This window comes from Haliotis rubra, unplaced genomic scaffold (genome assembly GCF_003918875.1).
Source record: "Haliotis rubra isolate DU_JTF1 unplaced genomic scaffold, ASM391887v1 Scf360, whole genome shotgun sequence".
Lineage (NCBI taxonomy): Eukaryota > Metazoa > Mollusca > Gastropoda > Lepetellida > Haliotidae > Haliotis > Haliotis rubra.
Genome location: NW_025767036.1, coordinates 35,517 through 178,484, shown reverse-complemented (window position 1 = coordinate 178,484; position 142,968 = coordinate 35,517). Strand labels below are relative to the sequence as shown.

At 41.0% G+C, this 142,968-nt stretch overlaps 8 protein-coding genes across 11 annotated transcripts in view; 6 read left to right on the top strand and 2 right to left on the bottom strand.

Annotated features, from left to right (window-relative positions):
• LOC124285496 overlaps positions 1 to 14,489 on the top strand; it is an 18,801-nt gene extending 4,312 nt beyond the window's left edge. The window contains exons 2-11 of the mRNA XM_046721738.1: positions 796 to 890; positions 2,223 to 2,332; positions 3,033 to 3,155; positions 4,762 to 4,996; positions 8,017 to 8,176; positions 10,878 to 11,065; positions 11,299 to 11,484; positions 12,879 to 12,960; positions 13,659 to 13,708; positions 14,129 to 14,489. Of these exons, the coding sequence (XP_046577694.1) occupies positions 796 to 890; positions 2,223 to 2,332; positions 3,033 to 3,155; positions 4,762 to 4,996; positions 8,017 to 8,176; positions 10,878 to 11,065; positions 11,299 to 11,484; positions 12,879 to 12,960; positions 13,659 to 13,708; positions 14,129 to 14,233 (1,334 nt within the window). The 3' untranslated portion in view covers positions 14,234 to 14,489. The remainder of the gene's footprint in view (positions 1 to 795; positions 891 to 2,222; positions 2,333 to 3,032; positions 3,156 to 4,761; positions 4,997 to 8,016; positions 8,177 to 10,877; positions 11,066 to 11,298; positions 11,485 to 12,878; positions 12,961 to 13,658; positions 13,709 to 14,128) is intronic.
• A 7,735-nt stretch (positions 14,490 to 22,224) lies between these two features.
• Positions 22,225 to 48,183, bottom strand: LOC124285493 (tRNA-dihydrouridine(16/17) synthase [NAD(P)(+)]-like). Its single transcript, XM_046721734.1, is given in 13 exon segments — positions 22,225 to 23,322; positions 24,171 to 24,246; positions 25,051 to 25,145; positions 25,148 to 25,248; positions 27,343 to 27,440; positions 28,100 to 28,196; positions 28,422 to 28,575; positions 30,154 to 30,257; positions 30,915 to 30,997; positions 32,071 to 32,183; positions 33,119 to 33,278; positions 43,842 to 44,098; positions 48,047 to 48,183. Coding segments are annotated over 12 exon segments (1,533 nt in total). The 5' UTR covers positions 44,073 to 44,098; positions 48,047 to 48,183; the 3' UTR covers positions 22,225 to 23,101.
• A 56-nt stretch (positions 48,184 to 48,239) lies between these two features.
• On the top strand, positions 48,240 to 63,492 carry LOC124285487 (cilia- and flagella-associated protein 52-like). The gene is made up of 12 exons (XM_046721729.1): positions 48,240 to 48,411; positions 50,045 to 50,253; positions 50,785 to 50,921; positions 51,273 to 51,401; positions 51,885 to 51,984; positions 58,939 to 59,213; positions 59,515 to 59,590; positions 60,260 to 60,372; positions 61,029 to 61,177; positions 61,289 to 61,619; positions 62,041 to 62,278; positions 62,505 to 63,492. Exons 1-12 carry the CDS (start codon positions 48,354 to 48,356, stop codon positions 62,655 to 62,657), a joined length of 1,968 nt encoding a protein of 655 aa, XP_046577685.1. The 5' UTR covers positions 48,240 to 48,353; the 3' UTR covers positions 62,658 to 63,492.
• A 2,776-nt stretch (positions 63,493 to 66,268) lies between these two features.
• LOC124285491 (ubiquitin-like protein ATG12) lies at positions 66,269 to 73,584 on the bottom strand. Its single transcript, XM_046721732.1, has 4 exons — positions 73,388 to 73,584; positions 71,257 to 71,393; positions 69,416 to 69,478; positions 66,269 to 66,515 (listed from the first exon to the last, which is right to left on the bottom strand). The coding sequence occupies exons 1-4, from the start codon at positions 73,560 to 73,562 to the stop codon at positions 66,456 to 66,458; spliced, it is 435 nt and encodes a 144-aa protein (XP_046577688.1). The 5' UTR covers positions 73,563 to 73,584; the 3' UTR covers positions 66,269 to 66,455.
• A 6,512-nt stretch (positions 73,585 to 80,096) lies between these two features.
• On the top strand, positions 80,097 to 99,074 carry LOC124285477. Of its 4 annotated transcripts, none has more exons than XM_046721720.1 (3): positions 80,097 to 80,233; positions 95,896 to 96,202; positions 96,361 to 99,074. In XM_046721720.1, exons 2-3 carry the CDS (start codon positions 95,896 to 95,898, stop codon positions 97,995 to 97,997), a joined length of 1,944 nt encoding a protein of 647 aa, XP_046577676.1. In that variant the 5' UTR covers positions 80,097 to 80,233; the 3' UTR covers positions 97,998 to 99,074. The 4 variants fall into 4 exon arrangements, with proteins under 4 accessions (XP_046577676.1, XP_046577675.1, XP_046577677.1 ...); XM_046721719.1 differs by lacking the exon at positions 80,097 to 80,233 and adding an exon at positions 94,737 to 94,819; XM_046721721.1 differs by lacking the exon at positions 80,097 to 80,233 and adding an exon at positions 94,827 to 95,039.
• On the top strand, positions 87,401 to 99,074 carry LOC124285500. Its single transcript, XM_046721741.1, has 4 exons — positions 87,401 to 87,478; positions 88,040 to 88,187; positions 88,293 to 90,133; positions 98,144 to 99,074. The coding sequence occupies exons 1-3, from the start codon at positions 87,401 to 87,403 to the stop codon at positions 89,639 to 89,641; spliced, it is 1,575 nt and encodes a 524-aa protein (XP_046577697.1). The 3' UTR covers positions 89,642 to 90,133; positions 98,144 to 99,074.
• An 11,838-nt stretch (positions 99,075 to 110,912) lies between these two features.
• On the top strand, positions 110,913 to 119,107 carry LOC124285480 (tripartite motif-containing protein 59-like). Its single transcript, XM_046721724.1, has 3 exons — positions 110,913 to 110,924; positions 118,518 to 118,824; positions 119,008 to 119,107. The coding sequence occupies exons 2-3, from the start codon at positions 118,518 to 118,520 to the stop codon at positions 119,082 to 119,084; spliced, it is 384 nt and encodes a 127-aa protein (XP_046577680.1). The 5' UTR covers positions 110,913 to 110,924; the 3' UTR covers positions 119,085 to 119,107.
• A 77-nt stretch (positions 119,108 to 119,184) lies between these two features.
• Positions 119,185 to 136,069, top strand: LOC124285479. Its single transcript, XM_046721722.1, has 2 exons — positions 119,185 to 120,493; positions 135,894 to 136,069. Exons 1-2 carry the CDS (start codon positions 119,316 to 119,318, stop codon positions 135,895 to 135,897), a joined length of 1,182 nt encoding a protein of 393 aa, XP_046577678.1. The 5' UTR covers positions 119,185 to 119,315; the 3' UTR covers positions 135,898 to 136,069.
• The last annotated feature ends 6,899 nt before the right edge of the window (positions 136,070 to 142,968 follow it).

The window sequence follows — 142,968 nt, the reverse complement described above, 5'->3', positions numbered from 1 at the left end:
ACAACACAACATAACATAATGTTAAAGTAACAATTTATACTAAACATGTTAAACATAGTTCAGTTTTAAAACCTAAGGTCAGTTGATATCATCATGGGCTATTTTTATATTCTAGCTGAGAAATATTTCAACCTCTCATTTTTTGGACGTGTTATCATATTCATGATAATTTGTGTTGTATGGATAGGTGAGGTGAGGTGAAATTGGGTTTTATGTCGTTCTTGAGAATATTTCGCTCATATGACAACGTGCATGCATGTGTATGTGTATGCGCGGCTGCTTGTACTAGCCCAGACTTAAGCTGGTTTTATAGTGCTAGCCCACTGAGATGCCATGCCGCAGTGAAGCATGAATACCCCACTCAGATACATTATACTGACTCCGAGCCGACCAGTCCTTGTTGTACCCATTAATGCCGAGTGCCAGACAGGGACCAACAAGTACCATATTTTCATGTCATTTTGGTATGACGCGATCAGGGATCGAACCCGCGACCTTCAGCTCTCCGGGTGGACGCTCTAACCACTACACCACGGAGGCGGTCTGTTGTATGGATAATGTATGGAGCCACCCTCATTCAGTGTATTGTGATCCTAGAAGATCTAGGTTAGGATTGGTCTTCAGCAACCCATGTTTGTCGTAAGAAGTGATCCCATTTCTGGTGTCACCTGCCGTGATATTGCTGGAATATTGCTAAAAGCTGAGTAAAACTAAACTCACTCACTCACTCAGCTTCATAATTGATTATATTTAGAGAATACATTTTTTAAGGAACTTTTGCTTTTGTCTTTTCAGGAAAACAAATAGATGGAGTATGGCACACCGGTATAGTTGTGTATGGACAAGAATACTTCTTCGGTGGAACTAGTGGTATAGAATCGTGTCCCCCGGTAAGTAGTCAGTGCTGATATGTAAGCCAGCCACAGACAGTGTGTGAGAAACAAGTGACACTTCCTGTACATGCTGGATGCTACATGTGTTTATCCTGCTGATAATTCACATGATAGTTTTCCTGATGACAGTCTACCAACATGTCGAAATGTTTTGATTGCTTCTGCCAGAACTTTTCAGTTGATCATTTATCTGTTCAAGGAATGCTTTACTATGACGTCAGTCTTAGAAGTGAGATAAAGCTTGAGATTTACAGCTTTAACAAATGCTCTTTTGTAATTTACATAGACTTGTAATGTTGAATTATATTGAAATACAGTCGAACCCCGTATATCCGGAAACCCTGCCGGCCGGATGATTTGTAGGTGAAATGAAACTTACCTTCAGTAATTGTACTCGCTTAGCCATGAGCCTATGCTTCCGGACACGGATGGAGAATTTTCAAACCATTCCCATAGATTTCCATTGAAAAATGATCCTGTTATCCGGATGGAAAGATCTGTGTGCATGTTCATATGTCAGTACCGTTTACCACACGACTAAGTGTATTCATTGTTAATCTCTCTGCAGGCGTTTGATATGAATTGATCGAGTACCTATCAAAACCCTAAGGGATGCATGCCACTTCAGTTGTTAATTAGGATTTGGCAGGTGTGAGAACATCTCATCAGTAACGAAAACACATGTTAATTAGGATTAGCATTAACCACATTGTAATTGTATTTTATAAAAACGTGAAGTGAGTGTGAAGTGTATCACCAACTGCTATAAACACGTTGACATAATTCCGATCCCAGCTGAGTCCGAGGACTAAGATGACGAATAAATGCATAAATACATAAATACATTTTCAATAAACATCGTCAATAAGTTATGTTTGTTTGATCCAGTTAACCGGATGCCTCACTATCTGGACGATTTCCGAGTGTAACTAATATGCCCGGATAAACGGGGTTCGAGTGTATATATAATATATATAGTGCCAAGACCCTGACCGTGACAATTTATCTTGACGCTAGTTTTTCCCATTACAAGTAAAACCTGTCTATATCCAGAGTTGTTATTTCAAACATTGGAAGTCAGCTGATGTTGCTATGAATACCTGTCAGGCTTGCAGACTGGGACTCCATGTCAGATCCCCAGTATATTCACAAGCATCAGTTAAATTTGGACTGGGTTCTGTATGACTTGCCTGATAGTGTGTCATCATTCTGGTCATCATTGACCACTGACATGCTGTACTGTACAGGCAACTGTGATACAGTTGGGCTGTTGCTGGTTGTGGTGTAGAACACTTTAACTCTTTTATGATGTTTTTGAGTTTCTTTTAGGGAGGGACTATACTTGGACGTCCAGATTCCATTGTTGACTTAGGAATGACTCAGATACCTCGAGAAATGTTCATGGACTACCTCAGTGAACTGGCTACAAGCTCATTCAGGTGAGTCTGTCTTAGTGTCCTGGCAACAAGCTCATACAGGTGAGTCTGTCTTAGTGTCCTGGCAACAAGCTCATACAGGTGAGTCTGTCTTAGTGTCCTGGCAACATGCTCATACAGGTGAGTCTGTAGTGAACGTCAGTGAGCTCATACAGGTGAGTCTGTCTTAGCATCCTGGCAACAAGCTCATACAGGTGATTCTGTCTTAGTGAACTAGCAAAAAGCTAAGTCAGGTGGGTCTGCCTTAGTGAACTGGCAAAAAGCTAATTCAGGTGAATACGTTTAAGGTCAATCAAAGAATTGAGTATTATGGGGAGTGTGTGTGATTCCGACAAGCCCTGCAGTTGTTTTTGGATTTGTATTCCTTTAGCGTTTAGTGTGCCAGGATCCAATGATTACAGATATGCATCTTGGTTTGTTGGCACCATTTCCTTCATGCTCATGTATTTCATTATGGTGGAAGATTGTTGTCCCGAACCACCTCAGTCTGTCCGTCACTCTGCGAGCAAGCTAAAATACCCATCAAACTGGCAATAACCTTATCTACCCACTCACTAGATCAAAGTGCCATTTTTGATGATATATCACTTGTTTGATAACAGTGTTAGTACATACACCAAATAGCTACACTCATTGTAATAGAGTTGTGTATGCATACAGTTATCTCCCTTGTTAGAGTTATCTCCCTTGTCCATTGTTTCAGTCCCACCAAGTATCACCTGTTGGAACACAACTGCAACAACTTCAGTGCTGAAGTGGCCCAGTTCCTGACAGGGAGGAATGTCCCCGCCTATATCACCAACCTCCCTGCTGAGGTGCTCAGCACGTCAGTACTTTCTGTCTTCAGCATTATTGATATCACTTAGATGTAACTGAAATTCATGTGTGTAATAAGTTTTACTTCAATGTATACTTGGAAATATCAATATATATCCTCTGTATTATACAAAATATGAATATTTATCATTTATGTGAAAAAAAAACAGCTTTGAAAATCGTATTCTTGTACAGCATAGACTTTCAGCAACAGAAAATCTCGGTAATGACAGGAGTGAGTGAGGGTGTGAGTTTAGTTTTATGCCGTACTCATCAATATTCCACCTACAGTAGAATACTTTTATAATGAACACGGATATAACGAACTGACGGCTATAGCAAACTGTTTTAAAAGTCCCGAATAAACCTTATATTATCATATAAAAAAGTGAATAGCAAACTGCGGATATAACGACTAATTTCAGTGGTCCCTTAGAGTTCGTTATAAAGGTATTTTACTGTTTATGGCGGCGGTCTGGAAATAATCGAGTCTGGACTAGACAATCCAGTGATCAACAGCATGAGCAACGATCACAGGACCAATAAGCCACAAATTCACATGCATATTCCTTCTAATAATTACACCTTCATTTGTACAAGCAGTTTTAACATGGCCTCCATGTTAGCCATAATTAAAGTAAAGAAAAGTAACCTCTGAGGACAAGTAACTGTAAACAGTAGCAGTACATGAGATGTTATTGTTCTAGTCTAAATAGCAGTTGATGAATAAAACCTGGAAAAGTCCAATGTCACACTGAATGTTTTGAAAGTAAAAGCATCAGAATGTGATGGTGTATGAACAAAACAGTATCTTGGTTAAGTCACTGCTAGCTAAATCAAATGCTACACGTTTTAGACATATAAGAACATGATGAGTGAGTGAGTGAGTGACTTTAGTTTTACACCTCACTTAGCAATATTCCAGCTATATGGCGGCGGTCTGTAAATAATCAAGTCTGGACCAGACAGTCCAGTGATGAACAGCCTGAACATCAATCTGCACAATTGGGAACCGATGACATGTGTCAACCAAGCCAGCGAGCCTGACCACCCGATCCCGTTAGTCACTTCTTAAGACAAGCATGGGTTACTGAAGGTTCATTCTAACCCAGACCTTCACGGGTCAAGAACATGATGAACCCACATTAAGAGGTATAGTGCTGATAATCCAAATGTCATAATCAGGACCTATCTTGGATTCAAACCTAATACAAGCAGATGCTGGCATGGCTAAACCAGCTGTGCCCCCTGAAGTAGAAAGACTATATGGGTCTAACTCAGTCAGGGTGACCATGAAAATGCAGATTGTTTAGTTCCACCTTCAAAACCTGTTTTATGCAATGGTGTCAATGGACCATAAGCATTTTACTGATTACTACCAATTGTTTTGTATTTTTCAATAAGAAATAGACACAGTTACAATAGATGTGAAATTGCATAACGATGTATGTCATTTCTTATGGTGAATTTGCACCTCTTTGATGTAAAATAGGCATAAAATGTTCAAAAACAGATCGGAAATGCTCTAACTGAATTAAAAAACTTGAAAAGCTTCATAAACAATAGGTCACACTTTTCATTGCCTAATAGTCTGAGAATTGTTCTATTATTTGCAGACCATTTGGTGCTATGATCAAACCCTTGATAGATTCCATGAGTGTCCAGCCAGACGGAGGTCACCCCCTCTTCCCCACAGAGCCGACGACCCAGAACACTGCCTCCGGAGCCATGAACACGCTTGGAACAGGAACATCCACCAGAACACGACAGAGAAGTGGCAACAAAGACTCACCCTCTGCTTCAAAATCCGACAAGCTGGAAATGACAGATCCTGTCATGTACAAACCCACTGTGAGTACATAGAGCTCTGTACTGTTTGTACAGTTAGTTTCAGGAGGGGGTATATATAGGAACGGTTGAAACTAATTGGTTAATTGATGGTCAATGAATAATTTAATCTCAGTCTTTATAATTATTTACATTGTTGTATCTTCTGCTGTTCATGTTTTCATTTTTCTATTATACTATTCTGATGGTATACTTTGGTTCAAGCCATTTCGTTTACATACCAATTTTGTTTAACACAGCACCCATACAACATATAACAGATTCTACCATGACTTCAGTAAACACTGGATTGTGATTGGTTAATTAAAGTCATTCAGAGGTATATAATCATGTTATACAGGTCTCTGATTTTCCGTGCGCAATCATACATGATTTACGGTAATGCACTTTTTTTGTCTGCCCACCAACATGGCGGACAACAAACACCCTACCGATGCATCGATAAATTACGGTGATTTTGCTGTCGGAAATTACACATATGTCTTTAAAGATGGATTTAGCGATGACGGGCTCGACTCACTACTTGCGTAAATCACAGCAATAGGTGTTTATACATACAAAAGTACTTCTAAAGCATGGAAACAAATATTCAGTCGAACAAGATCAAACATCGTCTGCTTTCCGAATAAAAATTCAGCAAAAACAAATATGTTTATGTTGATTCTATGGTATGTCAGAATAGATCCAGCAATAGACGGCTACATAATTTCGGTGTTAAATTTATTATCAGCTTTCGTAAACGATATCGCCACTGATCTTGATCCGGGAACGGAGGATGCATTAACATCAAACGCCGAAGAAAAAAATCCGTCCACATAAATAAACAGTTGGGTTATCAATTCAAACAAATGATATTTTGAAATTTGTACTGTTTCAAATTTAGCGGTAGTAAAACACTATTACAGAATCTACAAACCGTTCTGTTTAGCCCAACATATATTTTTTCTAAAAGTATAACATCGTTGAAAAAGTTATTTAGCTTAGTCATGTTCCCTCTTATCAATTGCACTGCTTGATCTAAAGTAGTCTATTGAAGTATAATTAATTACCTTACCGTGTTTATGCCAGAGGTACACCCTCATGTCCTGATCCATCCTTTCGGAAATATCACCACAAATCTGGCTCTTTGTCAACAGACTCGCAAACATGCCAGCGAATCCGATTCAGTTTGAATTCACTAAACTTTGAAGCCACTTGGTCACAAAACACTTTCCAAAATGTAGAAAATAATATCCGTGAGAATCGAATTTGAGCACAAAGTACACACATGAGTGTATAAGAGTCACCACACAGCTGTCGACGCAGACGAGGTGCGGAAATCGCCAAGTTGACAGGGCGCAAAAATTCAACAGTATCTAAATTCAGTACAACACGGACTTCTCGCTACAGCAAAAGCCTCTACTCTTAACTTTTGAACCAGTACCAGTAATTAGATACCAAAGATTATCTCAGTCATACAATCAGGTTAACCTCGCGCAAACTGTCAGAGGCTCTCCTGTCGCATCTTTCCAAATTTGCACGTAAATGTAAACAATGACTTCCGAGAAAAGGTCAAAGCCATGAGGTTGCTGCTGGTGGGGAAAGGGTCAACGGTGGAATTTTCAAATGTGAACCAAGCTTTTTAAACTTATTTGATATATGTTTTCCAACTTATCAGTTAATGATTGGTGATTGATGCATTGAAAAAAAACAACGTGATTTGTTAATACTGAATCTGGAGTTTGTTAGTCATTGACGGTTTGCCACCAATCACCCCGTTTCGGGCGATGCCACTTGAGATTGGAATGCGAGGCCGCTTCACGTATTGACTCGTAACCAAAGAAAGAGCATTGTCATGGTAGAATGGAGATAAACCTATTGTGTTAGAAAATCAGAGGTATATAACGAATTATAATAGCTCTAATTGTTCATTTAAAACCCTCACGCCACGCTGCTCGGTTTTAAATGAAATTTAGAGCTATTATAATTTCGTTATATACCTCTGATTTTCCTACACAGTAGGTTTATCTCCTAAATATTCTTCACATACGATACATATGATATCTGTAAATATGTAACTATTCAAGTCTGGACCAGACAATCCCGTGGTGGACATTATGAGCAGTGATCTTCTCAAGTGTGATGTCAGGGTTTGAAATACCCCATATATTAGGGTGCCATGGCAGGGTAAATATTGAAATGGCACGGATAAAAATGTTCTCGGTGCCCTTATGGCACGCCTAATTATTTTTGAGACATAACTCACCTTTAGTCATTTAATCCCCAAACAAAACACTAAGCAAATAACAAACATGCAAAAACATTTATTGACTTTTACGCCCAGGAAATCACTGGAATTATGATGGATGATATAGAGAAATCTGGTTGTTGTTTTTCTCATTTAGAGTGTTGGGGGTACTAATAGTTCAGTTGGAAATTGTGTATGTAAGATATGTTGAACAAGATAACCTCTCACACAATTCTTAGCTATTAAAGGTGTTGGGAAAGCAGAACAAATGACAGATAAGAAAGCCATCTTAAACAGAAGACATATAAGTGATAACAGAAAACTGGTTATATTTGTTGTTTTCTGACAATAGATTTCAAAAGATCATCATCCTTGCTACAGTCATTTATTCTATCTGGGCACACTTGATTTCTGAAAAGCACACCTAAAATATTTGCCTGGTGCCCTAAGGCACACTTAGAAAAAAGAGTATTTCTATCCCTGGATGTTATGACATGCATCAACCAGATTTAACCACCCAGTTCCTTTGGTCACCCTCATACAATAAGCATGGGTAGCTGAAGACCAATTCTAACCTGGATCTTCATGTCTGTGTCCATACCAACATGATTATCATACCTGTAGTACATGACTAGAATCAAACAATTTTCTAGCACAGGCACAACTATTTACAGACAGCCATAATATGGCTGAAATAATCCTGACTATAGTATAAAACAAAACGACAACTGAACAAAACGTGTACTAAAATCATATAAGTCGAAAGCTTTTATACCTCATTGCATGTTTGTTCCAGAATGTGGTGGAGAGGTGTCGTGGCGAGGAGATTCGGAGGCTGCTGCAGTCCCGGCTGTCGGAACAGGAGTTCCAGGTGTGGGAAGAGATGTTGGAGTACCTGGCTGTCAAACAGAGTCAGTGCTCCTGGTCCCTCGGCAGGAACCACCTGCAGGTGCTTGGTAGGTAGCAAGGCTGGACAATACTTTAACATTCATGTGACCACCTGCAGGTGCTTGGTAGGTAGCAAGGCTGGACAATACTTTAACATTCATGTGACCACCTGCAGGTGCTTGGTAGGTAGCAAGGCTGGACAATACTTTAACATTCATGTGACCACCTGCAGGTGCTTGGTAGGTAGCAAGGCTGGACAATACTTTAACATTCATGTAACCACCTGCAGGTGCTTGGTAGGTAGCAAGGCTGGACAATACTTTAACATTCATGTGACCACCTTCAGGTGCTTGGTAGGTAGCAAGGCTGGACAATACTTTAACATTCATGTGACCACCTGCAGGTGCTTGGTAGGTAGAAAGGCTGGACAGTGCTTTAACATTCATGTGACCACCTTCAGGTGCTTGGTAGGTAGCAAGGCTGGACAATACTTTAACATTCATGTGACCACCTGCAGGTGCTTGGTAGGTAGCAAGGCTGGACAATACTTTAACATTCATGTGACCACCTGCAGGTGCTTGGTAGGTAGCAAGGCTGGACAATACTTTAACATTCATGTGACCACCTTCAGGTGCTTGGTAGGTAGCAAGGCTGGACAATACTTTAACATTCATGTGACCACCTTCAGGTGCTTGGTAGGTAGCAAGGCTGGACAATACTTTAACATTCATTTGATCACCTGCAGGTGCTCGGTAGGTAGCAAGGCTGGACAATGCTTTAACATTCATGTGACCACCTGCAGGTGCTTGGTAGGTAATAAGGCTTGCTTTAACATTCATGTGACCACCTGCAGGTGCTTGGTAGGTAGCAAGGCTGGACAATACTTTAACATTCATGTGACCACCTTCAGGTGCTTGGTAGGTAGCAAGGCTGGACAATGCTTTAACATTCATGTGACCACCTTCAGGTGCTTGGTAGGTATTAAAGGCTGGAGTGGTGCTAACATTCATGTGACCACCTTCAGGTGCTTGGTAGGTAGCAAGGCTGGTCAATGCTAACATTCATGTGACCACCTTCAGGTGCTTGGTAGGTAGCAAGGCTGGACAATACTTTAACATTCATGTGACCACCTGCAGGTGCTTGGTAGGTAGCAAGGCTGGACAATGCTTTAACATTCATGTGACCACCTTCAGGTGCTTGGTAGGTAGCAAGGCTGGTCAATGCTAACATTCATGTGACCACCTTCAGGTGCTTGGTAGGTAGCAAGGCTGGTCAATGCTAACATTCATGTGACCACCTTCAGGTGCTTGGTAGGTAGCAAGGCTGGACGATACTTTAACATTCATGTGACCACCTGCAGGTGCTTGGTAGGTAGCAAGGCTGGACAATACTTTAACATTCATTTGACCACCTGCAGGTGCTTGGTAGGTAGCAAGGCTGGACAATGCTTTAACATTCATGTGACCACCTTCAGGTGCTTGGTAGGTAGCAAGGCTGGACAATGCTTTAACATTCATGTGACCACCTTCAGGTGCTTGGTAGGTAGCAAGGCTGGTCAATGCTAACATTCATGTGACCACCTTCAGGTGCTTGGTAGGTAGCAAGGCTGGTCAATGCTAACATTCATGTGACCACCTTCAGGTGCTTGGTAGGTAGCAAGGCTGGACGATACTTTAACATTCATGTGACCACCTGCAGGTGCTTGGTAGGTAGCAAGGCTGGACAATGCTTTAACATTCATGTGACCACCTGCAGGTGCTTGGTAGGTAGCAAGGCTGGTCAATGCTTTAACATTCATGTGACCACCTTCAGGTGCTTGGTAGGTAGCAAGGCTGGTCAATGCTAACATTCATGTGACCACCTTCAGGTGCTTGGTAGGTAGCAAGGCTGGACAATACTTTAACATTCATGTGACCACCTTCAGGTGCTTGGTAGGTAGCAAGGCTGGACAATGCTTTAACATTCATGTGACCACCTTCAGGTGCTTGGTAGGTAGCAAGGCTGGACAATGCTTTAACATTCATGTGACCACCTTCAGGTGCTTGGTAGGTAGCAAGGCTGGACAATGCTTTAACATTCATGTGACCACCTTCAGGTGCTTGGTAGGTAGCAAGGCTGGACAATTACTTTAACATTCATGTGACCACCTGCAGGTGCTTGGTAGGTAGCAAGGCTGGACAATGCTTTAACATTCATGTGACCACCTTCAGGTGCTTGGTAGGTAGCAAGGCTGGACAGTGCTTTAACATTCATGTGACCACCTTCAGGTGCTTGGTAGGTAGCAAGGCTGGACAGTGCTTTAACATTCATGTGACCACTGCAGGTGCTTGGTAGGTAGCAAGGCTGGACAATGCTTTAACATTCATGTGACCACCTTCAGGTGCTTGGTAGGTAGCAAGGCTGGACAATACTTTAACATTCATGTGACCACTGCAGGTGCTTGGTAGGTAGCAAGGCTGGACAGTACTTTAACATTCATGTGACCAGGTGCAGGTAGATGAGTTTGACAATTCTTTAAATGTTTGCAGGTACTGTTCAAGTATCTGTCATAATATGGCTTTCAGTGGAGCGGGAAATACTGCATTAGTTCAGATGTTTTTTTCCAGTTCAGTTCAAAGCAGCATTACATAAACTCACCTATTTTTCTTAGACTGTGTTCCACTTTGTAATTAGTGTTATGCCATTTATGTGGTGTTTTCACCCTGCTCAGTGTAAAACATGGTAAAGCATGAAATATTACAGAACAATCATCTTTTCGTCTAATTCCAGCCAAAGTTTTATGCAACAGAGAAGTATCGGAGACCCTGAGAGTAAAGATTTGTGAGATGCTACAGCTTCTGGTGGTGCAGCCAGACTTTCTGCAAGTGATTAGCCATGACTCCGCTCATATGATGGGCTACATCCTCAGTCAGTTCAACGACCAGACTATACAGGTGCAGACACACATTGTACACATGGTAAGTGGGCAGACCTTTGGAAGAGAGCAGTACTGTTTTTGTTAGTGACATGAATAAGTGCAACAAATGTTGAAAGAGTCATCAACATGCAAAAAATCAGATTCATTGAATAAACTCTTCACAGTATATCTGAACCAAACTTCTCCATTGAAAGATTAACTGATGATTCAGCTGATTCAACATCTGCATTAGTACGGAAATGTGTTAAGTGATTCCACATTGTCTCTTGTCAGCTGGCCAACATGCAGGCGGTGGAGAATGGCATTGCCACGATGGAGAAGGTACGAGTCCCCAACACTGATGGTCTTAGTGTTCACAAGAAGTCCCAGCAGATCAGCATCTCCTGCCTCACCGACCACCACGACAAGGACCTTCTAGAGGCAGCCTCTGCCCTGGCTCTCAACATCAGTCTCAACGAGGTGAGTTGACCGTCCTACATGGATTTCTGCTTGTTTGTTGTTTAATGCCCTGCTCAGCAATATTCCAGTTACATGGCGGAAGTCTGCCAGTATTTGAATGTGGACAAGTCTAGCGATTGACACTATGATCAACTACCTATACTGTCAAGATATCATGACATGAAGATGCTCGTAGAATGAGTCATCAGCAGCCCATGTTGTTGTAAGAGAAGACTTACAGGATCGAGTGGTCAGGCTCGATACCCATGTCATGGTATTCCAGTTGTGGAAATCGAGGTGCATGATGTCAATCACTGGATTGTCTGGTCCTGACATCGAATATTTGTCGACTGCCAGAACTATTGCAGACACACAAACAAACAAAGCTGACGTGCATTCATCCAAGCCTCTAAGCTTCTCATTGTGCCGTAACATGGTGACACAACTTTGCCATGACCTTTGCGCATCTGATTTGAAGATGACAAGTCAGTCTGATTTGACTTTGATGATTGCGCTTGGTGTAACATTACAGTACAACTGTCTGTAGACTGTTGCATCCCTGAGTGTATTAGTGTAAATTTACCATACAGGAGCCCTGTTCCTGAACCCAGACTGTAGTGTATTGTTGTAAAGTTACCATACAGGTGCCCTGTTCCTGAACCCAGACAGTAGTGTATTAGTGTAAAGTTACCATACAGGTGCCCTGTTCCTGAACCCAGACTGTAGTGTATTAGTGTAAAGTTACCATACAGGAGCCCTGTTCCTGAAGCCAGACTGTAGTGTATTAGTGTAAAGTTACCATACAGGAGCCCTGTTCCTGAACCCAGACTGTAGTGTATTGTTGTAAAGTTACCATACAGGTGCCCTGTTCCTGAACCCAGACTGTAGTGTATTAGTGTAAAGTTACCATACAGGTGCCCTGTTCCTGAACCCAGACAGTAGTGTATTAGTGTAAAGTTACCATACAGGTGCCCTGTTCCTGAACCCAGACTGTAGTGTATTGTTGTAAAGTTACCATACAGGTGCCCTGTTCCTGAACCCAGACTGTAGTGTATTGTTGTAAAGTTACCATACAGGTGCCCTGTTCCTGAACCCAGACAGTAGTGTATTAGTGTAAAGTTACCATACAGGAGCCCTGTTCCTGAAGCCAGACTGTAGTGTATTGTTGTAAAGTTACCATACAGGTGCCCTGTTCCTGAACCCAGACAGTAGTGTATTAGTGTAAAGTTACCATACAGGTGCCCTGTTCCTGAACCCAGACTGTAGTGTATTAGTGTAAAGTTACCATACAGGTGCCCTGTTCCTGAACCCAGACTGTAGTGTATTAGTGTAAAGTTACCATACAGGTGCCCTGTTCCCGAACCCAGACTGCAGTGTATTGTAGTGCCACTACACTTTATCTGCTGGTGTTGCAGGTTGAGGATGATACGGAGGTCACAGTGGAAGTTGCCAGTGCAGTACTACAGTGTCTGAATCAGGACATGTCAGAGAATGGAGGTACCATCAGCTGGTAGCATTATAGGGATGGATGGATGGATGGTTGGATGGATGGATGGATGGATGGATGGATGGATGGATGGGTGGATGGATGGTTGGATGGATGGATGGATGGATGATGGGTGGGTGGGTGGATGGATGGATCAATGAAGATAGATAGATAGTATATGTGGAATGATTACATGTACAACATTACGACTATTTTCACTTAAGAAGTGCATGCCTATTGTCCTAGCTTTGTTTACAAATTACAAACCCTTTGCTCATTTAAGCTCTGTAAAAATAGAGCTCACCATGTTAGCTAAAATATGTTTTGGGTCTCAGTACGATACCATTGAAGAAAGTTTCAAGAATGGCAATGGTAATTGTAGTTAAATATTTAAATATTAAAATGTATACACAAATTTCAGTCAAATGATTTCCCTCCAATATCGATTACGTCAGTAGGAAAGTCCCAGCCTGTTTCATCTCCATCACATAAAGAGTTGACTTTCTCCACAAAGAGTTTTGTCTCAAGTTAGATACTGTTACAATAGGATATTGAAGACCAGATGTTGTAATTTAGGTTTTACATCACTAACAATTGTCTTATCTAAGACAGGATTGGGAATAAGCCTCCAGGGTATCACATGTTATCGAAGAATGTCTGTTACTGCTCTATATGTATTTTAGTCATAGTAGTTGCCTTTCATTTCCAGCTCTCTATGCCCTGTCAAGCCTTGTGAGATTTATGCAAATTAATCCAGAGGTGAGTTTCAGTTTAATTTGAGGCAAGATTGTTTTGATTTGATTTTTTTTCACACAAATTCTTGTATACACAATATTAAGACTAACATCTATCAGTAATGTTATTGGCTAGTTATCTGTATATTATTTGTCTAAGGACACTAACAGATTCATCATCAGCATTCTCTTATCATAAGACTTGAATCACCTAGATTTGCCAGAGCAAATGATCATGGATTTGAATCCAAGATTTGTCCTGATTAACACTTTCTTGGGTTGTCAGCATCACAGCAAAGTTTGAGGGTTTTCAGAATTTACTTGTAACTCAGGGTTTCTACCCACATTAAGCTGACCCACTGATCAAACTGAAGTATAGATCAGGGTAGCAGTAAACCAAACTCACTCACTAGTGTTATCATTATTTTGTTGATGTTGTTTCCAGGTAAAGGATCTTGTCGTCGTAATGAGTCCAGACTGGTCAGCATTGTCCAAGCTGTCCGAAAGAGCCAAACAGCTGTGTGACAAGATCAAAAAGGCCATCTCATGAAACCAGTGGACGTTAGTCACCAGTGAACAGACGAGGGCTGAAGAGTAGTCTCCCCTTGTACCAGCATGGAGCACTTCACAGATTTAGTTTACTTGAAGACAGTTGCATGACCTGTTGATTCCTCTTCAGCCCTCTCTCCATAATCTACAAACATATGTTTACATGTATGACAATGTGAGGTTTGAGTTTAGCGTTGGAGCAGTTAGAGTTGCCTCAGCTACACATTGTACTTGTTGAAGATAAATGGTTGACATTGTGTGATTAGTCCATTCTGACGTAGGGACTCTGCTTTACCATGACTTCTCCCTCCAGTAATACACAACCATTCTAAACCAGAGCCTCCCCCTCCAATATGTTGGATATAGCTAGCACCTTAGTGAGCTGGTCACAGGTCCGGGTTTGAATCCCAGATCCTTGGTCGGTCTACACAACACCTGTGCTCATAGGTTCTGTGTCATTGCTAAATGCCTGTGACCAATGACACATTTAGCTGAAATACTATTGAGAGGTGTCAGACATTTTGTCAAACAGTGTTCGACACATGTCAACACTTGTCTGCTGGTCTGTGTCTAGCATATTTTATTGAGGACCAGGACCCCGTTTCTCAAAGCGATCACAGCGCTACGATAGTCGTAAGTCAATGTTAAAGTATGGGAGTTACGATCATCTTAGCGCTACGATCGTTTTGTGGAACGGGCCCTGGTAATTTAATAAGTATTGGTCCAGTGGTCTAGTGTTTCTTTTGGGGTGAACAAAGTAATTCACATTGGTATGTCTTTTAATATCAGTGATATAAGTCAAATCTAAACTCGAAGGAAAATGATGATGTGGACTGCAGTTCTCAGAGTGGCTTCCTTCTTGGCTGGTTTCTCATACTGATTATGCAATGAATTAAATACCTGTTAAAACCATTTTTGGACGGGACCATTGTGTCTAGCAGTGATCCAGTAGGCTTGAACCAAGGACGACCTTGGTCAGTGTCAAACACTGTGAAAAGGAACATGTGTCTTGTGTTCATTCTGCAGTCACTGTGATCCAAAAACATTGTAGGTGACACTTGGGTAGCATCGCAATTAAAGGGCTCAACACTGTCAGGTCAAACATGTTTGACCAACAACAGTTTGGAGTAGAATCTCTGAGTAATGACACTGTTGAGTCAAAAGTATATCAAACCATGGTGATCAGTCAAATCGATTGCAAACAATACAGGCCATTTTAGCTGTGTATGACCGATCATGCTGTTTAATTACATTCATGTTTTCAAACACGCTGTCTAACTGCACATGCACAGTTCTATCTGAATATGCATGCAGGACGAACAACACTTCCTATCCGAATAGTACTGACGGTTGACGTACTTGTGTTACGAATATCGATGAACAGCACATGTAAAAATGTGTGCAGGATGAACAACACTTCCTATCCAAACAACCTTGTATGTTAACACATCTGTGTTACGAACATCGATGAACAGCACATGTATAAACGTGCATGATGAACAACAATTTCTATCCAAACAACACTGTCTATTGACGTATCTGTGTTACAAACATCGATTGAACAGCATTTGTAAAAACGAGTCCAGGACGAACAACAATTTCTACCCAAACAACGCTATTGACATATTTGCGTTGAACATCACTAAAGAATGACAGAAATGTATGACAGCAGAGTTCATTGACATAATTTATGACACATGTAAAAATGTTCCTTTCCCACTTTCATGTTTCTCTCAAGCTGCAGTGGTTCAGCCATTATCTTGTGTAGATACCCATGAGAATACGATCTCATGCAGTGTGTTGTTCTTGTTGACATGTTTTTACTGTTGAGAAATGAAGCCAAAAAATTGTGTGGCATTGTCACAACTGTATGTTGTAAACAAGGAATTATACCGCTCAAAAGAACTTAAACAACACCCCCTTAATTGGAAGGATCTGTTTCACAAGATCCGCCAGCCATGACAGATAGATAAAAATATAAATGAAATACAGTCAAATCCCGATGAGTCGAATCGCTGGGGACCAAGTAATCAATTCGACTTATCGATGTATTCGAGACATAGGTATGTCTATGAGGGTAGAAACAAAGATGATCCAGTCCTAATTCCTCCACCTAAGCATTTGTTTACCTAATGATTTCCCTATCACTAATAGGGGCACCTTATCAGTTCCAGTCTGATTAGCACAGACAGTGATTTCCGTAAAATCACTAATCTGCCTTTTGAACTCACCTGTCAATGGCGGAAAGGTGTGAGCCGCGCTGGTTTGTTAATTGGATCAGTTTGCTACACCAATCAACTTCTCATTGACTGACTTCGGCTTATGTATACAATATTGCTGTTGTTTGAATCTCATGGGACCAAATTTCCTTCTCGAGTCATCGTGTGTATTTATGAGACGAATTTGTGTAACCGGAAATCAAATGATGACAACTATAACAGGGAATGGTCGGGACCGACAGGTACTTCGAGTTATGCATAATATTCGAGACACCGGCATTCGACTCATCGGGATTTGACTGTACATAAAAAGTCACGTCTTCTTTAACCTCTATTGAGTGGTATAATTCACAGGTCTGTTACAGGCAAGTTTTCTGAGACAAAAAATAACTTTCATTTTTACCTAAACATATGGCTTTTTTATGCTATTAACGTAATCAAAAATTTCCAGGTGACAAAGTTCTTTAGATCAATGTTTCTGTTCCAAAAGACTTTCAATTGGTAGACCTATACTAGTCAACATTTGCTTAGAATCCAAACAGTTGTCTTTAAGGTGTGCTCCTTAGCAAATGTTGAGTAGTATAGTTCCGATGGTATGTGCATGTTTCAGAGATCATAGGGGAACCTCAGCATGGCATTGACTAAATTATTACTGGCGATTATAAATATGTGCTGTAAGTATTTAGATAAATATATTGTCCCTTCTTTGTTTGGTTATTAAATAGAATGTAATAACCATCGCACCTTACACTACAATCGTTCATGTGAGTTCATTTCAGTGTTGCAATAATCTCGTCTAGTGAACATAGTTCCCACTATCATCGATCTATTTACATAGACATATATTTGCCAACAATGAGAGATTCTTCACAGAGAAATTCTAGCTCAAATGTGGGAAGCGTAAAGACATCGAACATGTTTTTATTGCAATATATATATATGGCCTATATTTTATGAGCAGAAATATCTTGGACGAGGTCTGTGATACGGTGGTATATATGTTGATATGACACCTGTTTTGTGTGCTCACGTAGTCGCCTTCTACACATGGTGAATGCAAAGATGTAGATTGTGTACCGGTATTCTGGTTCATTGTTCCTGTTTTGTAATTTGCTGCAAGTGAGTTTCCACATTTGTCTGGCTGTGTACAGGTTTACAGATTTTAATTTCAATAATTTCAACTTTTTTATAAATGTTTTTGAGGCATTGATTTATTTGTTCACATTAAACCTAGCCATAATATAATGATAATTTCATATCATTAAACAAATATATATCTGCACTGTCCGTCATGCCATATTTTTTGCATATAATTCACACTAACATTTTTGTGGTTCATTTTATGGTTTAATGTTTTCCTTTTGTTCAAAGAAGGCTCATTTAGAGTGACTGAGTGAGTTTAGGTTTACGCTGCTTTTAGCAATTATGCAGTAATATCACGGCAGGGAATGCCAGATATGGGCTTCACACATTGTACCCTTGTGGGGAATCGAACCTTGGTCTTCGGTATGACAAGCGAATGCTTTAACCGCTAGGCTACCCCACTACCCCGGGTCATTTAGAGCAAGCAAACATGGTCAAAAAGTAGATGTAACAGAATGTTTAAATAAAGAAAATCTAGGTTCTGTTATATTACAGATAATGTTTTGTTTGAAAATGGCTATGCATCTCTAAAATCTTTTAATATATTACCATGTCACATCTTTTGATTTTGATGATATGACCAATATTCAAAGGGGAATAAAGAATGACAATTTTGGGAAATTCTGCCAAAAGAAAGCTTTTACATAGACTAGTGCTGTGGAAACTCACTAGTGTACACTGTAAATACATAACTTCATCTGTGTGTCCACTTATGCCATGTATGCATGTGAATCACCTGGTCACTCACATAGGTCAAATCACAAGTAGACCTGATGAATCGTTGCCATGTTTGCATGTGAGTCACCTGGTCACTCACATAGGTCAAATCACAAGTAGATCCTTCTGAATCGTTGCCATGTATGTATGTGAGTCACCTGGTCACTCACATAGGTCAAATCACAAGTAGACCTGATGAATCGTTGCCATGTATGCATGTGAGTCACCTGGTCACTCACATAGGTCAAATCACAAGTAGATCCTTCTGAATCGTTGCCATGTATGCATGTGAGTCACCTGGTCACTCACATAGGTCATATGACAAGTAGACCTGATGAATCGTTGCCATGTAGGATTGATGATCCGTTTTGGAGCACCATGTAAATCCACTGATCCATACATCCACTGATCCATGCATCACGATAAGGCTGCATCAATTTACACACTGTATCATGCCCAGCATCAGCTGCATGGTAGCTTTCATTCATGCATCTCACTGTATTCTATACTGATCAACATTTGGTAGGAATAGGAAGCTATTTCATGCTGTTATTAATGTTAATGATAACTAACTGAATTGTCTACTAAACTTAAGATCAAATTTAATAAGCTTAGTTCCCTTGTAATTTTGAATATTACTCACATGACAAAATGTCCTAGTAATGACCGACAACCAGTCCTTGCCCGGACACTTAGAGCATCCCTATCAAAATGTGAGTAGTAATTTTTTCAGATGACATTGAACTCTCAATTATTCTTCACTATGTATGCAACATTTGTTCTGTCTAAACTTTTTGTGGTCATGTTTCAAATAGCTGGGAGAAGCAAGACGGCACATTTGTTTACACTCCCACCAATATGTGAAGGTAGCATTGTGCTCCTTATGGTGGAGAAATCTGATGGCAGCATCCATCTATGAAACAACGCAGCCATTAACATATTTTGGTATGCCTCTAGCAGCCTTATCCCTAGCCACATCAACCCTACCCCTACCCCAACCCTCTCCAACATCAGAAATCTTAACAATATCATGGCATGAACTTGTGTACCTTCGGGTTTACCATTTGCTTATTTCATTGCAATAGTACTAGTGATGCAAGTTGTTGAAATCAAACATATATCGATAATGTTACTTACAGTTTCAGAAGTAAAGTAATGTTTTTGTCATTTTGTTGCATCCATGTTATAAATAAAAAGATAAAAGACATAGTCTTCCTGAGATAAAAAAGCTACCATTAATCTTTCTAATGAAGCCTGTATCAGTAATTACTGAAGAGTTTCTTGAGAACAGTAATCTGCTATTTTTGTTGTATACTTTTATAAAATGCTTGGATAAAACACTTAAGATGAAAAAGTATTTTTAAGTGAACAGTAATATTGATCTACGTGAGGCATTCATTTGAAAGACTGAGATAAAAGATATGCTAACCAACCATTTTCCAATGATTGGAATAACAGTATCTATCTGCTTGTATACAACTCAAAAGAAGTTAAGGATCACCAAATTTGTCATATTACTATGGTTAATCTGACACTGTATGATAGTTATATGAAACTGGGTGTTCCTTAACGGATTTGAGTAGTATATTTCTGTTCACCTGAAGTAGTCCCTGTAGTACTTTCAGGAAAACTAATTCTGTGAATGTAATCTTCAGCATATGTTTGTTTTGCTTGTTATGTTCATGATTATGATGCTGTCTGTATCTTCTGGTGTGTAATTTTGTTTTGTCTCAGAATAACCCACACTGTATTTATCATGTTAGACCAACACAAATCGAACGTGACCACCCAAGCACATCTTTCCAGATTTGCTACTCATTGCACCCAATGACTGCTTTTTTAGTTGATTTTGTTTTTATCTGATTTTTCATAGATACTTTTCTTGTTTCATGTGTTTTTATTCATTTATTACTAACAAGTCAAATTTTCATTCCTTCATATACTACCCATCAAAAGTTTAGACTCACTAGTGTAAATGTAGCCACCTACTTCAGTCAACTGTTCTAAACTAGATGTTGCGAAATATTCCATACTGTTTATAGGTTCTGTTTATACATGAACTGATGCATTGTAAAACAAATTCGTAACGTTGAAAAGATTATTATCGTGAGTTCAATAAATGATGAAACTGTGAAAATTGGTGAATTCTTAACAAAACTTTACACCAAAACGCAGCTGTTCACATGCACGATATTTGCACATGCTTTTCAGAATTTTGATGCATGATCCTTGTGCAATTCATCTGCATAAGGTTTGCAGTTGGTTCCCCCAAGTTAGTGGAGAAGTTCATCTTCGATGTAACCATATATTCATAACACATAGTGAGTGCTTTAAGTGAGTCTAAATTTTTGATGGTAGTATAGAATTATGTGAACCTATTTGACAAAGGACTCAATTTGATGATCAATTCAGATCTGGAAGAAAGCAATGACCCTTTCAATGAAATTTTCATTGCATGAAAATATGTATATCTGATGCTGTTGCAATTACCATGGTTACAAGATGTTACACTTGGTTTTTTTCGACAAAGCAGAATGATACTGCAAGAAATTGTAGCACTACAACATTCGTAAGTTAGTGTTAAAGTATGGGAGTATGATTACGTTAGCACAATGATTCCTTTGGCTGTTGCTCTGAGGCTTTGCTGTTTAACTTGACTGAAACAACTATTTAGTCATATTTATGGAAGTTAAAGGGTCCATACAGCATTTATGCCTTGTTTGTTAGTAATCATTTTCTTATTTAATTTTGTCTGGCAGAAAACTGGGTGTACATATTTCATTTAGCATTATATATGTCGATCTCATTGGAAGATATTGGACATGATATTAAAGATACTAGTGAAACACACTTCCTGTGTTTGTTCAAAGATTTTGATTGGATGTTGCTTTCTAGTCGTGATGTATATGTGTGTATTCCATTTCTTTAAAAGTACTGATGTGTTGGAATATTCTGAGTGAGTGAGTTTGGTTTTACGCAGATTTAAGCAATATTCCAGCAATATCACGGCGGGGGACCCCAGAAATAAGTTTCACACATTATACCCATGTGGGGAATTAAACCCGGGTCTTTGAATGCTTTAACCACTAGGCTTCCAACCGCCTCTGGAATATTCTGTCTCCCAGACCCAAGAGAATAAATGAAATAAGTGCATTGTATGTATTTAACAAATTTGATATTTGGAGGTAAGGCCAGACCAATTATATTTCTTGTTTTACAGATTTTTGTCCCTCAGAAAAGCTGAAGGCAGGAGGGAAAAAAATAAAAATCACTAGTCAAAATAATTTTCCTTTTAAATACTATAAGTATTTTATTTTTGGCAATTTATAAAGTTTATATGGGGCAAAAAACAATCAAAAATTTTTTTTTTGGGGTAAGCTTACATTTTTTGGCCAATAAAAACGTGAGGATTTTATTTTTTGAGCCGGGAAAATTAATTAATTTTGTTTTTCTTATTCTTGAAAAAATATGACCGGTGGATCTGTAAAACAAGAAATAAAATTGGTCTGGCCTAAAGCAGTTGTTGCAAAGTGACACCATTGAAAAGAGGGACCTCTCAAAAGTATATCACATCCATACTGGGGATGTGAAAAGGCCAAGACAAAATTATACTTCTGTTCTTCAATTAATTACCATAAATTTGATATGTATCAGGAATTGGTAATTCATTAAAGGGAAGGGAGTCTCCGTCTTTGGTTATCCATGTGGGATATGTTGCAGTTACCATGGTTACAAGATGTTACACTTTTTTTGACAAAGCATTATGATACAGCAAGAAATTGTAGCACTAAAATTCGTAAGTCAATGTTAAAGTATGGGAGTATGATTACCTTAGCACAATCATTCATTTGGGGAATGGATCCCAAGTCTCTGCAGCCAAACCTGTTGGCTAAATAATACATTCTACTGTGAATATATTGGAAATATTTATTCACAAGAAGGTCACATAAAGCTTTAGACATGATGGTTAGCCCAGTCTCAAATAAACATCAGTGCAGTACCGGACATATGAAACACTGTACACAGTAAGCAAGTTGAAGGGACATCATTGAACATCCACTGTCCATTACCTCCCTGTGTCCCTGTGTCCAACACACATTAAATGGTGTGTGTCTGATGGTGGTTTAACACTGCATTCAGCAATATTCCTTCTACATGATGGCAAACCTTAGTGAGTGAGTGAGTATGGTGTTACGCTGCATTTAGCAATGTTCCAGCATCACAGCACGCGTGACACCAGAAATGGGCTTCACACATTGTACCCATGTGGTGAATCGAACCCGGGTCTTCGGCGTGACGAGTGGACGCTTTAACCACTGGCTATTCCACCACCCCTGGCAAACCTTAAGGAATTAAAGTTGGACCAGACAATCCAGTGACTGAGACTTCACGTATCGACCATGACGTCAACCAAGTCAGAAAGTCTGACCACCCGTTAGTCGCCTGTTATGACCAGCATAGATCAAAATCACTTGGTCAAAATTATATACTTAAAAAATAAAATTGACTTTATTACAGCAGCATTTGAAGGATTTTAAGAGATTCAGTCAAAGAATTTCCCAAGGACAATTAAAATGACTTCCAACCTGTTTGAGGCAATACCCACCTTCAAAAGCCAGAGTATTTAACGATTTCTTTATCCTTGTGTAAATCACAAGATGTATATGCTTGTCTACATGATCTCCATGGCAACACAAATATTATGATGTATCCAGTCTGGCAGTGCAACATATCAAGAGATAAGCTCTCAATCAATGAAATGGGATGCGTACATTTTCAGTTTCCATGTGCTACAAAACTACATCAGCTGAGTTTTTATCAGTTGGTAAAGAGTCTGTGTGGCACAAGTCTTCAGGTGGTTGATCAGCACTAGCTGTGTTGACAGTTGATGACCGCTGACACTCAGCGCCATTACTGGCACCGTTCAGGGCCAATGCTACACAAGCGTCAGATTGTTGTTCACTCTCTAGTCGTTTCCTCTCGGCCTTGGTCTTGAAGGTGAGGCCATGGCCTGAAATACAATTTGAGTAGTCTCTTTAGTGTGCCCCATGGTTTTGATGTTTTGAGGTGAGGTGAGGTGAAATTGGGTTTAACGTCGTGCTTAAGAATATTTCGCTCATATGACGACGTGCATGCGTGTGTATGTGCGGCTGCTTGTACTAGTCCAGACTTAAGCTGGTTTTATAGTGCTAGCCCACTGAGATACCATACCGCAGTGAAGCATGAATTCCCCACTCAGACACATTATACTGACTCCGAACCGACCAGTCCTTGTACCCATTAATGCCGAGCGCCAGGCAGGGACCAACAAGTACCATATTTTAACGTCTTTTGGTATGACGCAGTCGGGGATCGAACCTGCGACCTTCAGCTCTCCGGGCGGACGCTCTAACCACTACACCACGGTGGCGGTCTTTGACGTTTTGATATGATGTAGCATATTTAGTATGTGACTATAGCAACTTGTCCTTAGCCTGTAAAATTTGCTTCTAAAGGTCCATCCATGCACTACGATCTACTAATTATGAAGTCAAGTGACAGTTTTAGGCAGAGACCATTGGTACATGGTTCTGGCACATACTGCATTTTATCAGAAAAGTTTGTTCATTTGTTTCTTGATTGTTGACTCAGCAGTATTCCAGCTTTATGATGGGGGTCTGTAAATAATCAGGTCTGGACCAGACAATCCAGTGATTGACATCATGAGTATCGATCTACACAATATGGATACAATGACATGCATCGACCAAGTCATCGAGTGTGACAGTTTTATTAGAAAAGAATAATCTGCATTTTTATTGATTTTACAGTCATAAAATATGTTCAGATAATCATTACACAGAACATATTAATACCCACCAGCACAGTTCAAGGTCTCTTTCACTGACTTCTTCTTGCAGCAGCCTTTGCATAAACTGAATTCACATTTCTGTCCCTGGAAATAAGATGTTTCATTAATCATCGAACTGCATCTTTCAATTCTTTTAACTTGTAATGAGTGATAAACAGTGTCTTGTGTGTAAATTACAGATAATCTGCTGCAGTGGCAGAGAAATTAGTGATTCAGTGGCAGAGAGAAATTAGTGATGTCATTTGATTGTGATGTCATTGAGTAACTGATGGTGGCACTGTAATGTCAGAGTAACTGATGGTGTGACCAGCATTGTGATGCAGAGTAACTGATGGTGTGACCAGCAATGTCATTGCAGTGATATGTCCTGTGACCAGCACTGTGATGTCAGAGTAACCATTGTGGGATGATAATGGTGTGACCAGCATTGTGATGTCAGAGTAACTGATGGTGTGACCAGCATTGTGAATGACCAGCATTGTGATGTCAGAGTAACTGATGGTGTACCAGCATTAATAATAGTAATAGCCCACTGTATGTGGCATTCATATCCAGGACACATAATAGTAATAGCCCACTGCTCATGGCACATTGCCTGCTGTACATTACTATCCCCCGGTCATAGGACACAATCATACTTTCCGATTTTAACTCCCTGGGGATCATAGACCCATGCTGCCTGTTAGGCGCAATGGACTAAACACTCACATTGCCAGCACATCCTCACAGGTACCCATTTTACAGCTGGGTGAACTGAGACAATGTGGATCTAAGTATCTTGTCCAAGGATACTACGCAAATGTGTCCACCTCGGGACCCAAACCTAGGTGCCTCCACCGGGGATCGAACTGATAGAGCCAGAAATGAACACTGGTGAGATGAAAGTACCTTGGGATTGCAACACATGGCACATGTATCGTACGTCGTCTTGGAGGAAGGATCAAAGTTCTTCTTAGGATGTCGCAACATCTTCTTCAGTTTGTTTTGGACAACCCTTCCATGGCTAGGGCGTTCAGCTCATTGTTGCGTTTCAAGTTGAGGCGATCACGCTCAGCACGCTTTTCTCCATTGGCATTTGGGTTGGGACTGAAGCACAAATACCCATCAACTAGTAAATGACAAAGTATAAGACAAACCTTGGAGTCTACTAGCCTAAACATGGATCTTAGCACAAGTTTGAGCCCATTTCACTGCTATTATGCTTTTAGCAATATTCCTGCAATATCATGGCAGGGGACACCAGAAATGGGTTTCACACACTGTACCCATGTGGGGAATCAATTCCATGTCTTCAGTGTGACAAGTAAATGCTTGAACCACTAGGCTACCCCACCACATGGAACAATGAAGAGGACACAACGTTTAGTGCCTAGTTTTACATTACTGCAATGAATACAAAGTTACAATGCACCAATGATCATAATGAACTTAAAGGGACCTCTAACCTTATTTAAGAAATACAGTTTGCTCTACCACCATGTGTAGTGTAATAAAGCACACTTTCGCCTGAACTATTATAGTTAAAGCATGAGGACACTTGCGCTGGTCTGCCTCCCTACATTAAGGCGCATGTTACCAGAAAACAAATGATAAACAGTTTGATGATGGTTTACATTTGGTTTAAAGATCTTCTCTAAATCATTTTAATTACATCTGTGATTACCGTAAACCATATGTGGAAATATGAACATTTCATTTCTACTACCAACGTAAGTTTAGATCAGTTCATCCTGATGGAGGCTGTACAAGGCAATGACAACTGACATGCAACGTGATGTCGGTTACCAAGGGGACGTTCGATTATGAGGTGGTAGACTAGAATGGCGCAGTGGCGTCAATACATTGTGACGTAATGCAAAAAATGTGCATTAGCGTCTGAGAAAGTACTGTCCACGCCTTTGATCTTTTGCTGAAGTATTATAAATATCATGATGATGTAGTTGAGAACACATATTTTGACTAAAATATACAGCAAGTGGTTGGGACAAAAAACAGTGTGTTATATCTGTCAGACCATTACAAGGGTGTTCCTTATAAACAGAGCTACAGATAACGTGTTGGGTCATTGAGTTGTGTACTCGCTTCTGTTCATCTCAATTGGGTATCCTAATTTTCCTTTGAGTAACTAAATAAATTGTACCCACCTCACTCAAACTCAAATGGGTATTTTGCCATTTTCCATTAATTTTTAAAATATAATAAAGTTTAAATGTTAGTGTTTGTTATTCATATTTGATCTGTTATATGAGAAACAATAAGAGACTGCAAGCTGTCAGGTTCATGTCCTGTAAAACAGAACTCTCAATATACCTCAGTTATTTTATCTACCCACTGGTACGCAAGCTAAGACATTTTTGTGTGCATGCATGTAAGGTCACATTTACTGAGTATTAACAAAACTTCAAGTGTACTTGTATGCAATAGCCTTAATAGGAATTGAGTTTTCACATAATATTTGCATAATTTACACAGATACGCAGCTTATCTGTACCTCTGTTATATCAATTCCCTGGCTATTAGAACCCCTGAAACTGGGTTAATACCATGCAAGGTTCTCTACAACAAACAGCATGACACACATGACTTGTACGTGCCTTATATCATGCCAACTGAACAAGTGTGTGAATGTGATTTTATGCTGCTTTCAGCTACATTCCAGGAACATCTGCCATGGGACACTGTGGATATGGGCTTCTACCTTGTGGGGAATTGAACCCTGGCCTTCTGTGTGATGAGTGAACACTTGTACCACATGGCTACCCACCACCCCTCATATTGAAGTGTTCACATCCAGTTTTGATGCCTTGACCCCAGTTGTAACTAACCTTCAACTCCCTAAACCTGTCAATTCATTCCTCCTCCCTAAACACAGTTGTAACTAACCTTCAATTCCTACACACCCTCCTTCTCCTCCCACCCCTAAACACAGTTGTAACTAACCTTCAATTCCTCCCTCCCTCCCTAAACACAGTTGTAACTAACCTTCAATTCCTCCCTCCCTCCCTAAACACAGTTGTAACTAACCTTCAATCCTCCCTCCCTAAACACAGTTGTAACTAACCTTCAATTCCTCCCTCCCTAAACACAGTTGTAACTAACCTTCAATTCCTTCCTCCCTCCCTAAACACAGTTGTAACTAACCTTCAATTCCTCCCTCCCTCCCTAAACACAGTTACTCACCCGGGTCTGATGTAGGGCTGACAGATCCAGTAAGGCAGAGGCAGCTTGGTCCTATTCAGAATCTCCTCAGAGGAGACAGCAAACTTTGCCATGTCCTCCTACAGATTGAAGTAGAAGCAACTGATGGTATTACCAATAGGAATGCAACACCAACAGAATTACTTTGGCAAATCCACATTTTTGTACATTTTCTCATAAGGATAATATTGAGGATAAGCCACTGTTAACTAGGAGCTATTAATATTTTCCTCACGTAAATTACATTGTTGGACCACATGTTAAGTTCCAGGTACAAGCTTGAGAGGGTTTCATTATCTAGAATGTCAGTATTTCACTGTTTGGTTAATCAACTTGAACTTAAATGCTTCAGCTATCCAGGGCCTAGATTTTCGAAACTCTCTTAGCACTAAGATAGTCATAAGTTAATGTTAATGTATTCCACTTATGACTATCTTAGCTTAAGACCCTAATTTATACTTGAGCTAATCTACCCAAAAAATCTAGGCCCTGGCTATTATGCTTGTATGTTGATCAGGAAGGATACAAAGCAGAGTCTGGTTCCACAAAGAGATCTTAACACAAAGACTATAGTAAGTCAATGTTAAAGTATGGAAGTTACAACCATCTTAGCATGAAAATCACTTTGTAGAATAGGGCCCAGATCCCCACTACTTGGACTCCGACAGAGAGATGGGAAAAACTATAAACTATTCACCAATAAACTGAGGGACTGGTGGAAAGTGGTTCTGCCCATTACCTGACACTTCTCCTGGATGTGTTTGTTGGCCAGTCTGAAGTCCTCCACAGTCTTCGCAGTAGCCACCTCCTCCCTGACGTCCTGGTGTACCTGCAGCCTACAACAGTGAGTGATAACATGGAGTGAGTGAGTGAGTGAGTGAGTTTAGTTTTATGCCTCTTTTAGCAATATTCCAGCAATATTTCGGGGGACACCAGAAATGGGTTTCACATATTGTAACAATGTCGGGAATCAAACTCGGGTCTTCGACATGACGAGCAAACGCTTTAACCACTAGGCTAACCCACCGGCCCCATTTATTACGAGAAGTGAAAACCCTTACGCGATGGTGCAGTATCTTGAAGACAGGTATTCCCCACGAATGACTGGGGATATCGGGCAAGGGTACTTCTTGACCAGATCCAGGTACTCCCCCACCATGTCCCAGACTGGGGGTTGCTGGCCACTAAACAGGGCAGGGTTGTGCAGGTTGCCCTCTGCAATAGACTGGAGCGTTAGCACTGCATGTACATATAACAGGTGAACAGTTAGCACTGCATGTACATATAACAGGTGAACAGACTGCCAGCTGTCTCTTTAGCACTGCATGTACATATAACAGGTGAACAGAACAACCATCATTCATCTTTCACATGTTAAGTATGATGTACTCTATGTTATTAGTGAAGCGTGCTGCACTAAAGTACTGACATACCCATCTTCATGTACATCACTAAAGTACTGACACACCCACCTGCAGGCACATCACTAAAGTACTAACACACCCACCTGCAGGCACATCACTAAAGTACTGACACACCCACCTGCAGGCACATCACTAAAGTACTGACACACCCACCTGCAGGCACATCAGGGAAACACTGACACACCAACTCTGCAACATCAGGGAAGTACTGACACACCCACCAAAGAGGCACATCACTAACCCACCTGCTGCAGGCACATCACTGACTGACACACCCACCTGCAGACACATCAGGGAAACACTGACACACCCACCTGCAGGCACATCACTAAAGTACTGACACACCCACCTGCAGGCACATCACTAAAGTACTGACACACCCACCTGCAGGCACATCACTAAAGTACTGACACACCCACCTGCAGGCACATCACTAAGACCCACTGACACACCCACCTGCAGACACACATCAGGGAAACACTGACACACCCACCTGCAGAGGCATCAGGGAAACACTGATACACCCACCTGCAGGCACATCAGGGAAACACTGACACACCCACCTGCAGGCACATCAGGGAAACACTGACACACCCACCTGCAGGCACATCAGGAAACACTGACACAAACACTGACACACCCACCTGGAGGCACATCAGGGAAACACTGACACACCCACCTGCAGGCACATCAGGGAAACACTGACACACCCACCTGGAGGCACATCAGGGAAACACTGACACACCCACCTGCAGGCACATCAGGGAAACACTGACACACCCACCTGCAGGCACATCAGGGAAACACTGACACACCCACCTGCAGGCACATCAGGGAAACACTGACACACCCACCTGCAGGCACATCAGGGAAACACTGACACACCCACCTGCAGGCACATCAGGGAAAACACTGACACACCCACCAGGCACATCAGGGAAACACTGACACACCCACCTGCACATCAGGGGAAACACTGACACACCCACCTGACACATCAGGGAAACACTGCACACCCACCTCAGGGACAACACTGACACACCCACCTGGAGGCAGAAACACACATCAGGGAAACACTGACACACCCACCTGCAGACACATCAGGGAAACACTGACACACCCACCTGCAGGCACATCAGGGAAACACTGACACACCCACCTGCAGGCACATCAGGGAAACACTGACACACCCACCTGCAGGCACATCAGGGAAACACTGACACACCCACCTGCAGACACATCAGGGAAACACTGACACACCCACCTGCAGACACATCAGGGAAACACTGACACACCCACCTGCAGGCACATCAGGGTAACACTGACACACCCACCTGCAGACACATCAGGGAAGTACTGACACACCCACCTGCAGACATGACGCCCTGAACACCTGTCTCCTTGATACACTGTTCCACATCCTGGAAGTACTGGATGTTTCCATTAGCGTAGACGGGGATCTGCACTCTTTCCCTGTACATGAACACAGCTTACAATGTATATGGGAGAAGTCACATAAATTGAACACATACATGTGACCCTGCAGCCAAGTCAGTCGTTTTCTAGATGTAGAAACTGGATATGCCTGTCAGAATGCTTTGTTCAATTACACGAGGAATTTAGTGTGAGTGAGTGAGTTTGGTAGATTACACAATCACAAAACCGAAACCAGTTTTATTAACACTGCAAATACACTTTACTGATTTTTTCATTGAACCAACCGTTATAAGAAATCTACTTCCCAACATCATACTAAAACCATAAGGTCAGTGTTTACAGTATGAACAGTTCAGTTTTTTTATGCTAAATGAGTTCTATTGATCTATTTTTGGACATTACATGTGATGGGTATGCCATTCTGTTTCATAACGGATAAATACAACACTACAGGGATTATGAATATACCATAATCTCAAAGTCTTTGCCTATCAAGTTGATTACATATAAATTTCAATTAAATACCAATCATGCATCTTTAAAACAAAAATACAAAACATTACTGTGATCATGTATATGATAAGTTTTCTTTTACAATGAAATCTATAACACATAACAAATTGACATCACATACCGAGTCTATGGACAGTATGATAGAAGGCCTCATCACTAAATGAACCGATGTCTACCTACCTGACAGCCTTAATGAACTCCCAGTTAGCGACACCAGTCATAGGACCCTTCTGTTCCTTTGTGCGGCCATGAACAGTCAGCAGCTGGAATAATACCGTCTTTCACATCAAGAACAAACACACACAGACCTCCAGCCAAATGTTCACTTCAGGTTGTTTGTTTGTTATGCTGCACTCAGGAATATTCCAGCTCTGTACGTAAATAATTGAGGTCTGGGCCAGACAATCTAGTGATCAACATCATGAGTTTTGTTCTACGCAGTTGAGATAAGATGACATATGTCAGCCAAGTCAGTGAGCCTGACCACCTGATCCTAGAAGTTGCGTCTTACAACAAGGGGCGGTGGCCAGTGGTTAAAGCGTTGCTCGTCATGTCAAAGACCCAGGTTCGATTCTCCACATGGGTAAGATTTGTGAAGCCTATTTCTGGTGTCGCCTGCCATGATATTGCTGAAATACTGCAGAAAGCGGCATAAAACCCAACTCACTCACTCTTATGACAAGCATGGGTTGCTGATGATCAATTCATCTTCACTAGTATGGTCACTAAGGAGTGAGTGAGTGAGTGAGTTTAGTTTTACGCCGCACGCAGCAATATTCCAGCTATATGGCGGCGGTCTGTAAATAATCGAGTCTGGACCAGACAATCCAGTGATCAACAGCATGAGCATCGATCTGCACAATTGGGAACCGATGACATGTGTCAACCAAGTCAGCGAAACTGACCACCCGATCCCGTTAGTCGCCTCTTACGACAAGATAGTCGCCTTTTTATGGCAAGCACATGGGTTGCTGAAGACCTATTCTACCCCGGATCTTCACGGGTCGGTCACTAAGGAAGAAACACACCTGCCTTAATATAGCTGTACTGTTTATGAACAAAGAAAACACCTGTAATTGCAATACCTCCTCTGATGAAACAAACAGTCATACCAGGTCATGAAAGACCAAGGAGCTAAACATGGGATTCAAACCCATGAACATAGAATCCTGTCATAACAAGGGATGCAACTCTGTATAAATATTGTGGCAATTAAAACAACCACCTTCAGATATCTTATTTCTATATGAAAAACAAAGTGAAAAATTTATCCAAGGACAACATTACAAAAGCGCATAAGATTTTAACTAATCCAATCCTATGAGAGCCGAGGTACCTGGCATCCAGCCTTCTCCAACATCTGGGCATATTGTACAGTCTTCTCCAGAGTCTCAAACACACGGATCTTGCAGGTGATGGGAACCCTCAGGTCAGCATGACACAGTCTCACTGAAACATACGGGCAGATTGCCTGTAAATAGTTCAAAAACATGCTAAAAGCAAACAGATTCTGTTACAATGTGACAGAGTTGTTGGAATATTTTTATCTTGTACAATACCAATCCATATATTTGATTTATTGTGATTTGTTCCTTGGTTTTTGTTGATGTTTCAACATGCATTCAGTAATAATCCAGCTATATGACAGATATCTGTAAAAACTCAAATCTGGATTGGACAATATGGTGATTGATATTACGAGCATCGATCTACATACTTGGAATACGATGACATGCATCATCACCCAAGTCATCGGGCACCCACATGTGTTTGTCACCTGTTAAAAGCATGGGTTCCTGACAGTGATGTTCCGATGATCGAAAATAATCGGATATCGATTGAAAGAAGGATTAAAAATGATTATTGATTGTGAAGAACATATTTTCGATTCATCGGAAGTTTGTTGTTTTTGTATAACACCCTTGAATGAAGTAAACTAACCATCAAATTTGACGACTATTCACAAACAAACATGCGCTCAACAGCGTAAATCTATGCACATTATAAAATTTTAACCACTTTTATTGTTTAATTACAATTCCAGTGTCTTTCTTGCATGCATTTCATTGCATGACTGCATTAGTCATAAAAAAATTAATTAGAAAAAAGCTGGGAAAAACCCTTAAAATTGGTGATTAAATTAAAAATGTATATATTTCGATTATAATCGATAATCGTTCACCACAATCCTCCGATAATCGATAGTGGATTTGGTTTCCGATCTCCAATACTAGTTCCTGAAGTCCATTTCAATCATGGATCATCACATGGGGTTACTTTTGATATATAGGTTTCAGATCTAGGCATTTCCTCAACTCCAGACAACATTCGAAGTTTATGATTTACATCCAAACACTACCACCAGGCTTACAGAAAATACCCACCCATTTTTTCCAGTAGCTCCCATTCGTCTTGGAGGTAAGCACCATAATGACCTCGACGAGCTATACTCTGCGGGCACCCAAGGTTGAGGTCTATGGCATCACAGTGAGATTCAGCCAGTTTAGCTGCCTTTAAAAATGTATCTGGATCATTGGCGCAGAACTGGAAATGAAATGGAAAACAATTTTCATAGAGATAACACACCATGTCTAACATTCATTTAGAAGTGAGTCTGACACACATGCAGGGCAAGTGAGGTGAGTGAGTGAGTGAGTGAGTGAGTGAGTGAGTGAGTGAGGTGAGTGAGTGAGTGAGTGGAGTGAGGAGAATATATAGATGACAACTTATTAATTATGAGGAACATACTAACTTGCAGTGTCCCGAGTGAGTGAGTGAGTGAGTAAGTGAGTGTTTCATGCTGGTTTTAGCAATATTCCAACAATATCACAGCTTCACACATTGCACCCATCTGGGGAATCGACCTCAGGTCTTCGGTGTGATGAGCAAACACATTAACCACTAGCCTATACCCACTGCCCCCAAGTCCATCTAGTGAAGTGGCTTAAATGAAGTTTCCATTAAAAATGTGCATTTAATGATATAAGCACAAAAGCTGATAATCATTTTCAAGAATATTTCTGAAATAATTTCAGATATGGAGGAACACAATATGTTTTTATGTCCGTCTGTTCATGTGCAGTAGACAAAAGAGTTTCCTCTTACGTAGTCAGCATAGCCAGTCATTACAAACCAATAATTTCACAATTTCACATGGGGCATGGTGGGCGAGCTGGCTAAGGAGCCAGGCTAGTGATCAGGCATAAGGTGCCGGGTGTAAAAACCTTAGAGTCAGCCTTGAGTGCAGACTCTTTCAGTGTTGTCACAACCCCTAGTATACAGTACACAAACCTGTGCACTTAAAAGAACCCACGAATCCGTTGGTATATGACCAGATGGTGGCCACATGAATATGTGCAAACACCTAGTTGCGGGTACAGCAACGTGCAGTAAACTTGGACAGAATACTGTGACTATGTGTCACAGTCCACCCAGCTGTGGATGGGTACCTCATTAGGATGAGAAAGCCACAATAACTCGATGCAGGAGTTGAGATTGATAATAAGGTGTGCCGTTGAGATTGACATCCAATGATCGAGGGGGAAAATACCAGCACCTTGAGCATGCACTAGTGCATGGATATGTGCGCTATATAAATATCCAATCATAATAAATAATAACAATTAAAGATTTACAGGTACAGGAAAAGAGAAGAAATAGTTAATTTGCATTAATTTAAATGACCCCCCAAAATATAAACGCTCCCTCCATCCAAAATGGCAGGTATCAGACAGCTTTTCGAATATGGAACTCCATGTCAAAAGATAAGTATGTTATGGTTTCATCTGATCAATACTGACTAAAAATGCATGTACTATTTGGAAAAAGAACTCCAGGACAATAAGTCGTAAGTTAAAGTTTTGGATATTATTAAACAATAAATTCTGTTAAAGTCATTAGACTCAAGGGCAAGTGTGGCAGGTAATCCACGTTTTGCACTAGGAAGCAGTCATTATCTAATCTTTTAATTCATTATTTATTCCAGTAAACACCACTGAACCATACTTTTATTGTTTCATATTTTTTTAAACCAATTCAATCATTGCAATTCAGTGACAATTTTGCCTGATTTGATTTTACAAATATCAGATAAAATATTTTCTAGAGCGTTACCTTCAGCAAATACCATTTCTGCAAAATTAAGTTGTGAGGTTTTGGTTTCCAGGATGGTTGATCATAATACACTTAGTTTATGAAATATTTTATTAGAAAAAAAACTCATGGTGACACATTAAAACTCACAGCCCTGTAGCAGTTATACCACAAATGATCACGTTACTATATTGAATTTGGACTTCATGCTCAAGGCTATAATGAAATATATACACGAGCATTAATCATGCAATAACCCACTTTTCAAGATGGGTAAGAAGACACATATTGATGCATATGCCTTGAAAATCAAAATTACACGGATTAAAATGGTAACTGTAAATCATTTTAACCTGATTTCAACAAAAACAATACTGAAATTGAAACATGGTAACACATAACTGCAACCTGAGAAGAATACACAAAAACGTGATCATCAACAATGCTGGAAAATATGGTCACCATGACTACGCCACAAATCTGATTGTCACACTGTTTTTAAACAATTGTTGTTCTGATCATATGAACCTCCACAGGCGACCACACCAGTATGATGTGCAGCCACCATTTACTGCCAGCATTTGAACAGGATAAGGTCCAGCTTAAACTTGGCATCTAACTATAAAGTCTGGTAATGTTTCAATGGAATTGTTCTCTAAAAAGGGTGATGACAGCATGAGACGTCCTACCGTTGTCATCCATGAATATCTGACGATTAGCAAAGGTGACAAGATGTGGCCCCATGGCCGTATCCAGTACTTCATTTTGAAACTGTTGACCTTGTTGTTTCCCAGGTACTGTAATGAGATCCACCCTGCAGCCATACAAAACGCAACCCTACACCAATACTGATGAATTCAGCTGCATAGATCATCTCCTGAAGATATGACGTCTCTATACATGACAAGGGTCGTGGGCAACATGTAGACGAAAGCAACTTTCATGAGACCACTGAACCCTCCACCATTTCTTCAAGTTGCAGTTCTTGGAGTTTGCAACACACCAGATGTTTCTGCCTGTTCCTATCTGTGAGGAAGGAACATCTGATCGAACGACGTACCCTCAGACGTCGCAGCCTCCTTCTAATTCTAATGGTAATAATGGAGAATCTGAGAGTATCCCACTCTCCATTGCAGTTCTTCGGCAAGGTTTATCATGCTGATGTCTTGACAGATGAATCTGGACCCGACCATCATGGTTATTGATGTTCCTCAGTCTGCCAAGACTTACACCACACTTTACTTCACCGATTCCTCTTAAGCGGACTAATTGCCATGTGGTTATGTACAAGTTAGCATCAATGTTGCAACAGGACTTCCCCCTGTATCATGCAATCATGCAAACCAATAGCTTGCCATCATGTATTTTCCGAACGTCTGCTTCTTGCCTTGTCAAAAAAGTTACTTTTTAGTACTGCCGTCCTTTAAATAATTTCAGGAAATTGTTGTGCTCATACTTCAATTTTGAAATTTATAATCCACTTTGCTCGTGACCATCGCATCATATGAACATGGGATCCCTACTCACCATAGGAAGTGAGCAGTTCGAGACCTTTACAAAGGAAAGTTTGTGGACAGAACAAAACCGAGTAACAGTATGTGTCTTTTACGTATTATTTTAACTTTGATTGATTAATAAGAGACGTAAAAGGGGTAAAGAAGAGCTGGAAACAATGAAGAGAGCCATAGAACTCTTATCATTAGGGTCAATCATGTAGGGAAATTAAGATGATTCTGATCAGCATGAAAAGCAGACACCATCCCTATTAGAAACTGGATGCTTTCGCCCTGGTACAAAACGTGACCTGTTGGCACATATAGACGCATATGTTACAGCAATATCAGAAGCACCAGCTGTTACCACTATACTTAAGTACTGATGGAGCTGTCACTGCTCAAAAGTTGCAACCTGGTACTGTCAAAACATTTGATGAAAATGTCTTCACTTGTCCCTTGCAGTCATCAAGAATCCGATCCTGGCGTCATACTTCATGTTGCTCATGCTGCAAAACATGGCCATGAAAAGATTATGTTACGATCAGTAGCTGCAGATGTTGTAGTGCTCGCAGGAACACTCAGTTCATGCCGTCCCACTAACACATACAGCTCTTGTACGTAAAAAAACCCAGGCTACCAGGCCTTCCCAAAGCTAAAACAGTAGTGAGAAAAGGCAAAATAGTAAAATGCAAGTGTAAATTGGTCTTCTGGAATCCATCCTTGTTGTAAGAGCAGTGTGCAAAATAGTTTCCAAATTTTGCAATCCAGTCGGGCTAGCTATGCCTGAAAGTTACTAGCCCACAGAATAATAAACTAGTCTGAAATCTGAATGTAGACACGATAATGTAGAATGATATATTTACAAAATGACCCCATGAAAATTCACTAGCCAGTCAAGCCTGTGACTGTGGAGAGTTACTGGACCGACTGGATTTTTACTAGCCACGGGTTAGCAGGCCAGTGGCTATTTCGCACACTACGTAAGAGGTGACTAATGGGATCGGGTTGTCATTCTTGCTGACATTCTTCAAGCACTCCACAGCAATACACATCCTCTTACAGCGAATACAGCACATTCCATAAATTAAAGAACCAATAAACTTTGTTTTTGTTACTCTTTTAACCATTACATATGAAAGATTTGTGGTTAGTCTTATGTGGAACACCAAATTTATTCTTTAAAAACTTGTGGTTAATTAATACCGAGCGATTAAAAGTGGCCAAAAAGTCGCCTGCTTCCCTCTCGCCCGCCAACGAAACCACAGACAGGTTACGTAACTCTGTCGCCAGAGCACTGCAGTGACGTCATATGAGGAACGATTTTCAGTTAGTTGTATAGAAAATGTGTAGCACGCTCATCATTTTGATGATTTCTCGACATCAACGGCGACATGCCGAATCGTTGCTTTGTCGTCAATTGCTCCTAGGGTCGAGGCGATGGTGTCCCCATGCACAGATTTCCCACGGACCCTGCAGTTTAGGTGCTAAATGGGTTATGTTTGTGAGTCGCGTTTAGCGTTGTGGAAGCCTGAAGCGATATCTTACTTGTGTTCAGATCGGCTTCCGCGGAGTTAAAGAATCAAAACTACTTACTAGTTGTAGTAAAATATGCATATGATTGATGACCATAAAGATTTTCTATGACACAACTTGTAACATAACGATTTCTTCCTCGGAAGTGAGGTTGTGGTCGGGTAACAATAATATTGTAAGTAGTATTACATTGACACCCACCTCGCTGCCACGAGAGAAATTGTTATGTTATACGCTATGTCATGCAAAATCCTATTGGCCATCAATAAAATACATATTTTACTACCAGTAGAAAGTAGTTTTGATTTTGTAACTTCGGTGAAAACAAACCTAAATACCATTTATCCTCAGACTGGCGGATGTTCCGACAAGTAGCGCCATTTTTAAAAATAAAAAAATCTGTTAGAATTAATGAGATTATAGTTTCTTTTCATCAAGTTAGAAATTCAAGACTACTTTCTACTTGTAGTTAAATGTGTATTGGAATCATAACCAAACGGATTTTGCATGACACAACTTATAACATAACGATTTCTTCCATGGAAGCGAGGTGGGGGTCGAATACACAATACTGCGCGATAAATTTCTTGCTACATTCCCATGGTTAATGTCCACTCACCAGTATGTAGATACTAGTCAATGTGCTGCCTTTATATTTGGTCTTATAATCCTAATTAGTTTATTATCATACTTGTATGCATTTTGAAACTAAATAAAAGCAGACGATCTGCTGATACTTATAGTGAATTTATAACAGAACTGTAATATCTAGACATTTTATAGTTTGCCAATGTGAATCATAATTCGCACACACACCCTAGTGCATGTTGTCTGTCTCATTACACTTCACGGCGAAAACAATGATTCTGTTGAATGCTACGACAAATGAATAAAAACAAAATGCAAATATTAAAATTAAAACAGATTAAAGTTATAACTGAACAATATCAGGCCATTACCTTGTTCGAGGAATGTATCCATCAATATCCACAAAACTGTTCCAAATGATGTGTCTTTTAACAGTTTAATATACTGAAAAAAGTGATAAATCTTTTCAGGTATTGGTGTATAGTCTCATTGGTCACCCAAGATAACACACCTGGCAACTAATTGCATAATGTCCGCCTTTCTTTAAAAACAGTAATTTAGTTAGCCAATAATGGGCAATCAATCAAAGTATTGCCGGTTAATCCTTTGAAAGAAGGACGTTGTTTTTACGCAGACACCGACATACGACAGAGTGTATTCAGTATAGATTAGTAAATCTACATACATAAACACTACCTTTTGACAATTCGCTGTGTAAGATAAAAGTAATTAATCAATCAGCGTGTTATCGGTTAATTCTTTGATTGATGTTTATAATGTTGAATATTTACTCCAGACACAAGAAATGCCAAATGGGAACCTTTGTCGGGTAATCTAAGTGTGTTACCACTAATTATACCTGTTATAAATTCATTAACTGACCATCAAGTGAATGATGACAAATAACATGTGTAGGTTTATACCACCTAACACGGGTTACAACAAGGGAGTATTAATTGCTGTATTGCATGTGAAAACTTATGGGCCGACACTGTTTTGAGAATACAAACAGATTTTTACATGACATGATTAAATATCGAGGAAAAAAAACACAGAAATGGGATCAATTTGGATCAGTCATTATACAAATAGGGCCTAACGACACCAATCGATTTTGACATAATCGTCTATCAAAACAAGTTGTAACTCGGAAACTAGGCAAAGCAGGAGACTAAATTAAATGACAGTAGATTGTGAGAACATAAAGCTTTCATTTTCCACAACAATTGTCACGATTTCAGGTTTATACATGCCTGTAAACAAGATAATTTAACCCCTAAAATGTCGATGAATTCTGCATCGGCCCTCAAAGCTATTCCTCATATGACGTCACAGAGGCGCGCCGCTCTGATTGGTTGAAATTTCGTTCGCGGTTGAGAATTGTGCACTGTTGTCAAAAAGGTCGATTTAAGTCAATTAAAGGTCGAAATGAGTAGTTTTAATGACGGGGTTTCATTTATAACGATGCCAGTTAGTGATTTATGTATTTGCACCCCCTAGGGTTTATGTGACCTTTAAGGGTAACATTCTACCGTAGGCTTGCCATGGGTATATTTGTGAAAGCTTGTTTGTGTAACTCGAAGGTGTGTGGGAGGCTGAATGTCAAATTTTAAGCCAATGAAGATTCGGGTTAGACAAAAAGATCGGGTGGTCAGACTTGCTGACTTGGTTGACATATGTCATCGTATTCCAACTGCATAGATCGATGCTCACTTGATTGTCTGGTCCAGAGTTGATTATTTACTGTCTGCTTCCATATAGCAGGAGGAAGTAGGAATATTGCTGAGTGCAGCATCAACAACAAACAAACAAAGCCGTCTGCGCATGCGCAAACTGAAATTATTTTGGTTGCCTCCATAAATGAAAATGTTCACAATCACTATGCATTAGTCAATAAATAAGCAAAGTTTTATGCTTTTATCATTAAATGCACAATTGATCTGTTGAGCCGCTCCACTAATCAACATGATCAAAAGTTTTAATAGATCAGTAAACAATGTATGATGAACAATGGATTTCTCAATGGTTCACATCATACAGTCGAATAATCAGGTAACTATGTCAGGGTGTTGGTAGAAATGTAATTTACCAGTAAAATCCTTAATAATTCTGTACAAGTAGATGGGGAAAGATAAGGACAACCTCTAAGGATGAACAACTTCTTTATTCTGATGAAGCATCAAACTTTATGGATGAACAACTTCTTTCAGGTGAAGCATCAACTGAATAAAGAAGTTGTTCAAGTTGATCATCCATAAAGTTTGTCCTTATCTGACTCTCCAACTTCTAAATATGTGACTCAAAGAAATTAGGCAAAAAAAATAATATGTCTGTTTCTGGTAACCCGACTGACTGAAACCCCACCCCCACCCCACCCCCATTTCCCCCAATGTTTTCCACTCAATTTCAGTGTACGTAGCGCTAAAATGGATTGCATTGAATTGGCATAATGGGCTCTCACTGACAAAACCTGCAAATAAATAACATAAATAATGACTTGATATAGAAATCATTCAATGTTTCTTCACAAGGCTTTATCACTACATGATATGGTACTCTTGAAGACCTTCTCAGGTGCCCCCCTGGTGCTACTAAAAAATTAACAAAAGTGAAAAAAAAGAGATAAAAACTGACCCACCTACCCTATTTTTAAAAAGCATGGGGGCTTAGAAGTGGAAAATTGACACTAAAATAATGCTAAAGTACTATCGGAAATACAAAAAAAATGTTTTTAGGCTGTTACTCTGTATCACTAAAATTTACACAATTGCAAACAGCATATGTCGAAATAACCCACATTGGCCTAACTGGGTGTTCAGTGGGATGCGTAATAGGATATCCAGAAAAGCATGTTTACTATTTTAGGAAAAATACGAATAGCTGCTGAAAACAATAGATCAGACTACAGATGGCAATTATGTCGCTCAGCCAGGTATGACGACGGACCATCGACTCACCTGGCATGAAATGCACATGCTGCCTACAGGCACAAGGGGTCATCTCAAAGATATTTGATGCCTTTTCTCGTGTGTTGAATATGTCGCATCTCTTGATTAACATCTTACGTGTATTTCTTTCATAAAGTTTATGCTCAGATATGTAAAAGAGTATGATACCCGTACAAAAGCATAATCAGTCATCGTATTAAATGTCTCAAAATACACTCATGGGCAAAAGAAAGTATAGGTCATTTTGAAGATCAGTAAAACAGAAACAACACAAGATTTGGATTATGTAATAGATGTAATTTGTAGCAAATTCATTTGCACTTTGCTGTGTGTACAAATCATTACCTGGTTGAATGAACGTAAAAAAAACCATTGACATTCAAACAGTCAGGGGGTAAATATCAAAGTTACAATGATATTCTTTTGACGAATTGAGCACACAAAAGACAGAAAAGTTTGTTCCAGAACTATCACAACGTCAGTAGCGTGTGTGTCCGCCAGCAGCCTCAATGCACGCTCGTGCACGTCGTCGCATCGACGACGTCAAGCGTCGGATGACGTTATTTGGCAGTCGCTGCCATTCGTCCCTCAGTGCCGCTTCCAACTCTTGTCTTGTCTGTGGAGGTCGATGACGACCACAAATTTGTCTTCCCAAATGATCCCACAAATGCTCGATCAGATTCATATGTGGTGATCGAGAAGGCCAGGGTAGAACATTAACGTTATTCTGATTAAGACAGTTTGTCGTCGCTATTGCTGTATGGGGAGTTGCATTGTCTTGCTGAAACAATATACCATTTGGTTGATTGTTCAAGAAAGGTAAGACAACAGGCTGCAAGACTTGATTTCGGTACTCATTAGCATTGAGATTCCCCTGAATAACTACCAAGGGTGTCGTTTGGTCGCCAATAATGCCACCCCATATCATCACACCACCGCCACCATAGGCATGGACTTCTTGAATGCATGCTGCTGCAAAACGTTCACACCATCGCCTGTAAACTCTCTGTCGGCTGTCATATTTGTGCAGACAAAACCGACTTTCATCGGTGAGGAGGACCCTACGCCAATCACGCACTTGCCAGCGGTATACCGTCTTGCCCATTGCAGTCTTTCAAGTCGATGTTGTTGAGTTAGTCTCATTCCATGGAATGGTCGATAGCAACGTATTCCACCTGCTCTCAAACGTCTGAGGACAGTCCTTCGACTGATGCGATGTCCCAACGCTGTTTCGGTCGTTGACGTTGCCGTAACAAAACGATTTCGGAGGTGTATCAGGCGTATATGGTGAATTCACGTGCGCTGTTCGACCTGTCTGTCTGAATCTTTGGAGGAGTCTTGGTATCGTCAGTGGCGTACAACTAACTCTTCTTGCAATTCTGACGTTCGTCGCTCCCATATCGGACATCCCTACGGCCCTCTCTCTCTGTTCTGACGTCAGTCGTGGCATACTTTTCATGTGTTTTCAGCAGCTGTGCTATGACGGGACCGATGCATCGCATTTTTACCGATACTTTGCACACGTGCATTATGTGCTAGGAGCATGGAACATGCTTTCCACATTTGTGACGTCATCACTCTCAGTCCTATACTTTCTTTGGCCCATGAGTTTATATAGGTGGCATGACCACCCTGAGACCGAAAGTACTGGATATTATTTGTAAATTGTTACGTCATACCGTTTACTTCGCCAGTTTAATTCCCCTGAAGGATCATCTTATCTTAGCTGATATCTCTATACCCCAGCCCGACCCCAAACCACCGTCTGCGACACCCGTCCTTGTTTTGCTTTTGAGACGACCCCTCCTACCTGTTTCTTTTTATAGTGATAGTGAGACACCATGGTAGCTATATCCTTAACAGTTTCACAGTTAAAGTTGTTATTTTTTCGTCAGCTATCGTTTATAATGAAGCTAAATCTTATTTCAAAATGGGTATTTAAAAAGTGTCCTTTGTACTACAATATCATCACCCTCTATTTGTATAAAGCCATGGTCTGTTCCAAATAAGTCGATTTGGACTTAGAAAAAACCCGCATTGCTCATTTCTGCACTAATTTCTCCTGAGTAAAGTCCAATATTTACGTTTTCTATTTCCCTACCACTGAGACTATAGTTAGGCCAAACTTAGTTTAACAAATATTTCACACTTTCACATATTATCTACATGAATTGTAGATGTAAATGTGAAATAAGTTTTTTTCTATTGCCAACAGTACTTTAGGCCTGTTAACTTCAGGCTGATACAGGTGAGCAGATAGGAAATTCCTCTACTCAAATTGTCACTATTCCCAACATTCATGTCTGCTTGAGAGGGGGGCAGGGGGGCTGTCAATGTGTCAACACTGTCATTATTGTTTTTTCACACATAGATATGTAAACCTCCTAAGCTAACCCATGATTCCAATTGAAACATGGAATCCACATGGTAAAACATGTAACAGTAATTACCTGCACAATAAGTGGCCTGTCACTCTCACATGTCTGCAAACAGTCCCTCCTGTAAGTTGGGTCTCGTGCAAACAAATTGGCGTGAAACATGGGGGTGAAACACAGCTCTGCTCCATATCTTCGACTCAGCATTCTCCAAGCTAGTTCACTTTGGTCAACCATTGGCGCCACCACAAGACGAGCTGATTTTAGCTTAGTCCTCCAAAATTCAAATCCTTCTGGTTTTGTCATGATAACTTGTGAATTTGTTTCAGACCCTGAGGAAAATATAGCTGTAAGTTGACTGACAAAGAAAATCATTTATCATGTTTAATACATACGTTCTCTTATATTTTACAAATGAATGATTAGTAAGGGATAATGATTATCATTCACTATCATGGTAACAAACATAATAACGATATATTCACATCATTCTCGAAATTGGAATTTATTTGAAAAATAACCTTTTGATCAAAATCAAAACTTTGTTTGACTATTTCCCTTAACAACTTTGTAAAATTCCAGTTTCCTTGCACTGTAGTCCTAAATAGCAGAATATCTTTCCAAACACTGACTTGCCTCAGTAGCTGTGTACAGAATACCTAAACTATAGTGGAAGTACAATGCTTTGCACTCTCAAGGATTTAGGAGACGTGAATTCCTGCATCCTATAAGCATAAAAATTGACAATGGACGCAACAAAATTTATTAACCCATCTATAGGGAAGCAGAAAAAGTCCAAATACTTTTTGTAAAAATTCCAATCGAGTAACAATAAGTCATCACTGAGTTTGCTACTAGCTGGGTTCTGGTTTCAATTGCAATTTAATTACTGTAACAATTAATGTCATGATCATGATATACAATACAATAACATTATTCATAATAATATTTAAGTGTCTCGGACCCAATTTTGTTGTCCAGTACCCCTGAAAATTAAGAGTATGAGTCCCAGGGACCCTCAAATACAGGACTCGAGATATATCCCTGGGCCTAGATTTTGGAAGCTCCCTTAGTTAGGGCGTTCATAAAGGGACCGTGTCATGTGTTTATGGTGTGTGTGTGTGTGTGTGTGTGTGTGTAAGTGACCCCCTGCATGTCATGTACAATATCAATGACCCCCTCCCCTCCATAAGTTTTAAGCATAATTTCTAAATATGTTTATGTACAAAGTTGCTCTCCCCAGTGCATGTGTACAAATACAAAATTGCTGACCCCCTACATCCCCAGAACAAAATGGGTGACCCCCTAAAAATCATCATACCACCCCACCTTAGTCATAAATTATGAACGGTCCCTAAGATAGTCGTAAATGCCATACATTAACATTAACTTACGACTATCTTAGCGCTTAGAGAGCTTCGAAAATCTAGGCCCTGTACAGTACTGACAGCTTTTCAGTAAGAGATTATTTACTGATACACCATGCTAAATTTGTACAAGAGAATTTATTTTCTTGCAAACATAATATATCAAAGGCTAATTTTATACTTTCTCAAGCTCAATCAAATCTTTTTGAGAAAACTACTTTGAGCATACTTTAATGAAATTTCATGACTTTCTACAATAGTGAGTGAGTGAGTTAATATTTAATGTCACATCGGCAATATTTCAGCAATGTCGTGACAAGAACATAATTGACATTGAAATGGAATATATTATAAAACCTGTTGATGAAGGACAGTAAAACAACTAGAATATCACAGTTATAACTAAAACTAGTGTGGAAAGTTAAAACTGATAGCACTATTGGGACAATACAATATAAAAACAGGCTATAGGTCGCCAACAACTGAAGGCAGATCACCATACTGGCTTTCTACAATAAATCCCCCTTAATTTAAAAGCTTGTAACTCGATTAATCTGTTTGATAATATCAAAGCTAATTAGTCCCACAGTCTGATGCTTGTTAAGTCACTGTATTAACATGATTATGGACTGATGAAGGGATCTAATGATGCAGTTAACTAGCTTCTGACATTAATTATAATCCTTTAAATGATAATCAGATTAAAATTAGGATTGGAACCATTGACAGGGCTCCAGATAATTTTTCATGATCAGGAGTACGTACTCCTTATTTTTTCAATATAGTAGTACTGGAAAACCTTGAGAGTACATTTAGAGTACTGAATGGAAATTAATGGCGTATCAGTAATCTTGTGTTTCGTTTCATATATGCACCACAACACTGCTACTCTTGTGTAAACAGGTCAATAAACAATAAAACAATACTTTTTCAGATAAATATGTCTGTAAATGATTATAAGACCGCACACCATTGCTGTGGTGCGTATCTGTTACGCTTTCTAAACTATTTCCTATCGTATCTTGCATATTTTTTATCCGTACATACCCCGATACGACCCTTATCTGGAGCCCTGCATTGACATCAAGTACTACCAATAAACTGTACTGTCATAAAACAAAGATGATCAGTGTATGTTGCCACTTGAAATATTTCATGAAATAAACATGATAAATGAGACTACTGTCTTCATATGTGTATGAAACACAATAAACATATATTTACAAACAAGCCCCCAACCTTTGAACCAACTTTCTTGAACTGTAACAAATGTTATATTTGGGATTACACGTTCTTAGAAGATTATAGTACATTTGTTGGGTTGAGTCCCACCCGGGGTTCAAACCCACACCCTCAGAGTGAGGCACCTACCGGTTATCGGATGGGACTCAACCCAACAAAAGTACTAGAATCTGTACTTTACTAAGAAAGTGTTATCCCAAATATAACATATGTTACATTTGACCACTTTCTATATGGGACTGTGTAAGCATTTCTTGAAATGACTGAGTCTTATTTATCATCAAATTCACATAGAAAAATGTCCATGTAAACATATCACATCAGGTTTGCTAAGATGGTTCACTAGAAGATCATGGCACAGAAAGTACTGTATCAGGCAAGGAGTTCACTTTTTGCATTACGTCACACTGAATTGGCATCACAATACCAATCTAATCTGCAGAATCTTGGTTCCTAGGGCTGGGACGGGTAATCGGGTACTCGAATCCGGGTTGGGTACTGCTGGAATCGAGTACTAATTTTAGGAATCGAGTACCCGGAAAAGGAGAGAACACTGTAATGGCAAGGGCACATAAAAACTTGTCTTTTTCATTATTGATGTAACACACATTTGCATCATTGGTATTGTCCGATTAATGGAGGTCATTAATAATGACTGTATATATCTGAGCATGAGCAGTGAGAGTCAAGTTAAAGTAACAGCGGTAACGAAAAGTCCTGTGTTTTAACGAGGAATGCATGTACTGGTGTTACTCTCTATATTTGTTAAATAGACGTAAATTAAATAGCCTACATTCAGTTTCAGTGTCTTAATGCCATCCTTTCAAGGTTTGCATAAAAATCTCCATCCCCTTGTGAGAGAATATTCAGAAAGTTGACAGAAGCGCTCTATTCCTTACATTTCCGGGTACTCGATTCCGATTCGGGTAAGTACATGCGGGTACTCGATTCCATTTTTTCCTATTGGTTACCACCATGTTTCTTGGTTTGCAGTCGCTTCAGTTGGCAAACATCACTTGTGGAAACATTATGTTTAACTTTTTCTATGGAAAATATACCTTAGCTTGACTCACAATTGAACAGCAATGTTCACTACCCAGGCTTATGTCCACTGCCCCACAATGCATCAGTGAAATGTCACATGACTAGTCAGCTTGATGTAGATGTACTTATACTAAACATGTGGTTTCCAACAATCGCAAACTTAACTGAAATAATAAAGAGAAGATGTTCAATTAACTTGAACGTTAACCCTCATTGTTTTTCGGTAACATTTATCTTAATGTAGGGAGCAGTTGCATGAATAGAACAGAATGTCTAATTCCCTTTAACAACAACCATTGAGTATCAAATAAAAATGTAATAGATGGGCATTAAAAGTATATTCTATGAAAAATACTAAACATTTGGGACCTTTTAAATAAAATTTGGAGGCTAGAAAGTTTAAGATTATTCAGCACCCATATTAGTTTCTACAGCAATGCCACTAATCATGCTAATTCACGAATCATAAACATCTTCGGTATATTTTAACTGTGTCGAAAGACGTATTTTTTAGAATTTTGGATTCTCGTGAATATGAGAATTATCCTGAACGGCTGTGACCAGTCGACGAATGGTCGATGATTTCATCGCCTTTCGGATACTGTAACTGAACAAAAGTTTAAGTACCTCTGTGTGTCGTGTGGTTACAGTGACCAGTGCCTCAGGGTATACCAGGGTTTAATCTCAAAACAAAAAACAGATCAAACCACCATCACATGGTACGTTTCGTGATGCAACGGTGTGGAAAAACAAACGTTCGGTTGTTAGAGTTATCTACCCTTGAAAGACTTGGATACAGAGGGCGCGTTGACATCGCCATTTTGGTTGCTAATGACAACAACAGCCACTGTAGAAAGCAGTTTGTTGTGAGACACGAGGTAAAGAGTGTTATTTCTGCCTCCGCACAGGGAAGAGGAGCGTGTAACTTCCAAACATGGCAAACACAGAATTTTTAGACACTATGCAGCTGGAAAGAATAATCGGTTTCAACGGTGAGTGTAGTAGAACATTGGATAAACATTTTAGTTTGTTTGGAATGTTCTGTTTCAATCTTTCTTTGCGTTGTCAGTGTCTTTCCAAGCAAATCATACCGTGTTGTAGTTCCTTTGGCATCACCAACTACATCGATGGTTGTTACCTATGATGTGATATAATATGCTGTTTCGTAAATATGATTCAGATTTTGATTTGACCGATAAGAATAATTTAAGGCATAATATTCATTATTGATGCTGATCACTGCTGTTTCGTAAAAACAGAATAATTTAAGCGCGACACTAAACAGTTAGCGCGCACGGACATTCGTACCCGAAGAAATTCCTAACCCGTTGTCAGTGTCAGAAAATGGCTAACCCGTTGTCAACATTGTCCAAGTTCGTATGCACAGATATTCAAACAAAAAAAATGTCGTGGTTCCGATTACACCTTTAAAATTTAGGGTAGGTAGGTAGGAATTCTTTTTTTTTTTTACATTTTTTTTTAAGAAGTATAAAGTACGAACTATAATAACACATTTATCAATGTGTAATTGTTTATTCAATCAAGCTTGCGGCCATCATGTCGACTTTCTTTATCAGAATGACCAATGTCCGTTGGTGCCAGGAAAAAAGGATGGTATCTGAAAGCCTTTTTTATTCATACCTCTAAAAAAAACTAGGGTCGGCACCAGAATTCAAGGGTCGGTCGGGTAATTGGAACCACAACATTTTATTTTAGGCCCTATGTAATTATGCTGAAGATTACAAAAGTTGGTCCACATGCATTTTACTGGATTCTGTCTGCCAATGTTAGTTTGATACATCTAATATGGCTATTACAGCATCACTAATAATGTGGTGATGAAGCCTAAAACAAGCAAAAGTACTCTTTGTTTGCATAGTTTTAAATAATTAGAACTCAAATTAAATATCAAACAGAGCTCCAGATAAGATTTAGCTCATGTTGGTACTGTACCCACTGTATTTTTTTGGAGTGGGTATTATGAATGTTTAGTGGGTATTTCATTTTCCGTTACCCAAAGCTTTCAAATATGTGCGTATTTCAGTCATTTTACTCACCTAAGTATTACGTCATTGAGTAAGTTTACTCAGCAGGTATGTTCTGCCTTATGTCATACCAAATCAGAACCAACTTAAGTATAATGGAAATGATTTCATAAAAAATCCCTCATCCTAATACTGACAGTACAACACTAGTCCTATACTAACAGTACAACTTGATAGCAATCTATGTCTTTTTCATTACGCAAGCGATTTTTATAAATATATTCCGTACGCATTTGTTTTAAACCTTTTGCGTATCTAACATTTTAAATGCGTAATTGGTACGCAACAATTATTTTTCAATGCGTAATTGGAAATTTTCTATGCATATTTTACCCGGATACACAGCTTATCTGGGCCTCTGATCAGAGCATTTTATTTTAAACACTGACATCTCCCAAACGTACTCTGGAATGAAAGTTCCATGATGGCTTACAACAAACTCATCAGTGAAATCAGAGCTATGTTTGAACAGATACATATTTCACATAAACGTTGGTAATTAAGCGTGACATTTACTTATGAAATCATCCAGTTTAAACCATTGTATTATGTCATAAAATAACACGTCATCATTATGCAGGGGCTGTAACAAATGGACTCAAAGTTCACCCAGATCGTCAACATCTCATTTACCCACTTGGCTGCAACATCATCATTGAGGAGATAGCAAAAGAAGGTTATGGCACCCAGACTATCCTGTCCAAACACACAAACTATGTGTCTTGCCTGGCCATTTCACCCTCGGGACGCTATCTGGCCTCAGGACAAGTAACACACATGGGCTTCAAGGTAAATCATAAGCATTGGATTAGAGTACCGTAAGAGGCTGTACGAGTCATTGTGACGACTGACATACATCATGCGTCGGTTACCATGGATACATTTGATTACGAGGTGGGCAGACTAGAATGGCGCAGTGACACCAATGCATTGTGACGTTATGCAAAAAGTGTACATTATCGTCTGATACAGTACAATCAACGCCTTTGATCTTCACCGAAGCATCTTAGAATGGGGTTAGAGAGAACTGTATTTTTTAAACATGTAAGCTATCAGTACCTGGTTAATTATATTCATTAAAGGAGAAGTGTACACTTGAAAAACATACTTATTTCCCTTTTTGAAACAAAACACAAATTTAGAGTAGGTTAATATCTGTGAATATACACACAAGATTATGTAAAAGATACGCAAGTGAGTGTTCACTGAAGAGGGACATCACGATCCTCAGGAATCTTGGAGAGGCAGTCAAGAGTTTCTGTGCTTTGTAATTTGCTATGAAAACCCATCTGACCATTGGTATGAAATTTTATCTTCCAGGCTGTGATCATCATCTGGGACTATGAGACAAAGCAGCCAATTCATGAGATCACCCTACACAAGGTCAAGGTTGAGGCACTTGCCTTTTCCAAGAATGAAACCTATCTAATCTCACTTGGAGGACAAGATGATGGATCGTAAGTCACCATAAAATGAACAACAAGTATTTTTGTAAATGATCTTTAAATACAAATGTTTTTAATTATGCAACAGGTGATTTTTCACAAAACTAAATTAGTCAGGATCATTTATTCTTTTTTGTGGGGACAGGCAAAGTTGTGTTGCAAAGATTATAGCCAAGTTAGAATTATGGATATTACGTGTTGATAATAAAATTACTGTTCCAATTTTTTATTAATCTAGGGTATAATTTTGATCGTTTATGAAACGTCAGTAAAGTTGAAGATTCTGAAAGAGCAAAATATTCTTTATCAGTCCAACTGTAAGCTTGCAGTGTCACTACAATAGATGTGTTGGCTATATTTCAGGGTTGTCGTTTGGGATGTTGAGAGAGGCGAGGCAATCTGTGGATCCCCAGCTCAGGTGGAAAGTGCCGGCAACACATACTGTGTTTGCGCTTCCGATGTGTCAGATGATGTCTTCGACACTGGAGGAGAGTAAGTACCTCCTCTCATTTTCTTTCTCAAGAACAGTTCTGCTGTCCCCAGCCGTGATATTTCTGGAATATTGCTAAAAGTGGCATAAAACTTATTTCACTCACTCATTTGCTCAAGGATGTTTAGTCTCAATGTCAGTGATGAGAAATCGTTTTGTGATTACTTTAAAAAATAAAGACATACAAGGTAAAGCAATGTCTATCGTTGACTTACATCTATTGCCAAAGTATCAGTTCAATACAATTTCAAGGTATCTTTGTAACTGAGGCATCTGTAATTCTATGCTGACACAATAGACATATAATCAACATTGACACAAGGGCATGATTGTGAATGATTTTCATGTTATTACAAACCAAAGGCGTAAACTGGCTTTCTCAAATAAAACTCCTGATAAACATCCTCTAAAGAATTTACATCAATGACTAAAACTAAGTTTTAAAAGTGATTAAAGTGTTTATTAGTGAAGTTCTAACTTTACAGAAATACACTGAGAGTATGGCAGCTTGATGTACAAAACAGAAAAATACGACCAACTGACGTGAACTTGGGAGTTCTCAAAAGAACTGTCACATGTATACAGGTGGGTTTACTTTCATGCTTACAGAGTGTATAAGTTCACTCAATTGGGATTATGGTTTGGAAGCTGCTTATAAAAGATGTATTATTTGACGTGATTTGAGTGTCATATTGTTACTTCAAGTTGGTGGTTAAAAAGGGAATCAAATGGCCACAGGACAGTGAGAATGGAAAGTATTTGTAGGATGACAGAATTCTCGTCACTACGGTAGGTCTTTGTTATAGCACAAGTTAATATTGTGAACAAATTTTGTTTGATGTAACTAAGACCATTAGAGTTAGTGACTTGTCAATACCTGTGTCTGGAAGAATACCCAAAACTGGTTCATAGCACAAGCAACTACATGTGCCATCTAGATATTATGGCTTACAAATGGGTCGATCACACAATATTGAAAATTTTAATATAAATTGTATATTTATATACTTATCCTATCTCAAGACTTGCACCTCTCTCTCTCGCTTCGACTTTTAGTGGAACGACTGTAAACTTTTCCATAGGCCTCCTTGTCCATTCGCCTGTGCACTCCATGCTGCTCTCCTTAATTAGCTTCCTAGTTCCTAATGAACCTTGTAGCATACTCCACTAATTGCCCACGTGACTACCTTGTATGATCATTCTCATCTTGGAGCCAACGTAATCTGAGTAGTGGGGAGTCCGGGCGGGCATCCATCGCGTGAGATAGGATAAGTATATAAATATACAATTTATATTTAAATTTTCAAATTTTTGAACTTATCCTATCTCACGACTTGCACTTATCCCACGCTTGGACGGCGGGCCGCAGATTACCCTTCTGTCTGGACAGTGCGAACTGCTGGTCTTGGAGCTGTGTGGACTGATGACAACCATAGAAAGCGATGTACAAGGGAGGCCTGTTATGCCTGCACGCAACTCCTTATGCTTGTAGTGGGTTCTCCGGAACCCCTTGGCTTACTAAGCACAACGACTGCAAGGGAGATGGGTGCTCCTGAGCGATGTGGTGTTCGGTCGCAACCTTGTACAAGCCTTGCCTCGCCACGATTTACAAGGTACTCCCGTAATTAAAGTCTTGCGACTAGAATCGGGCCAGCCCCTGCTTCGAGAAGGCCCCCCCAGACACCGACCTAGGTGGGTGAAAGAGAAACACAACTCGGCATCTCCAAGGTTTAACGTTCCATTTCGGGCAGCATCAAATTGACCCTCACTCCTTTGCCTAAGCGTAGACAAAGGATGTTCCGGCAACTTCGGAGGCAGAACGCAACGAAATCCACTGGAATTCCGGAGTGTCACACTTCACTGTCGTAATTGCTCCGTGGGAAGAGGTCAGTAAGCGTGAATGTCGAACACCTCTGCATCGTCATACTGATTGTGCCTCAGGTCCGTAGGGCCACGCTAGGTGGCCGTATTCCGATGCCTTGGTATGGAGGCCAAGTGAAGTAGTTCTTAAACCCATATAATGAGAACAAAAGGTTGAGATCCAGTTCAACTTTTATTCTGTATATACAAGGAAACAGTAACGCGAACGCGGAACTGTCCCTCATCTGCGTTGTTGGGCCGATGTAAGCTGCTGAGCCAGTACAAGAGGTCCGGACTGGTCCCTGGACATCCGTGACAGACAGGTCTCGCAGGTAGTGTGAAGAGAAGACTGTATCAGAACGCCAGAAGCAACCTTCCATCATAGCGGTCAAGGAGCAGTTGCTATGGAGGGCCATTGTCGAGGCTAGTGCACGAGTCTCATGAGGATTGGAAGCGGCTGGAGGAGGCAACCCTGCAAAGGTGGTCCGGGAAACCTCAGTTCTTGAAGCAGTCGACATGGGTATGAAGAGGCGCTTCCGTAGCCGTCGACGATCCTTGGAGGCAGCAAGGTAAACGTGTAGAGCCCTAACAGGGCAGGGTGTCAAATCTTAATTATCATCAGGCCAAGAATGGTGGACAACGGAATGGTAAACATCCGGTCCGGTTGCCCTGGCAGTTGGTTTTCCGCAATGAAGTCCCAGCGGAGACCCAAGAAAGCCTTGCCATCCTTCTTCCGTTTGAACCACACCCGATTGACATCAAGAGCATGCAGTTCAGATATACGAGCAGCGGTAGCCAAAGCTACCAGGAAGAATGTCTTGAATGTCACTTGTTCGAAGTCCTTGTCTTCTAAAGATCCCAGGCCGGAGGTCTGAACTTCCTGGACTGGTCAGAGAGTCTATAGGAGCGTAGTAGACTCTGCAACTCAGGAACAGTGGAAATTTTCGTGCCCGTGGTGATCTCTGAAGATGCGCCAAACGTGTAGATTGAGGATCTAAGGTGACCCATGGCACAGTTCCGAGAGGGTGAAGAAGTAGGTCGTCCCGGTTGGGAAGCGGTTCTGGATTTGGCTCTGCCAGGCTTCTTAGGTTGACAAATAACTTCTCGCTGGCCAGAAGGGTGCGACCAAAAGCAGTAGTATGTTGCTGGTGGCCAATAGTTTCTGTATTACTTTTGGTAGCAGAGCTGGAGAGGGGAACGCGTAGGCATTGAGACCCTCCCATGATATTGCCAGCGCGTATAGGTCCCAAGCCATGGGTCTGGGATTGGTGATACAAACTTTGGAAGTTGGTTGTTGAACCTTGTGGCGAACAGATCTATTAGCGGCCGTGATAACGGGTAGATCATCGACTGAAAGATCTGGGGCAGTAACTTCCACTCTGTCCGGGACGGTCGGTTGGATCGGGACAAGGCATCGGTGATCACATTTTTTACCCCGGGAGTCGATGAGATGGAAGAACCTGATCGCCCATTGTAGCAGATTCGCCGAGCCTGTCAAGCCTAGATGATTTATATACCAAACCACTGTCGAATTGTCTGATTGTATCAACAGACTGGTTGATTGAAGCTCTGTTGCTCAATGTGAGATGGCTTGAATTACCGCCTTGAATTCCAGCTTCGTTTATATAAGTACCAGTTCGTCGGATGACCACAGCCTGGCCACTTGGTGGTCGAGGAAGTGAGCTCCCCAACCCATGAGAGATGCATCGACGAATAGGTGATGAGTCAGTGCAAAGGGCATCATAAAGACTCTGAAGGACTGGACGAACGGTTCTGGAAGGAAAATCAATTCCTTGGGGTTGTCGGCCTGAAGATACGGGCGTAGAAATCGCTGTATCGGCTGAAGTTGGAGCCGGCCTCTGTACTTTAAGGCTTGAGCTGACGTCACAAGGCCCAGTAGCTCCTGCCACTGCCGTAAAGGTTGGAGACAGCGCTGGAGGAATGCATTGCTGAATCTTTATCCACCTGTCGTGAGGGATGAACATCATCCCCTGACGAGTGTCAAACAGTGCTCCGATGAATTGGAGTCTCTGAGTCGGTATTAGTTCCGATTTCGCGATGTTCAACAGCCACACTAACTGCCTGGATGCAATCGTCTATGTAGCTTTCGAAGGTGATCCCTTGAAAGTGGAGGAAGCTCGTGATGGGCTTGGTAATTCGGGTAAAAAGCCACAGGGCCGTGGAAATTCCAAATGGTAGTGATTCCTGTTGAACACAAAGCAAAGGAACTTCCGGTGTTCCGGAACATGAAGATAAGCATCCTGAAGATCTAGGCTGATGAGGAAGTCTCCCTTCTTCAGGATGGTGCGTAAAAGGTTGAACGACACAATCCTGAAGTGAGGCGGTGGAAGCAGGATTCGAGCATTGAACAACTTCATATTGAAGATGAGCCTGAGTTTGTTGGAATTTTTCTTTGGAACCAAGAAGATGGGGGAGTAGAATCCTGGAGTGACAGGCGATGGACCTAGGAGCTCTATCGCGAGTTTGTCTAATAATGTACCTATTGTGGATATGCAGAGTCTGAAGCTGGTCCACAGGATATGAGCGATGAACCGGATGCGATGTCAGAGGTGGACTGCCAATAAAGGGTAGTTGGTAGCTGTGAAGTAGCAGGTTTGTGACGTACGGATCTCTGAGGATGGTCCAATTCAGGGCGAAGATCTATAATCTCCCGCCCACCGGAATGTTGTTCCCAGTCGTGCGATTGTCTCAAGCCATCACTGCTTCCCGGCGCTGGTCCCTGGGCCAGAGATGGTCCTGAGGGGGCGACGGGAGAAACCACCACGGCCAGATCTATTTCCTCTACCATGGCCTTGAGTGGAAGCGCCAGGAAAAAGATTGCGTAAAACTGGATTGTAGGGGTGAACTGTCCAGTTCAACGCTGTATTAATGAGTCATGGAGCTATGACTTCTGTATCTTTAACAGTTCAATCGAGACTTGAAAGTGGGTTTCTTCATGAACTTTAGTAGATACTTCTTGGATGCTGTCATTGAAGAGGGAGTCAGTAAGCCATGGCTGGCTAGAAACAGTTCTGTTCTGCTGATGAGGAAGTCTCCCTTCTTCAGGATGGTGCGTAAAAGGTTGAACGACACAATCCTGAAGTGAGGCGTGGAAGCAGGATTCGAGCATTGAACAACTTCATATTGAAGATGAGCCTGAGTTTGTTGGAATTTTTCTTTGGAACCAAGAAGATGGGGAGTAGAATCCTGGAGTGACAGGCGATGGACCTAGGAGCTCTATCGTGAGTTTGTCTAATAATGTACCTATTGTGGATATGCAGAGTCTGAAGCTGGTCAACAGGATATGAGCGATGAGCCGGATGCGATGTCAGAGGTGGACCGCCAATAAAGGGTAGTTGGTAGCTGTGAAGTAGCAGGTTGGTGACGTACGGATCTCTGAGGATGGTCCAATTCAGGGCGAAGATCTATAATCTCCCGCCCACCGGAGTGTTGTTCCCAGTCGTGCGATTGTCTCAAGCCATCACTGCTTCCCGGCGCTGGTCCCTGGGCCAGAGATGGTCCTGAGGGGGCGACGGGAGAAACCACCACGGCCAGATCTATTTCCTCTGCCATGGCCTTGAGTGGAAAGCGCCATGAAAAAGATTGCGTAAATCTGGATTGGTATGGGTGAACTGTCCAGTTCAACGCTGTATTAATGAGTCATGGAGCTATGACTTCTGTATCTTTAACAGTTCAATCGAGACTTGAAAGTGGGTTTCTTCATGAACTTTAGTAGATACTTCTTGGATGCTGTCATTGAAGAGGGAGTCAGTAAGCCATGGCTGGCGAAACAGTTCTGTTCTAAATCGCTCCTCCCATGAAGAGATGTTAAGGGGTCCACGTCGGCGAACAGCAAGAGTGTAGCCCAAAAAATGATCCAGGATAATTTGGTACTGGTCCAGAGCTAAAGTCATGCATCCTCGGATGTGAGCGTCTTGATCAGTGTAAGTATGCTCCAGAACAGAGTTGACAGCGTGTCGACTGCTGCAATCATGCAATAAATAGATGGCAACATCTTTCTCACAGCTGAATCCATGTGAGCCAACTCTCGGTCCTCAATAAGGTAGGGCGAAGCAGCTCGTTTGCCACACAGGGTTCCAATGTCCTCATCAACTGTTGAGACCTTTGTTAGGCCGTGGACATGAGAGGTAGAATGATTATATCTGGGAGCAGAGAATCCGTCCTTAATTTGTTTCAGGCTCTTGAAACCATTATTTAGTGTACTGGATAATTTCAGAATACAAGGTTGAGGTGGTAGGGTGATGGTAGACCAATCCCAGTTCCTAAGAGTATAAGAGTGATCCAGGTCATCTGCTAAAGTACTCAAGGGAAGTTGGAGCTTCTCAACAATCCAAACAAGTACCTGAGCTGTCCCAGCTGCTGCAAAGCTACCCCTAGGGGTAGATAACTGAGAGTGAGCGGGAGATGCAGGCATGACTATTTGGACTGGATCAATCTCAGGAGGTGGACCAGATGAAGAGCCAGGTGCTACCGAAGCCGGATGGGCTGGAGTAGAAGGCTGAGGTTATGGCCCTGATCATCGGAGTCGCTGTAGGAGTGGGATTGTGATAAGGTTCCCATGACTCAGCGATGATCCTAGAGTGAGTCGAAGGATTCTCAGATTGTGTAGGCGGAACACTGTAAGAGACTATAGGCCTATTAGTGGTATCAGAGCAATGATCACCGAAACGTCGGTCAGAGGAACTGTTGGCTGGTTGAACGCGGTTGGCCAGGATCCAAACAAACTGAGACAGTCGAGGGGATATGTACCGATGATCTGGAAGATGATAGTGTCGATCTAAGGTCCCCTGGTAGTGTAGATGGGACAGACAATGATGGATTATCGATCACAACCACCCGTGAGTGATCTGACGCTATGAAGGAGGTGATTGATGCGCACGTAATAGGTGCCGAACGTCCTCAGATAAGTAAGAATCTGATGAAGCATCCATAAAGTCCTCTTGAACCACAGACGTCGCTCTCTTGTGTGAAGGTACGATTTTCTGTCACTGCAACTTGATACGCTTGGCGGGAGTGGGATCAGATTCTGTTGATTTCCTGTCCCTATCGGCGATTCTCCGGGAGCAAACATGAAGGTAGGCCTTAAAATCCTCATCTTTTAGTGAATTACACTTGCCACATCGTTTGTTCCAGTTAAATTGTCCAATACAGTCACTGCAAGAATAGTGAGGGTCAATGGACGAATAATTCGTCTTGCATTGAGCACAAACTTTCCTTTTCCTTGACTGATTATCTGTTTTCCCCATGATGTTAGGGTGAAATAATGTCCCTAATATACAGCACCTCCACACAGTTGTGCAACAAGAAAGAGAATGATCATTCAAGGTAGTCACGTGGGCAATTAGTGGAACATGCTGCAAGCTTCTTTAGGAACTAGGAAGCTAATTAAGGAGAGCAGCATGGAGTGCATGGGCGAATGGACAAGGAGGCCTATGGAATAAGTTTACAGTCGTTCCACTAAAAGTCGAAGCAAGAGGGAGAGGTACAAGTCGTTAGATAGGATAAGTTTAAAAATTAGTGTCATCCTCCCTTCCTTATTCTATTCAACCTTCATGCACAAATTTAGAACTTTATTAATTCTGGAATATCATCATGATTAAATTTCTCACATACAAAGTGGATATCAATTTTGACACATATTTCTGATTTCCTCATTAGATGATAAACAAGGGCAACATGAACTTCTTCTTCTGCGGCACGACAACTGGCGACATCCTCGCCATCAACATGAACACCGTCCGTCTGCAGTTCCTTGTGCCAGAGAAAAACAAGTTCAGCCAGGGTGTCACTGCCCTTTCCTTTGTCAAAGTTGATGATGGGGTCGAAAACTTTGATTTCCTGGTTGGAGCCGGAGATGGCACTCTGGCTCAGTGCAAGATTAAGGTCACCATGGATGGGAACAAGATCAAGGCAGCTCTCAAGCTCAGTGTCGAGTATGCAAACATGACAGTCCCATTATTTGATAAATATGATTGTAAGATCTTGAAATGGAGTTTACTACAATTATATCATAGTGCCAATATATTTTCCAAAACAGTGACATGTTAACTAGGCATAATTGATTCTGAAGTTTAAAGTCCTTGAACTTGCAGACTAGGAAACTTGGTGGAATTTGATATGCATTGCCTCATTTTTGCCAATGATGTCTTTGTGGAACGGACAGTAAGATTTGCTTGAAAAACATTGTACTTTGCGCATCCTCGTAATTATGTCAAATAATGTTTGCTTCTACAGTCCCTGGAAAGATAAGATGGTGAAGAACAAATCCAGCGCCTTAACTTCCATAGCCCTGAGAGGATCTGGACACCAGGTACTGTGTTGGTGGTTACACTTTAATAGTTAGTAGTGGGCACATTGATGCTAAGTGGTCAGTAACACGTTTGGGCTCACATGGTTATGACAAAACTGCCACATTTCGCAATGCAGAGTTCCATCCCGTAGTCATAACAGGATCTGTATATAGGGGATCTAGTAATGACTTATTCTGGATGTGTGCTTGTGAGTTTCTCTAAAGTCGTAAATGTCCTTCACATCAGGCTGTCATGCAGAGAACTGAAAGGCATGTATCCCAAATCATTCACTCGTCATTGAACCAAGGTCTAGTGGATAGAGTGGAAGGTTGGTGAGGTGATGTCTGGCTGTGTCACGCCAAACTGCGTCAACAGATGTACTTGTTGCCCTGCCAGATGCTCAGCATTAAGTAGCTAAAGCAAGACGTGGTTGGCTTGTCGTCAGTACACTGTATCTGAGTGGAATATCCATGTTCATCTGGATAGCATGGTATCTCTGCCAGCTAACAAATTGAAACCTGTCCAGACTTGTACAAGAAGTCACAATCATTTGCATGCATGTTGTTACATAAGCGAAATGATCACATAGTTAGCTATATGAGTAGATGAATCTTAAGCTTGATCAGTATATGGATATGGATACAGGTTCACATGGCACACTCTTATGTAGTTTCTTGATTATGTTCCAGTTTTTTGTTGGAAGTAGCATTTCAAACATCTACAAGTTCAACTATCCTGAGTTCAGTTGTGTCCTCAAGAAGACATGCCACTCCAAGCCTGTCAATGATGTCATCTTCCCACAGTAAGTGCCACAATTCATGTAATGCTTACTTAAAGGCACAATGTCACATCACATTTCTTTAAAAATACATAATGCATTTCTCTCAATAATATTAACTATCAGCCCTCAGGGAAGCTACCATATAATTTATTCCCCAAGAATTATGTATTTAGATTACAATATTAAATTAAAAAGTTTGAATGAATTAATGCAACGTTGCATTAAATGGACTCTCTTGCCATCTCCCGGCTGAACATTATTTCAAGTGAACCCCATAGAGTTATGTCCCTTGGAGCGCTCTTAACACATTATCCTTTGATACAACATGTGATTCAGACCAGTTCGGCAAACATCGACAACACCGCATGCGACAGTTTTCAATGTATGGAGCAATAGTTTACATTCCATACATGGCAAGTGTTCTCTATTTGGAAGCTGTTTGCCTCAAAGTTTCAATTATCGATTTCAGGCAAGTCGTAAGGGATAATAAGGCTTTTATTGCATCAATAGGAAGCTAAAGTCAGTGCATATGCCCCAATATATATATAATATAGGCCAAAATATTGTTGAAAATGTGTGACATTGTGCCTTTAAGAGGTTAAACTGCCCTCTCTATTTGAGTAAATATCTATGATCTGTGAAGCTATCATTGTACATGTTGTCTGCTGTGTTTTCAGCGGATCTTCCGAGCTGATTGTGACTTGCCAGGATGAGGAGATCAGAATCTGGCACCGTGAGACTGGGAAGGAAATCAGACGTCATGTTGTCTCCAACATGATGTGCAATGCTCTTGACATCACAAGGGATGGCAAAGCTATCATCAGTGGTAAGTGATTGCTGAAGTCTACTGATGCACATTTTATAGCACCTCATTTCATGTCTCCAGAACTGTCTCAATTCCTACATTATTCATGTATGGTATATATCTTGTTCACAGCCTGGGCAGATGGGAAAATACGAGTGTATGGTTTTGGCCCTAAAGACATCACTGACAAGTTTAGTATCCCTGACGCTCACAACAAAGGTGTCACAGCTATAGCCTGTACATCTGATGGAAGAAAGATTGTGAGCGGTGGGGGTGAAGGTCAAGTGAGGATCTGGAGAGTGGAGGAGAGTTATGACTCTCGAGGAAAGACATCGTCCCGAGGGGTTCTTGATGCCACAATGAAGGAGCACAAAGGTCTGGTGTCTGCCATCAAGATCCGAAACAATGACAAGGAATGTGCTTCGGCCAGTACAGATGGAACATGCATTATCTGGGACCTTGTGTGAGTTTTGGTTAATCAAACTTAATTTTCTTTTAGTGCAGAATTTCATCCTTTAGCTGCCAGAATCTGCTGGTCATGATTGGTAATGTTTTCCTTCCTCCCACATCAAGTTGACATGTCATGACACACTTCATATACTATTTGACTGATATGGTGTCATGTAAAATGTTTAGACTCAGAATTCTTGTCAGCGATAAGGCAAGTGTAGGGGTAACCTAGTGGTTAAAGAATTCACTTCTCACAACAAAAGCTTGGGGTTGATTCCAGGGATGTTCAGAAAATCTTGATGCACTAATGGACAAAAAGTAATCACCCTCCCCAAATGCTTGGATGACTTCCCCTGACCCACCTATGATAAATGATCAGTACCTAATTCACATTACGGGATAACATTAAAAAGTTAATGCGAAAATGTTTTCAGAAATCAAGCCAGGAAACAGATTGTGTTTGCCAACACATTGTTCCAGTGTGTGTCCTATGGTCTGGGTGGTCATCACATCGTGACAAGTGGGACTGACCGCAAGATTGCCTACTGGGAGACCCTTGATGGCTCCGGCACCAGGGAGCTGGATGGAGCCAAGACAGGAGCCATCTACACGCTTGACATGTCCCCTGATGGCAAATACTTTGTCTCTGGAGGAGAGGAGAAAATGATCAAGGTCAGTGGTCAAAAAACTGTTCATGGCTCTGAGCATTGTCAGCAAATATCTTCAAGTATCAGTGTTTGTATTTAGGCATGAAATGCAAAAAATTCCCCAAACCAAAAGACAGCCCATCTCTACACATTATCAGCTTTGGTTGGATGAATGGTTTCACATATGATGAGAATCCTAATGAAGACTCTTTATTGTCAGAAGTAGCCAATTTATCCTCATTTTGTTTCAGTTGTGGAAGTATGATGAAGGGGAGGTAACTCACATCGGAGTTGGACACAGTGCATCTATCACCAAAGCTCGCATCTGTCCAAACCAGCGGAACATCGTCAGTGTGGGAACAGATGGAGCCATTCTAATTTGGAAATTCCCTGATCACCGTTAACTTGGAACAACGGGAGTGCTCATCATTAACTTGACAATTTGTCACAAATTCTTTTGCCATTTTTTTTTCAGCGTAAATATCAAATCATCTATGTCCACCTATTATAACATTTTACCTAGTGGAATTCACTTTTTAAAGATTTGTAAGTTTAGCTAAGTCAGAAAATTGCAACACAGACTAAGAAATTAGTAGATTTTCATGATTCATGTACAAACCATTTGAAGATCCTGTAGTTTCCAGTAAGTCAAAAACCCTTTTGGCTACAAAATATAAACATTCCAAGTACCAGTTGATGTAGACAAATTTACTTGCCTATCTGTTTAAAGAGTAACAGTTGCAAAACAGAAGAAACAAAGATCTTTCGATTTGTTTGCATGTGCTGGATCTTACTTTTGTTTGATTTTGGAATAATAGAGTCCATAAAAAATCTTACGACAGATCATTTATTTTGTTTCCTTAAAGACTTAGAAATAGGATGACTTCTTTATGTTTAGGAGATGTCATCTCCAAATGTTTTATGTCTGTATATTTACAACATGGAAACATGTTTATTTAAATACTATTTGTTAAAAGGTGATTCTAGTGCAACTACTTGTGATGTGTCTGATTGAACTTCCACCTGTATTTTGTTTCTGTGTATATAAAAACACTACATGTCCGTCCAACTAGATACAGACTAAGTTAGCAACACATATTGTATATATAAAAGTGACAACTTTCTGTGTAAACATGTTAGAACTGTAGTATATATCATCTGCCATGTTGGTTTTGCAATCAGCAAACATTGTACAGACTAATACTCTCTTGTTTGAAATAAATACACATTTCACCTACAGTCAGTTGTTTGGTGCTTGATTTAGGTCAAGATGGTAGGTCATTTTTGTAGGTTTAACGCCGCACTCACCACTATTCCAGCTATATGGCGACAGTTTGTAAATAATCGAGTGTGGACCAGATAATCCAGGGATCAACAGCATGGATATGTGACAAACAAGTCAGCGAACTGTTGCTCAAACAATGAGTCTGTTTTATCTAAAGTTGGGAATTGGTTAAAATCTCAGAATTGATGATTGGTTAATTACAACCAATCAATAATCATCGAAAATAATTGGTTAGCGTCATTGATCAAATTCTCCTTCTTAATAATGTTATGTTTGTTAATGCACAAAAAATATATAGATAAAACATGTTCTTTCGGCTTGTTTTTGAAAATTTGCACAAAATGCATTACAAATTTCACACCTTAAAGGATGACTAGTACCGGTATGTTACGAACATAAATTTCCTCGAGTCTTGAAGATAAATTCAATCACGACTTGGAACGAGCTCGAGCTTGTAGTGCTTATGAAATGTAACAGACAAAACCAACCCTGTGAAAAATGTTAATGCAAACAAGTGTTCCAAAATTGTATGTGTTCGATTATGAGAAAACATGATTGATTGCTTGGTCGTTTAGTCTTTGCGACCAATCTTCGATTATTTGAATTAATCGGAACACCAATAGTTTTATCTGGGCACCTAATCATGATCTTCAGTAAAAAAGTAAAAGTTACTGATTGTTGAACTGTTTTAGGTGTGTATCAGATAATCTGAAGAATCTGTGTAACTACATTTTGCTATGGGGGACATCAATAAGTATGCAGACTAATGTGTTGCAATCTTCCATCTCAAAGCTGACTGACTGACTGAGTTTGGTTTTACGCCACTTTTAGCAATATTCCAGCAACATCACGGCAGGGGACACCAGAAATGGGCTTCACACATTGTGCCCATGTGGGGATTCCAACCCGGGTCTTCGGCGTGACGAGCCAACGCTTTAACTATTAGGCTATCTACTGATCTTATTAACATGTTAACAATGTTTGTTATTAAAGGATATAATCTTTTGTCGCCTGTGAGATGAATGGTAAGATATCAGCTTCATCAACCCATTCTACAGCAGAAATTCTATGGAATCATATACTCATCCAGATCAAGAATATTTTAAACGAAGGATTCTCAAGAAAACCCAAAACTTCTTATTTCAGAGCAAATGCAGTAACCACTGGGTTAAATGACAAGGGTATTTAAATTCCTGGCCGGAAAAGGCCTGATGTAATGGCCTTGTTTAGTTTAAAATGAGGTAAAATTAACATTCCAACATAATATTTTGGTAAAAGTATCATTTGTACGAGGACACCTTGCCTCTAGGAACAAGTACAATGCCAATAAACTGTCATTTCAACAGGTCACATGTTCGTTAGAAAAGCTTTAAATGAGTTTTCTGAAAGCCTATAAGGTCTATCAGCATCTTTGTCACAAGTTCTTTAGGCTACTCACTGGCAATTTTAATGAATTTCTTACTGTTCTTTTACTTTTGGGAGCCTGTCACCGTATACCAACTGTGTAGATCAATACTGATGCTGTTGATCACTTGATTGTCTGGTCCAGACTCAATTATTCACAGACCACCGCCATATAGCTGGAGTATAGCTGAGTGCCACGTTAACCAACCAACCAAGTTCTTGGAGCCATCTATGTCAAATATAGAAGGAGGCTCAAATTACAGCCATAAGTGTGCATCTATAAGATGTATTTCCAGCTAAACGATGACCTCTGTGGTCTAGAGGATTGTGTGTCTGACAGAGGTAGTGTATGTTGTTCGATCCCAAGGCAGCATTAACCAATAGACATAAAAAGATTACACTTGGCACTCAGGGTGTAAAGAAACAGGACTGGTAACTTGGATGTCAGTAGACTGTGTGGGGTGGGGTATCTACATGTATGCTTAGCTTAAACATCACTGCTTAATGGGCTGACACTACAAAATCACACTAGTACAAGCAGCCATACACATAAAACACACAGAAGATAATGTTGACTGTGACATTACACCTCCCCCATCATGCCAATCTTTAAGACTGACTGACCTGTGAAGATCCGGGTTAGAATTGGTCCTCAGTAACCCATGCTTGTAAGAGGCGACTAATGGGATCGGGTGATCAGGCTCGCTGACTTGGTTGACACATGTGATTGTATCCCAATTGCGTAGATCAATGCTCATGCTGTTCATCACTGGATTGTCTGGTCTAGACTCCATTATGTACAGACCACCACCATATAGCTGGAATATTGCTGAGTGTGGCGTAAAACTAAACTCACTTTAACACAAGACTATCGTTGAAGCACTGAATGTACAAAATGTACATGAAACGAAACCTGAGGGACAAGAATATAATGAAGAATTGAATAAAATGTATTCTGTCAAATAGTCAAAGATTTTTGTCCAGAGAATGTCAGTCTAACTTTCAGAGAAATGGCAAGCATATAGGTCCCCAAATATTGAATGACAGAACATAAATTGCCATTAATTTAAACAAAATATCCCAACATCAATACACCAGTTAAACAGCCCATTATATAGACTTGATAGATAAATGTGTGACACGAATACTGATTACATTTATGAGTATATTATTGAGTGTCATAAATATTTCAACCTGAATGACGTAAGCATTGAAAGCTACAGAAGCAAAACTTTAAGAAGTGCAGTAATGCTTGGATAAGACGTGTTTATGCCCATCCCATCATTGGAACTTGTTCATTTAACAAGCAAAATCACTTAGAAACTGTAAGATTTGACATAATTTATTCATATTTTAGCCATTCAAACATAAAAGTGAGTCATAATATGCAAAAAACAACACACTGGCACACAACACATTCGACTTCCATTCCTCTGATTCCTGGAGATCATCTTCACAGGGTGGACACACACCTTCCAGCGGCAGTGACCATTCCAAGGGGCATCATGCTCCCTCAGCCCCAAGCCTGGGTCCGACAGTAGTGTAGAACCAGCTTCCCATCACTTCCAAAACACTGAACAGAAGGAAACGTTTATGAAAGGTGAGACAAAACCATGTGGTTAACAGAACTCATTGCCATGCACATGAGTGAGTGAGTGGGCAAGTTTGGTTTTATGCCACTTTTAGCAATATTCCAGCAATATTACAGTGGGGGACACAAGGAATGGGCTTCACATGTTGTACCCATGTGGGGCATTAAACCCAGGTCTTCCGCGTGGCAAGCAAATGCTTTAACCACATCTTGGCAAATAACTATAACAATAATTTGGTTGATTAAAAACTTTCAAATTTTTGTCAATCATGTATTTGAAAAATTCACTGTCAGCTGGTATTTGAAGTCACAATACCTCAAAGATTTACATGTACGTTCTGACTGAGCTTTCCTGTTCAATCGGGGCCGCGAGGTAGCCTAGCGGTTAATGCGTTCGCTCATCACGCCGAAAACCAAGCTTCAATTCCCCACATGGGTACAATGTGTGAAACCAATTTCTGGTGTATTTCAGTGTATAAATAGTTTCGAAATGTGGCCTGACCAAGGACTGGCTGTCCAAAAGAGTGACCTGTCCTGAACAAACACAGCCAGTCCCAAAAACTAAAACTCTTCATTCAAACCACGGTTAAGTTAATTTTTTCGAATATTTCCCCCAACCAAAGGACGGGCCTTACTTATTTAAGACACCGTCCTTCACATAAATAGACCGTCATCGATGGTGGGATGGGCTATATTTTATACACTGTGTGATATAGCTGGAATATTGCTAAAAGCGGCGTAAAACCAAACTCACTCCTTTTCAATCACAGCTATAGATGTTATGCAGACTGTTAGTGATGACTTACATACCCCAGTCAATTTGGGGGAGGCACAAATGTTGTTTGAAGTTATTACTGAGCTTAAAAATGAGAGAATTTTATAGAAATATACTAAAATTTATGGTTTTCATTATTTTAATTCTGGGCTATCATCGTTAGAAGTGGTTTACTTTGTACCTTTTTCTAGACACAGAGAGAGTGAAATATGTCTTCTTTTGCTTGTTAATGTAACACTGCACAAACAATATCATGGCATCCTATAAACAGTCGCATCTGGACCAGACAATCCAGTGATCGATATTATGAGGAACAGTCTTCATCACCATTGACAATGACAAGCAATGAAGGGAATCACTGAGTCTGGCCTCTCGCTCAGGTGAACAATTTTCCAGGTGAATCACAACCCTTAATCATTTATTTTATAATTTCAGAGAGTGAAATAGGTTATCGTGGGCTAGATGGATATAACCTTGGGGCACTGTGCACATTCTGCTATTCACAGGCACTGAGCAAATACAAGCAAAATCTGTATAAACTGGATCTTAAACAGTTTCTATTATTATTCACACATTTACATTAATATAACTTGTAATAAATTGTATGCATTAGGATACAGGAGTAAACTGATGCATGCATTGTATCATGAGCCTTGTATCGTGGTGTAATACTGTATTGCTGTATTGTTACTGGGTACTGGGAGTCCCCACAAAATGAGTAAAGAATGAGGATATACACTTGTAAAACCACACAACCTCATCCACAGATATGTTCCAAAAGTAAGGATTGACACATTATAAGTTGTTCGCTGGTCACATGGGGGACATGGGTTGATGTAACCACTATTTTCAGAGGTAGGTAGTGTGTGTGTGTGTGTGTGTGTGTGTGTGTGTGTGTGTGTGTGTGTGTGTGTGTGTGTGTGTGTGTGTGTGTGTGTGTGTGTGTTGTGAACCCCCTCTTGGCTCTGCCAATGCAAAACATCAACTTCAATGTAATGTCTTTAGTAATTTTCAAATGTTTCTCTTGGCCCTGCAAAAAAATACCACCACCAATTTTCAAATGTTTAATTTCTGAACATCATACGTGACTCAAATATTCTAGATAGAGAATTACTGACTATGTTATGTCATGGTTTTTGACTGACCAATGAAACAGCTAACATGACATCAACATTAGTGCATGCAGCACTAGTTTGAAACTGACAACTTCCATTCCTGCCACTCTCCGACCCAGAGTTCAATGCGGCCAGCCAGCATAGTACCTCTGCCACAGCCCAGAAAGATGTGACGATTCCTCACATCTTACACCGTCCATTCAATATAATGTACATATTTTTTATCTCTCGTATTTTTTTATGAGTCTACACATCTAATTAAACATCATTGTTAGAATGGTTTAGTTTCACTGTGAAAATATCCTAAAATGTGTAACACTAGTTCGATTTCTGTAGCGATATGTGTGTGTTTACAAACAAGAGAAAAGTCCGGTCTCGTGATATGCAAATTAGCCTGTGGCAGTGATGCTATGCTAAGTCATCACTGCGCCGGAGTGTGCCATTCCTGCCTGAACTACAAACAATATTTTGTTTGTCCTGGATTAAGAATTGAAACAATGACCACAAAAACTCTGTCATATCAATAATAACAGATGTCTGAGATTTTACAGCACTAATTCTTATGTCTGTTGGACGTCTGTTCCATTTCAGATGTTCATCCCATTGAAGCAAGGGAGCCTTGAGGTAACATTTTGACTGGTCAGCTAACATGGTGTTCTGACGTGATCTGCAGTGGGATGATATCCTCAGATCTCTATCTGGTGGTAGTGAGCACTTTGATAACATTGATCGTCTCAGTAAAATGTGGTGTTTCTCCAACCTCACAACAAGGCAGTTCAAGGAATTACCAGAGCTGTCTTGAACCAAAAGATTTAATAATCACGCCGAAGACCCGGGTTCAAACCCCCACATGGGTACAATGTGAAGCCTATTCCACTGTGATATTGCTGTAATATTGCTAAAATAACTCACTCTAAGTAAACAGCAGTCACATGGACCAGTTTCTGTCATGCCTCAGGGACCATTCCACACACATGCTCAGGAATACTTACATCAAAGAGAACTCCTACGTCTGTGTCAGGCGATGGAGCGAAAGACTGATTAACATACAGAAACTGAAACAGAAATAACAGATGATACATTATAATGTTATACATCAAGTAATGTCAGGGACAAGAATGATTTTCATCAGGTTGGGGCAACTTTAATCAACTCCCCTTAGTTCAGGGGAGGCAATTCTTATTATCTCCCCTTCTGAAGCCCATTATTTAATCAACAAGCAAGGGGTAAGTGAGTTTAGATTTACTCAGCAATATTCCAGCTATATGGCGGTGGTCTGTAAATAATCCAGTGATCAACAGCATGAGCATCGATCTGCACAATTGAAAACCGATGACATGTGTCAACCAAGTCAGTGAGTCTGACCACCCGATCACGATAGTCGGCTCTTACGACAAGCATGGGCTACTGTCAATATTCTGACCCGGACATTCACGGGTACAACAAGCAAGGGGTTCAGCTTTATTGTTAGGCAGAGAAACAGTTAAAATAACCATGATAACAAGGGTATACTTCATTATGGTAATAAATACACTACAGTGGATTCCATCTGAATGGATTCTGAGTCATCTATTTACATTTATCATATAGCTTAAGATTTAATAAGTAGTCTGTTAAGCTATTAGTGTTGATTGTTTTATTAATAAACACAGAGTAAATCTGGACAGCAGACAGAATACTAAAGCAAAGTGTACAATCGACACCTCTTGATAAACTTTAATAAGAACATAATAAGTCAAAATCTTAAACAGTCAAAGTCATGCTGATTTCCAAGTCAGTTCAGCAATAGTTAAACTTGGACTCTCATTTGGTAATATCATTATGATTGTGACACATTATGATAGACATATTTACACACAACCAGTGAATGTCTAACAATCGCTGTTTACAAACACAATACACAGAAAGTATGTCACTTCGCCGCACAAATATAACTGCTCTAAATGAATGGATTATTGGATACTAACTTCATCAATGGATACTCACAAGATTTCTGATTATTTAGTAAATGTTGCCAGTTCTTTTCACAACATTCTGAATATTCCTGGGATTTTGTATGAGTAGCAAACAGTTATTAATATTAGTGCAGGGATTGGGAAAGGTAGGGACCATGAGGCATTTTGCACAATTTACTAAAATTGAAATTTATTACAAGGGCAGTAGCCCATTCTAAAATCAGAAAATGGCTAATAATCCTGAAAATGGCCCATTGTCAAAATTCTCTATCCCAATCCCTGTCAGTGTTAAGCACAAAACTTGATGTACTCTTAGGTTTCTCACTATGGTCTTCTGCATAGGGCCCAGGTCATATATCAGTTGAAGTTAAGCAACGTTGGTCACAGAGAGTCCTTGGGTGGGTGACTGTGTTTGGCAGTTTGACTCCTGAGAGTTTCTAGGACTTCAGTCCTGCCCCATAACGAAACACATGACGTCTCACCTTAGGCAAGTAAGTTCAAAATTGCCTCTGTTCACCCAGCAGAAAATGGGTACCCGATGGGCTAAGTCATGTGACTATTTACTTTCTAGCACCTCACAGACAGCTTGGGTTATCTGGGATAATAATGTTCATCGTGTTGTATGCACTTACAGCACACCTGTGCAGCATGGAGTTCAGCACTATTTAAGAGGCACTAGTATTATTAAAACAGTGAGTGAGTTGGGTTTTATGCCGCTTTTAGCAATATTCCAGCAATATCCCGATGGGAGACACCAGAAATGGGCTTCACACCATTGGGGAATCGAACCCGGGCCTTCAGTGTGACGAGTGAATGCTGTAACCACTGGGCTAGTCCCCCATCATAACATTAAACTGCCTAGTTTTAAAACCACTTACCAGTGACTCTGATATATCCAGCTTGATGTACTTCCTGATGAATTCGCACACCCAGCTGACTCTCTTGGTTCTGTCAACAGCCCACTTCTTCTTCTTCATGATGGGAGCATCCCCGGCTGGTTTCAGCAGAACATCAACTACACACACAACAAAATCTTACATCAACACACAGTATTGAATCACAATAAAATTTATGTTATATAGTAGTGGTGGTTCGATTAATTGAAAAAATTGAAGATTGGTCGCAGTTGCTAAACGATCAAGCAATAGATCATGTTTTCTAATAATCAAAAACAAACAATTCTGGAACGCTAAGTCTTGTGTTCATCAACAATATTTTTCCCAAGGTTGGTTTTATCTGTTAAATTTCATAAGCACTACAAGCTCGTATAAAACAACAACCAAAATAAGTATGTTGTTTTCCTTATTTTTTTGTGCATTAACAAATTTCATAAATGACGCTAACCAATTATTTTTTTATAATTGATCGGTGGTAATGAAGCAACCATCAATTATGAGATTTTAACCAATTCCCAACACTATTACATACGCAATATCCTTACTGACACTTGAAAGTTAACCTTTCAACCCTTCTACAGTGCAGTACAGAAATTGAAAGAATGTGTGTGGAAATGTGAGTCCTAGTCTCTGTCTGTGTCTTTATTCCTCTCCCGCCTCCGCGGTGTAGTGGTTAGAGCGTATGCCCGGAGAGCGGAAGGTCGCAGGTTCGATCCCCGACCGCATCAAACCAAAAGACGTTCAAATATGGTACTTGTTGGTCCCTGCCTGGCGCTCAGCATTAATGGGTACAACAAGGACTGGTCGGCTTGGAGTCAGTATAATGTGTCTGAGTGGGGTATTCATGCTTCACTGCGGCATGGTATCTCACTCTCAGTGAGCTAGCACTATAAAACCAGCTTCAGTCTGGACTAGTACAAGCAGCCGCACCTACACATACACACACAGGCACATTGTCATAGGAGCGAAATATTCTCAAGCATGACGTTAAACCCAATTTCATCTCATCTCATCTTTATTCCTCCATATGTATATGTAATTTTCTGCATATTTGGCCACGCACTACCCTAGGGACTCTTATTTTAGAAAATAGGATTGACATGTACAATTTGAGTCACTCGCTGTCAAACACTTATTGTGACTTAAGTTCCCAACATATCGCTATACGCATCACATATTGCAGTACAATTTATTTACCAATACACAGCCCTAGTAGTGATCAGCACAATTGTCTGCCTTTATGCACTGCTTGTAAATTCCTTGATAAAAAGATACCTAACTCATTGGTAAAAATGTTTTTGACTTCTACAGAGCAGCCACAAATACAAATCATGAAAGGACATTCAAATCAAAAGGGGCACTTAACACTGAATGGGGCGTTATTGATACAGGATTGATCATGAAGGAGTAAAGTGCAACTATTGGGACTGCACTTAACATCATCATCTACTACAAGCCCACAATTAACCTCATAATTAATTCACTCATGTATTCTTTGGCAATGATAAATTATTATTTACCATATGCTCAAAACTATTATGGCGCATGTGACAAGTTACAGATATCTAACTAGTTTTTCTTTTTACTGTACACACAGAGATATGTAGTCAATCCCTAGACTAGCTACAGACAATTAAACTATATATGTAGATATGAAGATGCATTCTCGTTGGCCTATGTTCCCAACACTATCATATTATCATATTGGTGTCAACAGCACATTCATGATGAAGACATGCATGTATTGAAGAAAAACTATATATTATATATTGTTGGTGGAACTTAGGGACAGTTCATAACTCTTGGCAAGGGGGAGTGATGACAATCTCTGGGAGCGGGGAAACACCCATTTTGTTCTGGGAAAACAGGGGGTCATCAATTTTGTACGTATTATATATATTTGGAAATTATGGGGGGGGTGGAGAGTGTCATTAATATTGTACATGACATGGGGTTGGGGGTTGGGGGCATTCACATTGTAAATGGTTCTCCATAAAAATCATCATCCCCCACCCACCCATAAATTACGAACGGTCCCTTAGAGACCAGTGTTGGATCGATATGCTGAATAAATCGATAACTCTGTCTAGTAATCAGCTGTGAAGTGATGTACTTTTCATCTTTTGCTGGGCTGCATTGGCAGTTCCTGCTGACTGACTGTCTTGATGAATGAGCCCAACGTCGTGGGGAGCATGTTCCACTTGTTCATCAGCTTTATCTGTCACCTTTCCTTCTTGGTCATTGTCTTTCAACTCCCTCTCTTCCGTGTTTGTGTTTTCATCCGACATACCTCCCTCCTCCTGGCAGCGACAATCATGAGAAGATAACTCTGTAACTTACCAACCGCTAAACGAAAATCTTGGTTAAACCTCAGACCAAAGACGAATATACATCTTCTCGTCTTTCAAATTAACATATTTTACGGTAAAACGGTTAATAAATTGTAGTAATTGAATATAACGAAAAAGACCCGATATACTTCCTTTATTTTCAGTTCTTGTGTAATTCAGATTTGCCAAATACTCTAGACTTGCATGGGCTTTCTTGAATAATATTTGTTTCAGGTTCTGATAGACTAGTTTCTTCCGTGCTGTTCTCTTGCATAGGGTGTAAAGTCAAAAAGAATCACATTCGATGAGTTTAGAGATGGACTAGTTCAGAAAACACACATGTTACCTGAAGTTCAAAATTTGTAAACAGGAATATTGTGTTTCATTGATGACAGAGCTCCGAATTTACAGTTAACTTACCTTAGATGATACAAATGCAAACAGCCACCATAATGTGAACAAAATAACCGACAAACCCCTAAACACGACTGAGAACTGATCGAGAAGCAGCTTTAATTCGTGGATGGTGACCATATTCCACTAGATGAAGCTAATACATGTATAATTGGGTTGATTTTATTAACCCGGTTTAGCACTTAAGATTAAGGATTGTGTGCTTTTCACATGTTTAATTATATTAAGTTATTTAGGGTTAAATCGTTTTCTATGCTGTATATCTAGAAATGTGATCCCTCAAGGTACAGAGGATGGTCGCAGAGGTGTCAGACCATTTTCCATCTTTATATATATACACTAGTATTACACTACCACTGAAATCTCAGACAATGTAATTGTTGATTATGTTTGATGATTCTATGTATACGGATGGAGATAAATACAAATGTCAAGAATTACACATAGAAAGCTATTAGGAATATCGTTAGCTTGTCAAAGTTGATATTTTTTAATGTTGGATTGTTTTTGGTGTTCGGAATTTCATTGACAGAAAAATAACCATGATATGTATCTTTATCAACTTAAGCATTCGTTTTTACACAGAGAATCAAAACTTGATAACTTTCTGATTTCTATGTAGATAGAAGAAACAAATGTGAGCATCAGTGTTACGTGAAAGAAGAGACAGTTTGAGAGACATAGCCCAGAGTCACGTGATTCGTGTAGAAACCCTACTGACACGTCATCAATACAATCCTGGAGATATGGTAGATTAACTTATTTTTTCAAAAATATGTATGGTGATCTGTCAGATGAAAAGCCCCGAAAATATAATCTGATAGTGTTATACGTGATATCCACGTGATACGCGATAGATCACTTATATATACTCTCCCAAAAATGAAACGCATCATGAAAATAGCAATTTCATGTAGCAATGAATTAAAACGTGATTCATTTTACAAAAGGTTTTGCTCTGTTTATGAGTCCTATGGTGTTTATGTTTTGAAACATCACAACAAAACGCACCATCCGTAAAATACCCGTATTTAACAGCATGATTTTCAATTTCGGCGTGTAGTGTCACAGAATACACAATTCACATGCAATGCACGTGAAAGTTGGGGATCAGATAGTCTCAATGATGGGTATAAAAAGGTTGATCGCTGTCTATGTCGATTATTCACTGTATTTCGAATATTGTTGACGAACGCAAAAATGCCACGTCTAAGTGAAGCCAACCGTCATATCGCCATTGGTTTTCTTGAAGCTGGCCAGTCTCAACGTGCAGTTGTCCGACGCATAATGTTCACCAAAGCACCATTTCACGGCTCTGGGAGAGATATCGCCGGCAGAATGCGGTAGCAGATCCCCTTCGTAGTGGGCGACCTCGAGCGACCACTGCGGCGCAGGATCGCTACATCCGGGTACATCACCTACGTCATCGAACAGCTACGGCGACCAGTACCGCTCGACAAATACCCGGATTGAGGAGGCTTTCTGCACAGACCGTCAGGAACAGGTTGAGAGAGGCTGGTTTACGTGCCAGAAGACCTTATTTTGGCCCTGTGTTTCGACAACAACATCGTCGACATCGAGTTCAATGGTGCACCAACGTTCAGGCCTGGAACCTACCGAATTGGCGTAGAATCTGGTTCAGTGATGAATCACGATTTCTATTGGAACGACGCGATGGAAGAATGCGGGTGTACAGACGTCGACGTGAACGTTTCGCCGACGCTTGCGTTCCCCAGGTGGACAGATTCGGACCGGGACAGTGTTATGATGTGGGGAGCGATCACCTGCCGTAGGAGAAGTGATTTGGTGATGATCCAGGGCAACCTGACAGCTCAACGGTACTGTGACGAAATCCTACGCCCACACCTCCTTCCAATCACTGATCGCCAGAGGGAGTTGTTTCAACAGGACAATGCCAGGCCCCACACAGCACGTCACACTAGAGACTTCCTCCAGAACCACAACATCAATGTGCTCCCCTGGCCTTCAAGATCACCGGACTTAAACCCGATCGAACATCTGTGGGATGCCCTGGATGTCCACCGTGGTCACACGAGGTATTGACTTCAGCGCCACCACACGTTTCCATGTGACACTCAAACTGACTTTCCTCGAGTTGGTGCCAAAGACGGATAAGTCTGCATTCCCAGTGTGCAATTTCGCTATATTTCATTGACTCATAAAGCCTACAAGATGTTTCAAAATAAACATAAAAATACAGTTGAAATTCCTATATGCGTTTCCTTTTTGGGAGAGTATATGAAGAATTCTGATTTTCAACGGGACTGGCACCTCATACAACGGCTGGCAGGTGGACTGATGATCCCCTCTGAGATGCATCTCTCCGTTGCTGCACTATCATGTAATTAATGATAATAATAATAACCACCCGAACCCTCTCTGCTGCATTTTCATCTTAAATCTGTAAAATAATAATGAGAAGTCTTATAATGCGCTAATCTCCACGCAACAAAGCATGCTCAAAGCACTAACACCCTGATTATTATTACCCCGGATAGGGCCTGTTAGGAGCTAGAAGGTTAGTCACATAACTTTATCCAACTGGGTATCCATTTTCTGCTGGGTGAACAGAGGCAATTTTGAACAAACATGTATCACATGTGCTTCGTTGTGGGACAGGACGGAAGTCCTAGAAACTCTCAGAAGTTAATTGTATATTTGACGCCGAATAAAGTGTTGTGGACCCGCTGAGGAACTTCTGTGTTTGAGGAGACAGATAGCCCAACTAAACAGCCCGGGATACAATATTACACATGATTGGATTAAAGTATTTGATTTTCAAAAGTAGGTCCAATTCATTTATTTTTATCAGATTTGTCGAGGCTAGAACATTAGGATTTTACTGGAAAAGTATATGTATGGGAATGTAAACATTTTGGGGGTGAAAAATCTAGTTAATAAAGTATAAATTCAGATATATAATAAATGTATATGATTAATGTGCAAGGGTTTCAATCTGTCTATATAGATATTTATAGATTATGAAAGACTGGTTTATGGTATTAAGCATGCTGTCTTGTAGTTGTTATAAAATGATGCCACTGGAAAACGATTTGGAAACAAACAGTTACAAACTTGTGTGGATATGGTCATGTACACAAAAGGATTATATGAAGCACCACCCACATTTTATCTAAATAAGTACGGAAACACTACACGTTGAAAAACAAACAAGATCCCGCGTATTTAAATGTTAACAGAAATATTTTACTTTGATTAAAACAAAAACAAAACTGAATTTTCTGGACAATGCCGGAAAGTATGATCACCATGACTACGTCACCAATCTAATTGTCAAACAGTTCTCAAATACTATAATTGTTTACTATGGTTGTATGAACCACCACTGGCGACCGCATCTGTACCTGGTGTTGCCACCCCTCGCACGGATAACATCTGTCAGTCTCCTCCTCATACTGACAATCATGCCTCGAAGTCTAAGCATCGAAATGCTTTGCCATTTTTCATGGAGTGTATGCGCCAATCCTGCAGATTTTGTACAGGAGGACCTCCAGCTCTATTTTGTCGTTCAAGATAGTCTCTGAGATGCTTGATGGGGTTCATATCGGGGCTCTTTGTGCGTCAGGGTAATGTTTCGATGGCGTTGTTCTCCAAATGGGCGATGACGGCTCGAGTCTAATCGGACGACATACCCCTGACCAGCCAATTTCCTTTTCCGGCGCAATTCCTCGGCATGAGGCATGGGATTGCGTCGAATCAACATCAAGGTCATTGGCCTTCTCGATCTTTCAGGTCTTGAACGATCCTTCAGTTCACCGGTGACCACGTGCTTCCTTACAAGTCAGCTAACAACCGTTAATGTTAACCTTAGCACCGATGCTGACATGGCATGGGGCGTCATCCATGCCAATAACTTTCCATTTACCGAAAGTCTTGCCTTGTCAAGAAAAGTTGATGTTTTGTACTGCCATCTTTTATATCAGTTCAGAGTGCACATACTGCAATATATACCCCAATGTGCTAGGCGCGTTCGCAGAATATGAACCTGCGACCCACTGCGTTTTATATGTTGGGTGAAGCACGTGCTTAACATGTGCATTCGTTCATTCTAGTATGATCGCCTGTTTGAATTAAAAGGTTTACAATAGCCCTTAGTTTCAGGTGATGCTTAATTAACGCTCATGTGTATATTTAGTTACAACACGTATATACGCGCTACAGATGTTAATAAGCCGTTTGCCATAGGCCTTAAAACACATGTACCCCAAAACGGCATGGCAGTTTAAGCAATTCGAGAAAAAGCTGAATAGTACACACTTTATTTTAAAACAGCAGAACCTTATTTTGTACATGAAATGTATTAATAACACTTTTTGGTTGTAGCTCATACGATGGTTTTAAAGATAAGACAATGATAAATTTGTACAATAACAAACTTTTACTTCGTGTTGTAAGATTGAATAAAATCAGCCAAATGATATGCTAGTAATGACCATTTAAAGAAAACTGGTAAATAAATCAAACATTTTTACATTTAGTGTCATTTTCTACACTTATGGATGGAACAATGATTCCATTCGCCGACGTTGTTCCGTTGTGCTTTACTTAGTGGTGATATGACACCGAAGTTGAACAGCTGCTATAAGAGATCCAGTCATAAATAATAATAACCACTCCATCTTTTTATGTTCTTTTCGCGGTGCTTCGTCGATCATGTTTGTTTCTTTCTGTATGTATTATTCGGTTGTTGCAGCATTTTGATGATTCAGACGATGAGTTACACACTAGCACCATATTCATGCTGTGCACGCATAGGAGATTACTATTGGATAAAATCCACTTGCATACACCGAATATTATCATTACGTGAAATCCCTAGAAAGTGTTTGCTTTCTGACTAAAGGTAATACGATACTAATTCAAATACAACATGGACGCACCACACACATACACACATACACATACGCACATACCACATACCACATACACACAAACTCATATAAAGATGAATATATCGCTTTATCGCCATATCGCAGTATCGCTGTTTCGCCATGTCGCGTATAACCATTTCGTATTATCGCAATTTCGCTTTATCGCAGTATCGCTATATCGTCATATTGTTTGTTATGTCGTAATATCGCCGTGTCGCCTGTTTATATCGCCATATCGCAATATCACCGTTTCGCCATTTCGTGCCGTGTTATCGCCATTTCGTGTTGTGTTATCGCATTGTCGTGTCGAGTTATCGCCATGTCGTGTCGAGTTATCGCCATGTCGTGTCTTGCTATCGTCATATTGTGTCGTGTTATCGCTATTTCGTTTTTGGGCTGTATCGCAATATCGCTATATCGTGTCACCATATCGTAATGTCGTGTCGTACTGTCGCTTTGTCGCGATATCGCCTAGATTTTTCAGGGCGATAAAGCGATGGCCCGAATGAGCCACCATAGAACAACACAGACAAACAAAACAATTTATAACTACAGAACAGTCAGGGCTCGATAATTCCACTCGTCCGCTCGTATTGACAAGTAAAATGTGTTTCGGGCAAGGGAAAAACATAATTTGCTTGTCCTAGAGGACGAGTACGTTTTCTGACCCAAAAGTAACATTTTTCGTTTTTCCTTGAAGTTCAGCTATCTTAAATGGTGAACGAATTCAATTTTGTCAAAGAGTTTGTACGGAAGACAAAGTAAGTAATGTTTATTGCAGTTTTAAAAGAAGCAAACATTTTGAAATAATATAATTTAAATTTATATTCATTGTGATGCATGACCTTAGGGCAAGTACAATTCTAGAAGGACGAGTGGAAAGTTTATATTTCTCACCCTATAGGGCGAGTGCAGATTTTTTAAGTTAAACTGTATTCACTTTGACTGAATTACAGCGTTATAAATAAAATCCTCAACTGTAAATTGTTTTACGCATCTACACAATCGTTCCTCCACTACCTGAGCTGTTCTACATATAGTATTATGCTGGGTCAATAATTCATTCGTAACTACTCGCCTCTTTCTCATTCGTGACCAACTCGTGTCATTCCGGGACAAGCCGAATCGTTCTTGGAGTGCGGCGAGATGTGACGAATGGAATGGAATGAATTGTGCCGGGCCACGTTTTACGGACAGAGCCGAACTGCGACCGAGTGAGGGCGAGTGCAGCTGCGTGAACGGTTACGGAAAAGACTTCTTGAAACAGTGCAGTAATCACACTTGGACACACCTATAGGAAAGGTAGACATTCAGGTGCCTTTTGTCGTTTACCTAAACGTAGATCTTGTCAAACTGACACCATGGATTTATTGTTTTTGTAAATCATTATTCTACAAATATCTAGGTGATTGAATACCGGTTGTAACAAGGCAGTCACCTACTTTCGTTTTCACATTACAACCTGGCTGTGTTGTTGTGCCACCCAGCCCTGAAACTTACTGAATAGAGACAATCACAAAATACGTTTTAAAAAATTTTTTCCCCATGTTTTTTATTCCCAGAATTATGTTTACAGACTTTACCTCAGTAGTACAGTACAGGTAGCTTCATAGTATGCAAGTACAGTGTTTCCTTGATCATATTGTCATTGTCAATATCATGCTGTTCACAAATATGTAAAACGGTCAAAACTAAGACTGTATATCAGTAAGTGTTACATGTTTGCACATTTTACTCTGGTAGTACATGTACAGTACAATACATGTTTGCAGGCTTTACCTCATAGTACACAAGTACACAAGTAGTGTTTCCTTGATAACATTGTCAAACATCATGCTATTCCCAAATATGTAAAATGGTCAAACTAAGCATGTATATGAAGTATTACATGTTTGTAGTACAGACTCATACTCGGTAGTACAGTACAGTACAGTACAGTACCGTACAGGTATGTAAAATGGTCAAATAGTACACAAGTACAGTGTTTCCTTGATCATATTGTCACAGCAATATCATGCTATTCCCAAATATGTAAAATGGTCAAACTAAGCATGTATATGAAGTGTTACATGTTTACAGATTTAACCTCAGTAATAGTTAATATTATTGCAGTGATGAATAATATTAACAATGGCGTCATTCGGCGAGCATATCGCTCCTCCTAATTAGTCCATATGTACGTTGTTGCCATGGAGCACGTCGACAGTGTGCATCAATCAATATACCCGTGTTCACTGTAGAAGTGGAGCTCTACATTTCTGACGCCTTTACATGTCTTCTCTATTATGCGCCGATAGCACGGCGGGGGATAGCAGAAATGGGCTTCACACATTGTGCCCGTATGGAGAATCGAACCCAGGTGTTCGGCGTGACGGGCAAACCTTTATCCAACAGGCTACCCCACCGTCGAAATGTGTAAATGATATGTTGTCATAAAGCGGTAGGCAGTTCCAGTTGTGTCCGTTATTGTTCCAGTTATTGTGTCATTGCTGATGATGTCATGGTAAACAATAACATCGCAACCGTCTGCACCCAAGCAGTATCTCCCTTGGAAGCCATGTTAGGATAGGATAACATTGTACAGTATTCTATCTGAGGGTGTCACCTTGGTGAGGGACGAAAGCCTAGAATGATGCTACTTAGGTGAAACCCCACAAGTATATAATATGCGCCTCAGATTAGTTGATGCTCTGGGGATATGTCTTCTGTTCAGAACAGACAGCGATTTATTCGGGTATGGTGTTCACGGAGGTGGCCCTGAACTCTCAGCTTCAGCCCGGCCTGATTTAGCATTCGGGTCTTCACAGTGATATATACATTCTTTAATTAGAATAACTGACATTCCTGGCCCGTATCCGGTGGCCCGTTTGGGGAAGCTACCTAAGGTCACGGATGTCTCAACCCATCCGATGCTTGACGGATGAGAGAGAGGTGGGTCATGTCTCAATTCATGTTCCCCTAATATGGGGCTGGTCTGTGACTCTTATATATACATTCTTTTAATGTCGAATAACTGACATTCCTGGGGCGAATCCGGGTTCTGACCCACGTGCACGCGTATGTTGGAAGCTACCTATGAAATAATGCACTTGTAATATCTTTGAATAAAACAGGAACTCTGACTCAACCCAAATGACTGTATTACCCAAATTTACTAACGGAGAGGTGGGTCATCCGTCGCTATATTCATGAAATCCGTATCATCTGGACCGTCAGATGTGACTCTTGCCTCTAAAAAAGGTGTTAAAATAAACGAAAATTCGAAACAGCATTATGATGGGCACAATCGTAAATCTTGCAATTGCACGCATATGTTGTAGAAATGCCTGGAAATAAATGCATGTCGTATGTAATTTTTGAAATAGATCAGAAATCTCGTATGACAGGGTTAGGTTTTCATATATTTTATACATGCGTAAATGGTTGGAAATGTGTAAGTATAGTGTTACAAGATTAGCACTACTTTAACATGTATTTCAATGGTGCTGTAATGTAACTGTCACATAGGGTTCGTTAGCGCGTCCGACCACGCCATAATGTACTGAGATAATTAGTAACACATGGTGAAGTGATACCCATGACTGAGCACCACTAATAACGTGTGTGTCTTTCTTGACATACACATGGTGTCTGTTTAAAAGGTTCAAATATCGGGTCTATGGGCCAGAGCGATATGTATGTTAGGGAGCGTGTGTGTGCGAGGGAGAGGGTGTGGCATGGGGTAGGCCTAGGGTCGGGTGGTGGCGGTGGTCGGTGTTGGGGTGCTGATAAGTCTTTCTGACCAATAGGTAATATCATTTATACTTTTTGTAATGGAAATTACATAACAGTTTAAATAACTGACCTTAGGTACACTTCTTATATACGCTATACAAGGAGACACTGCTAATTACAATAAAACACAGATCTAGACGAATGTGTTCACACAGACATGAACCGGTAGGTCCCTAATTTTAGTGCTCACTTGTATGAGTTATCCCACTGATCATAACTGAACAAACTTCATTATCTATACTTTCATAAAAGATGATTACAATGTATTAATGATTCCCGGTGTAAGTTACTTTTGTAAATGTGTGAACATGCACATACTTGGTGTGACCTCTGTTTGATTCGGAATACAGATATTATTCCATACGGACGTTTTCTCAAATTTCAGTTACCCGACGGAATATAATGTAGACATATTTTGTTTCCACCTCTTGGGTAGACTAAAGAAAATTGTAGTGATTGCAATTAGCTCATAACTAAGCAGTTTCGATAATTATTGAAGCTTACTACCTGACAGCATTATGTTGCTCATGCGTTTTCTTTTTTGCTTTTGCTTTTTGCTGTCTAATTTGTTATACATTATATAATCATGTTAATCATTTTGGTATCTCAATATCATGGAATATAATGTGTACTTATTAATCTATCAAAGTACCGAAACGTATTATCTGTATGCTTTACTGTTATTGGGTGAAACTGTTAAAAGTACCTGCGTACAGAATTTCGTGGAAACAGAAACTGAAAATTACTAGATCAATGACTAACTAAATTGGATAAAGATCGCAAACAATCATTATTTATATTCCACTTTTTAAATTATCAGTGTGCAGATCATGTCACTAATATAAAAACTGAAGGATATATGGTGACAAAACTGGGTTCAATTTTGAATGTAAATAAATGTACCAACAGTATCAAGGAATGATGGGGTACACTCGTGGCTAAAGCGTTCGCCTGTCAGGTTAAAAACCGGTGTTTGATTCCCGACAAAGGCACATTAAGACTGAAAATATATTATTTTGATAAAAGTAAAGATCTTAATTTCAATTGAAAAAAAGAGACGAAGTAATTTGGAAGTTTCACCGACTAACAACTTCTATATTGGGGCTACAGGTGCAGGAAGCATCTTCAATTATAAAATCGCATTCCACAAATTTCAGATAAAGGTTTAAATGATGAGCATATTTATTGGTATCTTGCCAAGCTCTGTCCTCTCCCAATGCAGCATAACAAGAGTGCTGTGGTCACTACCTCCGGTGGTCAAATTCAGCAATCCCATTACTTTACAGTATTTCCTTACAGGCATATATTGGAAAGTTAACTTTTACAGGTATGGAAAGAGTGGGGGGAAACACGTGCAAAGTATTAGTACGCTGATATTATCCTTCAAAAACATCATATGTACAACAATCACTTATCATTATGGAATTACAAAAAGGCCATATTTCCAGACAGCATAACACCACCTTGGGCTGGAGTTCCAAATAATTTGACACCGAAAGCATATCAGTTAACGCAAATGAAATAACCCCTGTGTTTTAAAGTGATAGGAACAATGAAGTGTAGGTTGCCATGCATTTTCTAGTATGTCTCACAGTCCCTGAACCACATTATTTTCCTTACTGTTTAGTCTGTCTCACAGTCCCTGAACCACATTATTTCCCCTACTGCCAAGCCCTCTGTGCAATGCTAAAGCCTTAAATGAAGCAAGTCTAGATCTCCTCAGGTCCAGGGTCTGTTAACATCTGCAAGAACCCTAATTCACTTTTGGGGTCGGGTTACAAAGTAAACATATCTATAGCTAACTGGAGCTGCCATGGCTAGCCGGACTGAATCTCGTGTCTCCCTGGGGCTCAATTTAAATGGGCTTGTTTGTTACTATCAAAATTATATATATTCAGACACTAAGCGTTAGTCTATGTAATTTCCGATATGATGGAAATACTAATATTGACCAGATAAAATTCTAAAGGAGCCTTTCTTCAAGCAGTGACTTAACGCCATACATAGCTAGACTTGCTTAGATGATAGACTTCATATAAGGCATCATAGATATTTCACAAACATGGTACAGGACCCTCATTAGCTTATTGCCTCACCACGTGCGAATTAAGTGTTGGCAAATGTAAATGTTACTGGAGATGTTGGTCCCGCTAGCTGTGGGTGTTTGGTATGGCTCTCCATAACCCGAACCCTGCAGTGAGTTTTCCTAGAGACGGAAGGGGAGAAAATATCGTTCTGTGACTATGGAAAACCAAAAATGTGGACAACACACCATTGTTTGGGTCTTTTAATTGTAAATATGATTCAAACAGCTTAACCTAGATTTCGATATCCTCCGAATGTACATTTAGTGGAAAATATACATTTATTCCGAGCCAAGGACGAATGTGTATATATATAATTACAATATGTAACAGCACTAGTATCCATTTTGTCTTCTGTTTTCTACCCGTCAGAACTAGATTAACAACTAGTCTCTGATATGAACATATTTTACAGAAAAAAAGTTGATAGTATAAAAAGAATATTATATAAGGAAAAGGAGCCCTGAGACTTTCTCCTGAAGCTGTGGAAATCTAGTCTTGCCACATCTTGTAGACTTGCGTGGACTTGGATATATTTGCTTCAAGGTCTGTATGACAGACGACGTCCCAACACACGCTCAATCACATGTATCTCCAGGTCACGGAGAATCAGTGGTTAGAGGCCCGTATTGCAATTCTCGTGCGTTTGCCAGGCACGTAGCAAGCCATTTTTTTCGTGTAAGCAATATGGGCTGCAAAGCCTTATATTTAGGTGGTATTGAGGGATTGCCCAACTTTCATTTTTTATGAGACCTGAAGAGTTATCGTTTGACGTTTGATGATTTCAATAGCTTCAAAATATGGTGGAAAGACTTCCGCCTGTATCCCCCCTTAAATTTCATTCTAGTCAAATCATATCACCTGAATATATATTCCTCATCCGATAAGGATGAGTTTTAACGTGTTTTGTTTATTTAATCTGAACAAACTGAAAGACATATAAATGCCACTCAAAGAAAGTTTTCCTCATCGTTAATATTTAAGGGGGAGGGGTGGGGTGAGATGGGGATTACGGACGGAAGTCTTACCACCATGGAATATCAAGTGTGATTTCCTCATACTAGTATACAAATATGCTTGGACATATTTTATACATGTCAGCTGCATTGATACAATACCATACATCGAGTATTTGGTGTTTTTTCTAAGATAATTGATAAATAAATGATAAATAAACAACTGCATTTCAGTGATGATTCACTTATAATCATGACTGTAACAAAACATCCTCATACATGTCGATGGAAAAACAATCATCACTGAAAGCTATGATATGAAGAATAACCTGTTTACTGTAATTTACTGTAAATTATTTTTAGCAAAGATCATGTGAATGCTCGAGCGGTTTTTATAATGGTAGCTACGCCCCTGTTTGCATGTGTTGTTGACGCGGCATGGACTCCTTGTAACACCACTATTTGATTATGATTCACAAACACATGCCCATGATATGGTCGGAATCGTGCCACGGATTAGCAGATACTTATCATGAAAACAGGTTTTTATGTAGGTGGCTTGAAACTTTTCTTAATATGCTCACGTCAAAACTGCTTTAAATTCTAATCACAGATTAAAGAATAACACAATAAATAGTATGCCAAATTATCGTTACCATGACAACCCTGTGATATTTCACCTTATGTAAGAGAGTAATGCAGATGATACTGTCGGCTGTAAATTTTGATAAGTTGCTTCATCGCGATCAATAAACACTGGGTATCTGTACAATTATATGTGTGATCAAAGGCCATATGATAGATTATGTGGTCTCTGGTGTGATGGAGGAGAACTTGCGTCGCTAGTTTTCTCGATAATCTGAACACATGTATGTAGCGTGAAACCGGCAGATACTTTAGAAGAAAGTGTTTGCCCTACCTGTAACAACGATGTCCCGTGTCTATAAAAGGGATATAATGTGGAGATGAATGACATGTACTTGTATCTTGGCCTGTTTATGATGATACATACTGCGATCTTTCACAATAATCCCTCTGGCTATCAGATTGAAGGTGCGTTTTAAACATAACCGGTATTTCTATTATTGTATTTATGAAGTTCTTCGAACGTTCTCCATATGCGTCCGTCATATACATCGCGCACTACCCTTTATCTTCTCAAACGACTGTTACAAGTTCGAAGAATCTTGGTAAAAGTAGAAAAGTCTTAAGACTATTCCCTACAATTCTGTAACTTACACATTGTACCCTAAATGGGTCGAGCTTTCGTTCGGGGGAATATCAGAAGGACAACGATACAGTTATTTCCAATGTTGTAGAAAGATCTCCACTTACTGAGGAAAACACTGAGATATTGTATTCATGTCGAAATGATATTTTCAGCCCCTGTCAGATCAGAACCTGAACATGCGATGTCCGCGTCTGTGTCAGACTAAAGGCCTATAAGATGTTTAGCAACACTGGGACGTAATAGCCACAGATCTTCTCCAAACAAGGGAATATACATCTTGTGAGAATGACTTCTTCGACAGGGAAATTTACAGCAATGCGACTTCACAATTAATTACGTGATATTTACTCTCAATCTGAGTTATGGATCGTCAATTTAGACAGGACAATATAGACGAATTTCACAAAAGGCACTGAGATCCAACATGTCTATGAGATACTCAGAGAACGCGCCCCCTGTGCTATCCGGTCATATAATCGCTACTCGACTTAAGAAATTACGAGTTGGTTCATGTAGCATATTTGACTGTGCTCCAAGAGAGACAAAGTGCTATTCTTCTGGGGCAGCTAGGGACACTTGCTGGGACAAAAGGGGCAACGCATCGCCCTTTGTTCACCACTGAACCTTTCAATCCCTCGAAACATGCACCTCACAAGATTTGCCAACTCCACAGACAAGGCATAACTGATACTGGTAGCAAGAGCGAGTGCAGCTTAATAAGGCGTGTTAGCTTGCGTAATACCGCTTTCTTTGTCAGGCTCTTTGGTGATAAGAATATTGAGGTCATGTGAACGTTGATTTCAAACGTACTGAAATGTGTGAAAGTGAAATTACATGAGCCAAGTAATTCACATGATGGAAACAGATGGCGACCGCCGGGCTATGATCAGAAGAAAGAAATCCCTAAAGACAGGGCATACATGAAATGTTACGAAAATGTACTGACGTGCTCCATCTGCTTCATGGAGATGTACACATGGACCCGTGTACACTGAGGTGTGATCACACATTCTGCAGGAAATGTGTCACCTCATACATCCAAACCAGACCAGATGCTGTACAGTCCAAGACCATCCCCTGTCCCTGCTGTCGACAAGACACCAAGGTCCCCCACCCCAGCAGGCCGGTGGAGGAGTGGGCGGGGCAGATCAAAGCCAGCATTGTGATACAGGAGCTGATTGACACCTATAGGTCCGAGGTAGCTGTGCAAGGTAAAGTGAAAATGTGATCTACGTATGTGTATGTATTTAAGACTAGTGGTAGACATAACATTGACATTTGTGTTGTGTTAAAATAAAGCCTGCTTACTTTCCTAGCCTTTCCATATTTCAACGAAAATAAGTACGTGTGTACTTGTGTTTACAGAGACCTGAGCACCTGTTGTACGATCTGTCAGCAACTAGGGGAGACAACTCTAGGGGTCTTGTGGTGTCCTGAGTGTGAAGTGGCCCTCTGTGACAAATGTGTGAAGATACACCGGGTGACCCCCACTTCATTGAACCATGACCTGTGTGACCTGTCGTCTAGGTCAAAGGTCAAACGGAGGATCAAGTGTACGGAACACAAGAGTAACCGTGTTGAGTTCCACTGTCAAGACTGTGGGAAGGCTGCCTGTCAGACATGTTGTATCATCTACCACAGAGCTTGTAAAACTGTCGTCACCATTGAGTCTATGAAGCCAGGGATGAAGGCAGCACTGATGGAGAAGAGACTTGGCATGGAGAAGAGACTGAAAGTGAGGTCGAAGAAAGTAGACATACGAAACGAGAAGCTCCAAAGTAATTTTAGAATCACAAAGTCAGCTGTTCAAAATATTAGGTTGATCTGCCAGACAGCCGTTAACAAGATTAAACAGAAAGAAACACAACTGTTGGATGAACTGAATACCATATCACAGACATACGCCGACCAACTCCGAGCTGATGTGAAGCTGGAAGAGATCGAGATGCAGATGTACAGACAACATTGTGAGTTCATTGACCAGGCCTTGGTATCGGACTGTGAGATGGACCTGTATGACGCGTATCAGGCCTGGGAGTCTGGAGCTGTAGACATGGAAGATGTCAGGGATACAGAGGCAGCAGACACCCGGAGAATAGAAGACATGATCTTTACACCAGACACTGACAACGTCCTGAAGGTCTTAGATAACCTGCAGTTGGGGAAGATTGACGTCACATACCGGGATCAGGGTACATGTCAGCCATCTCCAGTGCTGGTTGACACGATAGATGGGAGGGTGTCGGGTGATGAGGAGGAGCCTTACCTACAAGACGTGACAGTTCTGGTTGTAGATGGTGTACAGACATGTGTTGTTACGGACTATAATAACAAGTGTGTGAAATCTTTCTTCACAAGAAATAATCATTCATGCCATAGTAAACTTCCCCTGGATAACTCTCCACATGGGATAACACAGTTGAATGAGAAGCAGGTGATGGTTGCTGTCCCTTTATCCCGTCAGATTGTAACGGTAGAAGTGACCCCTGACCTGGTGCTGCTCTCTACCACCAAAACACGTGCCGAATACTACAGTCTGGCTGTTCTGAATCCTTCCTGTCTAGCAGCAGGTACTTGGGACTGTGTTGATATCCTGGACATGGCTGGACACGTGTTGAGGTCAATCACTACATACAATGATGACTTACTGTTTGCCTACCCCTGACTACATGTGTGTCAACAACAAGGGCAACATACTCGTGTCTGACTGTGGGAAGAAGTCTGTGACATGTCTGACGTCAGAGGGGGATGTTTTATGGAGATACAACCGTACCGGAGACAAGGCACTCAGCTACCCTCGTGGTATCACAACTACCAGCACAGGAGACATCCTGTTTGTAGACAGGGACATGTACAAGGTGATACAGCTGACAGAGTCGGGAGAGTTTGTCAGTGAACTGCTCACGTTAGAAGATGGCGGTCAGACAGGCATGTGCGATATATTCTGTAATAAATACGGTTTCTTATTTCTATGCACAGACACGGAAGTGAAAGAGTACGTGTTTGTCTGACATAAAAATCAAAAGAATGAAAGTCAGTGCAGAGCTGTGGTTTATGACATTCTGTGCATGGTGTTAGTCTGGAATGGCTTGTGTCTTCACCAACACGTATGGGCATAGCTTTGTCAGTGAATTGCAGACATGCAATATTCAAATAGGTCGTTTCCAGCTTGAAGTGAAATAGTCGTATTTCGAAAAACGAAGAACATTTTGTGTTGGATAGAATTGAGAAATAACGACCCGGTGCTGGTTAGGTTTTTTGTTACTCGGAAGTGTACATGTTTCCGTGTATTTGACCACACCACTGAATGTATTTAGAATGATCTCATCATCCGGTCAACAAAACATTGGCCCAAAAACAATTTCCAAACGATATTTCTAGTATTGAGCGCTGTTTCCTAAAACATTATATAATTCCTTTCAAAAAGTTTAGACTCACTAGTGTAATATACTTCCCGCCAAAAGTTTAGACTGTTTCAAGTGAGTCTAAACTTTTGACAGAAAGTATACAAATTGAAGTCTTGAGGTCAAGGGTATACTGTATCCCTGTTTTCACATATTATACACAGGAGACACTATGTTGAAATGTCACCCAAAGCCAAATTGTTCTCTTTTCAGATTTTATTGCTTGTTAGGAAGTAAAATGAATGTGCGCAGTTTTTATTTCTGTCCGTTAGATGACCCTGAAGATGAGAAATTCATGTGATAATATGGTTGGAGAAAGAAATTTAGTGAGATTTCAGGTATTAAATTATATTATTTCGTAGAGCAATGCTAACATTTGAAATACTTGACGTCACGTTTCTCCGTCAATGTATGGAGAAAATCGAGCCATTCAGTGCATAGAACACTAATCGTCAATAAAGGGTTTTGCCCAAACCTATGGGCATCACTTTGTCCATAAATTGAAAGCCTGGAAATTTCAAATAGGCCATTTGCAGCCTGAAATGACAAAGTCCAAACGACCCACAGGAGAATCAGACTAGTCGATACGGTTGTTGGAGAGATACCCGGAATGACCTGAGCTGCACAACAACTACTTGACTACGACCAAACCAGCCACAAAAGTATTGGCCAATCTTCCGAGTCTTCCAGTTCTTAAACCGCAATATTCCCCCTTCCCCTAACACCTTGTGTCATGCAAATGCCCAAAATGAACCAAGTGTAAATTGTCCTCAGGTTTTGGGGGGGCTTCATTTCAGTTTATAATAAGTACTTTACTTCTATACAGTTCTATTGTTTCAGAGAGAAAGCGTCAGTCTGTCCATTCACTATCAACCCAAGACTGCCTGTGGGTATCGTTTACTCTGTGCTATACAGACATACCAAGTTCATTATATGTCAATTAAATAGACGAAATGATGACAGAAGGACAGCATGATTTGAACAAATTCAATATTTTCTATCACCTGTAGTAAACCAGCCCAGGCATGTCTTGACAAAATACCCCAGTAGGCATTCTAACATCTCTGCTCATGAAAACCTGGCAGCATGGACATATGTATGACATTGCATCCAGCAGCTCGTAAGAGGGGAGTAAGTTGTTGTATACAGAGCATGGACATATGTATGACATTGGATCCAGCAGCAGGTAAGAGGGGAGTAAGTTGTTGTATACAGAGCATGGACGTTTCTTCACTATTATAACCTGATTATTTGTTCTCAGGTGAGATTTTAAGTGAGTCCTCTGATTCAATAAAGAATGACTGGACCCGCAACTATATATAGGAAATGTACTGTGAGGCAGAGAGAGAAAGAGTCAATTGCATCACACCTTTACGTTTCTTTGAATATTACATCACAGTAATCATGCTCATACTTTGCTGAAATATTTTCATCCAACCGAAAAACAGTCCATAAAGAATTAGATGTGAAACCGACGAAATAAACTAAAGAAATATGCTTTAATTAATTATTGCAGTTAAGGGTTGGCAATGTTTTCAAATCACTGAGGTATGAATCGAAAAACCATTGTGCAGAATTTATGCATCCGTATAGAGCAGCGAATTCATACAGTTTGCACATTCTTTTTATTCATACCTCAGTGAACCGAGAAGAAAGGTACTCAGTCAATCCTTCTGATTAACTTGTTCCAAAAAAGATATCTACAACACTTTCATAAAAAAGCCCTATGTATGAAAGCTGACAGAAAATACGTGAATGAATTCATACTGTGGCGTAACGTGTGTAAGGTTATTGTTGTTAATTTATGCACATAACGTCAGTAGCCAATCAGCGGAGAGTAGCATAGGCCGACAGGACCCATCGATCACAGTAGGAGGCTAGCAGAACTACAAACGTCAGACTGGAACGAACGAACAAACATGTCAGGCAGAAGGTTTCTATTTTACTTGAGATGGTCAGTAACTACCAAATTCAAGGATTGGTTTCCTGAGAACGAGCGGACACATTTTAAAAAATACTACTTGAGAATAGAACCCGAACACATGTCCTTTGTGTAACTCAAAATAAACATCAAGACAGCGAGCCTTCAGTTCCTGCAGGGATGTTAATGTATGTATTCCTTTCAGGCTTCTGTATCGAAAGATGGGTGAGTGATCCTGCATATAGATGAACATTGCCCAAATGCCCTGTAGACGATTGACACAGGTAAAAGGAAACGGTTGGTTGGTTGTTTAAAGCTGCACTCAGCAATATTCCAGCTATATGGCGGCGGTTTGTAAATAATCGAGTCTGGACCAGACAATCCAGTGATCAACAGCATGAGCGTCGATCTTCGCAAATAGAATGACATTTTCCAACCAAGTCAGCGAGTCTGACCGCCCAACCGCCTCTTACGACAAGCATGGGTTGCTGAAAATCAATTTTAACCGGATGTTCACGGATCAAACAAAAAGGGACTGGCCTCGATTGTAGCCGATATTCTCCAACAATCTATAGCAGTAAAAGTAGTCCGTTAGTCGTCTCTTAGGACAAGCATGGGATCACTTCTAACCCGGATCTTCATGGGGTTTTAAGTACTACACAGAGGACGTCCGATCCTGGCAACGACTATATGTTGAAAATAGGAAGACTGAAGATAAACTAATCATTTGAAAGATGTCTGATCTCTCCTTCTGGAAACAAAGAGACTGCGCAGAGAAAGAATACTTTATCACTAAGACATTAGTGGATCTTCAAACAATATTTACCTGTGTGAAACATACCTGTAGTCCTGACATGTACGCTACGTTCCGTTTTCCATACACAGAGAACAACCCATAACTGCAGAAGGAAATAATGGCTTCTACTTTTGATATGACATTTGACTTGTACATAAATAACTTGACTGTTGGAAGGTTGAAGACATCCTCTTGTTATAAAGTCGTGTGGAAAGTGTAATTCTAAATCTTTAGGAATAAATATACAGAGATGACACGTCTCACCGGCCTCGTGCATTTACAGTTCACTTGGTGGCCATTGAATGATTTAAAATATCGGTCTACCTCAAGCTTAGGATTTTTATCTTAAAAAAAGAAAGTAAGCACATGCCGCTTCATCGGTAACTTTATAGGAAATGCATGCAGTTCAACTCTGGTTTGTGACACTTCAGTACTGCTGAGTGTGTTTTCTTCAGTCTTAAATCCATTAACAGTGCAGGAAAGAGTTTTGCAATAATGGAAGGGAGACAACACTACCGAGATTATTTCGAGGTCCCAGCGAGCGGTGTTAATGTACTCCATAGAGGAAGTAAGCGCATAAAAGAGGCCAAACAACATATACCTGTGGAACAAGTGAACCGCTAGAGCGAGAGACACTGACACATCGTGTACGTAGGGAGTGCTGCTCCGCCTGCACCTCGCCAGCAACAGCTGACATCAGCCTGCTAAACATGTTTCTCAATGTGGCTATGTCAATATAACATTCTGAATAACTTTTTTCTCACTGTATTTTTTTAAATTAGAATTTGAATAACCAGGGTATTTTTTGTTCTCTTTGAATTAGTGCTCCGAGAAGTCAGTGGGAGTAACAGTTACAAAACACATCCATTTCTTTATTTTAAAAAACGGTTTGCAAGATGTCAAACTTTTTCAGACTTCCCATAAGATTCTAGCTGTTCGGGATTTTAAAACACTAAAATTATTGCCTTTGGTTGGAAAGTTTGTCGAGTGAAAGGAGGTGTCACCGTGCCAATTCATTACAAGAGTTAGCCTTATGGGCGACAACGCTCACTTACTGTTCAGGCCCCGATTTTCGAAACAAACTTAAGTCTGAGTTATGACTTAAGTTAGAGTTTTTGCTCAAATTTGAGGGAACGCATTGCCCAGAATCGATATCAAACTCAAATATAGTAGACAAATTGACTTTGAAGAATAGAGTACTAAATTGTTTGAACTCTTTTATTTTAAAAATGCAGCCAAGTTAGAAATTCAGCTGCTTCAAATTGTAAAACTCAGTCTGAAATTGGAGTAAAAACTTAAATTTGTTTCGAGAAATCGGACCCAGACACAGCCTTCAAATTCAGTATATGTGACCCATGTAATCACTTAGTAGGGAACACAGGGAGTGGGTGTAGGACAGGGAAATAATTGTAACAAGTATTGTTCATGTTGTTTCCAACATTTTCTGAAAGTTGTTTTATGGAACATTTAATTTGTTTGGCACTTCAATGAAAATGTGATACTGTGTTGCTGCCGTGTAGATGCCCTGCATCGACGTTTCCTTTGGGTTGTGTTGACAAATTACGTGAATTTCCTGTGAACATACCAACACCTGGTGCGGGTTTTTACGGATAGTCAATACCGGCCGATAAGAGCCCAGCCGAGAGAACATAATATTATACGGAAAAGGCCGAGTTCAACCGATTGTGACAAACCATGCTCGAGCACACAGCCACCGGAAAGGTAGACTTTCTGTAGAGTTCATGTTGTCAAACTAATCACTCCTACTGGTATTGTGTTTTGTCTATTGTTATTCATTAACTAACAGAAGTCTACGAGTGTCAATACGTTCTGAAATCAGTGATAATAGTGAGAATTTAACGGGGAAGTTGTCTACTTTCGTTATCACTATAAACGATGGCCTCGCGATGGTGTTGTAACATGCAGCGATGGAGCTAACTGGGTAAATCTAATTATACAAGGCTATTATCATTGACTGGTTCATTGAGTTGAAAATTTAACAGTGTTCAGGTGTTATTTCGGTGAAGGTATCCATTCAATCCTTCCTAAATCTGTGTTTTGAGCGACAACTTCCTGTCTGTGGCTAGGGGGCGTGTCGAGCATGTGCATTGTAAGTGTTTGCCTTTGAAAGGGGTCGAGGTTATCCGTGAGTGAATAGATACCATGTAATGCTCCAAGTCGTGGCGGTGCAGATATGTGGGTTGTGTTTGCCACACCTGATCAGCATGACAGGAATGTAGGTTTTGTCCGAGCTTCCCTGTTAATATACTGTTCAATATAGACAGTCAGAGAAAACACTGTGTATACCTTAATAGGGAACGGGAAGGACAGTCCATGACATCCACACCAGCGTTAGTAATAACAGGGTGGGGCTTGACGTTGTCATAGTAACATGTCAGTCCAGGATCATGTAGCTCCATATATGGCCGAAGATGATGGGTGAAAACCTGGCCCCGATACTGTTTGGTCGTAACATATTCCTGGACGACAATCGGCTGAGATAAGCACCATTGGCACGAATACGCTACCAAAATTACTATGGACTTGCATGGTAAATAATAAGGTCAATAAGATGTCAGTGTTCCCAGTCTGACTACTCAGATACAGATAGATAGATAGATGAAAGACATGTAGATAGATATCCGTTTATATTTACTATGTGTCTGTGTGTGTGCGCGTGTTCGTGTACAGCTTCACATACAGATGCGTGTATGTTCAGATCAATCATTGCTGCTTGTACTGAATCTAATTAATTTCTTTTAAACTAAGAAGGCGCAAACTGCATGTGTATCTTACAGATGGCGACCGCCGGGCTCGAGAAGAAAGTAAAGGATAATTTCCTGACTTGCTCCATCTGCTTGGAGATGTACACAGACCCGTGTACACTGAGGTGTGATCACACATTCTGCAGGAAATGTGTCACCTCATACATCCAAACCAGACCCGATGCTGTACAGTCCAAGACCATCCCCTGTCCCTGCTGTCGACAAGACACCAAGGTCCCCCACCCCAGGAGGCCGGTGGAGGAGTGGGCGGGGCAGATCAAAGCCAGCATCATTATACAGGGGCTGATTGACACCTATAGGTCCGAGGAAGATCTGCAAGGTAAAGTGAAAATATGATATGCGTGTGTGTATGTGTATGTATGTATTTAAATCCAGTGGAAGACATGGCATTGACATCTGTGTGTGTTAAAAATACCCTTTTTTAGTAGCCTTTTCAAGTTGTGATGAAAATAAGCACGTTTGTACTTGTGTTTACAGGGACCTCGAGCACCTGTTGTACGATCTGTCAGCAACTAGGGGAGACAACTCCAGGGGCCTTGTGGTGTCCTGAGTGTGAAGTGGCCCTCTGCGACAAATGTGTGAAGACACACCGGGTGACCCCTATTTTATTGAACCATGACCTATGTGACCTGTCATCTAGGTCAAAGGTCAAACGGAGGATCAAGTGTACGGAACACAAGAGTAACCGTATTGAGTTCCACTGTCAAGACTGTGGGAAGGCTGCCTGTCAGACATGTTGTATCATCTACCACAGAGCTTGTAAGGCTGTCGTCACCATTGAGTCTATGAAGCCAGGGATGAAGGCAGCACTGATGGAGAAGAGACTTGGCATGGAGAAGAGACTGAAAGTGAGATCGAAGAAAGAAGACATACGAAACGAGAAGCTCCAAAGTAGTTCTAGAATCACAGAGTCAGCTGTTCAAAATATTAGGTTGATCTGCCAGACAGCCATTAACAAAATTAAACAGAAAGAAACACAACTCTTGGATGAACTGAATAACATATCACAGACATACGCCGACCAACTCCGAGCTGATGTGAATCTGGAAGAGATCGAGATGCAGATGTACAGACAACATTGTGAGTTCATTGACCAGGCCTTGGTATCGGACTGGGAGATGGACTTGTATGACGCGTATCAGGTCTGGGACTCTGGAGCTGTAGAGATGGAGGCTGTCAGATGTACAGAGGCAGCAGCCACCCGGAGAATAGATCACATCGGGTTTACACCAGACACTGACAACGTCCTGAAGGTCCTAGATAACCTGCAGTTTGGGGACATCGACGTCACATACCAGGACAGATGTCTGTCAACTCCTGTGCTGGTTGACACGAGAGATGGGAAGGTGGTGGATGAGGTAAAGCCTGATCTAGGTGATATGACAGTTCTGGTTGTAGATGGTGTACAGACATGTGTTGTTACGGACTATAATAACAAGTGTGTGAAATCGTTCTTCACAAGAAAGAATCATTCATGCCATAGTAAACTTCCCCTGGATAACTCTCCAAGCGGGATAACACAGTTGAATGAGAAGCAGGTGATGGTTGCTGTCCCTTTATCCCGTCAGATTGTAACTGTAGAAGTGACCCCTGACCTGGTGCTGCTCTCTACCACCACAACACGAGCCGAATACTGGAGTCTGGCTGTTCTGAATCCTTCATCTCTAGCAGCAGGTACTTGGGAACGCATGGATATCCTGGACATGGCTGGACACGTGTTGAGGTCACTCACTACATACAATGGCGACTCACTGTTTACCTACCCCTGGTGCATGTATGTCAACAACAAGGGCAACCTTCTTGTGTCTGACAAGGGGAAGAAGTCTGTGACATGTCTGACGCCAGAGGGGGATGTTTTATGGAGATACAACCGTACCGGAGACAAGGCACTCAGCTACCCTTGTGGTATCACAACTACCAGCACAGGAGACATCCTGCTTGTAGATAGGAACGCAGACAAGGTGATACAGCTGACAGAGTCAGGAGAGTTTGTCAGGGAACTGCTCACGTTAGAAGATGGCGATCAGACAGGCATGTGTGATATATTTTGTGATAAATACGGTTTCTTATTTCTATGCACAGACTCGGAAGTGAAAGAGTACGCGTTTGTCTGACATAAAAATCAAAAGCATGGAAGTCAGTGCAGAGCTGTGGTTTACGACATTCTGTGCATGGTGTTAGTCTGGAATGGTTTGTGACTTCACCAAAACGTATGGGCATAGCTTTGTCAGTGAATTGCAGACATGCAATATTCAAATAGGTCATTTCCAGCAAGAAGTGAAATAGTCCACATGATCACCAGGTGAAACATGTAACAGTGTGCAAAATACTGTAATTATTTTGGCATTGTCTTGGTGTTTGGCTTTAATTATAAGCTTTAAAATATTAATTTCATAATGATGTAGGGACCCCCAGGACTACTCATTTGGAGCCTTGCCACCTATGTTAGGATATTTCACAGTTCATATTTTATACCAACTGTGCTGATTGGCCCAAAGTTTATGAAGAAGCCTTGAAACTTCTCATTAGCTGTAAGTTGCTGCTCATGTTTTTTATGCAAGGCAAGATGCTCAGTATTGTTCATTCTGGCTGGAAACTTCACCAGGGACACATGTTTTGGTCTTGAAGGAACTGAAGGTTAGTTTTATGTATTATAATGTATTAAGGATAAAAAGTCCAAAAATATTTCAATTGGTTTATGGTATTTTAAAGAATTGTTGAAAGTACATGGAATGTTGAGATAAAATACTTTCCAATATCTTGGTGATGTATTTGTGCAAAACGATTTGCATTGCACTTGTGATGTATTTTATACTAGTGTTTTGCATAGCATTTATAATTTCAATATTGTGTTTAGATCTACTAGTGAAAGCGTTCTGATGAAGCACCAGCCATTTGATTCAGCCCATAGCTGGTAATTATGTGTAATTTGGTAGTTTTATCCATAATGCTCTTTTCAATAATTATAATAGCTGTCACTGGCCACATGTATATTTATTTAATGTTTCTGTAATGTTCCTTAAATAGTTAGTTGTATTTATTTAATGTTTAAGGAATATTTAAAGATAACGTTGTATTTAAATATTATAATCTGTGACACACGTACATGTGCTATAACATATTGCAGAATTGATCGCGAGTGTGTACCACTACATCTGGCTGGATTAAATAAAGAACTATGCCCTACGGTTTGCCACTTGTAATCAATGGGACTAGCCCGTTTACAAAGATACCAGTTGATATAGCTCTTGTGGAGAGTCCTGGGATGACCTGAGCTACAGAACGACTACTTGATCTCAACAGTCTGCTGAACCTGGTGCTACTTGAGGTATAACCGTCCTGGGTACAGCTGATGTGTAACGGCACCACAAGAGGAAATATACCATTCTATTCAAAGTATGCATGAAACCCAGTAGACCTATATACATAGACTAATGTATGGATGGACAAGGACTAGGTCAGCCGGCCTGCTGAAGTACTAGTATATACGTCCTGGGCATAGCTGAAGTGTAAAGAAACCCCAAGAAGAAATATAGTTGATTGATTGAATGATTGCTGTTTCACGCCGCACTCAGCAATATTCCAGCAATATGATGGCGGTCTGTAAATAATCGAGGCTGGACCAGACAATCCAGTGATCAATAACATGAGCATTCATCTACAAAAGTTGGATACGATGACATGTGTCACCAAGTCAGCGAGCCTGACTACACAGTCCCGTAAGTCGCCTTTTATGACAGGTATGGGTTGTTGCAGATCAAATCTAACCCGGATCTTCACTGGTAAACGGAAATATATATCTTCGTTCAAAGTATGCATGAAACCCAGGAGACATGCGTATGCACAGACTAATGGATGGATGGACAAGGACCAAGACAGCTGTGAAACGTTTGGTCAGTTTTCGGAGTATCTTCCTCATAGAATATTCAGTATCGATACATGTGATCTTCACCCAAGCAGGAGGATATAAAGCTTGCATTGTCCAGCAAAGGACTTGGTGAAACACACCACTGGTGACAGTGATTATAGAGATATTTATACTTTGGCAATAAAAGGACAGCGTGATCTTTACGAAATGTGGTAATTTGTACTCGCGGAGGCATTCTATGAAAAGCAAGGCTGTTTTTTTCATTTGAAAACACGCATTAGACAGTCAGATAGTTACAATCCCAAAAACATTTCGGAGATGATAATTTAAAATTACACTTGAGTGTTTGACAGTTCATTTGACCCGGCATTAAACCGAGGCAACATTTTCTTTTTCAATATTCGTTCAATTATGTTTTGCCAATGCCACTTCGCTGTTTTAAACAACGTAGGAATCGCCTACATAGCATGAGGTATACACGACATTTAAGTGTTGCGCGAGCCTTTAGATTTGTGTGGTTCTTTAACTAAAGTTTGGCTTCATTAAGTAGCATAACAGATGAGCATAACAGATTATTTGCTTTTTCAAAGCAAGACGGTGAACCTTTGTCAAAATGTGGGAACCTTAACGGATTTTTTTAGCTTGACATAAACTGTCGTGTATTAATTCTGAAACTGCGCAAAAATAAAATAGAAAAAAGGTCCTTGATAGTCTAAATGGGCTTTGTTAAAATGAAGGTATTTGTGCTTTTTATCTAACGACACCCAGAGCAATATCCAGCTGACAATCCAAACTGAGGTCAATTAGTGATAATTATTCGTTTTGTCGTGTCGGACTAGATAAAACGGTTACATTTATAACCCGAAGAAAACGATGGAAATTTGCTGGAATTTCCATTGTTCAAACACGGACTGTGATCCATTTCAACTTTATGTTTGACATTATGCAGGAACCTAACAGTTGCAAACAGGAAAGCTGCAACACATAGTTTAGATTGCACATCGCAGGAGGTGGTATCATGAACTCAACTTCTTTTTGAAACCGTTGAATTATTTACTAGCATCATCAAAAACTGTTCACTAAAGGGTATCTTCTCAGTATGACTACTCCTAGTTTGACTACTCGTGACCATAAATATGTAATGGAGCACACCTACACTTTATAATGTACTGTACCTGTATAGTTGATTACTCCCAGATTGTCTACTCGTGACCATAAACATGTAATGGAGCACCCCTACACTTAATAATGTACTGTACCTGTATAACTGATTACTCCCAGTTTGTCTACTCGTGACCATAAACATGTAATGGAGCACACCTACACTTAATAATGTACTGTACCTGTAAAGCTGATTACTCCCAGTTTGTCTACTCATGACCATAAATATGTAATGGAGCACATCTTCACTTAATAATGTACTGTACCTGTAAAGCTGATTACTCCCAGTTTGTCTACTCGTGACCATAAACATATAATGGAGCACACCTACACTTAATAATGTACTGTACCTGTATAGCTGATTACTCCCAGTTTGTCTACTCATGACCATAAATATGTAATGGAGCACACCTACACTTAATAATGTACTGTACCTGTAAAGCTGATTACTCCAAGTTTGTCTACTCGTGACCATAAACATATAATGGAGCACACCTACACTTAATAATGTACTGTACCTGTATAGCTGATTACTCCCAGTTTGTCTACTCATGACCATAAATATGTAATGGAGCACACCTACACTTAATAATGTACTGTACCTGTATAACTGATTACTCCCAGTTTGTCTACTCTTTGAAATAAACCTGTCACAGAGACTCCCAGGGCCTGCCTATAATGATTAGAAGCCAAGGGAATTGGGGATCTTGTGATCATTCATTGTTTGTGACAATTGTATCTGATGACTACTAACCTAAACACCAGGTCATGTTTAATATATTGGGGATGATTGGGGCAAGTATGAATTTTCTTGATAAGTATTGGATACTGTCCTCCACGAGACTCTAAAGAAATAGTTTACATTGCACATCTCGGGAGGTGCTAACATTAACACAAATACTGTTCACTAAAGTTAGGGGCATATTTCTAAAATCGTAGCCTCCCCAGTACTGATTTTGTTTGACACTATTTTCAGTTAGTATGATGTCTTGGGCTCATGAAAAGGCCTGTAATACTCTCAGATTGTGGTATCAGGGTTTTTTACAGGCCATTATATGTGGTGGGGGTCTGCGAGCATTTTCGTCACATTTGGTTTGCTGCCCGACAACACCTCAAAGTTAATCATTAATAGTTTTTTTACTATCAATCTGACCACTTTCATTTTGACTTCTGTGTACTGCTAAAGGATGTAGAAATTATTTGACATAATTTTGTTTGAAAAAAAATCAAAATGGCCGCCATTTTGGCCGCCATTTTGTTTTGTCGTGTTTTGCCTTCTCAGCACTTAAATTTACATAAAAATGAACACCGAATGTTTCCATTTACATCCAAAGTTGATACTTTTGATGTTTTTTGACACTTGTTTCTCCTAGAGTGATGGCTTGGGCACAAAACAAGTCATTTTGTATGATAATATCGTGGTAATTTAATGTTTTACAGCTTATTCTTTGAGACAGGGGTATTTTAGCGATTCTCCGACTTTTCATGGAAATGTGTGATGGTGATTTATTTAATGGCAGTTAACATTATTTTTGTTACTAAAACAAGTTGTTTTTGTTTTCTCTTTACTTCTAGAGTGACGGCATGTTATTAGGAATGTTTACATATTACCCAGAATTCAAAATGGCTGCCATTGTAGTTTAACTACATATACTTAGTGGAGGACTAAATTTGTACTGATATGAAATCCAAACAACGCATTTGGTGTCTAATGTTTAATACAGTATAGGAATAGAGCTAAATTTCAATGATATGGTCAATCAAAGCTTCACACTCCTAAAATATTTGATGAAATAACATTATCCAGAAGTGTTTGAAAACTATGCTTCATGACCGATAACTACGTCTAAGCTTTGGTTGTAGGTATTCAAATTGTTCTATCAGATAACTCTTAATCACATTTGATACATCCATAAGCTTGCAATTAACCCTCCTTTTCACTTTCTTTCATTTCATATGTTACTTCATGTCAGAATCGGACCTGTAAAGATCCGGGTTAGAATTGATCTTCAATAACCCATGCTTGTCGTAAGAGGCGACTAACGGGATCTGGTTGTCAGGCTCGCTGACTGGGTTGACACATGTCATCGTATCCCAATTGCGCAGATTGATGTTCATGCTGTTGATCCCTGGATTGTCTGGTCCAGACTCGATTATTTACAGACTGCCGCCATATAGCTGGAATATTACTGAGTGCGGTGTAAAACTCAACTCACTCACTCACTCATGTCAGAATCGGAGTCATCTACTGGCAACAAGTCAAAGGTGTTCGGGCAACAATCATCTGCCATACAAATAAACATGCCTCTGTACACACTATATCATTCTTTCTGCTGGCATGCTGACCTTTTGCATTTACACGATGTCAGTTCAACCAATCCACGGGGAGCAGGATCTCTCGACATCAGAATAGGGATAAGCTGACCATCACAAATGCTCCAAGCATGGTCAACTGGTGAAGGAATGTTCATGATTGGTTGCAGAGACTGTTTCCAAACATGGACTTGGTAGTTTACTCGTTCAATGTGATGTTTTAGACTGTTGGATGTTGGTGGGAGGTTTTCATTCAATATCTTGTGTCATCTACAGACATCACTGGATTATTTGGTACATACATAGAACTCACAAACTGGCCACAAGATGTAATGAGTGTTTCTTGAACATCTAGATTGTCACCCAATTGTGTCAATGTTTGTTGGTGATTTTCAGAGGACTTCTGTAAGTTAATTCCCCATGTCGAACGTTCTACACGTTCTAAAATGGGACGGAGTAATAACGTACTTAAAATGAGATTGCCATACTAAGAACGGAATTGCCATACTACGAACGGAATCGCGGCGCTTCAATCTTACTGGGTACGTGTGCGGACGTAGTGCAGTCCGGCATCAATTGCAATACGTTTGTACACAGTTTCCAACTGGTCCATCCAACTCTACTGAACTCTAGTTAGTCGCTATTCCAATCAATTATGTTCAAAACAAAATGAATTGTTCTGAAGAAGCTTGTAGTACACGGTTTTAACAGTTTGCAATGGGTTCTCATTACGTTCTACTCGTTGTTAGTATGTTTATGTAGTTCTCATGCAGTTCTTACTTTGTCAACTCTGTGTGCATTACGATATGACAAGGTAGGGTATATATACATGCGTTTTTAACATGGTCGTCATTTGGGATGGAGTTTCTATGAACAAGTTTGCAGCTGTCAAAATATTGAATGCTGGTTTCCTGCAATTTTTATCGGAAGCAGAGCAAGAGTACAATGAGTTGGTAGAGCAAGAAAGAAGGAAAAAACAAGAACTTGTTGGGTGAGGAACTGGCTTAAACCTGAGAGGTGAATAGCTGTGGGACATTATCATCAACTGATGGAGGAGCTCCGCCTTGATGATCATGAGTCCTTCTACAATTTCTTGAGAATCACCCCACCCATGTTTGATAAACTTCTTGAACGCATTGACCCCTTCATAAATTAGATGTCCACCCTTCTTCTTCCTTGGAGGCATGGTGATGTCAATGTTTCCACCTTGAAACTGAGAACGGAATAAGAATGGGCAGGGTATTTATACAAATCGAACCAGGAAGTGATTGCTATTACGATTGCACGCACTAGAAACGGAGTGAGAAAGTAGTGAGAACGGGAAGAAGTGCCTGAAAATGAGTTGGTTTAGTTAAGAATGAGTTAGAACGGGGTTGTGCGTATTAAGAACGAGATAGGTCTAGTTCAGAATGGATATAAAGTGACTAAGGACGGGACTGGACTGCTTGAAAACGTTGTCCACACGGGGTGAACGGGCAATTTTACCCACTCTAAACGTAACACCAACTGTCTGGGGATGGGGTAAAGAGGAGACAGACGTACTGAGAACTGTTTATGATCAAACTAGCATTGTAATTTATACAAAAGTTACACGTTCTATCCCGTTCGAGCTCACTTTACAATTATTGTTTGGACGAGTCAGGACATCCTAAGAACTACCTTGGTGTGACTCAGGCTTTACCAACAGGTAGCATGGCTGGATCAACAGAACACCATCGTTCGTTCATAAATGCTACAAGACTAGACTTGTTGACAGGACTGCTGATGTGTTTGTCCCATTGTCTTGGCAGTGGTTTGTTTTGCCAACAATCTTGACTCGCCGTTGGCGATCCTCTTTTGATTTGCTCCCCTGCTTTGATTGACTCTCGTCTGGCATACCTGTCCCAAACAACATCAACTCTAATGCAGTCTGTTCGATTCAGAATTGAAGTGAAGTTGTCCCAATGCATATCAGCCAAGTCTCCAAATGTGGAAGCAGTTCCCTTTCTGAACATTTGCAATTTTGCCATTCCATCAACTATATGAACTGGCAACATTCTCTCTTCTGCTAGTATAAGCAGCGAAGGACCAAAACTTCCTTTTAAAGTTCATTTAACAAACCGCTTTTGATGTTCTTTCTTAATGTTCCATCTGAATGAGCCATTGTAAAATGAACACTAGAAATGTCCATGTTCACATCAAGGTTGATGACAAATCCATTCAATCTTCCAAATGAATGATGTCTGCATCTTGTGAACATTGAAAGTGGAGTTGTTGTCCCAAAGGATATGATTCACAGCCTCTTGCATGTTAAACAGATTGGGGCAGAGCAAAGGGATAACTTCATAAGTAGTCGATTGAACTCTTCCAGGACAAACTTGTGGTCACCTTTACATCGACTGAACCTGAAAACCTTTTCTACATTGATTCCCAAAAGGCTGTAAAGCCCAGGGATGAGAAGCTTCACACAACAAATGGATGACAAGTTGGATGTTCAAGAAACACTCATTACATCTTGTGGCCAGATTGTGAGTTCTATGCATGTACCAAATAATCCAGTGATGTCTGTAGATGACACAAGATATTGAATGGAAACCTCCCACCAACATCCAACAGTCTAAAACATCACATTGAACGAGTAAACTACCAAGTCCATGTTTGGAAACAGTCTCTGCAACCAATCATGAACATTCCTTCACCAGTTGACCATGGTTGGAGCATTTGTGATGGTCAGCTTATCCCTATTCTGATGTCGAGAGATCCTGCTCCCCGTGGATTGGTTGAACTGACATCGTGTAAATGCAAAAGGTCAGCATGCCAGCAGAAAGAATGATATAGTGTGTACAGAGGCATGTCTTTTTGTATGGCAGATGATTGTTGCCCAAACACCTTTGACTTGTTGCCAGTAGATGACTCCGATTCTGACATGAGTGAGTGAGTGAGTTTAGTTTCACACCGCACTAAGCAATATTCCAGCTATATGGCGGCAGTCTGTAAATAATCGTGTCTGGACCAGACAATCCAGGGATCAACAGCATGAACATCAATCTGCGCAATTGGGATACGATGACATGTGTCAACCCAGTCAGCGAGCCTGACAACCAGATGCCATTAGTCGCCTCTTACGACAAGCATGGGTTATTGAAGATCAATTCTAACCCGGATCTTTACAGGTCCGATTCTGACATGAAGTAACATATGAAATGAAAGAAAGTGAAAAGGAGGGTTAATTGCAAGCTTATGGATGTATCAAATGTGATTAAGAGTTATCTGATAGAACAATTTGAATACCTACAACCAAAGCTTAGACGTAGTTATCGGTCATGAAGCATAGTTTTCAAACACTTCTGGATAATGTTATTTCATCAAATATTTTAGGAGTGTGAAGCTTTGATTGACCATATCATTGAAATTTAGCTCTATTCCTATACTGTATTAAACATTAGACACCAAATGAGTTGTTTGGATTTCATATCAGTACAAATTTAGTCCTCCACTAAGTATATGTAGTTAAACTACAATGGCGGCCATTTTGGCGGCCATTTTGAATTCTGGGTAATATATAAAAATTCCTAATAATATGCCGTCACTCTAGAAGTAAAGAGAAAACAAAAACAACTTGTTTTAGTAACAAAAATAATGTTAACTGCCATTAAATAAATCACCATCACACATTTCCATGAAAAGTCGGAGAATCGCTAAAATACCCCTGTCTCAAAGAATAAGCTGTAAAACATTAAATTACCACGATATGACCATACAAAATGACTTGTTTTGTGCCCAAGCCATCACTCTAGGAGAAACAAGTGTCAAAAAACATCAAAAGTATCAACTTTGGATGTAAATGGAAACATTCGGTGTTCATTTTTATGTAAATTTAAGTGCTGAGAAGGCAAAACACGACAAAACAAAATGGCGGCCATTTTGATTTTTTTTTCAAAACAAAATTATGTCAAATAATTTCTACATCCTTTAGCAGTACACAGAAGTCAAAATGAAAGTGATCAGATTGATAGTAGTAAAAAACTATTAATGATTAACTTTGAGGTGTTGTCGGGCAGCAAACCAAATGTGACGAAAATGCTCGCAGACCCCCACCACATATAATGGCCTGTAAAAAACCTGATACCACAATCTGAGAGTATTACAGGCCTTTTCATGAGCCCAAGACATCATACTAACTGAAAATAGTGTCAAACAAAATCAGTACTGGGGAGGCTACGAAATCCTATTTCTAGGCCCCTTTTGAGATTCTCCTCAGGGATACGATGGCATGTGTCAGCCCGTTTGCCGTCTCTTAGGACAAGTATGGGTTCCTGAAGATAACCCTTCTAATCCGGATCTTCATGGGGTTTTAAGTACTACACAGAGGACGTCCCCTGCCCTAGCTATCTGGCAACGAATATGTGTTGAAAATAGGAAGACTGAAGTTAAACTAATCATTTGAAAGATGCCTGATCTCTCCTTCGTGGAACAAAGAGACTGCGCAGAGAAAAAATACTGTGTCACTGAAAACCATTAGTGGATCTACAAACAAAATTTCTACCTGTGTGAAACATACAGTTGTTGGCCATAAGTGAGTCATCATTAGTGAAATTCCCATAGACTTGTAACATGTTATATTTGGGATTACACTTTCTTAGTTAAGTACAAATTCTAGTACTTTTTTGAGTTGAGCCCCATCCGGGATTCGAACTCACACCCTCAGAGTCAGGCACCTAATCGCCAGCACACAAAGTCAGCCGCCTAACCTATTCAGCTACCGCGACTTCCACAAAAATAGAAGTCGGACAACTGGTAGACTAGACTGCGGGCTTTGTGTACCCCTTTGTACACTTTGTGTGCTGGCGATTAGGTGCCTGACTCTGAGGGTGTGAGTTCGAATCCCGGATGGGGCTCAACTCAAAAAAGTACTAGAATTTGTACTTAACTAAGAAAGTGTAATCCCAAATATAACATCATTGTTACATTTGACCACTTTCTAAATGGCATTGTGTAATCATAGCTTTCGGTCGTGGGAACCGTGCCAATTAACACCTATCAGAGGGGTACACAAAGCCCGCAGTCTAGACTACCAGTTGTCCGACTTCTATTTTTGTGGAAGTCGCGGTAGCTGAATAGGTTAGGCGGCTGACTTTGTGTGCTGGCGATTAGGTGCCTGACTCTGAGGGTGTGAGTTCGAATCCCGGATGGGGCTCAACTCAAAAAAGTACTAGAATTTGTACTTAACTAAGAAAGTGTAATCCCAAATATAACATGTTACATTTGACCACTTTCTAAATGGCATTGTGTAATCATAGCTTTCGGTCGTGGGAACCGTGCCAATTAACACCTATCAGAGGGGTACACAAAGCCCGCAGTCTAGACTACCAGTTGTCCGACTTCCATTTTTGTGGAAGTCGCGGTAGCTGAATAGGTTAGGCGGCTGACTTTGTGTGCTGGCGATTAGGTGCCTGACTCTGAGGGTGTGAGTTCGAATCCCAGATGGGGCTCAACTCAAAAAAGTACTAGAATTTGTACTTAACTAAGAAAGTGTAATCCCAAATATAACATGTCCCATAGACTTGCATGTTAATTGACTCTTGCAAGATTAATGTTCATAAATTTAGTTTCGGTCGAATTGCTTTCAATGCTTATCTACCTGCTGGAAAATCATCTCAGCTACATACACATTATTCCCATTCAATTTTCCGATGAATATTAAGAAAACTGCAACTATTAAAACAATGTATATTAGACATACCAATCAGTTTAACATGGCTGTCTATGGGATAGATTAAAAGTTGTACTTATGTATAGTGCTTAATCAGGTGCCGTTCGAAAACATCAACGGAATGATACTTACATACTAACATTTGTATAGCGCCGATATCCAGCTCAGCTGCTCAAAGGCTCTTAGTTTTCCCTCGTTCCCTGGATGTCAATCTCAACGGCACATCGTATTGTCAATCTCAACTCCCTGGGGATCATACAACTCTTGCAGCCACTAGGCGCACCGAGTTATTGTGGCATTCCCATCCTTACGAGGTACCCATTCACAGCTGGGTGGACTGGGACACATAGTGACAGTACTTTGTCCAAGTTTACTGCACGTTGCTGTACCCGCAACTGGGTGTTTGCACGTATTCATGTGGCCACCATCTGGTCATATACCAACGGATTCGTGGGGTTCTTTTAAGTGCACAGGGTTGTGTACTGTACACTAGGGGTTGTGACAACACTGAAAGAGTCTGCACACAAAGGATGTTACACCCGGTCACAGGTGGGCTCGATCCCGTCACCTCAAGCTCGCTGGATCACTAGCCTGGCGCTTTAGCAAGTTCGCCCACCGCGCCCCCGATGAAAGAAAATTATGTACACTTAGCTGAAGATGATTTCCAAGATGTTTGCAAAATATCAAAATAAAATAACTTCTACTAAATTTATAACAAATCGTTCTTGCAACAGTTAATTAACGTGTAAGTATATGGAAATTTCACAAATGTTGACTCACTTATGGCTAACTACGGTACCTGTAGTCCTGGCGCGTTCATAACGTTGCATTTTCCATACACAGAAAACAACCCATGACTGCAGCAGGAATAATGGCTTCTGCTTTCGTTATGACATCAGACCTGCACATAAATAACTAGAGTGTTGGACGGTTGAAGACATCCTCTTGATATAGAGTCGTGTGAAATGTGTCATTCTAAATCTTTAGGGGAAAATATACAGAGATGCCACGTCTCACCGGCCTCGTACAGTTCATTTGGGCAAATTAGTGGAAGGGAACTAGCTATTTGAAGGCCATTGAATGATTTAAAATATCGCTCTATCTCAAGCTTAGGCTTTTTATCTTAAAAAAGAAAGTAAGCACATGTCGCTTTATAGGTAACTGTACAGGAAATGCATGCATTTCAACTCTGGGCCCTACTTGTTTGTGACACTTCAGTTTTGGTGTGTGTGTTTTTGTTCAGTCCTAAATTCATTTTTACAGACTTCGGAAGTGTTTTGCAATAATGGAAGGGAGACAACACTACCGAGATTATTCCGAGGTTCCAGCGGTGTAAATGTACTCCATGGAGGAAGTAAGCACATAAAAGAGGCCAAACAACAGTCAAACATATACATGTGGAACAAGTGAACCGAGAGAGCGAGAGACAGACACTGATAAATCGTGCAGCTGATCTCACCCAACAAAAAAATTCTTTATCTGAATGTGCCTCTGTTAATACAATATTCTGAATAACCGTTTCATCACTGTTTTGCACATATTGGTATTGTTTTGAATTTGTGTTGACGAATGATGGTATAGTTTCTATTAAACTGAATGGGTGAATTTAGATTTTCGCCGCTTTTTAGCAATATTCCAGCAATATCCCGGCCGGGGACACTGGAAATGGGCTTCACACATTGTACCCATGTGGGAAAGCGAACCCGGGTCTTCGGCGTGACGAGAGAACGCTTTAATCACTGGGCTATCCCAACGCTCCAAGTGTTCAGAGAAGTCAATTTGATTTATGAGTGATTCCAAAGCAAGTGCATTTCTTTTTTTAAAACAATTGTTGGCAATATTCAGTATTGGTAAAAGATGTCATCACTTAGTAGGGAGTGCTTAGAGTGCTTGTTTTAAGGACAGTCAACAAAGGCCGATAAGCGCCCAGCCGACAGAGCAGTTACGGAAAAGGGCGAGTTCATCCGATTGTGGCAAACCAGACCGGACCACACAGCCAGCGGAAAGGTAGACTGAAGTCATTGCTTGTGACTTTCTGTAGAGTACGTATTGTTGAACTGATAACGGATACCAGTTAATGTGCTTTGTCAAATGTTATTCATTATCTAAGAGAAATATACCAGCGTTAGTGCGTCTTGGAAGTGCCGTCAGGAAGTGCCACCCTACCAAGTCGTGGCGGTGCAGATATGTGTTAATATACTGTAAAATATAGACAGTCAGAGAAAACACCGTGTGTACCTATAAGGGAGGCCAGTCCATGACATCATCACCAGCGTTAGTAACAACAGGGTGGGGTTCGACGTTGTCATAGTAACATGTCAGGACCATATAGCTGCATACATGGCAGAAGGACGTCCTCCATGGTCCCGATGCTGTATGACAGTAACATTATCATGGACGCACATATATGTGTGTATGTGTATACACATAGATAGAGAGATAGGTAGATAGGCAGGAAGGGAGGTAGGTAGGTAGGTAGATAGATGGATAGATTGTATTAAACTAAAAAGACACAAACTGCATCTTACACATGGCGACCGCCGGGCTAAAGAAGAAAGTAAAAGATAATTTCCTGACGTGTTCGTCTGCTTGGAGATGTACACAGACCCGTGTACACTGAGGTGTGATCACACATTCTGCAGGAAATTTGTCACCTCATACATCCAAACCAGACCTGATGCTGTACAGTCCAAGACCATCCCCTGTCCCTGCTGTCGACAAGATAGCAAGGTCCCCCACCCCAGCAGGCCGGTGGAGCAGTGGGTGGGGCAGATCAAACCTAGCATCAGTATACAGGAGCTGATTGACACCTGAGGTCCGAGGTAGCTGTACAAGGTGTGTGTATGTATTTAAATCCAGTGGTGGACTTAACATTGACATTTCTGTTAATTTACAACCTGCTTACTTTCCTAGCCTTTCCATATTTCAACGAAAATGAGTACATGTGTACTTGTGTTTGCAAAGACCTCAAGCATCTGTTGTATGATCTGTCAGCAACTAGGGGAGACAACTCTAGGGGTCTTGTGGTGTCCTGAGAGTGAAGTGGCCCTCTGAGACAAACGTGTGAAGACACACCGGGTGACCCCCATTTCACTGAACCATGACCTATGTGACCTGTCGTCTAGGTCAAAGGTCAGACGGAGGATCAAGTGTAGGGAACACAAGAGAAACCGTGTTGAGTTCCACTGTCAAGACTGTGGGAAGGCTGCCTGTCAGACATGTTGTATCATCTACCACAGAGCTTGTAAGACTGTCGTCACCATTGAGTCTATGAAGCCAGGGATGAAGGCAGCACTGATGGAGAAGAGACTTGTCATGGAGAAGAGACTGAAAGTGAGGTCGAAGAAAGTAGACATAAGAAACGAGAAACTCCCAATTAATCTTATAATCACAGAGTCAGACAGCTATTAACAAGATTAAAGAGGAAGGAAAAAAACCGTTGGATGAACTGAATACCATATCGCAGACATACGCCGGTCAACTCAGGGTTTATGTGAAGCTGGAAGAGATCGAGATGCAGGTGTACAGACAACATTGTGAGTTCATTGACCAGGCCTTGGTATCGGACTGTGAGATGTACCTGTATGACGCGTATCAGTCCTGGGAGTCTGGAGCTGTAGAGGTGGAGGATGTCAGGGATACAGAGGCAGCAGACACCCGGAGAATAGATGACATCAGGTTTACACCAGACACTGACAACGTCCTGAATGCCCTAGATTACCTGCAGCTGGGGAAGATTGACGTCACATACCAGGATCCGGGTACATGTCTGCCATCTCCAGTGCTGGTTGACACGAGAGATGGGAAGGTGGCAGGTGATGAGGAGGAGCCTTACCTACAAGACGTGACAGTTCTGGTTGTAGATGGTGTACAGACATGTGTTGTTACGGAACTATAATAACAAGTGCGTGAAATCTTTCTTCACAAGAAATAATCATTCATGCCATAGTAAGCTTCCCCTGGATAACTCTCCAAACCGGATGACACAGTTGAATGAGAAGCAGGTGATGGTTGCTGTCCCTTTATCCCTTCAGATTGTAACAATATAAGTGACCCCTGAGCTGGTGCTGCTGTCAAACATCACAACACGTACCCAATACTTCAGTCTGGCTGTTCTGAATCCTTCCTGTCTTCCAGCAGGTACTTGGGATTGTGTGGATATCCTGGACATGGCTGGACACGTGTTGAGGTCTGTCTATACAGACAATAGTTATCGACTCTTTGCCGACCCTGACTACTTGTGTTGTCAACAGCAAGGGCAACCCACTCGTGTCTGACTGTGGGATCTCGTCAGTGACATGTCTGACGCCACAGGGGGATGTTGTGTGGAGATACACCCCTACCGGAGACAAAGCACTCAGTAGCTCTCGTGGTATCACAACAACAGGAGACATCCTGTTTGTAGAATGGAACACAGACAAGGTGATACAGCTGACAGAGTCGGGGGAGTTTGTCAGGGAGCTGCTCACGTTAGAAGATAGCGATGAGAAGACATGTGTGATATATTCTGTGATAAATTCGGTTTCTTATTTCTATGCACAGACACGGAAGTGAAAGAATACATGTTTGTCTGATATAAAAATCAAGAGAATGAAAGTCAGTGAAGAGCTGTGGTTTAATCGTTTGTCATTGTCTGCTCCTGACATTCTGTGCATGGGGCTAGTCTGGAAAAAACTGTGGGTTAAGCGTTTATCATTGAATATCGTGACAAACTGTGCAAGGGATTAGTCTGGAAAAGTTTGTGTCTTCACCAAAACGTATGAGCATCGCTTTGTCAGTGAATTGCAGTCATGCAGCATTTCCAACATGAAGTGAAATAGTCCACACGATCCTCAGGTGAAACACATCAGTGGATATAGCTGTTGTGGAGATTCTACTTGATCTCAACAATGTGCTGTACTTGGTGCTAGGATGCTGGATGGCCTATAGGACTAGGTCAGCCTTCCTGGTACCTGAAAGTATATACGTCCTGGGCACAGCTGAAATGAAAGGAAACCACAGAGTGGAATTATTCCACTCCGTTCAAAGCATGCATGAAACCAAGGAGACATATATCCATAGACTAATGTATTGATGGACAAGGACTAGTTCAGCCGTGCTGCTATCTGAAGTATAAACGTCCTGGGCAAAGGAAACCACAACGATTGGCCAATTGTCGGAGTTTCTTCCTCATAAAGCATTCAGTATCGATACACGTGATATATACCTGAGGGTATAGCTTATATAGCCCAGTACAGACATACCATATTCATTAACAGGTCACCTCTAGCAATTAAATGGATCGTATGATGACTCGGTGAAACACATCAGTGGTGAAAGTGGTTGTAGAGATACTTAGGCATAACAATGTGATCTTAACAAAATACGATAACGTATACCATCTATAGTTATGGCGGGAGACAGGTTGTCCACCCATCCACCCGTGTCCATAGTCTTCTTAGATCACACATCCGAAACAAAACAGTCTGGAAAGGTGTCTTAAATCACTTCAAGTGTTACCACACACCCAGGTACCTAATGTACGACGCCTTTATCCTGACTTCTTGTATAATTATGTAGAACATGCCTTTCTATTTGTTTCATTATTACAGTATTGTTTTCCTGCTCAGTATTGTTTTACCTTGAGCAAACATGTCCTCATCTAGAATACTTTGGTAAACACTGAGCATCAAGTGCTGTATTTGTTTTTCTGTATGCGTATTTAGAATGATCTTAGCACCCTTTTAACAAAGCCTGGGTCCAAAAATACACCAAACGATATTGTTTTAGTATTGATCTTTGTGTCCAAGAACCATATTTATAATTAAGTCTTGTGGTCAAGGGTACACCGCGTGTGCCTGTTTTCACAGACAACAATGTTGTAGTGTCAATCCAAGACTGGTTGTTCTTTTTTTCCGATTTTACTGCTTGTTGAGAGTTTATGATTAAATGGATGTACACAGGTTTGACTGACTGACTGAGTTTGGTTTTACGCCGCTTTTAGCAATATTCCAGCAACATCACGGCGGGGGACACCGGAAATGGGCTTCCCACATTGTGCCCATGTGGGGATTCGAACCCGGGTCTTCGGCGTGACGAGCCAACGCTTTAACCACTAGGCTACCCTACCGCCCCAGATGAGCATGAAGACGAGAGCCACACAAAATACTGTGAGTAGACTATACTAGAGTGGACAAGGGGATTTGGTGCCATTTGGCCCTTACTGGTACAGATGTATCTTCCAAATGTAATTGCTGGGACGAGATGACAAGTCTTGTGACATCAGTCTGAGATACTGTCAGTCCAGATTGGAAGTATATTTCAGCTGGTGACAGGTATTCTTTGACGGTGATACTTTTGGAAAATAGAACTTGTGGGTAATTAAACTGGAAACACATAAAGTGCCATTTTGTTCAAAGTATGTTTCTGTCGGTGTTAGTGAAAATGGGCATACACTGTCATGTATATTTTTAAAAACGCGTGTAATTCGATTTTCATAAGATGATTACAATAATAGGAAGGATACATACGCTTAATTGACTATCTTGGGTAACGTTCTGGTTGAACAGCTGCTTTTTGTACAGTAACTATATTACCACTTAAATAAAAGCATGTTTTATGTGGATGAACGGAGCACTGTTCGAGGATTCATGATATGTACGCTAATATTTTCTTTTGGAAACACACATGGAACGGTCCTATAGTAGCAATCCACAGTCCGATAATTACAATCCAGCAGGGGGGTTTGTCGGGGAAAATAATTAAAATTACACTTGGGTGTTTGCTAGTTTATTTGACCCGCCGTTAAACCAATGCAGCATTTTCTTGTATTTCTTTGTCAATATTCGTTCACTTGTCTTTGGTCAATGTCTTTAAACAAAGTAGAAACCATTTTGTCATATTGTCTTGTGGTCAGTGTCACTCTAAATCTTTGGAGATAAATAGATGACACGTCTCACCGGCCTCTTGTATGTCATAGTCCACGAGGGTAAACAAATGGAAGGGAACTAGCTATTTGATAGACATTGAAAATAATAGATCTTCGAAACTTAAGTTATATTCGTAACTGTACTGGAAATGCATGCATTTCACATTTGGTCTGTGACAATACTGTTTTGGTGTATGTGTTTTACACATCACTATGAAGCTGTAAAGTGCTTCAGCTTTATTTCAACGGAGCCTTAAATTGATTAATAGTGTGGAACTGACAGACTGACTGAGTTTGGTTTTACACCGCTTTTAGCAATATTCCAGCAATTTCACGGCGGGGGACACCAGAAATGGGCTTCACTCATTGTACCCATTTGGGGATTCGAACCCGGGTCTTCGGCGTGACGAGCCAACACTTTAACCACTAGACTACCCCCACCGCCCCAACAGTGTGGAAAGTGTTTTGCAATAATGAAAGGGGGGCAACACTACCAAGATATCCTGAAAGCGGCGTTAAAACATACTCTCTCACTCACTTCTGTTACAATTATATGTTTGCATCTATGTAACTATGGGAATGGCTAATCAACACCACCAAGACAATAAGGCATAAAAGAGGCCAAACAACAGTTAAACATATACCTATGGAACAAGTGAACTGAGAGTGCAAGAGACGGACACTGATACTCCGTGTACGTGCGAAGTGTTGCTCCGCCTGCACCTCGCCTGCACCAGCTGACCTCGGCCTGATAAACATATGTTTCTCAATGTGTCTGTGTCAGTATAACATTTTGAATAACTTCTTTTGTGACTGTAAGTTTTAGAATTAGAATTTGAATAAACACGGTATTTTCTCATCTATTTGAATTAATGTTCAGAGAAGTTAATGTTGGTTGGTTGGTTAACGACGCACTCAGACCATTCTAACCCGGATCTTCTGGTAGACAAGCATGGGTTCCTGAAGACCAAGAGTTATAAGTAACCACTACATAACACAGGCATTCAGTTCTTGAACGGCATTTAAAAGTCGGATGAACATGAATACATAACATGGCTCACTTATTGTTTAGATACGTGTTCAAACTCAGTATACGTATGTGTAAAAGATTAAATCGCTTAGTTGGGAAACACAGGGAGTAGGTGTAGAACAGGGAAAGAATTGTAACCAGTATCGTTTATGTTGTTTCAAAGATTTTCTGAAAGTTGCTTTATGGGACATTAAGTTTGTTTGCCATTTTAATGAAAAAATATGATATTGTGCTGTTGCAATGTGTATGTCCTGAAAAGACGTTTCCTTTTGGCTATGTTGAATGTAAACATACCAACACTGGGGGCTTGTTTTATGCTCAGTCAAGAACGGCTGATAAGCGCCCAGCCGATTTGAACATTTACGGAAAAGGTCGAGTTCAACCGATTGCATCAAACCACACCCAAAAACACACCGGAAAGGTAGGCTTAAGCCATTGCTTGTGATTTTCTGTAACGTACATATTGTTGAACTGATAACTGTTACCATTTATTGTGTTTTGTCAAATGTTATTCATTATCTGATAGGGGGCGGTGGGGTAGCCTAATGGTTAAAGCGTTGGCTTTTCACGCCGAAGACCCGGGTTCGAATCGGCACAATGTGGGAAGCCCATTTCTGGTGTCCCCCGCCGTGATGTTCCTGGAATATTGTTAACAGCGGCGTAAAACCAAACTCAGTAAGTCATTATCTGATAGAAATATACGAGAGTCAGTACGTCTTGAAATCAGTGATAATTGTGAGGGTAGGTTGTCTACTTTCGTTATCAGTTTTAACAATGGTAGCACTTGAGCTAAGTGGGTAAATCCAATTATACAAAGGTATTGACATTGACTGGTTCATTGAGTTGAATAATAGTTAGTGTTCTGATGTAATTCCGGTGAAGCTATCCATTCAATGGTTCCTCCTACCGTGTTTTGTGCGATACCTTAATACTGGCGGCTCGGGGACGTGTTGGTCACGTGCGTTGTCAGTGTTTGTTTAACTTTGAAATGGTCGAGGTTAACGGTGAATGAATAGATAACATGTACATGCTCAGAATCGTGGCGGTGCAGATATGTGGGTTGTGTTATCCACACCTGAAGTGCATGTATCTGGCAGGAATATAGGTTTGGGCCGAACTACCCTGTTAATATACTGTTCAGTATAGACAGAGAAAACACTGTGTATACCTTAATGGGGAACGTGGAGGCCAGTCCATGACATCAACAGCAGCATTAGTAATAACAGGGTGGGGCTCGACGTTGTCATAGTAACATGTCAGTCCAGGATCATGTAGCTGCATATATGACAGAAGTTCGCGGGTGAAAACCTGGCTCCGATACTGTACTTAGTAACATATTCCTGGACGACAATCAGCTGAGACTGGCACCACTGGCACGAATATGCTCCCAGAAGTATTATGAACTTGTATGGTAAATAATAAGGTCAATAAGATGTCAGTATTCCCAGTCTGACTGCTCAGATATAGACAGATAGATAGATAGATGATAGACATGTAGATAGATATCCGTTTATATTTACTATGTGTCTGTGTGTGTGTGCGCGTGTTCGTGTACAGCTTCACATACTACGCGCGTATGTTCAGATCTTTCATTGCTACTTGTAGTGAATCTAATTAATTTCTATTAAACTAAGAAGGCACAAACTGCATGTGTATCTTACAGATGGCGACCGCCGGGCTCGAGAAGAAAGTAAAGGGTAATTTCCTGACGTGCTCCATCTGCTTCGAGATGTACTCAGACCCGTGTACACTGAGGTGTGATCACACATTCTGCAGGAAATGTGTCACCTCATACATCCAAACCAGACCAGATGCTGTACAGTCCAAGACCATCCCCTGTCCCTGCTGTCGACAAGACACCAAGGTCCCCCACCCCAGGAGGCCGGTGAAGGAGTGGGCGGGGCAGATCAAAGCCAGCATCATTATACAGGGGCTGATTGACACCTATAGATCCGAGGTGGCTGTGCAAGGTAAAGTGAAAATATCATATGCGTGTGTACGTGTACGTGTGCGTGTGCCTGCGTGTGTGTGTGTATTTAAAACCAGTGGTAGACTTAACATTGACATATGTGTGTGTAAAAAAATACCCTGCTTCCTTTCGTAGCCTTTTTAAATTGCAATGAAAATAAGTTCATATCTACTTGTGTTTACAGGGACCTCAAGCACCTGTTGTACGATCTGTCAGCAACTAGGGGAAACAACTGCAGAGGTCTTGTTGTGTCCTGAATGAGAAGTGGTCCTCTGCGACAAATGTGTGAAGATACACCGGGTTACCCCTACTTTATTGAACCATGACCTATGTGACCTGTCGTCTAGGTCAAAGGTCAAACGAAGGATCAAGTGTACGGAACACAAGAGTAACCGTGTTGAGTTCCACTGTCAAGACTGTGGGAAGGCTGCCTGTCGGACATGTTGTATCATCAACCACAGAGCTTGTAACACTGTCGTCACCATTGAGTCTATGAAGCCAGGGATGAAGGCAGCACTGATGGAGAAGAGACTTGGCATGGACAAGAGAGTGAAAGTGAGGTCGAAGAAAGTAGACATACGAAACGAGAAGCTCCAAAGTAGTTCTAGAATCACAGAGTCAGCTGTTCAAAATATTAGGTTGATCTGCCAGACAGCTATTAACAAGATTAAACAGAAAGAAACACAACTCTTGGATGAACTGAATAACATATCACAGACATACGCCGACCGAGCTGATGTGAATCTGGAAGAGATCGAGATACAGATGTACAGACAACATTGTGAGTTCATTGACCAGGCCTTGGTATCGGACTCTGAGATGGACCTGTATGACGCGTATCAGGCCTGGGAGTCTCCAGCTGTAGAGATGGAGGCTGTCAGGGATACAGAGACAGCAACCACCCGGAGAATAGATCACATCGGGTTTACACCAGACACTGACAACGTCCTGAAGGTCCTAGATAACCTGCAGTTGGGGAAGATTGACGTCACATACCAGGATCAGGGTACATGTCAGCCATCTCCAGTGCTGGTTGACACGATAGAAGGGAGGGTGTCGGGTGATGAGGAGGAGCCTTACCTACAAGACGTGACAGTTCTGGTTGTAGATGGTGTACAGACATGTGTTGTTACGGGCTATAATAACAAGTGTGTGAAATCTTTCTTCACAAGAAATAATCATTCATGCCATAGTAAACTTCCCCTGGGTAACTCTCCAAATGGGATAACACAGTTGAATGAGAAGCAGGTGATGGTTGCTGTCCCTTTATCCCGTCAGATTGTAAAGGTAGAAGTGACCCCTGACCTGGTGCTGCTCTCTACCACCAAAACACGTGCCGAATACTACAGTCTGGCTGTTCTGAATCCTTCCTCTCTAGCAGCAGGTACTTGGGAACGCATGGATATCCTGGAGATGGCTGGACACGTGTTGAGGTCTGTCATTACAGAAAAGAAAGCGTTACTATTTGCATACCCTGACTACATCTTCGTCACCAACAAGGGCAACCCACTCGTGTCTGACTGGGGGAAGAAGTATGTGACATGTCTGACGTCAGAGGGGGATGTTTTATGGAGATACGCCCGTACCGGAGACAAGGCACTCAGGTACCCTTGTGGTATCACAACTACCAGCACAGGAGACATCCTGTTTGTAGACAGGACACTGACAAGGTGCGACAACATGGGGATGTAGCTTCTGTCGTTTATTCCACGGGCCAGAGCCCAACTGCCGAACTTCGTTCGGACCTCCCGGGATATCCCTCGCCGCTGACCTGCCCCGGTCATCAGCCGGTCATCCCGGGACTTCAGGGAGCTCAGCTAGCTCAGCCTCCCCGGCAGGTACACACATTAATATAACCTGTCTAATCTACACATGCACTAAGTTCTTAATTCTACGTTGCCTACTTTGTTACACTATGTTTCATTTACTACATTTATACTAAGCACACTAACATGTATATATAACCAATGATAATTCATACATCCATAATATTACCTATAACATAACATAACATATTATCTATAACATAACATAACATAACATCTATAACATAACATAACATAACATAACATATTATCTATAACATAACATCACTACGATATTTGCCCCTTGAAAAAAAAAATTGTCACGTCCTCGTGACGAATGATATTGGCAATACTGTCTGTGGGCACACGAAAGTTTGTTTGACACACAATTGTCCAGGTACACTTTCCAAGGAGGCATTACAATAATATACACTCTAAAAAGAATTAAATATGTTCACACGTCCTTTAACTAGGACGAAAAAGAAAAAAAAAAAAATAGATGATGAGCACCGTGCGCATCACATTGCGCTTGGTACAACACAAACACACACAGTTGTCCGTTTCCTTTTTTCTTTTTCACTGTTCCTGGAAATAATCATGACTGTTAAGAAGTTCCACACATTCTGAAGTACAATCGTGCCAATATCTCAATTGTCCCGGGCATACTACAGCAAACAAAGTTAATATAAAGGCAACCGTATAAACAAAAGTGACCAGATAATTACAACAATTTTATGAGATCATTCCATTATGGAATTACGGGATAAAGTAATGATGATTGTGGAGCTGAGGCTTGGTTGTCATTATAAACGGAACTTGATTGATGAATATATTGTGCCGTGCTATCATGACGCAGTAGAAGGTAAGCACAGTATTGACCAGCTAAAATAGACTGTAAATTGTAATACTTAACAAGTGAAATTTTGTATCGCGTTGGAACAATCAAAATTTCAACATCAGGATCCGAAAAAGTAATTTGCCAATCAAACGTTATCGTAGCGGAAAAGTAACTTTTTGAAAGACGAACATTTCGCACCGCTTCAGTGTACCTGACCTTAATTTTAGAAGGACATGCTGCCGAGTTCATCAAGGCAATGTGGCAACAATTATTTCTTGTGGCAAGTTCTAATTCCAATTTTGTACCGGATCGTGAAATTCGTTTTCGGCATTTCAATACCAGTAAGATTACAATTAAAGTTATGGCAATTAATATAAGACCGTTGTCGAAAGTAACGACGCTAGATAAAGTAACAAAGTTGTTAAGAATATTTGCAGATTGGATCGTAGTTGTGGGCTGCACAGTAGTAGGGTTTCCATTCCAAATTAATCATTTGAGCCTTGACCGAACTCTGACCTGAGATGAGAGCTAAGGTAACTAAAATAGATCTGAGTTTCAGGAATCCTAGAAGAGTGAAACAGAGGGCAAGAGTGGCGAAAGCGAGGGAGATGTATGAGATAATGCTAGAGCCATGACCCCATGCGGATGCCGAAGCGTCATCATTATCGTAATCTTCAAGAATTCCTGTATCGGAATTTACTGCTTGCTTGGCAAGTTCAGCTGCTTGTTTCAAAGATTGAGAAAGCGCACGGTCAGCATCTGTGTTTGTGAAATTCTTAATGTTAATGTGTAGAGGCGGAATTTTGAAAACAGGAACTATAGAGGGTAATCCTGTTTTAACTAAGGGCTGTAATCTCTCAGTATTAAAGAAATGTCTCAATAATGGTAAATTTAGTGGGAATTTGACAATGCCTACTGACTCTGTATGGCAGTGTGTGATTCTAGGTGGTACGTGAAAATGATCTGCAAACAAACTACACCTACAAGGAAGATCAATAATGCATAATTTACAAGGATCCTTCTTAGTGATTGTGTGCTCACAATGCAATACTATGGATGTGATGTTTGAGAGAACTACGGTACCCGTATTTAATTCCATGACGTTGGAACTTACTCCGTAAGGGGTGATACTATATTTGCATAAATTATGCACACTGTCTAGCTTTTCAAGGAATATAGCCGATAAACAAGTAGGACGAGATATTCGCTGCTGGGCGATCATTGTTGGGCAATGTTTGCGTTTGTGTCCATGGCATAATTGAAAATCTGCTTCATACATTTCAAAGAAGGTGTCACGTTGTGGATTAATTGCTAGATACTCTGGAACGTTGATTAAATTAGTAGAGTGAATCGACGATGAGTTAATTGGTAAAGGAAAGGTGTAGACCTTGTAAAGGTTGAATAAAAATGTGTGTGACGTCACAGGTATTGAAATTGTAATGAATACGGAATCTTTCTTTCTTGTATACAATAATGGTTTGGTATCGTAATAGAATTGAAGATCCGTTTGTGCTATATGGAATCCTGGAAAATCTGAGGCGAGATGTTTAGTAACATTGCTTAGAGTTTGTTGTAAAACCTCGGCTGAAATTAAAAATGGAGACAAACGTTGAGAAATCAGATCATGGATTCCTACATAGAAATCCTTAAGATGTCTTTTTGTTTCGAAAGCCAAGCTCATGTATTGCAGCATTAGTTGACTACCGAGTGTTGACCTACTGGCTATCCTAGCAATCTCTATGTGGGTGTGGTTTTCTACTTGACTTATTAGTTTGTGGTTTTCAATTACTGCGGTCGCTAACGTATGGAAACGTTTGGAAGATATAGCGCGATATGATGCCATGTCCGAATCGACTTTTTGGAAGTTAGTTAATAACTCTCTGTTTTGTTTCAAAATTGCGGCGGCGTGCTCGTGCATTTTCTTTAGATCACCTTCTGTAGCTAGGCCAAATACGGTTTTAGCTGCTGATCCTAAAAAATTGAACCATCCTCTCTTATGTCTTTGTGGATTGCTCACGGTCATTTCGGGTATCAGACTCTTTATACTGGAACGCGTATCTGTCCATTCATTTACAAGATCATTCTGTAATTGATTGACATATTTGTATACCAGTTTCAAGCTGTTGCACGATTGTTCTTCAGAATTGTTACATGGTGTCAAGAATGGTTTGAAATTAACTGTTGGCAATAGTAATTCATAGGTATGTGTCCACTTGTTCTGTGCATTGTCCATAACGCCGACCCTTGTGAAGATAGTGCCATAGTTAAGTCTTGGCTCTATGCTGTGTGCTTCCATTACGGAGATTTGGGAGACCACCATCAATACGAGTAGGACAATCCCGTAACCTACAAGTAAAGAGGACAATGTGCTGAGCTCCATATCATGTTACCAACTCACACGGGGTTTGGTAGAATTATGCAATGCAAGAAGTAACTTAAGGTCGAAAGGTACTAGGCACGTGCGATTAATAAATTTCAAGTATAGAGTTCCTGGCCAGGAGAATTGTTCTTTGATTGCATAATACCTACTTCCAAACTACCCCAAGGTATTGATGTTATCATACTAGATAACTTAACGACGTCGTTTCTTTCTCGCTCTGCCCATCATTGTCTTATCAATATGAAATTGACGTACCAGTTCTGCTGGTAAATTCATTTGTGGTTCCCAAGTAGCTTCTCGCGTTGGGTAATCTTTCCATTTAACCCTGTAATACTTTCGTCCGTTAATCGTACGGGAAGCAAGTAATTTTTCTACTTCGTATATGGGCTCATCGGTAGGTTCAGTTTCGCTGGGTGATCGTGTTTGATCAGCCAACTGAGACCTGGCGGGGTCACTCTGACCTGCCGCTGCCCTGTTTCCCTCCCTCATTACTGGGGGGTCAGCAGTCGGACACTGCTGTTGTGCCGTAACCGGCCGCTCATTAGAAGGGCTGGTGAGGCGCTGTGACGGATCATTGTACATGCGTAGTCGATTGGCATGGACTGGCGATTTCTGGAGTTTGTTGGTTTCACAATGCCTTAACAAGTAAGTGTCGTTGGGACCTTGTCGAGTGATAAAATATGGACCTTTGTACTTTCTGTGCAATTTTGGACTAAGGCCAACTGGTACCTTCGGATCATGTAACAAGACTTTCTGTCCTAAGTCAAATACATATCGGATGTGTTCCTGTCATAGTATTCTTTGTAGACTCTTTGAGCTTTCTGAATATTCTGTTTGGCGACTTCGCGTGAAACATCTAAATTATGGAACAGTTTGTCAAGATGTTGTTGATAAGTATCAGACAGTGTATTGTCTGGAGTGTAAGCGGTGTCGATTGGTAAGACACATTCTTTGCCAAATAACAGATAGTATGGACTAAACTGTGTTGATCTGCTGGCGGGTGTAACACGATACGCACACGCAATACTGGGAAGCAAGTCAGGCCAGTCTGTCTGATCACCGGAGCCGTATGCACGAAGGCTTTGTTCTAAAACACTATTAAAGCGTTCTACAGTTGCATTACTGCATGGATGGTAAGCTGAAGTGCGGAGTTTGACTATGTTAAATATTTTGCAAAGCGCTGTAATCAGTTTTGAATTGAAATTCTGTGCTCTATCTGTGAGAAGTTCCCGTGGCCAGCCATATCTACAAAATACCTCATTGTACAAGATTTTCGCGACTTCAGTTGCTTGCATTGTCTTCAGGGGAAATAGTTCCACCCATTTAGAGAAAGCACACGCGACAACGAGGACATATTGATATCCATCTGCCGTTTTCTTGAGAGGGCCTACGATATCAACGTGTAACCTTGAGAATAGACTGCCGACAGGTAGCGGATGTAATGGAACCTTAACTTTTTTGTGCATTCGTTTTGATTTCTGACATGCAATACACGTTTTAACATACGTTTTGATATCATTGTACATACCCGGCCAAAAGTAGCGATAACGAACCAGCTGGTATGTGCGTTCTACACCCTGATGACCTGCCATTAGTGAATCATGTAAGCTTATCAGTATGTCATCACGCAGCGATTTTGGCACTACTAGCTGTTTGATCAAGCGTTCTGTTTTGTCACCCTTACCGCGTGGGTAATACAGATGATACAACACATTGTCATCAAGGATATAATCCTGTGCTTCGAGAATCAAACGTCTAGCCACGTTGTCCTCAGACGGAAGTGAACCGTCGTGTATGTATGAAATATATTTGAGAACATCTGGGTCTGATCTCTGTAATGTTTTGATTTGGGAGGTATCTACCGTGAGTTTGGATTGTGCTTCTGATACATCGGTGGTTTCCTGATTGGAAATGTTGGAATCTGTGTCTAAAATGTCTATGTTGAAAATATCTGGAAGCTGTTCATCTACCGTGGAATCTGGATTACCAATTTCATACGATCTACGTGAGAGTGAATCGGCATTAGTGTTCTGTTTGCCAGGTCGGTAAGTAACTGTGTAATGGTATCCTGCCAGTTGTATGGACCATCGAGCGAGACGACCGTGTGTGTCCTTACACGTTTTAACCATTTCAATGCACTGTGATCTGTTATGACCTCGAAGTGATTTGTGAGCGAGATAGACATGATAATGTTTGATTCCTTCTACTACTGCGAGACATTCGCGTTCCGAGATACTCCATTTCTTTTCGTTATCTCTTAAACCTCGCCCTCCATAGGCTACTGCATACTCATTATTATCCTCGTCACGCTGTCCAAGAATATAACTGATTGCATGGCCACTGGCGTCTGTCGTTAGAAGAAAGGGTTTGGAAAAGTCGGGATATTTTAAGATTGGTTTTGAAACAAGTGATTGTTTTAGTGAACGAAAGGCTGCATCACATCTATCTGACCAAACAAATGGTGTATCTTTCCTGAGAAGTGCTGTTAGAGGTGCCGCAATGTGGGAAAATCTTTTTATAAACCGTCTGTAGAAATTTGCTAAGCCTAAAAATGCACGTACTTCATGCACTGACTTTGGTTGGGGAAAACTTTGAACAGTCTCGATCTTGTTTGGGTCGACAGTGATGCCATCCTTTGACAGAACATAACCCAAATAAGTAACTCGGGATGCTGCAAAGTTACATTTGCTGGGCTTTGCTTTCAGACCGGCTTCTCTCAATCTTGTGAACACTAAGCTGAGATCTTTCAAGTGTTGTTCAAAGTTCTTAGAGTAGACTAGGAGGTCGTCAACATAAGCAATAGCACATTTCCAATGCAAACCTCTCAGTACTTCAGTCATAACAATCATGAATGTAGCAGGTGCATTACATAATCCGAAAGGCATACGCTTAAATTGATACTGACCGTTGTGGACTGCGAAACTAGTTTTGTGTTTTGAGTCAGGGTCAAGTTTTATCTGATGGAATCCATTAAACAAGTCCAGAACGCTAAACATAGTTGCGTGTTTTTCACCCAAAGTGTCCAAAACATCTTCTATCCGTGGCAAAGTTTGGAATGACGGCAGTGTTACGTCATTCAGCTTACGGAAGTCACAACATAGTCTGTATTGGCCTGAGGGCTTTTTAACCATAACTACAGGTGCCTGCCAAGGGGGAAATAGACTTTTCAATGATATCATGATCTAAAAGCTGTTTAATTTGTTTATCAATTTCCTCTCTCATTTTGGGACTAGTTCTATAACATGGTTGACGAACAGGCTGGGCATCACCTGTATTGATATTGTGATAGTAAATATCTGTGCATCCCAACTCATTAAGACCTGTAGCGAAAATGTCTCGGTTCGATCCTAAAAAGGCTAAGATTTCAGTTTTCTGGGTTGAGGTTAAATCTGATTTAGAAAAATCAAAGCCAAGATTCATTGCTGTTTGTATCAATTGTTCGCGAGATGGTACAGAAGTATTTTGATTTGAGGAAGCCCTATTAGGTTTAACAGAAACATCGTTTACTGTCTCGCCCTTATCTGCATAACTAATGAGATTTATTTCATCTTGCTCCGAGAGGGGCATGAACTCTCAAGTTGCTGCATGCTGTGCAAGGTGATGGGTGCAAGTGTAGGGTTCATGACCTTGTAACATGACCGTCTGCTGATAAGTTTTACTAAGCACCTAGCTCCTACTAATTTAGACGCATCCGCAAATGTAAACGTGGGTGTGCAGAGTCCCAATTTGTGCGCTTGTTTACGCGGTACCTTAACAGTGATTGGAATGACAGCTTCTGATCTGGGAGGAATAGTAACTGTGGTAGAAACATGAGTAGTAAAAAATTTTGGCCTGGGGTCCTATTAAAGGAGTTTCAGTTATGCCATTTTGAATTTTTAGAATATGAGTATGAAAGTCTATGGTAGCAGATTGATCTTGTAAGAAGTTTAAACCTAATATTGCCGGTTGATTTGACTTTGAGAGGATATGAAACTTTTGTACCAAAAGTAAATTTCCAACAGTAATGGGTACAAAAGCATGACCTAACACTTTAATAGCATGACCTCCGACACCATACACATTAGTTAGTTCTGATCTTTGAAGTGGGCATTGAGATGAAAGTTTCGCCTTCCGATAGAGTGTTTCGGTAAGTGTACTGATTGAAGCACCAGAATCAACCAAAGCTTGAACACTGATGTGTGAGATTTTGACATTGATTCGATTTTGAGATCTTACATCTGACACTGATGTTTGAAAAACAGAATTTTGAGGTTTTGGTACATGTAACCTGTCACTAACAGCGCGGAAACTTGGTCTCCGTTGTGCAGGTGCGCGTCCCTATCTCCTATATTGATAATTTTGCCTGTTGCCTTGAGCAGATCTGCAGACTGCTCTTAAATGCCCTATGCGGCCACAAGTATAGCACTGTCTGCCCAGTGCGGGACATTGAGACTTGGAATGATTGTACTTACCGCAGCGTGTACAAGCAGGATGTCGTCGGTGAAAGGGCACTGGCGGGAACGTCACCCTTGGGGCTGGAGATGGCGACCTGGACCGAGGGCTGGCCATAGTGTTCACTTGTGTGTTCACGAGAGTCGTGAGCCTTTCCATTTGCGCTTGAAGCGTCGCCAGTGACGCAGAAAGGCCGTTCGTTGTTTCTGTCGTGGGGAGGACACTCTCGGCCAATCGTGCAGCTTCAACTACGTCCCTCAGTGTCTTTGGCGACGTCATGCAGACGGCTGACTGTAATGATGGTTTGAGACCCATCAAGACAACCTGGCGGACTTGGTCGAGGTCACGGTTGAGGCGTCTGGCCAAACTCGTGATTTCTGATACGAAATCATCTACGGATTGGGTTGGTCCCTGTTTTGAAAGGTGGAATTGCTGAAGCAATTTCATGTCAGTGGCGGCTGTGTCACTGTATCTATTCAGGAACTCTGTCTTTAGACGCTCCCAAGATTCCTGCGACGCTTGTGGCAGACCGTCATACCATGTGAGTGCCTTTTCCCTCAGGAGCAACGGAAATGCATTACATTTTTCTTGGTCGTTCCATCCCTTTAATTTGGAGAAACGCTCGAAACGTTGGAACCAAAATTTTCCAATTTGGTCAGTTCCTGACCAAGCAGGTGGTGTTAAACCGTTTGAAAACTTATGCACTTCTTCAGGTGGTGAATTGTTTTCGGGTGCCTGGGCCATGGTCGGTTGAGGGTTCTGCTTGGGTTCCAGTGTCCGTGGGCTTTGACTTCGTGTTACAGGACCGGCATTAGATGGTTGGGACACCGTGTCCTTGGAAGCCATGAGCCCCGCATTTCCACCACTTATCGTACCATTATAAATACGACAACACGGGGATGTAGCTTCTGTCGTTTATTCCACGGGCCAGAGCCCAACTGCCGAACTTCGTTCGGACCTCCCGGGATATCCCTCGCCGCTGACCTGCCCCGGTCATCAGCCGGTCATCCCGGGACTCCGGGAGCTCAGCTAGCTCAGCCTCCCCGGCAGGTACATACATTAATATAATCTGTCTAATCTACACATGCACTAAGTTCTTAATTCTACGTTGCCTACTTTGTTACACTATGTTTCATTTACTACATTTATACTAAGCACACTAACATGTATATATAACCAATGATAATTCATACATCCATAATATAACCTATAACATACATAACATATTATCTATATAACATAACATAACATAACATATTATCTATAACATAACATCACTACGATACTTTGGTTCTGTTTTGCTTCGTTTCTCTTTGTAGCTGCATGACGATGAATGAAAGAGTTGTAAGTCAATGGAATGAGGTGTAATGCCGCTTTGAACAGCTGTACTATAGTGATACAGTTAGATGAGCATGAAGACGAGAGACACAAAATACTGTGAGTAGATTATACTAAAGACGACAAGGGAATTTGGTGCCATTTGGCCCTACCATATAGAGATGCATGTATCTACCAGATGTAACAGCTGCGACGAGGTCACAAGTCTGAGATTGGAAGTATATTTCAGCTAGCGACAGTTATTCTTTGACGGTGATACTTTTTGAAAATAAAAGTTGTAGGGAATTAAATAGGAAACACATAAGGTGTCAGTTTGTTCAATGTTTGTTTCTTTCGGTGTTAGTGAAATGGGACATACTCTGTTTATGAAAAACGTCAAGTATATTTTTAAGGACGCATGGAATTTCATTTTCATCAGATATGTGATTACACTAATGAACGCTATGTCTGTAGCTGTGGGTTAAGTATTCGGCATTGGCTGAACGTGACAAACTGTATATCAGGTTAATGTATGGAGGCATGCGAGCCTTTCAGTGCATAGAACACTAAGCGTCAAAAAAGGGTTTTGCCAAAGCCTATGGGTCATCATTTAAATTGCAAGCCTTGAAATTTCAAATAGGCCATTTGCAGCCTGAAATGACAAAGTCCATACGACCCACAGGAGAATCAGACCAGTGGATCCGGTTGTTGGAGAGATACCTGGAATGACCTGAGCTGCACAACAACTACTTGACCACGACCACACCAGCCACAAAAGTATTTGCCAATCTTTCGAGTCTTCCAGTTCTTGAACCGCAATATTCCCCCTCCACCTAGCATCTTGTGTAATGCAAATGCCCAAATTAACCAAGTGTTAATTGTCCTCAGGTTTTTTTTGGGCTTCATTTCAGTTTATAATAAGTACTTTACTTCTATACAGTTCTATTGTTTCAGAGAGTAAACGTCAGTCTATCCATTCACTATCAACACAAGATTTCCTGTGGGTATGGTTTACTCTGTGCTATACAGACATACCAAGTTCACTTATATGTCAATTAAATAAACGAAATGATGACAGAAGGACAGCATGATCTGAACAAATTCAATATTTTGTATCACCTGCAGTAAACCAGCCGAGGCATGTCTTGACAAAATACCCCAGTAGGCATTCAAACATCTCTGCTCATGAAACGCTGACAGCATGAACATATGTGTGACATTGGATCCAGCAGCACGTAAGAGGGGAGTAAGTTGTTGCATACAGAGCATGGACGTTTCTTCACTATGATATCCTGTTTATTTGTTCTCTGGGCAGATTTTAAGTGAGTCCTCTGATTCAATCAAGAATGACTTGACCTGCAAATATATATAGGAAATGTACTGTGAGGCAGAGAGAGAAAGAGTAAATTGCATCACACCTTTACGTTTCTTTGAATATTACATCACAGTAATCATGCTCATACTTTGCTGAAATATTTCCATCCAACCGAAACACAGTCCATAAAGAATTAGATGTGAAACCGACGAAATAAACCAAAGAAATGTGATTCACTGTGGTATGAATCGAAAAACCGATGTGCAGACCCTATGCATCCGAATAGAGCAGCGAATTCATACAGTTTGCACATCTTTTTTCGATTCATACCTCAGTGAACCGAGAAAAAAGGAACTCCGTCAATCCCTCTTATTCAATTGTTCCCAAAAAGATATCTACAACACTTTCATAAGAAAGCCCTATACATTAAAACTGGCAGAAAATACGAGAATGAATTCATACTGTGGCGTAACGTGTGTAAGGTTATTGTTGTTAATTTATGCACATAACGTGACAAGCACTAAAGTCAGCAGAGTGTAGCATAAGTCGACAGGACCCATCAATCACAGTAAGAGGCTAGAAGAACTACAGACGTCAGACTGGAACGAACGAACAAACATGTCAGGAAGAAGGTTTCTATTTCTGTGTTACATGAGATGGTCAGTAACTACCAAATTCAAGCATTGGTTTCCTGAGAACGAGCGGACACATTTTAAAAAATGCTACTTGAGAATAGAACCCGAACACATGTCCTTTGTAAATAACTGACAATCCAGTGATCAACAGCATGAGCATCGACCTGCGTCATTCAGATACGATTACACGTGTAAACCAAGTGAGCGAACCTGACCACCCCGATCCCATTAGTATCCAGTTTCGACGAGCATGGGTCGCTGAAGATCAACCCGGATCTTCACGGGTCTGTGGTACGAAGAGCATTTATTACAAAAACAGTTACACAAGGGTTTCAGACATATGAATGCGCGTTTATTTGACAATTTAGTTCGTACATGCCTTCCAGCCGGAAATGTCAGAATATATCTGCTAGCAGTATTTTGTATGTCTGCCTCCTGCGCAATCATTCCAACCAACTTTAAACTCAAGGTTGAATGTGTACTCCCATTTGCGTGCATGCATACATTCGCACCTAAGCCACTTGGAGTGCATGGTATCCAGGCCACTGTATCTACACATATTTATAATGCGCACATATCCACGCTCCATTAAAATACAAGTTACAAAGACAGAATTACGACAAGTCACAATGGAATAGATGCTTAATGTACTGGACAAAAAAAGTTAGGATATATGTAAATTTTGAAATTATGAATAATGATCTATTTATTCATTGACATCGTGATAAAATATCAATCGCAAAAATACCAATATCCCTAACTTATTTTGTCCAGTATACATACAAATTAAGTAAGGCTCTTGATGATATTATTGAGCAAAGGGTTATTTTGAGATTTGATTCAGAGTGTCTCAGGTCAAGGGGGACAGAGTTCCACAAGACAGGGGCAGTGTAGGAGAAAGTTCTGTTGCCAATGGTTTTAAGTCTGTAGTTAGACACAGTGAAGTGTTGCTGCTGTGAGCGAAGTACGCGAGCTGGGCTGTAGGGCTTGATCAGATCTGCAATGAGAGGTGGAGTCTGGCCATGCAGGGACTTGTATGTGAGGCACAGTGTCTTGAATCCTTGTTCTCACGGGTAACCAGTGGAGCTGCTTTAGAACTGGGGACATGTGGAAGTGTTTAGAAGTACGGCTGACGATGCGGGCGGCTGTATTTTGAACGTTTTGTAGTCTGTCAATTAGGGTGTCAGGGAGGCGTATATAGAGACAGTATATACAGTAATCTAGTCTGCTGACAATGAGAGCATGGACAAGGCAATGAGCAGATTCTGTGGTGACAAGAGGACGGATACTGCCAATCACTCTAAGATGAGAGAAGCAAGTTCTGCATAAGTTGTTTATCTGTGCTTCCATGGACAGACTTGGATCCAAGAGTATTCCTAGATCCTAGTCTGAAACAGCAACAGATTCAACATCTGACTTTCGAAGTTGCTGTTTAGTTCCAGCTGAGAGGTTCCGTTTTATCTCATTAAGTTGTAGTTGGCGATCCTATACGCATTTAATTAACGATTAATTTATTCCAATATATCTCAGGGTTCCGACCACACAAGGCACACATACATGTAGCATTACGAGTTATCGTAACCATATAGTTTATCACAGGCCTACAAATGACGTAGTATAACGAACGCTGTCTTGAACGGGGCCCAAAACAACTTTACTCTCCTGACCGGAGTTCCTTGCGTTCAGGTAGTACGAGTAGCAATACTTTCAGAATTGTTCAGTTAACCATACATGTGTAAGTGAACGAGTGAGTGAGTTTAGTTATACGCCGCTTTTAGCAATATTCCAGCAATATCACAGTGGAGACACCGAAAATTGGCTTCCCACACTGTATCCATGTGGAGAATCGAACCCAGGTCTTCGGTGAGACGAGCGAACTTTTCAACAACTAGGCTACCACTCTCCAAATGTGTAAATGATATTTTGTCATAAAGTGGTAGGCAGTTCCAGTTGTGTCCGTTATTGTTCCAGTTATTGTGTCGCTGATGATGTCATGGTTTACAAACAAGAACATTGCAACTGTCTGCTCACAAGCAGTATCTCCCTTGGAAGCCATATTAGGTTAACACTGTACAGTATTCAATCGGGGCGTGTCACCTTGGTGAGGGACGAAAGCCTGAAATGATGCTACTTAGGTGAAACCCCCAAACAAGGTTAAAACATGCCGAACCACCCAGAAACAGAATGAGGAGGAATGACCAACGTGCACGCGTATGTTGTAGAAATGTCTGAAATTAACGGATGTCGTTATGGAAATAGAATTCTGTGACATTTTAATTTTGCAGATTGCGACCGCCGGGCTCGAGGAGAAAGTAAAGGATAATTTCCTGACATGCTCCATCTGCTTCGAGATGTACACAGACAATGAGGTGATCACACATTCTGCAGGAAATGTGTCACCTCATACATCCAAACCAGACCTGATGCTGTCCAGTTCAAAACCATCCCCTGTCCCTGCTGTCGACAAGATACCAAGGTTCCCCACCCCAACAGGCCGGTGGAGGAGTGGGCGGGGCAGATCAAGCCCAGCATCATTATAGAGGGCTGATTGACACCTATAGGTCCCAGGTGTGCAAGGTAAAGTGAAAAATGATATGCGTGTGTGTGTATGTATTTAAAAACTGTGGTGGACTAACATTGGCATTTGTGTTGTGATAATATACAGCCTGCTTACTTTCCTAGCCTTTCCACATTTCAATGAAAATAAGTACGTTTGTACTTGTGTTTACAGAGATCTCCGGCACATGTTGTACAATCTGTCAGCAACTAGGGGAGACAACTCTAGGGGTCTTGTGGTGTCCTGAGTGTGAAGTGTTCCTCTGTGACAAATGTGTATAGGCACACCGGGTGACTCCCAGTTCATTGAACCATGACCCGTGTGACCTGTGGTCAAGGTCAAACGGAGGATCAAGTGTACGGAACACAAGAGTAACCGTGTTGAGTTCCACTGTCAAGACTGTGGGAAGGCTGCCTGTCAGACATGTTGTATCATCTACCACAGAGCTTGTAAGGCTGTCGTCACCACTGAGTCAATGAAGCCAGGGATGCGGTCGAAGAAAGTGGAAAGTGAGGTCGAAGAGAGTAATTCTAGATTCACAGAGTCAGCTGTGCAAAATATTAGGTTGATCTGCCTGACAGCCATTAACAAGATTAAGCAGAAAGAAACACAAATCTTGGATGAACTGAATACCATATCACAGACATTCTCTGGCCAACTCCGAGCTGATTTGAAGCTTGAAGAGATCGAGATGCAGATGTACAGACAACATTGTGAGTTCATTGACCAGGTCTTGGTATCGGACTGTGAGATGGACCTGTATGACGCGTATCAGGTCTAGGAGTTGTAGAGATGGAAAATGTCAGGGATACAGAGGCAGCAGACAACCGGAAAATAGATGACATATCTTTACACCTGACACTGACAACGTCCTGAAGGTCTTAGATGACCCAGTTAGGGCAAATTGACGTCACATACCAGGATCAGGGTACATATCTGCCATCTCCTGTGCTGATTGACACGATAGATGGAGGATATCGGTTGATGAGATGAGAACTCTTTTAATTTGCGTAACAATCATGAGTGTGGGTGATATACAGACATGTGTTGTCACTGACATGTCAAATCATTGTCTGAAATCTTTGTACACAAGAGCCAACCATCCATGCCACAGTAAGCTTCCCCTGGATAACTCACCATATGGGATAACACAGTTGAAGCAGAAGGTAATGGTTGCTGTACCTTCGTCCCGCCAGATTGTAACAGTAGAGGTGACCCCGAACCTGGTGCTGCTCTCAACCATCCTAACTAGCAATAGTTACTAGAGTCTGGCTGTTCTAAACCCTTCATCTCTGGCAGCAGATGGCGTAGATTGTGATGGCTACGGCAATGTTGAAATCCTTGACATGTCTGGACACGTGTTGAGGACAATCACTGCACACAATGATGACTTGCTGTTTACCTACCCCGCTAGACTAAGGCTTAGTCTCTGAATATATATAATTTTGATAGTAACAAACAAGCCCATTTATATTGAAAAGGAGCCCTAGGGAGACCAGAGATTCAGAACCTGAGGAAATCTAGACTTGCTTTATTTAGGGCTTTAGCACTGCAGAGAGAGGGCTTGGCAGTAGGGAAATTAATGTGGTTCGGGGACTGTGAGACAGACTACTACCCCGCCTACATGTGTGTCAACACCAAGGGCAACATACTCGTCTCGGACTGGGGGAAGACGTCAGAGGGGGGAGGTTGTGTGGAGACACGCGCCTACTGGGGACAGTGCACTTCGTAGCGCTTCTGTTATCACAGTTACCAGCAGAGAGACGTCATGCTTGTAGAAAGCAGTCACAAGGTGATACAGCTGACAGAGTCGGGGGAGTTTGTCAGAGATGTGCTTACGTCAGAAGATGATGATTTGAAAGACGGATGACAAATACGGATTCCTCTTTCTATGCAAAGACACGGAGGTGAAATCGCATATAGTCTGGTAGAAAACGAAAAATGGAGGTTAAATCTGTTTCAGGTGATTTACTCCGAAAACATTTACAGAGAAAATAGATCCAGTCCATGAAGAGAACACTAAGGTTCAATGAATGTCTTCTAGAACCTATGGGCATCGCCTTGTCAGTTAATTGTAGACATGCAATATTCAAAAAGACCATTTCGAGCATGAAGTGAAATAGTCCACATGATCATCAGGTGAAATACACCAGCTGTTGTGGAGATTCCTGGGATGACCTGAGCTACACAACGACTACTTGATCTCAACAGTGTGCTGAACCTGGTACTAGCTGAAGTACAAACGTCCTGAGCACAGCTGAAGTGTAACGAAACCCTCAGGGAATATTCCTTTCTATTCAAACTGACTGAGTTTGGTTTTACGCCGCTTTTAGCAATATTCCAGCAACATCACGGCGGGGGACACCAGAAATGGGCTTCACACATTGTACCCATGCTTTCTATTCAAAGCATGCATGAAACCCAGTAGACATATATACAGTTACACGCATATAACCAAGTTTCATGCCACACTCAACACTATTCCAGCAATATTATGGCGAGAATGGTGACAAATTTTATGGATATACAACTTCTTTTATTCTGTGAAGTTTCTAATGTCTATGTCTAAACGTCACCCCAAAACAAATGCAAAACAGTATAACTAAAACATACTGGATAATTTACAAACGTAGTTTATGACATTGAATATGCTCATCGTGGACTGATTTATGTCGGACACAACACAAACATGAAACATCCAGTAAGAAAAAGCCATGGAAAGAAATGATCACCATTTTATAACTAGAAATTAGTTGCAGTCTGAGATTTGGAATGGCAGAGAAAACCATTCATCTTATACCCTGATATGCGGATGATCTAATTGTCACGGGGATGTAATTATTGTTGTCCTTTTTGCTTGTTTGTTTTTTAATGCTCAACTGGGGGATATTCCAGCTCTATGGCGGAATATTGTAAATAATCGAGTCTGGACCAGTCAATCCAGAGATCACCATCATGATAATCGATCTTGGCAATTGGGATACGATGACATGTGTCAACCCGTTATCGTATCTTAGGACAAGCATGGGTTCCTGAAGATCACTTCTAACCCGAATCTTCATGGGGTTCTAAGTACTACAGGACGTCCGGTGGCCTAGCTAACTGGCAACGACTATGTGTTGAAAATAGGAAGACTGAAAGTAAACTAATCATTTGAAAGATGTCTGGTCTCTCCTTCTGGAAACAAAGAGACTGCGCAGAGAAAGAATACTGTATCACTAAAACATTAGTGGATCTTCAAACAATATTTACCTGTGTGAAACATACCTGTAGTCCTGACGTGTTCGCTACGTTCCGTTTTCCATACACAGAGAACCCATAACTGCAGAAGGAAATAATTTCCATTTCCAATGCAGCCATCCGAAACAGCAAGCCAGACAGTGGGAACACACGGAAGACCAATCAGTACTGATACAGTACGCCAATGTCTTAACAGCGGGAACCTCCATTGCTGTAGACCTTACCGTGGACCTATCCTTATTCCTCGTCATCGGCGTGAACGTCTACAGTTTGCCCTACAACACCAAAACTGGCGATACAGGCAATGGAGAACTGTTCTGTTCACAGATGAGAGTCGGTACTGCGTATGAACTGCAGATGACAGAACACGAATATGGCGACGACGTGGCCAGCGTTTCTCAGACCAATGTGTTATAGAAAGGGACTCATGGGGAGGTGCAAGCATCGTGGTATGGGGTGGAATAGGCCTGAACCAGAGGGTGGGTCCTCTAATGTTCCAGAACCTTTTTTCCAAGGACAGGAGATCGCATCACAGCGATGCGCTACATCGACCAAGCTCTCAGACCCCACGTCATACCACATTTCGCACGTCACCGGAACAACACTGTCCAGCATGATAATGCCCGGGCCCATACTGCCAGAGCTACATGGGACTTCCTACAGCAGAATGGTGTCAACATTATACAGTGGCCAGCCCTTAGTCCTGATTTAAACCCAACTGAACATCTTTGGGATGAAATTCAGAGGAGACTGAATAATGTCATAACAAGGCCGAACACAGCCGATTTATTGCGCCAGGCCTTTATCAGAGTGTGGTTCTAGGTGCCAATGGCCTTCATTAATCGATTGGTGCACTCCATGCATGGACGCTGTGCTGTAGTTATTGCCGCTCGTGGTGGTCTCACTAGATACTGAAGTCAAGAGTCTGAAGGACTGCAAACGTTCACGTAATGTCTTGAAATTATGTTGACTTATTCATTGATGTGTCAAGGTATGCATGCACAAAAAATGTTTTTGATCCGCCTAATATGTCAACTGAGCATGGGTCCAGTTGACAAACCAGCATACTTGTGTTGTAATTATTAGTTCCTAGCGAGAGTGATCAATCTCATGCCCTGCCAATATAACTAACACACCTTCTTAATTCGATATAAATTTCTCACAGGTCGTTTTGTCCATTCAGAGCTCCTGACTGTAACAGGCATTGTGATCAAGCTTCTGCCATGTGCTAGTTGCTTTGATTAATGTGAGTTTGATGTCTGGTCACAGCGTGGTCAATATGAGGTGTTGTGGATTTCGGTTTGCGTGTCGATTTCATTTCCAAGTGGTCATTGCTTATTATTCCACGTGGTCACTGTTGGAGGTTTTGTCCCGCAATAACTGGTCAGAAACATGGTAATGATCGAGTTGATGGAATATAAGGGAACAAAGACTGACTGACTGACTGAGTTTGGTTTTACGCCGCTTTTATCAATATTCCTGCAACATCAGGGCGGGGGACACCAGAAATGATCTTCACACATTGTACCCATGTGGGGATTCGAACCCGGGTCTTCGGCGTGACGAGTCAACGCTTTAACCACTAGACTACCCCACCGCCCAAGGGAACAAAGAAGTCACATGTTTGCTGAGATTTAATGAACTACTGTTACGTTGTAATACTAGATGTATTGAAGGGTGCGTATTAATAGAATGGGTAACGTGTGCCTTACTAATATCAAGACTGAGATTCACTACATATTTGGGTGTGGTAAATATGTGGCCTTACGAAAAAGTATGTTTGTAGAAGTTATCGAGTGTGTGTGTTTAGTTTTACGACGCTTTTAGCAACATTCCAGTGATATCAAGGCGGGGGACACCAGAAATGGGCTAAACACATTGTACCTATGTGGGGAATCGAACCCGGGTCTTCGGCGTGACGAGCGGAGGATTTAACCACTAGGCTACCCCACACCCCTCGTAAGTTATTGACATCATGCAAGTGATGTAACGATTCTGATCAAAAGGCCAAATTTGTTAAGGAAGCTTAAAAATGTAAATCTGCTTTTGATAGATAACTTGTCTATTGTAGGCACCTTCCAATTGCCATACACGCCTTGAGGTAACGATGACACGTCTTCACCACGCCTGTCTACCCTTACCATTAAGTCCCTCATACGACAAGCATTTGTGTCTGGGGACTTATCAGAGGGGCGGTGGAGTAGCATACAGGTTATAGCGTTCAGTCGTCACGCCGGGTTCGATTCCCCACAAGGGTACAATGTGTGAAGCCCATTGTTGGTGTTCCTCGCCGTGATATTGCAGAAATGTTTCTAAAAACGGCACGAAACAAATCCCCAACTAAACTCAGTCCCTCTAACCAGAATGTCCACGAGGCTCCTGATACTTATAATGACGATATTTGTCAAGTTCAGCACTTGTCCATTCGCTTCTGAAATATACAGCAACTCTCAAAAAAGTTTCGGTATTGACAAATGAACAATATCATAAAATATGCCACTGGGTCCCCTTGAAAGCCCGATAGCAAGTCATACAATACCTATCACACTGTCCCAATATGATCCCTGTTAGTATGAACATTTATGACGCTACATATATCAGAGAAGGTTCAAGTAACAATGCTGCATGTCAAAGACGGTCACCCAGTTTGTCAACCTCTGCGTTAGACGAGACTGTCAATATATAAATTCATACGAACACACACGCCTTCCTTTTCGGCCTGTACTACATCAAAGCCGGCCTGTAAGTGTTGAGGAGATAAGATTAAAGCACTGTACCGTACGAGAAGCCTTACATCACCTGGGGCCCTATAGCAGGGGCCAGAAACGGTGGGTGTTGTTGTTTAAACGTCGCGTGGACGACGACTATACACAATCCATTGACATGTTGCACACCGACGTGAAGCTGGTTCCCAGGGCCAACCGGTGGTATCATCAGAAGTGACCTGTCTTTAACGGGTTCGAAGCCGGGGCGCTTTTAAGCCCGATTTGACCCGATTTACGGCAGTATTTCACGCTGCAGATGCTTGTTATGTTTCGTACATCGACCACAGGGTTTTGTCGTTACTATGGATCGAAAGCCCCGTGTCTTAGCTTTCACGTCATGTGCGACACGTGCAGGTGTCGTCACGTTTTGCCCACCTTAAAGCCCCGAAGCTAAGCCCCGTGCGTGTGACGTGAGCCAAAACAGCTCAGATTTCATATCAAAAGGGGTTTGATCTCTGTATCCCGCTTGCACTAATCGTCTCGCACCCGGAGAAAGAAACATATGCACGCATATCATATATGAAAATGTTGCCACGTGGACAAGGCACCTGGTATCGTCACGGGGTCGACGTGGGGCACCTGGTTGGACGTCCACGTCCATTTGACCATCTGATATAGACATGTCTTTTTACCAAGAAAAGAGCCTTGCTCTGCGATCATCTCTTATACGTCGCGTGGACGACAAATATACACAACCCATTGACATGTTGCACACCGACGTGGAGCTGGTTCCCAGGGCCAACTGGTGGTATCATCAGAAGTGACCTGTCTTTAACGGGTTCGAAGCCGGGGCGCTTTTAAGCCCGATTTGACCCGATTTTACGGCAGTATTTCACGCTGCAGATGCTTGTTATGTTTCGTACATCGACCACAGGGTTTTGTTGTTACTATGGATCGAAAGCCCCGTGTCTTAGCTTTCACGTCATGTGACGACACGTGCGGGTGTCGTCACGTTTTTCCACCTTAAAGCCCGCCGAAGCTAAGCCCCGTGCGTGTGACGGGAGCCAAAAGCAACTCAGATTTCATATCAAAGGGGTTTGATCTGTGCGTCCCGTTTGCACTGATTGTCTCACACACGGATCCCCGCTTTTGCTGCTGTAATATATAAACACAATGGGCCGAAACGACAATTATAGAGTTTTGGAATTACGATAAAATGATGATCTACCGGACAGGGCATGGGCGTTTAAACGTACCTACACATACACTTACGAATGGAAAGCCAGAACTGGGCGTGGCTTTTGACGTCAAGTGGACGCCATCCTTGCCTAACAGTGCAGGTCCCATCCTCATGTGTGCTGGCTGTGGTCCCAAAAGGTGGCATCAGACGGCGTCGCAACATCCTCTTCAAGCGCCGATTCGTCTCCTCCACCTTCCGCTTGTAGGCGAGACCGTCATGTTCCTTGGTTTTACCCTCGGGAACAGACTTCCTATCACTGCTCTGGAGCCCGGCCGTTTCCACCGAAGGTAGTCCAGAAGATCAGCAGAGTCCTCAACCAGGTTCTGAGGATCAGTTGACGCCGACACGTCGTTCTCTCCCACTTGAAGAAACAATGCCCTGGAAACCTGCATCAAGGGCATCCACCACTGCTTTCATCCGAGCGACAGTCGCCCCTCCTATCCCACGCACGGAAGTGATGATGCCACGTGGAGGGGACAGATTTGATCAAGTCGCCGCACGAAGCTATGTCCCAGGATGGCAAAGTGGGCGGGCTTTGAAACAGGACCTCTAAAAGGGTGTGTAGGCCATGGCGAATGAAGTCTTCAACAATGAGTTGTGTCAAACAATGTTAGCACAAGTGCCGTGATGCTTGTATCTGACTGCTAGGTATATATAGCCGGGCGACTGAAAAGTGTTTGTATTAAGCTCTGCATTGAGGTCACAGAGTCAATCAATCATTCATGGATTAAGGCCGGTTGGTAGCTTAAACCTGACACGACTCACTCATCCCATTCACTTATGCGATTAAACAACCGATCAACGATTGGCGCTTTCAGTCGTAATTCCCGCCACTTGGTTGGCTTCCATGTCTCACTCAGAAACTCTCGGATTAGGCATTACAATCAAAACATCAGAGCAGAGCCTGTGTGCCCCACCACAACAAGTGCCTCTGCAAACGTGACGCCAATCAAGGCTCATTTGAAGACAATGAGGGTGAGTAAGAACTCACTGTGAAGCTACTTAAGGGATGTAATTGTGTGAAGGTGACCTTTAGTAACAAACAATAAGAATTAAATATCACAAAAAACGTGTCTCCGTTTTCTCTTCACATGGAAATAAAGACAATACCAAGGCTAAACGTAGCAAAGAAATCGTTTTATTCATCCTTCCAGACAACATCAAACCAAGTGCAAACATAGCAAAATTCAGTTCGCCATCACACCAGGTGGAATTAAAGACAATACCACGGCTAAGCGCAGCAATGAAAAACCAGACAACATCAAACCAAGTGCAAACATAGCAAAAATTCAGTTCGCCATCACACCAGGTGGAATTGAAGACAATACCACGGCTAAGCGCAGCAATGAAAACGTTTTATTCATCCTTCCAGACAACATCAAACCAAGTGCAAACATAGCCAAAATTCAGTTCGCCATCACACCAGGTGGAATTGAAGACAAATATCCGGGCTAGTTCGTAGACATTGAAAGCATGTTCCCCTCACCTGGAAACAATACTATCAATGCCTCGGCCGGCCTACCGACTCAATTCATAGAACTTGAGCCAAGTGTAGAAAATCACTTGAGCCAAGGATTATATTTCAGTTTCACATGCCCGACTTTACCTCGATGTTTTTTCCCGTTTAATTTACTGGTATTATTAGTTCTTTGTTGTTATTGTTTTAAGTTTATGTCATTGCG

Excerpts from the sequence above, each read along its gene's own strand:
- LOC124285477 (XM_046721718.1), top strand. The coding sequence starts at position 95,292 with ATGTGGGTTGTGTTTGCCACACCTGATCAGCATGACAGGAAT. Across the intron at positions 95,334-95,895 it reads CTGATCAGCATGACAGGAAT|ATGGCGACCGCCGGGCTCGA; the intron begins GTAGGTTTTGTC and ends TGTATCTTACAG. Across the intron at positions 96,203-96,360 it reads GTCCGAGGAAGATCTGCAAG|GGACCTCGAGCACCTGTTGT; the intron begins GTAAAGTGAAAA and ends TTGTGTTTACAG.
- LOC124285491 (XM_046721732.1), bottom strand. The coding sequence starts at position 73,562 with ATGTCGGATGAAAACACAAACACGGAAGAGAGGGAGTTGAAAGACAAT. Across the intron at positions 71,394-73,387 it reads AGCCCAGCAAAAGATGAAAA|TTGATGTTCTGCTGAAACCA; the intron begins GTACATCACTTC and ends TTGTGTGTGTAG. Across the intron at positions 66,516-69,415 it reads ACGTAGGAGTTCTCTTTGAT|TGTTTTGGAAGTGATGGGAA; the intron begins GTAAGTATTCCT and ends CCTTCTGTTCAG.
- LOC124285479 (XM_046721722.1), top strand. The coding sequence starts at position 119,316 with ATGAAGCCAGGGATGAAGGCAGCACTGATGGAGAAGAGACTTGGCATG.
- LOC124285500 (XM_046721741.1), top strand. The coding sequence starts at position 87,401 with ATGTCTATGAGATACTCAGAGAACGCGCCCCCTGTGCTATCCGGTCAT. Across the intron at positions 87,479-88,039 it reads CTCGACTTAAGAAATTACGA|TCCAAGACCATCCCCTGTCC; the intron begins GTTGGTTCATGT and ends GATGCTGTACAG. Across the intron at positions 88,188-88,292 it reads GTCCGAGGTAGCTGTGCAAG|CCTTTCCATATTTCAACGAA; the intron begins GTAAAGTGAAAA and ends TTACTTTCCTAG.
- LOC124285487 (XM_046721729.1), top strand. The coding sequence starts at position 48,354 with ATGGCAAACACAGAATTTTTAGACACTATGCAGCTGGAAAGAATAATC. Across the intron at positions 60,373-61,028 it reads AATGATGTCATCTTCCCACA|CGGATCTTCCGAGCTGATTG; the intron begins GTAAGTGCCACA and ends CTGTGTTTTCAG. Across the intron at positions 61,620-62,040 it reads TGCATTATCTGGGACCTTGT|AAATCAAGCCAGGAAACAGA; the intron begins GTGAGTTTTGGT and ends AAATGTTTTCAG.
- LOC124285480 (XM_046721724.1), top strand. The coding sequence starts at position 118,518 with ATGGCGACCGCCGGGCTCGAGAAGAAAGTAAAGGGTAATTTCCTGACG. Across the intron at positions 118,825-119,007 it reads ATCCGAGGTGGCTGTGCAAG|GGACCTCAAGCACCTGTTGT; the intron begins GTAAAGTGAAAA and ends TTGTGTTTACAG.